Source organism: Mesoplodon densirostris, chromosome 14 (genome assembly GCF_025265405.1).
Source record: "Mesoplodon densirostris isolate mMesDen1 chromosome 14, mMesDen1 primary haplotype, whole genome shotgun sequence".
Taxonomy (NCBI): domain Eukaryota; kingdom Metazoa; phylum Chordata; class Mammalia; order Artiodactyla; family Ziphiidae; genus Mesoplodon; species Mesoplodon densirostris.
In genome coordinates this window covers 12,529,119-12,673,297 of record NC_082674.1, presented here as the reverse complement: position 1 = coordinate 12,673,297, position 144,179 = coordinate 12,529,119, and the positions used below count along the sequence as shown (strand labels likewise).

The 144,179-nt window shown below is 44.0% G+C and overlaps 1 protein-coding gene across 5 annotated transcripts; it reads left to right on the top strand.

Moving 5' to 3' along the window:
• The first annotated feature begins 30,112 nt into the window (after window positions 1–30,112).
• Window positions 30,113–138,902, top strand: CYRIA (CYFIP related Rac1 interactor A). Of its 5 annotated transcripts, XM_060117743.1 has the most exons (13): window positions 30,113–30,207; window positions 80,792–80,943; window positions 108,420–108,674; window positions 112,983–113,062; window positions 124,961–125,082; window positions 126,317–126,422; window positions 128,269–128,405; window positions 129,107–129,184; window positions 129,349–129,465; window positions 129,556–129,635; window positions 131,058–131,184; window positions 135,159–135,229; window positions 137,321–138,902. In XM_060117743.1, exons 3-13 carry the CDS (start codon window positions 108,622–108,624, stop codon window positions 137,382–137,384), a joined length of 1,035 nt encoding a protein of 344 aa, XP_059973726.1. In that variant the 5' UTR covers window positions 30,113–30,207; window positions 80,792–80,943; window positions 108,420–108,621; the 3' UTR covers window positions 137,385–138,902. The 5 variants fall into 5 exon arrangements, with proteins under 5 accessions (XP_059973726.1, XP_059973729.1, XP_059973727.1 ...); XM_060117746.1 differs by lacking the exon at window positions 108,420–108,674; XM_060117744.1 differs by lacking the exons at window positions 30,113–30,207; window positions 80,792–80,943 and adding an exon at window positions 106,738–106,914.
• The last annotated feature ends 5,277 nt before the right edge of the window (window positions 138,903–144,179 follow it).

Genomic DNA, 144,179 nt, shown 5'->3' with positions numbered 1-144,179 from the left:
TTACAGCTTCTCTCTGGCATATGTGAATCGGCAGCCTCACTACTCTTGCACTTTGCGGCCATTAAGTAAACTTAGGGTTCCTTGAACACAAGCACTGTGATACTGTGACAGTCGATTTGACAACTAAGACGACTACTAAGTGAATAACAGGTGGGACAGAGCAGGAGGGCATGAGATTTCATCACGCTACTCAGAAAGGCACACACTTTAAAACTTACGAATTGTTTACTTCTGGAATTTTTCATTTAATATTTTCAGACTGTGGTTCACCATAAAGGAAAGGAAAGGAAACCATGGAAAGCAAAACCAGGGTAAAGGGGGACTACTGTGTCCAACAAGCGATATATAAACACTCTATATAGAAATTTGCAAAACATTATTGAGATAAATGAAAGAAGACATTAATAAAGGGATATAGTATATTGTGAACTGGAAGACCCAATATTATAAAGATGTCAATTATCCCCAGTTTGATATTAAGATTCATTGCAAACAAAATCATAATACCAGCAGATTTTTTTTGGTTTCCTTTCTTCGTATTAGTTTTTTGAGAAAACTGATGAACTGATACTAAAATTAAAGTGGAAATGCAAAGGACCAAAAATAGCCATAATGATCATGAAGAATAAAACACAATTGGAGAATTGCACCGCCAGATATCAAGACTTATTAGAAAGTTGCAATAATTAAGAGTGTATGGAATTGGCTTAGGAACAGACAGAAGTTAGTGGAGCATAACAGAAGGTTCAGGAACAGATTCAAATATATATGGAAAATTTATGATCAAGTGGCTCTGCAAAGTCATGGGAAAAGGACAGCCTTTTCAATTAGTTTTTTCTAGTTCAGATTGACTTTCATATTGGAAATCATGAACGTTGACCCTTATTTTGTATCATGTACATCATACACAAACATCAGATTGTTTATCTAAATGTGAAAGGTAAAACAACACAGTTTTTAAATGATAACATATACCAAATGATACATATACTTAGGGATGTAATTCAACAAAAAGAAAAGGTCAGAAGAAAAGCAACAGAGTTAAGAAGTTGTTAAAAGTATACTAGTAAGTCTAAATTTTATTGATGGTAAATAGTAAAACATAAATTAAAGATAAAATGTATATAAAATTGGACACTATTAACACATTTTTAAGTAATTCATGATTAAAAAATTAAAATGGAAATTACTTAATATTTATAAATGAACAGAACATTCTACACCTTAAAATTGGGAGATGTAGTTAAAGAGGTACTTAGAAATATGAAGCCAGATGTACTAATTAGAAAACAAGAAAAATTGAAAACAAATGAGAAAGGGCAAAATAACAATACCGAAAAAACAAAGTAAAAAGAACTTTAAATAATGAACAAATAAAATACTAATAGAAAACAAGTACATAAAATATTGGGAATAGTTATTCTTTTCAAAGGTTTTCTTTTCAAAAGCCTAATAAAATATGAAAAATGCATCAAGCAAAAACTAAAATTAAAGGCTAAAGATAATATTACAAGTAATGGAGGCATATTGTAGATATTGCAGAGATTTTTAATTATAGGAGAGCAGGAATAACTATCTACCAATAAATTTGAAAGCATATAAAATGAAAAAATTTTTAGAAAAATATAAGTGATAAAAAGAGACTCAGTAAGGATATTGTCAAGATCACTGTGCATTTTTAAAAATACTATTGATTTTGGCTTTCTGTTATTGTATTTGCTAATTTTACACCTATAACTTAAAAGTGAAAGAGGTCTATGGTTTCCTGTCTCGGTATTATCTCTGTCAGGTTTTCTTTTTAAAAAATCCGGATTATAACAGCTACATAAATTATTAAAAGACTTTCAGCACTCATCTCAATAGTTTTTGAGTGTTTATTTTAATCTCCCTAAATAACCTGATGTCCGTTCAGGTTGGAGAAACATTGCCATCTACAGAGTGACCTCTTCCCATTCCCTCTACACAAACCTTCTCCAGCCCAGCCCCCGGTAACTTCAAAATCCCACAAGTTAAATGGATATGCTTTTCAACCATTTTATTCCCCTTGCCGATTGGAATTGAATAAAACTGTATATTATTATCATATATTTTATTAATTACATTTTACAATATATTTCATGCTCTACACATTTTGCTTTTTTCTAAGAGAAGAAACAGGAAGATGCTGATTAAATAAAGTTCCAGGCCTGGGGCTCTTTGTAGACAAATCTGATTACCAGGTTGTGTGGATATTGATTTCCATTAAGTCCCAGGCATTTTCCTTTTCTTTTTAAACTCTTCTTATTTTAAAAACGTTCAAACATTTACAGAGGTAGACACAATAGTATATCTAATGGTTACAAATCCATTATCCAGCTTCAACATTAATCAGGTCGTAGCCAATCTTGTTTCATCTACATACACTCTCTCTTATTCTTCCTCCCCATAATATTTTGTATGTAAATTTTAATTATTTATTTTTAAACATTTTTCCAGCTTTATTGATATGTGATTGAAATATAATATTATTAAAGTACACAATATGATGATTTGTGATACATACATATTGTGAAAGGGGTATCACAATAAGGTTAGTTAATACATTCATCACCTCACATAATTCTGATTTTCTTGTGTGTGGTGAGACCTTTTAAGATCTACCCTCCTAGCAACTTTCAAGTATATAACACTGTATTGTTAACTAGTCACTTTGCTGTGCATTATCACCACAAGTTATTCATCTTATAACTGGCAGTTTGTATCCTTTGACCAACACCTCCCCAATTCCCTCACCCCCCAGCCCCTGAGGGCCACTATTCAACTCTCTTTTTCTGTGAATACAGCCTTTTCAAATTCCACATACAAATGAGATTATGCAGTATTTGTCTTTCATTGCCTGATATTTAACTTAGCATAATTCCCTCCAAGTCCATCTATATTGTTACAAATGGCAGGATTTCCTTCTTTTTATGGTTGAAAAATATTACATTGAATATATGTATACACCACATTTTCTTTATTAATTCATCCATCCATGGACACTTAGGTTGTTTCCATGTCTTGGCTATTGTGAGTAAGGTGAATAATACTGCTGTGAATATGAGAGTGCAGATATCTATTTGAAATAGTGATTTCATTTCCTTTGAATATATACTCAGAAGTGGGATTTCTGGATCCTAAAAATCATATGGAACCACAAAAGACCCCAAATAGCCAAACCAATCCTGAGAAAGAGAAACAAAGATGGAGGCATCACACTTTCCAATGTCAAACCATATTACAAAGCTATAGTAATAAAAGCAGTATGTTATTGGCATTAAAAACAGACACATAGACAAATGGAACACCACTGAGAACCCAGAAATAAACCAACGCATTTACAGTCAACTAATATCTTACAAGGGAAGCAAAAATACTCAATGAGGAAAGGATAAATGGTGTTGGCAAAACTGGATATCCACATGCAAAGAGTAAAGGTGTACCCCTATCTCACACTACTCACAAAAATAAACTAGAAATTGATTAAAAACTTAAATGTAAGACCTGAAACTATAAAAGTCCTAGAAGAAAATGTAGGGAAAAACCTCCTTGACATTAGTCTTGGCAATAATTCTCTTGGATATGACACCAGAAGCTCAATCAACAAAAGAAAAAATAAACAAGTGGACTACATTAAACTAAAAACGTCTGCACTATCAAAATAAACTATCAACAAAATTAAAAGGCAGCCTCTGGAGTAGGAAAAAATACTTGCAAACTATCTATCTGATAAAGGGTTAATATTCAAAATATGTAAGAAATTCATACAACTCAATAGCAAAAACGCAATTCAAAAATGAGCAAAGGACCTGAATAGACATTTTTCCAAAGAAGACATAAAAAAGGCAAACCGGTAAATGAAAAGATGCTCAACCTCACTAATCATCAGGAAAGTGCAAATAAAAGCCACAGTGACTTATCACCTCACACCTGTTTGAATGGCTACTATCAAAAAGACAAGAGATAAATGTTGGTGAGGATGTGGAGAAAAGGGAGGTGTGGTGGGGATGTAAATGGTTGCAGCCACTATGGAAAACAGTATGGAGGTTCCTCAAAAAATTTAAAAAGAACTGCCAGGCATTTTCAAAAGTGAGTTTGTCAGGTGAAAGCCCATGCAAAGCCTAAGTCAGAAGGAAGCTGTGGATGCAGAGCCTGACCCTTAGTAAAGCTGTTGCTTTTTGTAACACCCAGATGTCTCCATGAGAAAGTGATAGTGGCAGGTGGCCATCAGGAGTCCCCAAATAGTCTTCCAGAAGGAAAGACCCAGTGTGAGCGTTTTCCACACTGGATCCAGCATCCATCAGTAACAGAAAGGTGAGTTTTGTCCCTTTGCTAAAATGACCATATTGGCCTCTGTTTATAGAAAACACATTGCCTCACATTGGTCTAGTGGACACATTGACATAACAAAGGACACCCAAGAAAGCAATGACTTAAGAAAATAAAATCAAAACAAGTTTTCTCTGGCAGACACTATTTGTGCTCCACCCAGATCCCCTCAGGTCCTTGAACTATTTGGGGGTATCTATTTCTCCCTCTTTCTTTGCTTTATAAGGTCTCACCTGAGACTCTCCTTGAGCTACTGGAGCTGCTTTGCCTGATATCACACAAGTCATAGAACCTGGGGGTTTACATTCTTCCTCATCCCTTTCCACACCTCAACTCCCTGAGGCCTGGAACCAAGTGACTGGTGTGAGAGTATGAGATACCACAAAACTCAAGGGAGATCAACTTGGAGGCATAATTTACACCCCAGATCCCCCCTGTGGAATCAGGCTGAGGCTGGAGCTTGGCTTGTAATTTCGTCTTGCTTGGGTTCTTCCTCCTTCCTCTTTCCTGTTCTGCTTCTGTCATCCCCTTACTGGTTTTTCCTGGTAGTCTACATAAATCATTTGCATAAATTTTCCTCTCACAGTCTGTTTCTGGGGGACTCAGGCTAGGAAAATTCCCCAAAGAAGCTTACAATTGTATAAAAATGGATATGAATACAATAATGTTAACTCTTATCCAGTCCACTGATATTAATGGGCATCTATTAAGTGAAAGCCCTGTGCTCTGCATTACAGGGATGCAGTGCTGACTCAACATCCCCTCAAGGAACTTTTAGGGTAGTGAAGAGCACAGGACAGGAACACAGATCATTACACCCTAAAACACCAAGTAGGATTCCAGGGTCTTGATGGTCTGGATATGCCACATCCTTCCACAACCCCATTTCCCTTTCCAAATTCCCATTGATGTGAATCGGCTGGGGAATAAGATAAAAACTATATAACAACAATTGAAAATAGTGGAGGTTCATACCACAGGCTTGAAGCTACAGATGAGTGTGGAGGAGAGCAACCATTTGCCACAAGAAAGGTCAAGTCTTCCTAGACAGTACGTAAATGGAGTCAATTCCACACCCATCCCTCCTAGCTTCTCACCAGGATCACGTCTCATGGATAATTTTCCAGTATAGGAAACAAGGACAGAAGAGGAATAAAGTCCTGTGTCAGAACTCACCAAGACAAGGGTCTTCTCACACAGGTTTAAACACACATGCACAGACAGCCAGGGACACATCATGGCTTTGATTGACAGGATGGACACGGAGGAGAATATATTTATAGAAGGAATTGCAGGATTTCCTCCACAGTCTCTGTGGGGACCCATCTTCATTGTTGACATCTAACAAGCTTGACCTCCTTCTATGAAGATGATTAGCTAGAGAAATATCACTGAGTGTATGACAATTTTCTGGTGGTTAATATAGGTATCCAAGCTGAACACTCAGAGCAAATGGGACACAGGGAGACAGAATCTCTGGCAAGAAAAGGAGAACACATTTAAAAAACAGAACTGAATAAGCAGAACCCCTCCTTTGTGTTCTGAAGGCTCAAGTTTTCATCTTGCTTGGGTTGAAGGTACTAAATATTCTGCTTCATTCTTGACATTCATGGAGAAATACAGTTTTGTTTTTTAAGGTAAAACAATCATAAGAAGGTTTGAAATAGGATTCATCACTTCCAAATCAATATAGTAAAAGCCATAAAGGAAATAATAAGAAAGCATGATCACTGCAACACTATTTACAATAGCCAAGACCTGGAAGCAACCTAAATGAATGGATGAATGGACAAAGAGGTGGTATGTGTATACAATGGAATATTACTCTGCCATAAAAAAGAATGAAATAATGCCATTTGCAGCAACATGAATGGACCTAGAGATTATCATATTAACTGAAGTAAGCCAGACAGAGACAAATATCATATGACATCACTTATATGTGGAATCTAAACAAAAGTTATACAAATGAACTTATACACAAAACAGAAATAGATCCACAGACATAAAAAACAAATTTATGGTTACCAAAGGGGAAAGGGGGCAAGATAAATTAGGAGTTTGGGATTAACATATACACACTACTATATACCAAACAAATAACCAACAAGGACCTACTGTCTAGCACAGGGAACTATATTCAATATTTTGTAATGACCTATAAGAGAAAAGGTTCTGAAAAAGAATATATATGTGATACGTATAAACAAATCACTTTGCTGTACACCTGAAACTAACACATTGTAGATCAACTATACTTCAAGTTTTTTTAAAAAAGAAAACACAATCAACAGAAATCTTAAAATAACACAGCAAGAATGAGGTCAGTGTATCCATTATCCATAATAAAGGTGAATGTGTTATGAGAATGAAATGTATCATAAATTTAAAATAAAACAACAGATTAGATTATACCAGAAAAATGCAAACAAAATGCACATTATAGTGGCCATATTATAATGAAATGGAATTCAAAGTAAAAAGCAGTAAGTTGAGACATTACAGATTCCTGAAATGCATATTTCAAAATGAATGTAGAATACTTATGAACTCTTAGATTTTTTAACAAAGGCCCCTCAGAATTTGCTGTAATAAGGAGGCAATAAACAATAACATAAGACTAAAGTGTACATCAAGCAAGCTTAATTACATAATCATTTTTTCTACTGTACACAGAATATTGATCATGTAAAACTCAGCCAAAAAAGAGTTCCCTAAATAGAAATCTATAGGCCATAGTCACTAATAAAATAGGAAATTACCAGCAAAAAAAAAAACAAACTTAAATTAAAAAAAATTAAAACATCACTCTTTTAAATAACTTCTGTTTCTAAGGGAAAATCAAATTTGACATAAAAATTATTAGTAAATTCATAATTAACTACAATAAAAACACAGCATAGCAAAACCTATAATTTATATAGCTAAAGGAAATCCCTCATTTTAAAGGTCTTTCAATATTAACTAAGAATGACTGAGAATAAATGAAATAAGCAACAAGCTCGAAACGTTAAATGAAGGAAAACAAAAACTAAGGATAAATTCATAAAGATAAAAACATTATATTGAGAATTAGAAAACAACAAAAATTGTATTTAGAAATGTTTTAAAAAGCAGAATTGATAGAAGAAACCAATAAAATGACAATTTTCTAAAAAATTATATCAGAGATAAAAAGAGAGACAGCAGAATTAAAAAGCAACAAAAAGCAGAACTTTAAAGGATATTTTAAAATTATAAGACAATTCTATGTATAGTGGATACTGATAAATTTGAAAGTCTCCTTGATTTTAATGAAAAACAAAATCTGAGTGAACCAATAACTGAAAAACACTTAAAACTCAGTCACTTAAAACTGGTCCCATAAAATGGCACTAGTGTAAAATATTTTTAAAAACAAACCTTTAAGGATTAAATAAATCATACGCTATTACATTTTTTAGAGCACAGAAAGAGATGGAATATTTCCTGATTATTTTATAGTTGAATACTAATATCAAAATAAAATTACAGATCTAATAAATTTGAAAAAAGTATGTATCTAAATAAATTACATATTAGCAAACCAAACCCTACATTTCATGATTGAAAAACAAGACTGTGCTTTAAGGTTATATTTATTTTAAATTCCATATAAATATTTGAATCCACTTGTCAGGTATCATTTTTTAAAAATCTTGTTGGTATTCTAAATAGGGCTTCATTTAATTTATAAATTGACCTGTGGCAAAGTCAAAGTGATTTTTTTAAAATAATGTGAGGTCTACTCTCTTCAGGTGTTCTTTTTATATCCTTCAGTATCCTTTTCTAATTTACTTCACATAGGCTATGCATGTTTTTGTTAGAATTTTCCCCAGGTATTTTAAATTCATTTTCATAGCTATAGAAAGTGCTTGTTTTTCCCTTATGATTTTCAAGTAATAGTTACTATTATTGGAATTTATTGAGATTTTTATGTTGGTCTTGAGTTCAGTCACCTAACAAAATTTGCTGTTCTTGTATGTTAGTTTTATCATTTCAATAATTTAATGGCCTGCAAATATCTACTTTTGTTTTCTAATATTTATTCCTCTTATTATTTGATTTCATTGAGTGAATTGTGTAACTACATAGATTCACTTTATAGGAGTCAGGATGTTTCCTTCTATTTTTAGCTTACTGAGGAGAGCATGTGTGCGTGTGATCAAAAATGTCTCTGGCTTCTCTTAAAATAATCCCCGTGGCTCTTGTCCTTCTATGTGCTAAATAGTGAATTTCATTGTTTTCCTGATGGGGAGCCATTATTATATAGCAAGGGTAGGAAAGGAGAGGCCTTAGTTATCATAATGCATTATTCTTTTAATTCACTGAAAAATTCAATTTTGTAAATGTGCTGTTTCTGAGTTCTGAATATATTTGTGAGATTGCCCAAGATGAGTGAATGTGTGTGTATATGTGTGTGCAAGTGTGTGAGTGTGTGTGTGTGCACTAGCCTAGTTCAAGTTTTAGTATCAGGATATCATTAAACTGGCTGTGAAGTGTCCATCTTTTTCTGCTCCAGAACAGTTAGTACAACACAAGGAATTACCTCATTTATAAAAGCAACCTGGATGGGACTATTTTATAGGGTGAGATCTTGGTTACTTTCTCCATTTCTCTCATGTTAATAGGCAGGTGTGTGAACTTTTATTGATACAATTTTGCTAAATTGTATGTTACTAGGAAAATTACCCATGTTTTCTAGTTTTTCAGTTTCCATTGAAACAAATTAGTATTATTATATCATTTCAATCATTCTCATTTTCTAATATCCACGTGTTCCTTTCCATTTTTTCCTTTTTTGTTGTTGTTTTTTTGCATTAATTTGTCAGTGATTTTCTATTTTATTGATGTTTTCAAAGAACCATCACTTCATTTAATTGTTCATCTTTTCGTCACTTTTTTCTAATGTCCATATTTTTGCTTCTATATTTGTTAAAATATTCTTCTATTTTATTTTTATTTCTTTTGATGTTTTTTCTTACTTTCCTTAACTGTATGCATACTTCTTTTATTCTAAATATTTCCTTTTTCTCTTATATGAAAGTAAGATTATATATTTTCCTGTGAATACTACTAAACCAACATTCTACAGTTTTAAAATGTAATACACTCAAATTTTAGAATAGATATTTTTATTTTCTCTTTAATTCAAAACATTTAAAATCTTTTAAGTAGCTTTTTTATTGAAATATAACATTAAAAAATGCACAAAACGTATCAGGATGGTATGTAAATTTTTTTTAAATTTAAAATTAATGTATTTTTAGTGTAAGCCAACCTTTTGATGTATTTTCTGATTTTATTACATCATAGCCAGAGAATAAGATCTAAAGGAATTTTTAAATATATTTTATTAAGATTTTCTTCTAGATATAATACATTGTCAATTTTTGTTTTTATGTTCTTGAAAAAAAAATGTGTTCTTCCTCTTTACTGGTACAGTTTCACATAAGTTACATGTAAATACATAGAATACAAATATATGTAATATATCATACACATGTGTCCCATCATATCATGTATCAGATCCTAGTTAATTATTCTCCATCTTTCCCAAATTTGTTCAGGTCAGAGCACAGATAACACAGAAATTCGTTTGGATGGCACCTTTGGAAAATGAACAAAGCTGCCTGAAATTGGAGGTAGTTGATTGGAGGCTGTGTCTGCCTCGGGTCCCACCAGGCCACTCCATGGCCGGGGGGATCAGTATCTCAGCACTTCAGTGACCCATCTGCATCCGACGCTGTGGGTAGGCTTGGGAAGCTGGCTCTCAATCCTTTTTTATGGTTTACTTAATCTGCAAATTTCAGAAAATGGATATTAAAATGTCCTACATGAATGTGGATTTCCCTTACAATTTGTCAGTTTTTCTCCTAATATTTTGAAGCAAGATTGTTAGAGGGCTAAAAATCCATGGTTCATAACTACTTAAGGATTATAATTTTATTAAATATTTTATTTCTCTGTTGTCTTGCTTAGAAATCTTCACTCTGAACTCTCTCTTGCCTAAAATTAACATTTCTATTTTGGCATTTGTACCACAACCATGTGCCTGTTATAGATAAGAGTCACTTTACATGGAAGCAACCTAAGTGTCCATCGACAGATGAATGGATAAAGAAGATGTGGCACATATATACAATGGAATATTACTCAGACATAAAAAGAAATGAAATTAAGTTCTTTGTAGTGAGGTGGATGGAACTAGAGTCTGTCAAACAGAGTGAAGTAAGTCAGAAAGAGAAAAACAGATAACCATACGCTAACACATATATATGGAATCTAAAAAAACAAAAACAAAAAAAAGAAATGGTTCTGACAAACCTAGGAGCAGGACCGGAATAAAGATGCAGATGTCAAGAATGGACTTGAGGACACGGGGAGGGGGAAGGGTAAACTGGGACGAAGTGAGAGAGTAGCATTGACATATGTACACTACCAAATGTAAAATAGATAGCTAGTGGGAAGCAGCCGCATAACACAGGGAGATCAGCTCGGTGCTTTGTGACCAACTAGAGGGGTGGGATAGGGAGGGTGGGAGAGAGACACAAGAGGGAGGAGATATGGGGATATATGTATATATATATAGCTGATTCACTTTGTTATAAAGCAGAAACTAACACACCATTGTAAAGCAATTATACTCCAATAAAGACGTTAAATTAAAAAAAAGAGTCACTATAAGTTTTGCCTTTTATGTTTCTTTCCGTTTTAGGTGTGCTGCTTGAAAGCAGTACAGAGCTGGCACCCTATCTAAGGATCTTTTCCTTTCATTTTCATTGAAATTACGTCTGCTGGAATTATTTTTGTACTCATATTTTCTATTTGGTGTCTCTTTTTATTTCTCTGTCCTATTTTTATTTTAATCTATTGAGTTTCCCTTGTTCATTTTGTTTCCTAGTATTTTTTTTTGTAGTTGACTTACAATATTACATTAGTTTCAGGTGTACAACATAGTGATTCAATACTTTTATAGAATACACACCATACAAAGTTATTATAAAATGTTGATTATATTCCCTATGCTGTATACCCTGTGACTTATTTATTTTGTAACTGGTAGTTTACATATCTTAATCCCCTCCACCCATTTTGCCCCTCCCCTCCCCTCTGACCATGAATTTATTCTTTGTATTATCTGTGAGTCTGTTTCTGTTTTGTTATATTTGTTCATTTGTTTTGTTTATCTCGTATTTTAATATTTGTTCTTCCTATTTAACTTTTGGTAATGAAACTCTTATATCATTGCCCTTCAGATCAACCCCTGAGCCTGTTGGTATCCATATCCTTTATGTTAACAGTATAAAAACCTTAGTAAAGTTTCATTCTCCTCCTCTCTCTAACCCTAGCTTTCTTCTATCTTAAGATCCATATTGGTGCTAAAATATTTTTTAAATTATGCAAAAGCAATCACTTCAACTATAAGTTTTATTGGTTGCTGATGTTTGTGTGGTATAGTTTTGTTTGTCATAGGTTATTTATTTATTGCAAGGCCACTTTTTAAAACCTTTTTAAAACTCTTTCTTGAATCTATTACTTATTTTGCCAGAATCTATGCTGAGTGTTTCTCTGAGTGGTAAATTTTATGAGTCCTTGCATTGCCGCAAACATCTTTACTTTGTCCTCTCATTTGAATTTTAGTTTGAATCAGTTCTACGATTCTAGTTTCAAAATAATTTTTTATCTTGTAACTTTGAAGCACTGTGTTCTGTTGTTTTTTGGCATCCAACCTTGCCAAGGAGAAGTTAGGTGATTATCTAATCTTCAAGCCCCTGAAGATATCCTGATTACTATTTTTCTATCTCTGGAAACTTTGAAGGATTTCTCTTTTCTTTTAGTCTGAGCTTTTACCAGCATGGGTCTGATTGTCCATCACTATTTATTTATTTATCTATCTATCTACCTACCTACCTACCTATCTATCTATCTATCTATCTATCTATCTATCTATCTATTTATTTATTTATTTATTTATTTATTTATTTATTCATCCCAAGCAGCACATTTTGGATCTTCAGATTTAAAGATTCTATCCCTCTTTAACTTGTGGAGAGTAAGAATGCTGCTGCTAACGTAGCCCAGACAGGCTGACCTGTCTCTTGGACATTTCTGCTGTCAGTGGCTTGGAGAGGGGTGGCTTCTTAGGCTGGGACCCAGTGCAACTCTGAGGACCAGAATAATGCCAGGGGCTTCAGCCCTGCCAATGTCAGAGACCTCAGTAATTTCCCCCGCATGTCCAGGCTCTGTCCCATGCAGAGGAGCATGAAGCGGGGCGGGGTGGGGGGTGTCCCCAAAAGATGGAGCAGTTTTTATCCAAGACATCGAATAATGCCTCAAGAGATAATTTAAATTTTAAGATCAGACTAAGCTTTACACCAGACTGAAATTTCGGTCTGGCTAGTTTTTATTTTGTTCTATAAAGTGTGTGTATATATGCATGTGTTAGGCATGTGTGTGGGTGTGGTTTCTTTTATTCTAGCTAACCAGCATGTAAAGATTTGGGAGCAAGGCCATTTAGTTATCCACAAATTAAAAAGAAATACAGGGCCTCCCTGGTGGCGCAGTGGTTGAGAGTCCGCTTGCCGATGCAGGGGATACGGGTTCGTGCCCCGGTCTGGGAGGATCCCATATGCCGGAGCGGCTGGGCCCGTGAGCCATGGCCGCTGGGCCTGCACGTCCGGAGCCTGTGCTCCGCAACGGGAGAGGCCACAACAGTGAGAGGCCCACATAACGCAAAAAGGAAAAAAAAAAAAAAGAAATACAATTTTCTCTGCAAATCCAAGTTGCTGTGAGAGTTAAACTTGTGACCTCCTCCTACAATAGTCTTTCAATAAATTGTACTGAGGAGAAAGATGAGTAGGAAGAAAAGGAAAATGGGATAGAATCTCAGGAAATTACTTAACCTGACTTTTTTTTAAACATCTTTATTGGAGTATAATTGCTTTACAATGTTGTGTTAGTTTCTGCTGTATAACAAAGTGAATCAGCTACGCATATACATACATCCCCATATCCCCTCCCTCTTGTACCTCCCTCCCACCTCCCCACCCCATCCCACTCATCTAGGTCATCACAGAGTGCTGAGCTGATCTCCCTGTGCTATGCAGCTGCTTCCCATTAGCTATCTATTTTACATTTGGTAGTGTATATAAGTCCATGCCACTCTCTCACTTCTTCCCAGCTTACCCTTCCCCCCTTCCCTCAAGTATCCTCAAGTCCATTCTCTATGTCTGCGTCTTTATTCCTGTCCTGCCCGTAGGTTCTTCAGAACCTTGGTTTTTTTTTTTAGATTTCATATATATGTGTTAGTATACGATATTTCTTTTTCTCTTTCTGACTTACTTCACTCTGTATGACAGACTCTAGGTCCATCCACCTCACTACAAATAACTCAATTTTGTTTCTTTTTTCTTTTTTTTTTTTTTTTTTGCAGCACGCGGGCCTCTCACCGCTGTGGCCTCTCCCATTGTGGAGCACAGGCTCCGGACGCACAGGCTCAGCGGCCATGGCTCACGGGCCCAGCCGCTCCGCGGCATGTGGGATCTTCCCGGACCGGGGCACGAACCCATGTCTCCTGCATCGGCAGGCAGACTCCCAACCACTGCACCACCAGGGAAGCCCTCGTTTCTTTTTATGGCTGAATAATATTCCATTGTGTAGACCTACCACATCTTCTTTATCCATTCATCTGTCAATGGACACTTAGGTTGCTTCCATGTCCTGGCTATTGTAAATAGTCCTGAAATGAATATTGTGGTACATGACTCTTTTTGAATTATGGTTTTCTCAGGATATATGCCCAGTAGTGGGATTGCTGGGTTGTATGGTAGTTCTATTTTTAGTTTTTTAAGGAACCTCCATACTGTCCTCCATAGTGGCTGTATCAATTTACATTCCCACCAACAGTGCAAGCGTGTTCCCTTTTCTCCACACCCTCTCCAGCATTTATTGTTTCTAGATTTTTTGATGATGGCCATTCTGACCGGTGTGAGATGATACCTCACTGTAGTTTTGATTTGCATTTCTCTAATGATTAGTGATGTTGAGCATCCTTTCATGTGTTTGTTGGCAATCTGTATATCTTCTTTGGAGAAATGTCTATTTAGGTCTTCTGCCCATTTTTGGATTGGATTGTTTGTTTTTTTGATATTGAGCTGCATGAGCTGTTTGTAAATTTTGGAGATTAATCCTTTGTCACTTGCTTCATTTGCAAATATTTTCTCCCATGCTGAGGGCTGTCTTTTCGTCTTGTTTATGGTTTCCTTTGCTGTGCAAAAGCTTTTCAGTTTCATTAGGTCCCATTTGTTTATTTTTGTTTTTATTTCCATTTCTCTAGGAAGTGGGTCAAAAAGGATCTTGCTGTGATTTATGTCAGAGAGTGTCCTGATGTTTTCCTCTAGGAGTTTGATAGTGTCTGACCTTACGTTTAGGTCTTTAATCCATTTTGAGTGTATTTTTATATGTGTTAACCTGACATTTAACTGACTCCCTGGTCTGTCCCAACCTACCTTCGAGTATTATTTCTCATTTCTTCCTTTAATCGGCCCAGCCCCTTTCCAAGGATAACTTTTTCCAAAATTAGAGTCTCTCAGAAGATGTAGCACAGCTTCCTAATTAAAAAATGGCTCTTTTATTTGAAGCAGAGGCCTCCTCCTCCTCCCATCTGTCCTAATGCCTCTCTCCAGCCCATTTTTCTTCCCCTCTTTGTTCTGAGTTCTTAGACTCTGAGTATCGAGGGCTGAGCCTCAGTGGACACAGTGAATGTGAATTGAAAGTGGAGATGAGGAGAAACTGGGGCATCAGCCTAGCCAAGACATGAGATCAGATAAGAACCAGCAGGCAGAAGCAACGAGAAGGGTCTCTATACAAGTGGCACAAAATGGCCTTTGTGTAGGACCATCATTGCTGGGAGCTGAGGAAGTAGCCCCAGCCAGGCCATTTTCAGGAATTCCAGAACACCCCATCAGTGGCCTCTGGCCTTGTTGGCTGGTTAGCTTTCTCTGTCAGCAGGTGTCAGGCTCCAGGCTCGCACGGACTTGGCTGGGGGGCAGCGCTCAGCACAGTGCCTACGAAGCAGGAAGAAATCTGGTTATAAGGCAAGTGTCTTTATGAAAACAATTTGAGAGACTTCCAAAGCTCCATCGAGTGCTGGCTGCTGTGTGCCTGGCTGTCCTGGGAGAGTCAGCTGCAAGGGGGTTTCATGGGAAGACACTCATGCCAGTGGGACTGTGTGTGGCTGGGCTGGAGTGTGAATATGCTTATGCACAGATCAGAATAAATTGGCAAGGACATGGGTGCCACTATAGAAACAGAAAATTCCTACCCAGAGATGAGTTTCCATGAACTCTCTTCTAAAGTATTATTATTATTTTTTTATTACTATTATTAAGGTGAGCCTACCTGGGCTAATACTTTGCTCAAACCACCCCCTCTGTCTCTTTCCTCTGTGCCCCCATAGAACCCTTTTCATTCCTCTCCTGCATCTGTGTTATTTTGTCATGAGGGTGACAGGGCAATTCTTGAGATTTCTAAATATTAATGTGGTTGCTTTAACGCAGCTATTTGGAAAACTATCGAGATTTAAGTTGTTTTCCTTACCAAGTAAAAACAGAACATTTTCATCCAATCCCCAGTTTCATGTCTCCCAGATGACTACCCATCCTTGAGCCTCCAGGGAAAATCTGAGGGTTGGCATTGGGATCAAGGCACAGATTTTAAGGCCTCCAGGTTTACAGGACAAATCAAATGGGCTGCATTGACATATCCTGCTTCCCTCTTCAGTTTGGGCCTGTTCTTGACTGCCTGTGTTCCAGCTCTGAGTACACGGCTATATTTCCTTAGAGGGCTGGGCTCTACGTGTCACGACTGGGTGGGCTGTGTCTGTGCCCTCCCAGTAAAGCCCTGGACAGCTTTCACAGGCAAAGATGCATGAAATAGAATCATAAACCAAAGGTTCCATCCCACCGCCCAGTGAACTTGGCAGGGATGGAAGCACTCGTTCATCTCCCCTGGGTTGTGTTCGCCCACATGGAGTCTCTCCTCCCGTTCTGGGACTGGCCCTGCCATCCTCTCCTTTCCCCTCTACATGCGAACTCTCGGCCTGTTGACTCTGGCCTTCCATCAGAGCCTCACCAGAATCCACCTTCCTCCATCCCTCATCCCTGCCAGCTCAGGCCGCTGCAGCCTTCTCTCAGATACCTTTGGCCTCACGGGTCCTCATGTTGCTGCCAACAGTGCATTTCCAGACCTGCGCTCAAGTTCAGGATGACCCAACTCCTCTCCCAGCCAGGTCTCCCCGCTCTCTCTGATGGTTCCTAGAACCCAGAGAATCTCAACGACAGAAGGAGCTGACCCAGTGTAGAAATTACCTCCCCCCAACAAGCAGCCTTGCCAGGTGGCTAAGCAGCCAGCCTGAATGTGTCCAGTGAAAGTGAAATCCCTGCTACACTAACTATTGCTCTGCAATTTGTGCTGCTCTAGCAGAAAGTTCTTCCTCAAAATCAAAGAGAAATAAAAAGGACCTTGAAAATTCCTGGAACGCACATCTATTGTGGTACATGCGTGAAACAGGGCCAGAAAGCTACAATGAGCTGCCCGATCACTCAGCCAGTTGGTGCAATTTCAGGGCTGGAGCAGCTACACTGCCTTCCAGGCACTGAGCGTGTCCCTCGGGCCTGCTGAGCTCTGTCTCCTTCTAATGTCACCTAGCCATACTGCTGTCCTCTGGGGCCACAAGGAACCCAGCTTCCTTCCCTCCCTGGCAGACCTTGCACAACCGTTCTTTATGGAAATTATCGTCATGGGTTCCTAGAGCCTTCCCTTCCCCAGGATCAGCACCCCATGGTTGATCCCTAAGTTGACACCAGCCCCACCCAGGCTTTTCTCATGCCTTCACCCAACTTGGATTCCTGTTTCCACTGGTTCATAGATTGCCCTTCTTTTCAGATACGTTTTCCAGTACCTCCCTCTGGAAGTTGTACCTGGTGGCCCACCTTCTCCAATTCCTGCTTTATCCTGAAGCTACTTGGTAATGTCAGCCAGAAATCCTTCTACTGTTGTCATTGTCTTGACTATGTCACTTCTGGTTTATCATTTTTCTTGAATATACAGGTCTTCTGGGAGGCAGGGACTCATATTGTATTGCTTATGTGTAAAGAAACCAGATGTGACTTTTCCATCAATAATTGTTGTCTAGCTTCTGAATTTTGTCCAACTTCACGTGAGGAAAGTGAAGCCCAGGGAGGCTGGGTAATTCCTAAGTTCTCTCACCTGAGTGATATCAAAATGAATTACAACCCAGTTCTCCTGACTCTCATTCCAGTGTTTTTTCCAACACATCCCTTTGGCCTACACTGAATTTCAACATACCAGGTCTTTATGTAAATGATTTACCTGTTCAGGTACCTGAATGTCCTTCAGGTAACATGATCATCCTCCTTTAATAACATCAATAAGTTCTTAAATCATCGTTAATTGAGCCTTTGTTTATTTCCAGCCTCTGTAAAGAACTCTGCACAGATGGTCACTTAATAACTGCTTTTTTTATGACAATAGTGATTTTTACCAAAAGTCTTCATTTAGGATAAGTGTGCAATTCTAGGGAACAAGGCTACAGTTCTTTCGCATATTCCCACATTTACTATAAGCAACTTCAAAATAGTTCTACAGTTGGAGAAATGCCCCTGTATTGCAATTTAAACTTTCTCCAGTCAGTTCTCTGCAACCACACTCAATTTTTCAATTCCCCAAATAGAAAAATGAACTGAATAGACATTAACAAAGTAATCTCTCCACTTCTTTGAAAATTGCAAACTCGTTGAATTTTTCTCTTACGGTTGATAATAGCCATGAAGAAACCAATCATAATTCCTTCTCCTCAGACTCTGAAATACATCATTTGGAAAATCTTTCCTTACTGGCAAATAAAATGAGGAGAAAAATCATATTAGAGACTAACGAACTCACATGGCATTATTTTCATTACTCAGTAACCTCAGGGTATGGATAATTTTCTTTAAACAAATATGTTAAATGTGAACTGAAAAACACATTTCCTAAAAATCCTGAAGACATTTTGCTAGAGTGATAACTCTTTTCTTTTGGAGTTTATGAATTTAGGGACAGAAAAAGTCTTTTTTATTTTCAGGTATCTTTAGCTTCCATTACATATGTTAGCTAAAGCTTTAAGCCCAGGGACTGACCCAGATTGAGAAAAAGAGGACACGTGTTCTAAAGGCATGAACATCTGGGACAACAAATGTGGCTGCAGCTCAAAGTGGAGACATCATGTCTTCTTGTGGGGATGGACAGAGGGTTTCCCAGGGGGCTGAGCACACACCACAGGAGGAGGTGTCTGCTGGGAGTTAAATTTGGCACCATGCACAGCAGGCGTTAGCTGAATGGGTCCTGGGGACTCAGGTGTGGTATTCAGTGACTTCAGAAGCCAAAGGAAAGCTGCAGTGGAAGGCTTAGCTGTAGCACCAGGCAGGGCTGACTTTTGATTAAATAGGTGGCATGATTTGAGAGTCAAGAATAAGCCAGCTTCAGACCAGTGTTTCCAGTGCCCCTACAGGCTGTCCAGCTGCCTACAGCAGAGCCTTCCTTAAGGATCTGCTCGCAGGTTTGTGTGTTCCTTTCAGAATATATATGTCTCTCATCCTCAGAAAAGTAAGGCAGGCTGAGCTGAAGTGGGAGACACTCCCCTTACTCAAAACACAATAGAAATGTGGGATTTAAGAAGGAAAAATAGGGCTTCCCTGGTGGCGCAGTGGTTGAGAGTTCGCCTGCTGATGCAGGGGACGCGGGTTCGTGCCCCAGTCCAGGAAGATCCCACATGCCGCGGAGCGGCTCGGCCCGTGAGCCATGGCCGCTGGGCCTGCGCATCTGGAGCCTGTGCTCCGCAGCGGGAGAGGCCACAGCAGTGAGAGGCCCGCGTACTGCAAAAAAAAAAAAAAAAAAAAAAGATGGAAAAATAAATTACCTAGCAACTGTAAATTCATAACCTGAGACCAAAAAAGGAAAAGTCCAAATTCCGAAAAAAATTAAGAAAGAAATCTCAAAATTGGTAAGTGATAGTTAAAGCTGAAAAGTGTTATAGGGAAAATGGAGCCTCTTATAGGCCTTAACATTTGGCACTAGAGATTAATGTCCACATCCACACAGAGAGGGAAATTCAGCCAGCAACCCCATGTGGGTGGGAGTGACGTGAATTGATTCTGCAGCCATTAGCATTGCCGTCTGTAAGAAAATCAGTGCCCACCTAACCCAAGAAAGAGGTAATAAAGCTTCCTATTCACCTAGGCCAGTGGGTGGAAATAGACACACTGCAAGTAATCAGAACACAGGAGGGGTCCAAATTTAAGCCACCTGATTAGTTCAGGACCCAAAAGAAATGTTAACATAAACATTAGTCCAGTTCACTTAAATCCATAAAGTCCCAGCAAATGCAGCTGAGAAACTGTCACCTAAAGCAAGTCACATGGTTTTTCTATGGAAAATATCCTCACCGACAACAAGATCATAGCCAAAATCGTAAACCATATGGGAAAATGAATAACCAGGAAGAAGAGGCAAGAGGAACAACAAATTATCCTAGAGATAATGGGACAATTTTTAAGACTATAAAATAAGTATTTTAAATCTTTGCAGAAATAGAGAAGTAAATAGAAATCACACTGTAAAGAAAAAGTCAATATGAGAAAAGAAAAATAAATTCTAGAAATATAAGCCAATGAAAAAACTCATGACACCCCAAACATGGAGACTATGAATTTTTTCAAGTACACAAGAACTGTTTCTAAAAATTGACTATGTATTAGGACACAAGTGAAAATGTGTTCTTTGACCAGAATGCAAGTAAAAACTAAAATAAACAAATATATATGTGTACACACACACACACACACATACTAAAAATTCAAAGGTGGAGACTTCCAGTTTACAGTTCAATATGTAAAAATTTGAAAGTCTTCACTCCCATCCTCACAACAACAACAGCAAAAATGGACAAATTGAAAATCAACCTTTCATAGATCCATCAGAGAACTGAGGTCACAGGGCCTGAAAATGGGAGAGACAGGCAGATGCAGAGAATCACAGCTTACTAGAAGCAGAAGTCACATGTGGAGCCTGGTAGAAACACTTAAAAAGTTATTGACTGGGCTTCCCTGGTGGCGCAGTGGTTGAGAGTCCGCCTGCCGATGCAGGGGACACGGGTTCGTGCCCCGGTCTGGGAAGATTCCATGTGCCGCGGAGTGGCTGGGCCCGTGAGCCATGGCTGCTGAGCCTGTGCGTCCGGAGCCTGTGCTCCGCAATGGGAGAGGCCACAAGAGTGAGAGGCCCAACTACCACAAAAAAAAAAAAAAAGTTATTGACTAGCTGATGGAGGCTAAGTGAGCACTTGCTCAAGAGAGAAAAACTCCTAGAGACCTAGCCTTACACAGACACCCTCACTTACAGGAGTAAGATTTAATTACATGATTATAGAATACTTCCTCTTCGCCAGCATCTTACCACAGCATCAACAAGGCTATTGTATAATAGCCAGAGATTATAGCCAAAAGGACTGCAAGCCTCAGACCCTGTTTAAGAAGGAGTCTCTAAGGAAACCCAAAAATAACAGGAGAGACAAAACAAGGACTCCAGAAGAAATTTTAGCCTATGATATCAAAGCTACAGAAAAGGATAACACAGTCTAACGTCTAGCCAGATAAATATAAAACCTCACATCTCAGTTCCTTTTACCTGACACATCGTGCAGGCTTTCAACAACAAATTTTACGGGAAATTCTAAAAAGTGAAATACAAATAAAACACACACACAAAACAAACAAAACACTGTGGAAGAGACAAAGCAAGTGTCGGAGTCAGACTCAGATGTGGCAGAGATTTTGGAATTATCAGACCAGGAATTTAAATAACTATGATTAATATACTAAAAATTCTAATGGAAAAAATGGACAACGTAGAAGAATAGATGGGAAACTCTAAGAAATAATTTTTTAAATGCTAGACATTAAAAACACTGTCAAAGAAATGAAGAATGCTCTTGATGGATTCATCAGTAGACTGGACATGGCTGAGGAAAGAATCAGTGAGCTTGAAGATAGGTTGATAGAAACTTCCCAAACTGAAAATCTTCCAAGCTAAAAAATACACTCCAAATGCTTTTAAAAGAAAACCAAATTTAGTACCTAATACCAAAGAAAGATCTACATTGTATAACATTAATGTTATTCACATATCACAGTTGCTGGGATATAACTAAAGCAGCAGTTAGAAGATAATTTGTACTGTTAAATCCATTCACTCAGAAATAAAAAAAATACAGAATAAAAGTGAGTTGAGTTTTCTTTTCAAGAAACTAGAAAAAAAAAAAAAAAAAACAGAGACAGAATACACTCCCCAAAAGTAGAAGCTGAGAAATGGTAAAGATGAGAGTTAGATTAATTGAAAACGGAACATAGGGGTCATAAAGTATGACTAGCTCAACTCAATATCTGAGGCATAAATGAAAAAACAAACAGATGTAGAAAATTCATTCATGATAATCAGTAAAATCAAAATCTTGCATTCTAAAAAACCTAACAAAATATTTAACCCCCTACTATGCCTAATTAAGACAAAAGAAAGAAAATGAATTACAGTTGACTCTTAAACAACATGGGTTTGAACTGCATGGGTCAATTTATATATGGGTTTTTTGAATAAATATGTACTACATATGGTTGGGTGAACCCATAGATGCAGAACCATGGATAAAGACAGCTAACCATAAATTCATATGTGGATTTTTGACTGCTCGGGGATGGGAGGGGGTGATGTCCGTGCCCCACCCCCATGTTGTTCAAGGGTCAACTGTATATCAAGTATTTTTAGATTTTATCCATATGTTGTAGTTTGCCGACCCTTGGTCTATATAGAAAAGCCAAACAGAAAGACAAATACTTAGAAATAATAAAGAATTTCATCAGGACATATATTCAGTAGTCCATAGCAAAGAGACAAGTCCAAACATAGCCAAGAAATTTCTTTAAAATCAGGAGAAAACGGGCACATTATTTATCAGATATCAAGGTGTATTATAAAAATAGATTAATCACAACAGTGTAGAGTGTGAAAAGAGATAAGTGTGAACTTGATCCATGTAAGGAGAGGTATTGGAAAACAAAGCAGGAAGAACATTGTTGAGACCAGTGGCTTTTCCTGTAAGAAAATAATTAGATTCCTTTCTCACATCATTCTCCCAAATATATTTCATACATATCAAAGATGTAAACAAAAGTGAAAAACTACATTTAACACTATTAGATGAAAATATTAGAAAACATCTCTTTGCTCTTTAGTTGGAAAAAGCTTTCTTAAAGAAGAAACCAAAAAAACAGATATCATAAAAGAATATACGTTAACAGCTTCAAAATTAAGTCCTTCTATATGATAAAAGACACCACAAACAAAGTTAAGAGGCAAGTCACAGATTAAATGAAGAAATTAGTAATACATATAATAGGCAAAGGGTTAGTATTCAGAATATAATTTTTAACTCTTTCAAATCACAACAAAATAATGGCTGAACTATGAATTTATAAGTTATAAATGGCACAATAGATAACATTGCAAAGGATATGAACAGCTTTCTCTTTTTGAAGAGAAAACCTGAAAAAATCAATAAACATGTGAAAAGAGCCTGTCTCAGTAATCAAGAAAATGTCCATGAAAACAATAAAATTACATTTCACAAATAAAAACATACCAGAAAGTTTGACGATAGAAAAGTTGGGAAATAGGTGGAGATGTAAGCACACTTTTACATTGGTCCTCTGAGTAATAAAATAATAGAACCATTTTGAAGAAGAATTAGTCACTATTGGGTAAAACTCCACAGGTACATAGTCTATAGAATTATGTAGCTATCATGATGGATACTTTTAATAATCCACACAATTGAGTGAATAAAACTAAGAACCAGAATACCATTTGATAGCATTTATGGAAACTTTAAAATGATACAGTATAATACAGTATAGTAAGTATACATCCTTATTTAGAAAATTTAGAAAGTGTGAGTGGAAAGATTCCCAACAACTTTATGAAAGCGTTTGCTCTGGATGGGGAGGAAGGGGAATTGGGCTGGAAGATGGATCAGATGGGCTAGGTGACGTAATGCTGTAGTAATAAACAAGTCCAAAATCTCAGTGGCTTGAACAACAAGGATGTATCTACAACTCCATGATGTGTCCGTCATGCATTGGTGCTAGTGGTGGGGTAGCTTCTCAATGTCCTTCTTACTCCAGGACCCAGGATGATGAGCATCGTATTTTGCAACAGGAGGATGAACGTTGTTGAAAGGTCTCACCCTGGTCATTAAGTGTTCCAACCCAGAAGTGACATGTCTGCCCACCAACCATTGGCCAGAACTGATGATATGGTCCTACAAAGGAGGAAGAGTGTAATCCATGCCGTGATCATATATGTCTCTTAGGAAGATCGCTGGATGGTGAACTGGATGAGCTGAATATGAAGGCAGAGGGACCAATCAGAATGCTGTCAAAATAACTCAGGCAAGAGCTGATAAGGAGTTGATCTGGGCAATGGTTCAGGGGAGGCTAAAAAAAGAAGATAAGTATGAGATCTAAATATATCAAGGTCCCTGCTAGCATCACTATTCTAAGGCATTTCTCAAGTGATTAGAGAGTCCAAAGGCAAACACAATAGGATGAAAACCATTAAAGTGGCCATTTATGTGATTGTCATAATGGGCATTTAAACATAAAACATTCATATATTGCTATCAGGGCTTGTAAAGAAACTCTGTAGGGTCAACCATTCTGTTTGGTGTTTTTGTTGTGTTTTTTTTTTTTTTTTTTTTTTTTTGCAGTATGCGGGCCTCTCACTGTTGTGGCCTCTCCCATTGCGGAGCACAGGCTCCGGACGCGCAGTCTCAGCGGCCATGGCTCACAGGCCCAGCCGCTTCGCAGCATGTGGGATCCTCCCGGGCCGGGGCACGAACCCGCGTCCCCTGCATCGGCAGGCGGACTCTCAACCACTGCGCCACCAGGGAAGCCCTGTTTGGTGGGAATTTTAACACGGTCCTAGTACCCAGCTGTGTTTTTAGCTCCCTACCTTTGACACGATCTCTGATAGCAAGAGAGAGAATCCTGGTCTATGTCTGAATCAACCTGTCTACTTGCTCACTGATATATTTCCTGCAAAGAAAAGAAACTATTTGTAAAGAAAAGGGAAATCTGGTTGTCCAAGGAATTCAAGGCTTGGTCCTAAACTGTAATCCATGACACCTGTGTTTTATTTTCATGGCTGTGGCCAGGACTCAGCTGATGCCTTGAACAAGTTCCATCAAGCTTTAATTTCCCTGGCTATAAAATGAGTATAGTCAGAAGTGACCCCTACTTAACTGTTTGTGATGCTGCACAGATGACTAGGCTATGCCTATAAAATGCTCTCAGCCTTTGCTCAAAGGCCCTCTTACACGTGTCATTACTTTGTTTGTGGTGATTTTGGAGGCGGTGTGAGCTTTGCAGGGTGAGGTTGAGTCCCCTAGACGGGCTGACTCATTTGGTCAGAGGCGCCAAAAGTTGATGCAATCAGCAATTTCTGGATTTACCTGGTCAGTTAAAGGTAGAGATCAACTGACCTATGGAAGAGTATCAAAGGGTTTGGACTTAGAAGAGAATGGAAGTCATATATTCTTGCAAATCAGAGAGAGAAGTAAAAGAGAATGAAAGCAGAAATAAGTTTATAATGCAAATAATTAAAATCACTTTTAAAATTTGCGAGCTGGGTTAACCAGGCACTGTGCTAGGTACTCATTCATTGTCTGCACATTCATTATCTCATTCATGTTTCTATCTGGCACCCAGTAGACACTCAGTAAGGATCAGTTGCATAAACAATCCTTTATGGTAAGTCCTATCATCCCCCCCCCATGTTACATACGTGAGAAACAAGGAAGAGGGAAGTTCTGCCCAAAGTCATGGCGCCATAAGTGGAGGAGAAGAGTGCAGATTGAAACCTGACCTCCCTGCAAAACTCCTGCATGGCCCTCATGCCTCCCTGCCTCCAGGTGTCCATTTTCTTTCCCTATTATCACTCTGTACTTCATCTCTGTGCTCCCTTTCAGTTGCTGAACTATGTAATTTTTCTCCATTCTTGACCATCATTTGACACTATTTTTCCAGACCCTGAGAATGTATTGTTCCTTCTCATTTTGTGGGGGATGGATGGATGGTGGTGTTTATAACACTTTACCCATCTTAGAAGTCAATATCCGTATCATCCAAATATGCCACACATGAGGGATCCACTTCATCTGGAATGTTCCTTACATTTGAAGGCAGGGCTGTTCTCAAGTAACTGACAGGAACCTAATCAGGTCCTTGACATTCATATGGGAGGAGACTCGAGACATTTTGCTGCTTTATTAATCTAAGTTTATAAATGGTTGGGAAAATCTCTAAAGAAATGGATTGAATGTTTCATTCGTTCAACTGGCATTTATTATGCATCAATTTTTTTATGTATCAGGAGCTCTTTGAGGTGCTGGAAAGATACAAAGACCAATAGGACAGAGATTCTGGATGCAGAGTTTATAGTGTAGTCTGGAGACACATACAGCCTACCTTCATTATTTGTGGATTCTGTGTCTGTGAATTTCCCAACTTGCTGATCTCAAAATCACTACTCTTGGTACTTCTGTGTCATTTGTCAACATGCACCAAGCAGCGAAAGTTTGAGTCACCAAGGGGCGTGTTCCTAGCTGAGGTTGACTAAGGCAAGGTTCTGCCTTCTTATTTCAGCTCTCATCCTGTAAACAAGTGCTCTTTTTGTGGTCTACGTAGTACCATGTTTTTCACATTTTTGTGCTTTTTGTTGGTAATTTCACTGTCTAAAATGGTCCCCAAGCATAGTGCTCAAGTGCTGTCTAGTGTTCCTAAGTGTGAGGCTGTGATGTGCCTTGCAGAGAAAATATGTGTGTTAGACCAGCTTCATTCAAGCATGAGTTACAGTGCTGTTGGCTGTGAGTTCAATGAATGAATCAACAATATATATTAAATAGATGTTTTTAAGCAGAAACACACATAAAACAAGGTTATATACCGATGAGTTGATGAAAATGTTATCACCAGAAGCTCACAGGAACCTAACCTTGAATTTCCCCTAGGAGCAATGGTTCAGTATTTGCTAGGTCAGAGTTTGTGGTGACTTCATAGAACATAGTTACTGGGAATAACAAAAATCAACCACGTATAAATTTATCAGATCCACACAGCTTTATGAGTGATATGATAAAGGTATGAATGCAATACCATGAAAGGCCACAAGAAAGAACATTTGACTTGGCCTTGGAGAGTTGAAGGAGGCATTATAGAGGGGTTGCCTTAGAACCAGGATTGTAACACTGAATAGAAACTCAGTGAATGATCCAGGATGGAAGGTCATTTAAGGCAGAGGAGAACCATGTGCAAAGAAAGGGAGGTCTGAAACAGCCTGACACACTCAGTGATTTAAAAAGTGATGAATTCAACTGTGTTAAGTCATAGGCTCCAATTCAGCCACAGGCAAGGATTTTCAGCCATTACCAAGTTTCTCTACATAGTTCGGGCTGTGATGTTTTGCAACAAGGAAGCGTGCAGTGCATCAGCCATGAAAATTCGCTCAATATTCATAATCAAATTCATTATGCTCCCTCTGAAGTCTGGGCCATGTTTCCGTAGAAACCCTTAGTTACATAAAGGAACCCTGGCCTGTAATTGGCAAGAAAACCCACCACCTTTGGAAGCCATTATAGTAATGCCAGAGGGAAAGCACTATATAATTCCTGGGGAACCAAGTGAAGTGGGAGGGCAAAATAAAGACTCCTTCCCGTAGAGTAGCAAGCAGAGAGCACTGTAGCGGTTCCGCCTCCACTCCAAGTCCTCATCTCTGAATCAACCCACCAACCACCAAGTCTGAAATGAGCACTTACTGTATGGCCAGCATTATTGAAGACACTAGGAGTCAACACACAAACACACACACGCACACAACTATTCTTTCTTTCACAGCTACAAAGAGTTGGCATCAGCCCTCACATCAACCTTCTGAGGTTTTATTATTATAATTTTAGAGATGAGAAAACTGAAACTCTAAAGGCCTAAGTAACTTGGATTCACACAGCTAGTGAGTGACAGAATCCGAATTTATGCTCAGCTTTGACTCCACATAAAATGGGGGTTTTATCTCTGTCTCAGATAAGGTCCTTGTCCTCAAGAAACTGGCATATGTGATGAATTGAGGAGTAAGTGGCTCAGATTGTCAGCTTTATAGGAATTCAGAAGAAAGATGTGTGAGCCTATAGTCCACCACTGTCCTGAAGGCATCTTTAGCATTGGAACCAGGGGTCTTTAACAGCTGGAGATGGAGGAGGGAGACATCCGAGGTACGTATATATTTATACACATGAGCAAAGGTTCAGAAGCAGAAATGTCTTTCGAAGGAGGAAGAGGAGCTGTGCCGAGAAAGGGAAATCTAATTTGTCCAGGGATTTAGAAGGAATGTTCCACCTGTCGTAGGATGGATCTCCGTGGATGGAGAGGAGCCCTGGATGGGATCAGCCCTTGTTGTTGTGTCTCCAGAGGGGATGCCCGTCATCTGCAACCTTACTGTTCATTCAGTAAATATCATTGTGTACCAGTTTGTGACAAGTATCATTCTCAGCACTGCAGATGCTTCAGAGAATGTGTTTCCAAATGTGAAGGAGCGGAACCGGGTGCACGGAGGGCAGCGCTCAGCCCCTGGTTCATGATGGTAGTTCTCTCCTGATCATTCTCACCGCTGCCTCCTTTTCTTCCTCCAGCCCCCCGTCAGTCTCTTTATTTGTGGCTCCAGTCAAGGCTGCCCGGTCCCCGGGAGCTCCCAGGATCAAGTGCAGCCTTCTCAGGCTGCTGTTCAGGGGCTCTACCCTCAGCCTCACTTTGTCCAGCCCTTGGTACTGTGACCACACCGGACCTCTTCCCACCTGAGCGCCTCCTTTGTCCCTCTACCTGGAGTGCCCTTGACCCCATTTCCTGCCTACTGAAGTCTAATCATCCCTCAAGGTTCAGCTTAAAAGGATCTGAATCCAGTTTTCCCCAATCACAACGAACTCCTTCTGGTCCTGAGCCCACAGATCAAATACCTCTATCTTAGCCTGTTTCCTATTCTGCCTTGTCATAAACTGGGCTGGCAACCAGTCTGTCTACTCCTCAGGCCAGGGACATGTGTCCTGATTCCATCATTTAGCACTGTGCCTGGCACTTTATCCAAGCTCAAGACATCTCTTTAAAAAAATAAATACATGACAAGGATGTCCTTGAAATTAGAACAGTTTGGTTTAAATTTAGTTTAATTAAGACATTAAGGTTCATTTTTTAAAATGTATATTGTGAATAAAAACCACTGAAATTTAGTCTCAACCTACTTGCCCCCTCATGGACAGTTTAATTTCACTGTAATCTTTATCGTGTATGGTGGTGTAGCAAGAAGGATTTTTCCATAGAGCCACCCGAGGAAAAAATGGATCGTCTTTGCGGGGATTGACAACAGGGTCTGGTCCAGGTACCGGCACCTTGATTGACACAAATAAAAAATGGGGACGTGTACATTCTGACCCGAAAGACCCCTACCCATTGGGAGACTATTTCATTCTAACTAGACCATGCCCTCCTGGCCCTTGTCTGAATTCTTGCCAAAACTCAGAGCATGAGCTGTGCTGAGCAGCCCATGGAAGCTCTTCAGACTGATTGTCAGAGTCTGGAGGAGGCTGGGATGGCATCAAGTCCTGCATGGGGACCCTGGAACTCAGAAAGTAAAAGGACTTGGCCAAGGTCTCCTGAAGCTTTCTGCACTCCAGGACCTGGGCGCCTTACGTGGCAACCCGCACATTCCTGCAGCAACTGACACAGCCCCCAGCATATGGCTTGGCCCATTGTAGGGGTTTGATAAAGTTTCATGATTGACTGGGAAAGGAAGCAGGAGAGGCCTGGGCCTGCAGAAGGGCCCCCTCAACAGGAGCTCTGACTCACAACCTGTTTGGCACTGCGCAGCCCTCTCTGGTTTCCTGAATCTCTCTCTCTAATGGCAGATGTTTTAAAACAATGATCATGACAATGACACTGTAATCCCCTACTTTCCCTTGCATCATAGAATTTTTTCAAGTGTTTTTGCAGACTTGCTCTTAAGGGTAATTACATTTTTTGGACTAAGTATTTGCAAAAACTTTTTTTGGTGGTCCCATCAGATAACGGCGGCCCCCAGGGCTGGGAATCTGTTAATAGTATGTGCGGACAGGGCTGAAAGCTGGGATCAGGAGTCAGACTAATTAGGGAGTGGGGTGGAGTTTGGGACGGCCTGACTGGGTGCATGAGCAGTAATGTGAGGGCGGGTGTGCGTCCAGGGGTGGATCAAAGGGCCTTTCTCCCGTCTTTATTTTATTTTTTTAGAGGAAGAGCGGGTACGGAGGGATTCGGTGTGTAGAAGCAGCAGGGGCACATCCGGGATTCCTCCTGGAGGGCAAAGCCAGCGGCCAAGGCCTAGAAAAGGGCAGGGGTTTCTGCGTGCGGAGATGGTCAGCACGAGGGATCTGGCGCGCGTCTGGGGACCCTGCCTGGTGACGGCGGGGGTGGGGCTCCCCGGGGGGCGGGGCGGGGCGGCCGCAGCCGGCGGGGCTGGAGGCGGGGCGAGGCGGGGCGGGGCGGGGCTCCGGGGCCGTCTCGCAGGCTGCGGCGGCCGCGGGAGAGGCGTCCACAGCGGTGGCGGCTGGGGCAGCGGCGGACCGGCGGCCGAGCAGGGCGGCGGCGGCTCGGGGTGAGCGGGGCGCGGGCCCGGCGGGGGCGCGGCGGGGAGCGCGGCCGGGGGCCTGCAGGGAAGCGGGCTCGGGAGGCGCCCGGCGAGCACTGCCATCCTTCCGCAGCTCCGGACGCAGCCTTCTGGGGAGGGCGGGAGGGAGAGCCGAGGACCCAGTCCCTTAGCCCTTCTCCAGCGATCGCCGTCCAGATGTCCGACTAGGCTCCCCACTGACCCTTCTCCCGAGGACAGCCTCCTGCTTGTGTTCCAGGTCACCTCCCTCGCCCCTCAGCCACTCGACCTCCTGCCCCAACCCCCAACGCCAGGTATCTTCAGCTCCAAAGCCATTCTTCCAGAAGACCCCCGACTCTGCTTCCCCATGCCCACCACCAGAGGCCCGGCTCCCCAGCACTCTCTACAGCCCCAGAGGCAGAGATGCCCCCCGTCCCTAGGGCCTGCACACCTGGACAGTTCTGCTGCCTGCCACCTGCCAGGGACTCTTCTCAGCCAGCCAGCCAGCTGCTGTGCACCGCACCCAGGCTTCCTTGCCACCACTCTCCTCCATCTCAGAATCCCAGTCTGAAGAACGGGACTTGACGGATCCTGAGCTTTGGGAACAATTTGACCCACTTCCCGAAAGGCTGATTCCGGGCCAGCCAGGCTATTTGGTGGAGACACCTGTCTTGCCTGCCAGCCGAAGGACCGACAGGTCTCTGGCAAAACGGGCCAGCGGGTCCCCGGGTCCTCCTCCAAGCTGCCCTGACTTGCTGACCAGTGCCCCCAGAGACCAGGACCAAGAGCTTTGTCATTTAAGACCTCCAAATCTCTTTGCTGACCCCACCCCCAGTTCCCCAGAATTCCGCCCCTGCTGGGTGGGAGTGCAGGGTCCAGCACTGATGGGCCACCATCCTGGCCCTGGCCTCCCCTCCCCTGCCCTTGTTTCCCGGCTGCCTGCTCCCCGGGGAACCCAGGGCAGAGTAGTGGAGCTGGGATTCAGGGCCGCGGCCTCCCCCCCAGCCCTTTGGGCTTCCTCCCTTTCCACGTTAGAAACTTTTCCCCTCTTTCGCTGGTCACCATCACTCTGGTTGGGCCTGGGCCATCTGCACAGTGCTGTGTCCCCAGGGCACAGAAAGCTGGGCTGGGACCACGAAGGGCCGGGACGTGTGCTGGGCCAGCATGAGGAGGGTGGCTGCTAGCCAGGTCAGGCTGGGCGTCTGGGCCCAGGGGCCAGAGCTTTAGGGTGGGTCGTTGGCTTTCCCTGAGCCCCGAAGGGGGTCCGAGGGCTTGCTTTGCTGTGAAGGGAGGCGGGCAGAGCAGGGGCTGTTTTTCCTGCCTGCTTCTGACTGTCTTGTGTTGCTATGGTGACAGTTTTGCCTCTCTTCCTTCTTCTGACTCTTCTGGGAGCTCGTTTTTATTGGTCTGTTGTTGTGTCTTTTATGGCTCTAATTTCTCCTTTATATTTGCTCTGAAATAAACAGGCATAAACATGGGCGCTGGGCCCAGGCTGGGGGCTGGCAGAGCTTCACCTCTTCCTGGCCCCAGGCTCCTGTGAGAGGAGAGTAGGGAAGAGAGGTGGGAACAGACCTGGCCACACTCCCTCCTGCCCCCAGCTCTGGGAGGGCGGCCGAGGCATCACAGTCTCAGGCGCACAGTGGGTAGCACGTTGCCTCGGTGCTAATAATAGACCCAAGTGTGATGGAGAAGCCGGCTAATGTTATTTCCTTTCATCTTCAAGGCAGCTCTGTGGGGTAGGGGCCGTCCCTACTTTGCAGATGACAAAACTAAGCTCAGAGTGAGCTATTTCCCTCAGGTCACTCTGCTTTTAGCACGTAGTCGGCGCTGAGATTTTGTTGAATGGATGGAAAAGTGATGGAGCTGGCGAGCAGAAGCCCAGCTCGCTGCCTGGCCAGCCCGAGGGCTTCCGGGTCCTGCTCCCAGAGGACCAACAGAGCCCCCTAAACCCATGTGCTGGGAGACTCATTGAAGGGTTTTCCCCCATTTCCCCTCTGGACTCCCATGGAGGCCACTGCCAGAGAGCAGCCTGTCAGGCCCCTCGCGCACCCTTGGCCCCACTGTTGGGGACTCAGGTTGGGAGGAGAGTCAAGGCACTTGTGACTTCCTGTTTTTGCTCAGCACCCAGAAGCGTTCAGTTTGCTTTTACTCTCAGGGCTTAGATGCAGCCGGGTGAGTCAGGGACACCGAGAACCCAGGAGACCTTCCCAAGTCAGCCCTGGACTAGGAGTTCAGAGCTGGCCGGCCCTGGGTCACCGATGGTCAGCTGTCAGCGACACTCTCCAGAGAAGCTGCCCCCCTTTTCCCTTTCATTTTTCCCTTCACTACACACTCTTTTCTTTCCCATCCCTCCCCTTTCTCCCTTCACACTGCCAGTGCTCTAGGCCTGTTAGTAATGAGCTGGAAAGGCACCATGGTAGCGTGAAAAAACCAGGGAGTCAGCAGCCTCATTGTCAAATTCCAGCCCTGGGGCAGTCAGTTCGCTCACACGGGCCTCAGTTTCAACCTTTCAAATGGGGTTGATAGCATCTGTCCGAATGGTTACATTTGCTTGTTTTTGTAGGATGGAATGGAGTAGCTTACAGGGGTTGCTTTACAAAGTTGAAAGCCTGAAGGGCCCATAATGTTCTCCTCCTGTTGGGAGGTGTCAGTGTTAAAGAGACCCCAGACCACTGCCCAGAGATCAAGAACTGACTTAGGAATAATTAAGCTGTAAAATCTCAGGAGGAGAGGCATTCTCTAGTCATCTTGTCCAGAGTTGGTGCTGAATCAATCCATTTCTTTCTTTATGCGCCTTCCATTAACTGAGCATCTACTCTGTTCCAAATACACTTTGGGGAACTGGGGATTTAAAAACATGAACACTATTCCTGTTTTCAAAGAATGTAGTTTGGGGGTAAAGACAGTCATGAAAAGAGATCCTTGTGCTACCATCGAAGAAGTGGTGTGATCGGGGAAAAGGCAGGGAGATGTGGAGCCCAGAGATGGTGACTTGACTAGCCACCCACCCCTTTATGGTTGAATCAGGCAGCCTGTGCTTTGCGGCTGAAATACAGCTCTCTTAGCACCGCCCACCTGGCAAGCCCTTGGTCAGGCCCTCACAGCAATGGGTGATGACCCCCGAGCCCCTCACTCAGCTCTGTGAGCAGTGTCGGGAGAGAGGCATGTGGCAGGAGCCAGCCCTGCCTTCCTTGCTGAGCCTTTTTTTTTTTTTTAATTTATTGGCTGCGTCGGGTCTTCGTTGCTGCACATGGGCTTTCTCTAGTTGCAGAGAGCAGGGTCTGCTCTTCGTTGCGGTGCGCGGGCTTCTCATTGAAGTGGCTTCTCTGGTTGCGGAGCACGGGCTCTAGGCGCAGGGGCTTCAGTAGTTGTGGCGTGCGGGCTCTAGAGCGCAGGCTCAGTAGTTGTGGCGCACGGGCTTAGTTGCTCCGCGGCACGTGGGATCTTCCCGGACCAGAGCTCGTACCCATGTCCCCTTCATTGGCAGGTGGGTTCCCATCCACTGCGCCACCAGGGAAGCCCCCTTGCTGAGTCTTCACTCATCCACTCATAGTAGCCTCTGGCTCCTATTTCATCTTGGTCAAAATCCTTTCGCAAAGGCTACATGAATTACCTGACAAGGCAACATGGTGATTGGGAAGAAAGCAGACTTTGGGAACCAGCCATGAGCTCAAACTGTACTACTACTGTGTCCTAAGTGTGGGATCCTGAGGGAGTGTCTAACCTCTCTGAGCCTCAGTTCTTGTGCCTGTAAAATGGCAATAATGAGACTTGCCTTCTAGGAAGTGAATGATCTTATGTATTTATAGGGTCTGGCATGGTGCCCACCTCACACTTGCTGTTATTTAGTTATATTGATTAGAAAAGAATTCTCAGTTACTGGGCCTCTGGGTCCTCTTAGAACCACTTTGGACTAATTCTGGCCTTCAGAGATCCATTCATTATCTCGGAAGGTTAAAAATTGCCCACGCTTAGGTTCTAAGCACTGCTGATTAATCTTTGAGTTATCTCTCACCAGATAAAACAATATTCTACAACATGGATGATACCGCAAATCAGCAACACTTTGGTTTCCTCAAAGGGGAACAAATTTGAAATAGCAACAAACACCCTGAGTTTCAAAAACATGTTCCTCTGAGAATACTTACATTTGATGTAGTCCCACTTGCTTAGTTTTGCTTTTGTTTCCTTTGCTTTTGGTGTCAAACCCAAAAAAATCATTGCCAAGACCTACATCAAGGAGATTACCACCTGTGTTTTCTTCTAGAAGTTTTATGGTTTTAGGTCTTGCATTCAATCTATTTTTTGAGTTACTTTTTGTGTATGGTGTAAGACAGTGGCCCAGTTTGGTTCTTTTGCACGTGGCTGTCATTTTCCCAACACCATTTATTGAAGAGACTGACCTTTCCCCATCGCATGTTCTGGCTCCTCTGTCAGACAATACTTTTAAATGAATGCTTCACATTTTTTATTCTGGGCATGTTTAGCTTCCCGTTATTTTTTTTTAAGTTACCCTATCTATGGATAGACATTTTCTCAAATCATCACTGTAACTCTGTGCCATCAGTATTATCATGCCTTTTTTTTTTTTTTTTTTTTTTTTTTCGGTATGCGGGCCTCTCACTGTTGTGGCCTCCCCCGTTGCGGAGCACAGGCTCCGGACGCGCAGGCTCCGGACGCGCAGGCTCAGCGGCCATGGCTCACGGGCCCAGCCGCTCCGCGGCATATGGGATCCTCCCAGACCGGGGCACGAACCCGTATCCCCTGCATCGGCAGGCGGACTCTCAACCACTTGCGCCACCAAGGAGGCCCCTATCATGCCCTTTTGACAGTAAAGGAAACTGGGAAAGGTCCCTTGCACAGAGTCCAGCAGCTAGTAAGTGGCAGGGCCAGAATTTAAAACTGGGCCCGACTTGCTCTTCATGCTAGCATACACAGCCTTGTCATCTCCTTGGCTGGCATGTCAATGACTTAAAATAATTGTGTTTGGAGTATGCAAGCAGATTTTAACGGGGGTGGAACCGGTCAGGGCTGTAACTCGGACCCATAGTAAATATTTAGAGACCCTATTAGGGTTTTGTTCTCAGCACAGCATGAACGAGGCTTTCGGCAGTTGGCTGAGGCTTCGTTCCTAGAAGTGGTGAAGAGAGGAGGAGTTTGGCATGTCCGAGTTCAGAAGAAATGTTTGGTGATGCTCAAAGTAGCTTCCTTTGCCCAAGAATGGGTTGCTAGTTTGTCGCTGAAATAAATTCAATTGATTTTAGAACTGAACGTATGAACGGAAAACATGACAGGTGCACCCCAGGGATCTAGGAACAGACGCAAGAAGGTCAGGAAATGTGGGTCAGTGGCCCTACAGATGCAGGGGTGGTTGGGATTCCGTCTGTCAGTGTAAGGCATGTCTAGGAAGATGGAGGTAGAAAAGCGATTACAGAATGGCTCACTCCTAGCCTTTCCTGGGTAATTTAGAAGCCGAATTTCCCTGGTCTGAGAACCCCATTGTCTTGAAAATGGTGCCACGTTTGCTAGCAACATGCTTACCTGGTCCAGCTTAGCTCTGCAGAAAGATCCGTTTCTATTTGCAGTTATCTCAGGGCCTGAGTCTGCTTATTTAATGACTTCACTTTCTAATAAAAATTTTGTATGGCATGGATAATTAAATCTTTAAAATGAAACTGGGGATATGGGGATATATGTATACGTATAGCTAATTCACTTTGTTATACAGCAGAAACTAACACAACATTGTAAAGCAATTATACTCCACTAAAGATGTTAAAAAAAAGAAAGAAACTGGGGAAATGGGATGCCCCCAAAGAGTTGAATTGTAGTTTTATGATGGCTCAAGCATAAAAATGAGATCATTCACTCACTTGCTTAGCAGATGTGTGCGGGACAGGCTCTTGCCTTGTGCTGAGCTAGATGGAACACAGTGATGGAGATGGCTTTGTCCCTGGCCTCAGGGAGCTCTCACTCCAGGCAGGAAACACACACCTAATGTGGAGCTTGGAGAGCGTCAGAGAGAGTGCGGCGGGCGGAGAGGAAGGGGGGAAGTCATTGTTTCACCTCTTAGGGCCACACCGCCCCCTCCCTCCCCATGGGTGTTGTCTGTGGTGCACCTGAATCGCACCTGACACGTTGCAGGGAGAGGAAGCCTGGACGGCGAACAGCCCGGCTCTGCTCTCAGCCCCGTCCTCCCTGTCTGCGTGGAGGAGGAGGGGCAGGCACGGTAGTCCCCCCACCGCCGTGGTTTCAGGTACCCACGGTCAACTTCGGTCTGAAAATATTAAGTGGAAAATTCCCAAAATAAACAACTCATCGGTTGTTTTTTTTGTTTTGTTTTGTTTTTTTTGCGGTACGCGGGCCTCTCACTGTTGTGGCCTCTCCCGTTGCGGAGCACAGGTTCCAGACGCGCAGGCTCAGCGGCCATGGCTCACGGGCCCAGCCGCTCCACAGCATGTGGGATCTTCCCGGACCGGGGCACGAACCCGTGTCCCCTGCATCGGCAGGCGGACTCTCAACCACTGCGCCACCAGGGAAGCCCAATTCATCAGTTTTAAATTGTGCACCGTTTTGAGGAGCGTGATGAAATCGAGCACCTTCCCGCTCCGTCCCGCCTGGGATGTGAATCATCCCTTTGTCCAGCGTACCCCTCCTGTGAGTCACTTAGTACCCATCCTGGTTATCAGATAGACTGTGGCAGTATCACATTGCTTGGGTTCAAGGAACCCTTGTTTTACTTAATAATGGGCAAGAGTAGTGATGCTGGCAATTCGGATGCGCCGAAGAGAAGCAGTAAAGTGCTTCCTTTCAGCGAAAAGGTGAAAATTCTCAACTTAATAAAGAAAGAAGAAAAATCTTTGCTGAGGTTGGTAAGATCTAGAGTAAGAAATTCATGCTAATTTTGCTGTCGCACCTCATATGGCAAAAGTCACGGCTACATAAGGAGTGTTTAGTGAAGATGGAAAAGGCATTAAATTTATACAATGAGATACTTTGAGAGAGAGGCCACGTTTACATAACTTTTATTACAGCATATTGTTATAATGGGTCTATTTTTTATTAGTTACTGGTGTCATCTCTGACTGTGCCTAATTTATAAATTAAACATCATAGGCATGTGTGTATAAGAAAAACCATCGTGTATGTAAGTTTCAGTACTATCTGTAGTTTCCACTGGTGGTCTTGGAACACATTCCCTGAGGATAAGAGGAGACCACTGTACTTTGCTTTCACTGTAGGTAATATGGGAAGGTTGGATTTGGTGACTTTGAAGGGTGCTTCCAACACCTAGCCGATGATTCTAATAAACCCTTGGGCTTCTGTCTCAAAGTGACAGGTGAAGAAGCAAAACCTGGCAGCCTTAATCAGCAAGGGATGGGAAGAACCGAGGGTGTTTTCTTTTTTTTTTTTTTTTTTTTTTTGCGGTACGCGGGCCTCTCACTGTTGCGGCCCCTCCCGCTGCGGAGCACAGGCTCCGGACGCGCAGGCTCAGCGGCCATGGCTCACGGGCCCAGCCGCTCCGCGGCATGCAGGATCCTCCTGGACCGGGGCACGAACCCGCATCCCCCGCATCGGCAGGCGGACTGTCAATCACTGCGCCACCATGGAAGCCCCCCGAGGGTGTTTTCAAAAAACAGAGAAACCTTGCGCCCCCTCGTAGAAAGGGAGCCAAGTCTGATTGAGCCTCCAAATAAATAGTTGAAAGTCAAGGCTATTGACAGAAGGAAGAGCCAGGAGGGATGCAGGAGCTCAGCAGCGGTGGGAAGGACCGTCACCAGCTCACTCCCATGTTCCAGGCTCTCCACCGCCTGGGATGTGGAGGGTTGACCTCAGAGATGCTTTGGTCACTGCAGAATGCCCTTCTGTTTTAAGTTAATGTCTGTTTTAAAAAATCATTCGGTTTGATGGTTTCCGGGTTTTAGAATAAATTAAAATGCATAATCGTTTTAGGACCATGAGGAACAGTGCCAAACACACAACTATCTCAACACACCGTCAAGCTCTCTCATTCCCAGTGGCATCCAAACTCAGGCTCTTCCAGGAGCAACGGTGAGGCCAGATGCCTGGCACCTGGAGTAGAGAGACAGAGAAAACCCACTCGAAGCAGCCTGGGCTTTCACAAGTTATGCCATCTCTTTGAGTCTTGTGTTTCCTTGTGTAAAATGTGGGTGGCAGCAAAACCTTCTGAATAATGAGCATGTAATATCCACTTTTAGCAATCCCCTAAAGAGCTTTAAAAAACAGATATCCCCATTCTGTGGATGGGGAAACTGAGGTCCACAGGTATTAAGAAACTTGCATAATGTCACATCATTAGGAAGGTTGCACAGCTGGCACCTGAAACCATGTCTGTGTGCTTTCAAAGCGTGGTCTCTCCTTACCACCCACCCTAGAAAAGAGAGGATGCCAACTCTTTGAGATCCAGAGAGGTGAAATGTGCACCTAGAAGTTCCATGAGAACATCCCAGGGCTGCAGGGTGAGTGTGCATCTGAAGCCCACAGACCTGGGTGGAACCCTGGCTTTTCCCTTGGGCAGATGTCTTAGGCTTACTGAGTTTTCTAATTTTTGAACTGAAGTTAATAACATTTGTGGCCCAGGAATATTGCAAAGAATACAGGCATACCTCGTTTTACTGCACTTCCCAGATATTGTGTTTTTTTACAAATTGAAAGTTTGTGGCAAGCCTCGGTCAATCAAGTCTGAGCCATTTTTCCAACAGAATTTGCTCACTTCCTGTCTCCGTGTCACATTTTGGTAATTCTGGCAATATTTCAAGCTTTTTCATTTTTATTATATTTGTTTTGGTCACCTGTGATCAATGATCTTTTTTTTTTTTTTTTTTTTTTGCGGTATGCGGGCCTCTCACTGTTGTGGCCTCTCCCATTGCGGAGCACAGGCTCCGGACGCGCAGGCTCAGCGGCCATGGCTCACGGGCCCAGCCGCTCCGCGGCATATGGGATCCTCCCAGACCGGGGCACGAACCCGTATCCCCTGCATCGGCAGGCGGACTCTCAACCACTGCGCCACCAGGGAGGCCCTGATCAATGATCTTTGATGTGACTGCTATAACTTGCTGAAGGCTCAGATGATGGTTAGCATTTTTTAGCAATAAAATTTAAATTTTAAAAATTAAGGTATGTACATTTTTAGACACAGTGCTCTTGCACACTTAATAGTCTACAGTTTAGTGTAAACATAACTTTTATATGCACTGGGAAACCAATTCATGTGACTCGCTTTATTGCGGTGATCTGAAACCGAGCCCACATTATCTCCGAGGTGTGCCTGTAAATGAATTAAACATTGTCAGTCTCCCTTTTTGCCTGATCTTTTTAAGAAAATGTGTTTGAAAAGTTCTCGATCTGCTTCCTTGAGGCTCCTTTTTATTTGTTGTTTTAAGTTGGAAACAACAGGGAACTTCTTTCTCTGACAGACGCATTCTGGAATTGCCCTGACAAAGCCCCCCAAATCCACTATTCTGGACCTGTACTTCTAGCTCGTAAACCTTCATTTTAAACTTGAAATGAACCTGGCCATGTTGCTTACTGGAGTGTAATAAGGATAAGAATTCCAGTCGGCATCCAGCATTGCACCTACTGTATGATCAGTCTCCCATCCTGTCTTTCCTATATTCTGTAAATGCCCGTGTATGTTTTTTTTTTCCCCTGAACTGTTGAGGTTTGAAATCTGCGCCCTTGAGTACCTTCAGAAGTAATCAATGGAGCTGTAAGCTATGTTCTGACATTCCCTTATTTGCAAGTCCAAAATCCAAAATGCTCTGAAAATGCAGTTTGCTTGTTTTTTTTCATAACTCATTTGGAGGCAAAAGCTGGCCTGATGGTACATGAGACTATTTTTAGTTTTTATTTATCCCACTCAGGATGAACAAGTTTTTCATCAGAAGGATGAGTGCTCCAGACCCTGCTGGGGGTACATATAACATGCTATCTGTACCATATTACCTTTCTAAAATCTGAAAAATTCTGAATTTGGAAGCACATGTGAGCAAGGAGTTTCAAAGAAGCATTTGTGAATCTCCCTTTCTAAAAGCCCAAAGGAACTCACAGCACCCCTGGGATTGGGGCATTGGGGCGGCACCAGAGGGACCCCCCCCCCAACGTCTACCTGATACCAAATGCTGTGGTGACATGATTCATCGTGTGCTCATCAGAAGCCTTCATGACCAGTTTTCTATTTCCTCAATTTAAATAATAGGAAATAAATTAAATGAGCAGGCTTGGCACAAAAACAAAACAAAAACAACAATAACAAAACCTTTTAAAAGCACGGGTTCCAAAGTTTCATTGGGACAAAGTATTTTTTAAAAAATTCCATAGAACTAAAAATAAGCTGGGAATTTTTGATGTAGCGTGGCTTACAATCAAGTTTCACAACTGGCCTTTGGGGGGAAGGTAGAAGGGAATTTTTAAATCCTACTCGTCATTTTAGCCTTGTGAGGAGGAAGCAGGGCTTGGAGAGCGAGCATGAGGAAGTCAAAAGGCCCGCGTAGGAGTGAGAAGGTCTTGGTTCTTATCTTGGGTCTGTTCTTGACTTGTTGAGGGATTTGGGCATGTTGCCTCCCTTCTCTGGGCTCTAGGAACTCCGTTTTGAAGTCATTTAATTCTTTCTCTCTCTCTCTGTCTCTGAGAGTCTAGGAGTAGAGGCTGGGTCCTCCAAGGCGAGTGAAAAGCACTGAGCTGCCCCCCTGGCTGCATTCTCGCAGCTTCCATCCATCTGGCCTCCAGCCAGACTGGAGGGAGGCGAACAGCGTCCTGTGCTCTTTGTTGGTCTCCCCCAGGTCTTTCCTTTCTCCTGCTCTCACAGCCCGACCCTCTGGCACTGTAGGCTGGTTTGTGTGGGATTCACTTTGGCCCCAGCACCTCCCCTGATGCCCAGGGAGGGCTCACGGGATGTTTAACCAAGCACTGCAGGTGAAACTGCCCTGCTGGTGATGGCCAGCGCCGAGGGTTGCACTGGGGCTATGGTCAAGGCCATGCTAGGCACTGCTGAGGGGGTGTTGGGAAGGAGAGTGGCAGTTCCCAGTTGTAGAACACAGGACCAGTGCAAGTTCTGCCCAAGGAGACGGAATAGGTCCCCGCCATGGCCTGTGTGGGTGAGAGGTTGACATGTAGCGCATTTAGGTAAAGGGCATTGGGGGCCCACCTACCTCCCTCTCATTCTCTCCCTCCCTCCCTCCCTCCCTTCCTTCGTTCCTTCCTTCCTCCCTCCCGCCCTCCCGCCCTCCCTCCTCTCTCTCTCTCTCTCTCTCTCTCTCTCTCTCTCTTTCTTTCTCCTTGGAATTTACTCTTAACCTATCATCATTCTGACTTTTGCCAGGTTGAAAGTTTCTGGAGAATCTAACGAGGTTTAAAAAGTTGGTGATTCTGTCTCTCTCAGAGCCCCTGCCCTGCCCACCCAGGAGATGCTCACTTAGCAGTAACCCATGATGGGAACCGGGCCCCTGACCTTGGACGGGGGTTTCCACGGTGGAGAAGTGACCTTGACTTTGAGGGTCCCGAAGTCCTTCCGTTCGCACAGACTGTGGGATCCACCGGGCAGCTGTAGATCTGGTTGACACCAGGGCACACTGAGAGGAGGGCACCTCTGAGGGTGGCTGGTCCTTATAAATTAGTAAGGCCTGGACTCCTGTGTGTGCGCGTGTGCGTGTGAGTGTACGCCTGCTATGTGGGTGCGTGGGCGTGCACGGTGTGTCAGTGTGTGCGCGGTGTGTGGTGTGTGCGCGGCATAGGTGTGTGTGTGTGAGTGTGAGCAGGTGTGAGTGCGTGGATTCCCGGGTCCTTTCAGATCCTGGGAGGCGCTACCAAGGCCTGGGCCTGGCGTTGTCCGGTCGAGGCTCCCCTCAGCCCGACCCACAGCCTTTGTGTAGCTCCAAATGGAACTGACCACCTAGCGGCTCCCACGGGGCTGAAGGACCTTTAATCTTTCAGAGACCAGTGACCACCGACAAAGGCAACTCGGAGGTTAACTGGCAGGAAACAACTAAATTATGTTTTCTTAGGGAGAAATATCTAATCCTTCTGCCTTGGAAACCCAGAACTCTGTCAAAGCTGATTTTATACATATGTGAAAAGACACAAGTCATTTGAGCATAAGACTTCAAAAGTAAAGATAAACAAGAGAAAAGCCTAATATGGGTTTTAAAAAACAAAGGACTAGGGATACGGTCAGTTTCATCTGACAGGCGGGTGGAGGAAGGTAGGAAAGGATTATGAAAGCAAAAAGCAATGGAAGGAGAAAGAGAAACACAGAAGAGAAACCGTTTGAGCTGCCTTTGCCCTGTGACAGGCGCCGGGCCAGTCTCCTCATCCGGACTCTTCCAGGCCAAACCCAGGCCGGGCTTAGCAGAGTCGGGAGGCTGGAGGGGAGGGAGGAGGAGGGATAGAAGAAGGGGGCTGAGGATCCTCGCACAGTTTGCTTACTAAGCTCCCGAGGATCAAGAAGACCTCTCGGGGTGGTGGACGGCACCCTGTCCAGGGAGTCCCCTGGGAGCTGAGGTCTCTCACTGACCCACCTAACCTTCTGTAATCCTGGCCCTCTCTGCGCCTCAGTTTCTTGGCCTGTGGTTGCTGTGGCCGAGAACTCTCTTGTCCGTGTGTGCAAATCGGGGGCTTCCTCCCACGTGACTGGGGGCGAGTGTGCAAGTTCCTGCTGGTGGGGACGAAATGCTCTGTGCATCTCCCCTATTGTTTCCTCCTTTTAAACCACCTGTGTGTGAAGGCCCCTTTCAGGCTGTCCACTCAGTAATCCGCTAGTAAGGCTGTGGGTTGTGCCGATATATCTGTTCCACCTCAAATTCAGGAAATGATTTGAGTAGCTGCTATCAGCTAAAATAGAAACAGTGTGCTCGCAATTTCGTAGTATGTGCGCTTGAGTTATTTTTTTCTACATAGTTATTTACAGGTTCCCCAATACCAACATGGCCCCTAATTTTTCAAAGTATACCACATTTTCAGTCGTGTTCATGACAATGAATTGTGATCTTCAGCGTGCCTTTAACACCTATCAATTCTCTTTTGCTAGTCTGTTTGTATACATCCCTCACCCTACAGACAACCTTGCAAGGCAGATATATTTCTTTCTCTTTTGCAGATAAAGACTGAAGCTAAGACAGTTTTAAAAACTTGCTTTAAGGACATAGGATTGAAAATGGGGCACCAGGATTTTGAGTCAAGTCTGTCTGGCTCTCAAAGCCCTACAGTTTCCCACACCACATAGTTCACACTGCTTCCAGGCCACAGTTTTATATTTTTTAGGAAAATCAAATCTTTTTTTTTCCTGCCATGATTCTACTTTAGCCTCAGAAAATGCAGTCATAGCTGGAGTTCTTTGCCTCCTTCCAGAGTGGAGTCCTATGTTTCTCCCTCCCATAATGTAAACTTCATGCAAATAATATATTCCACATAACAAACTTTTGCCATGCACTCCTGAAGTGCCACAGACTGTTCTAGAAACTTTCATGTTTCATTGAATGGGAGATGTTGTGGACTTTATTTTATAGAGGTCAAAACTAAGTCTCAGAGAGATGTAATTTTTTACCTGAAGACAGACAGCACATGGAAGGTTGTGGCTTGCTTTGTGAATTAACAATTCAGAGTACGGTTCTTTTGGGGGCTTGGGATTTTGCCTTTGGCTGAGGACTGAAGCACCCCTTGTTGAATCATGAAATGGAGTCCAACTGACCCACCCAGCTCTCAGCCTCATTGTCTCTGTCTGCTGCGGTCAGAACCCGATCTGGTGGTTGTGGAGAAAAGCATGGTTCCTCTTGTCTTTTCCCATCTTGCATCAGCCTGTACCATCCTTGGCTTATTCGAGCTGGCCCCAACTCCTGTTCTACTTCTATGGCTCAGCACAGACTTACCAATGTTATGCATTAGCTTCATATTACAGAAGAGACCGCGGTAATGTGATTTACCCAGGATCACACACGAGCTAGGCGTGCTCTTTCTAAGATGCTCTTTCCTTACCCAGACAGATTCTCTGAGATTTACTTCTGGTGTTACATTCTCTTGGAAACCTCCCCCAACCCCCCATCAGATTCATCCATCCATCCATTCGTTCGTCCATCCATCCATCATCCAGCCACTTATTCAACAAATATTTATTGAGCACCCACAATGAGTCAGGCACTTCTCTGGGTCAGTATCTGGAGAGTCAGCCATGAACCAAACAGACAAACCCCCTGCCCCCATGGAGTTTATAATCTATCAGGGAAAGATGGACCATAGAAGACATAGAAGCAAGTAAAATGGAGATGATGTTAGACAGTCACATGTTGATGAAGGAAGATGAGGCAGAGATGGGTGCACAGGGTGAGGGGTGTGGGGACAGAGTCTGGGGGAAAGAGTTGCTCCTTTAGGTTGGGTGGTCAGGGAAGTCCTCAGATTGGATGACAACGGGGGGAAGGCCTGCAGGGAGTGAGAGGGTGAACCGCACAGCTCGCCGGGGGAAACGTGTTCCAGGCTGAGAGTCGGCAAGTGCAAAACCTCAAAACCCGGCCCGGGGAGGAGCAGCACGGAGGCCAGGGCTGTGGTTGAGCGGACAGGTGGCAGGTGGGGAGGTCGGGGACACAGCCAAGGGCTGGCCAGGGACTTCCGTGCCCTCCTGCTGCTCCTTCCGACTGAGAACCTTTGCTGTACGTCTGCAGCCTCCTTTTCCACTGGTCTGTCCTCACACTGGCCTGTGCCCCCTGGAGGGAAGGCCTCACATCCCCTTAGTTTTCACACCCCCAGCACCTCGCGCCAGGCGAGTGCAGCATTTATGATAACTCGGCTCCTTTTCGTTTTTTTTTCTTTTTTGTTCAGTTTAAACCTTTTTTTTATTGAAGTGCAGTTGATTTGCAATGTTATGTTATTTGCTGCTGTACGGCAAAGTGATTCAATTACACATATATATATACATTCTTTTTTGAATATATTCTTTTCCATTTTCTTTTTTTTTTAAGCCAAGAATGTTAATGAAAGTTAATTTGCGATTCTTTTGATAACATGGGGAGTTGGAAGGCATGCCCCTTCTAAAGTCCAATTAGCAAGTTCCTTTTTGGACAACCTTCAAAAGGTTGCTAGGGAAAGAATGAGGGGCCAGGAAAAAGCTGGAAGTGGAAGTTGTGGCGAGGAGGGTGTTGGAGTCGGGAGCAAGAGGGCTTCACCAGAAAGCGCGGGGTTAGGGGGGCTGCGGGGATCCCTGCTGGGGACCAGTGTTTACAAAGTGTGGCCACAGGCTGGAGCAGGGAGCTTTCGGGAAACCCTCAGAGTGTGTCGGGAGCCCAGCCAGGACTTTCCACTCACCACTTTGCTGACTCAGAGGGACCTGGAAGGCCTTGTCTCTAGAGACCTTTCAGGAAAGAAAAGAGCGTTCTCCCTGGTGTGAGGGGAGTTTCCCTCGCAGAGCTGAATACTGGTCTCAGAGGACTGGGCTGCTTCTGCGGCAGGGAAATGCAGATCAGCTAAAGCCGGGGTGAGAAGAGGGCTGAGCAGACACATTTGACCTCCCGTGTGACTTGTCAAGGTCAGGGACCTCCTCTGGCTGTCAGCTCCCACCTTCATATCTGCTCCCAATCCTGCATCCTCAGGACAAATGGAGGCTCACACCTTCTATCCCAACTCAGAGCACTTGGTCCAAGTAGCTCAGTAGGGTTGGAGCCCTGGGGGTAGGGGTAGCAATTAGTGGATATTGAGGCTGGAAAACATTCTGAAGTCCTTGGGAAGCCATTAGGGCATTTCAACGAGGCAGTGATGAAACTGGGTTCCCAGCCAGAGGTATGTGTGTGTCAAAGTGTGTATGACACAGTTATAAAATGATGGAGTGTCCATTAAGGAGAGATGGGAGGGAAGCGATTCCTTTTCCACTGGTGTGTCAGGTGATGGGTTGGTTTAAAAATAAAAAAAGGAAAAAGCAAAGATATGTCTTGCCATTATTCAACAACTCTCTTGACGATGGGCTGTGCACAGGCACCGAGCTGGATGCTTGTATAGACACAGCAGATCAACACAGCCCTTATGAAAAACCATACTTCAAAGCACATGGGATAAGATCCCTTGAATGACCTGGCTGCAAATGCGTGTTGCAAAGATTTAAAGGTGGGGAAATAAAAAGTCACAGTACCTGATTTTTAAAGGATGGAGAGTTACTTCTGTACCCGCCAATGATCTGTGTAAAGCAAGTGACAGTCTTTCTGGGCCTTCATCTCCTCACCCACCAATGGACTTGATCTTCAGCCCTCCCAGGGATATTAGAACACAACAAGCTTTGCCAACAAGTCAAAAGCTCTGTACGAATTACAAGGTGTTACTTGCATGGCCGTGGGGGACCTCTGTTAGCAATGTGGTACCGGTAAGAGGTTTGAATGAAGTCTAACATTCATTCACAACTTAATTTTTCTAAACTTTGCTTCTCCTGGTATGTCTCTGACTGCCTGTTTGGGCTTTCCTCCAGCTTTCAGAATTGCTTTTCCTGATTTTTTTATTCGTGTCTGGTTTCTGCAGTTCAGTGCAATGCTTTAAAAATGTATGCATGTATGTGTTTACCTAAACACTATGGGGCCGATTGGTTTTTTTTGGCTGATATTACACTAATGGAAGAAAAAGGCCAGGATAGTTGCTCAGGATATGAAAGGCCTTGGGTGCTGTATGAAAACAGCATCTGTGGGTAAAATAGGAGGAGGGTGTCAGAAGTTGGCCTTGCATGGGTCAGGGTAGGAAACCAGCGGTGTGAATACCATGAAAAAGCACGCAGGGTGCCAGCTCTGCTAGACCCCTGCCCCCTACAAAAAATAGCTGTTGAGAATTGAGCTGTCTCGTGAAAAGATCAGCTGCTGCAGAATGTAGAATGCTTTCCTTATATGTCAACAAGCTGGGACAGAGCTTTGAGCCAGCCTGAAATGTGTCTAAATAAATGATTAAGGTGACTCACTCATTCGCATTGAAAGGAGCTTTCTTAAAAAGTGAAAGTAAGAGGGAAAGAAGGGAATAAAGCAGAGGCAAAGAACAATAGGATTTGAATTTAAAACAATAGGAACAAGAAAATTGAATTAGTCACTTATGTCAGATCCTGTGAGCCTCTGTCCTGAATGAATACCTCCCCATAAAGGTTTTAAGGTCAGGGTCTCTTTATGTTTGAATTTCCTGGTGAAATAACACACCATTCCCTGGGCAGGTCCCAGGCCTGTGATGGGCATTCTGGGGATATTTGTCATGTAGCTGCTGCAGAGCTACACTGTCCAGCTCAGGAAGCCTTCCTACAGCCAGGGAACACCTGGCTCTCAGCCACCAGCAGAAGGTCTGAGGCTAGGAGCCCTGTCCGCTCAACGGAGATGGAAGCCCTGTCCTTCAGTTCTGCATTTATTTTATTAAGTTTCTCAAGGACTTTTGCTACATCATCCCTGATACCAGGAACTGACCCAGAGACCAATGAAATCTTTATGATTGGTTAGTGTTTGAATTGATCTGTAGTTTGCAAAAAAAAAAAAAGAGAGATTTTTACACTAAAGATGAGCCAGTCTTGTTTTTAATTATAATCAGCTGTGATAAAGTATATAGTTTTGTTTCCATGGCTTTCATCTCTTTGCTGTTTGACTCTGGACCATCACTTAACCACTCTTAGGTCTTTGGGACCTTAGTCATGGAATGGATACGATTCCTTCTTTGCTGACCTCAACATAATACCTGTGAATAAGAAATGACTTAATATGGCATCAGGTGGTGTATTAGTCAGTTTTGCCGCAGTAAGAAATAACCCCTAAATTTCAGTGGTTGGTAGCAATAAGCCTCTCACTTAATGTCCCATGTCAGGGGCTGCTGGTTGGCTTCGTGGTACTGCCCCACATTTCTTCTTCTGAGACCTGGGCTGAAGGGGCAGCTGCTTCTTGGCAAGTGTCCTCCTCGTGACAGGGAAGAGAGTGACCGAGGTGGCAGAAACTTGAGATGCTTCTTGAGACTTCTGCTTTATTCTCACTCACATTCCATTTGCTAAACAGGGTCAATGGCCAAGTCCTCTATCAATTGTGACCGCCTGCCACGGGAGGGGAGGAGGTACATACAAGTCACATGGCAGCCAGAAAGGCTGTATATTCTTGTTACAACCCGTACACTGTAAACCTGTTAAACAGGATGTGAATGTTATGTTCTTAGTAAAATAATATTTGATGGCCTAGTGGGAACTGAGCTCATATCTGATGTTGATATTGAAGTCAACTAGACTACACTGCACCAGCCAACATTCAATGACATTCGAACGTAGCTCCTCCAGGATGGAAGAAATTTGGGGTCATTTACCTACGCTAGGGGTAAAACCTAGCAGTGTACCTGGCAAATAGTAGGTATTGGACCCATACTAGCTGTTCTGAATAACTCCATGAGGTCACAGCTGCTCCAGGACTCTGGGAGCCCAAGAGTCAAATAGAATTAAGGTTTCCAGTCTATTGAAGATGAGAACATTTGGCAAAGCTTGTATTTTAACTGTATGCTAGGTAAACAGGTTTATCAATTTAGTTCTTAAATTCAAATATAATCACATTTCTGAAGGCTTTTTGCCCCTCACACTGGAACTCATATCATGACATCAAAGAACCCTCAGGGTGCAAACGTAACTCAGGGTCCCCAGTATTGTGATGGTCACTGTCCTTGTGAGGGACAGTAATAACCGCACTTTTGACTGTTGTTGTGTCTCGCTTTGGAGGTTTCCAAAACATTTATTTTGTTGTTATTGTACCTTCCTGTCTTGCTGGGAGCAATGGTAGTCTCTTAAATTTAAAGAAACAAAAACCAAGGCACGAAGATGTGAGGGCGGGGCCAAAGGCCAAGCAGGAGGCGTGGGCCACCACTCCTCCCCTCCGCAGCTGTGTGACCTTGAGCTAGTTACTCAGCCTCTCTGTGCCTCGTTGTTCACATCTGCAAAATACGGATGGTAATAACTCCATCTTCCTCCTGGAGGTGCCGTAACAATTTAATGGGGTGATGCCTGTGGAGCGTTCGGAGCCACGCTTGGCACATAGTGGGTGCTCAGGATCCGTTATCGTTATTAGCTCTGGGCACAGGAGGGAGAGCGACAAGCAAAGAGCAGCCGTCTGCTCCTTGGGCACCGTCCTCCGTGTCACTGGTCTTTGAGAAGGGAGAGCACAGGTAGCGGGGAGGCCTTGGATTGAGGCCGGGGTGTGGGACTCCAGGGACGGTGAGAAGGAAGGGACATGGCCGCGCTCCTGTCCTGACGTGGTGCAGAGAGTGGAAAAGTCTTCAGGGCCCTCGCCCCTGCTGTACCTGAGCCTGGGTGGTCAGGGGCCCGCTGGGCTTCCTGGTGGGCAGGACTTCTCATCAGTTCCAGTCAGGGGCCTCAACCTGCTGCAGTGGTGGCTCAGGCAGGAACTTCCCAAAGCAATACTCACTGGAGGCACAAGGGACATTCATAGGGACGTTTGTCTGGGGCCCCTGATCGTGTCTCGCTGACGCCGTGCCAGGCCAGCCTGTCGAAGGCATGGGGTCTCTATGCGTGAAATGCAGCTCAAGAAACACACTGCAAGCCAATCGCAGGCAAGGGGGGACCCACCAGACCCCAGGAGGTGGTTAAAACACAGGTGAGCGCCCACACAGCAGGAGGCGCTTCTCACGCGTATGACATTCTCTAGGGGTCCTGGCAAACCATCATCGTCTATTTTCCCCTCAGACCTCGAGAAGGCACCTTCTGAGAGGCCAGTGTAAACTGCATTTTTTTTTTTTTTTTTTTTTTTTTTTTGCGGTTCACGGGCCTCTCACTGTTGTGGCCTCTCCCGTTGCGGAGCACAGGCTCCGGACACGCAGGCCCAGCGGCCATGGCTCACGGGCCCAGCCTCTCCGTGGCATGTGAGATCTTCCCGGACCGGGGCACGAACCCGTGTCCGTGGCATCGGCAGGCGGACTCTCAAAGAGTGCGCCACCAGGGAAGCCCTAAACTGCATTTTTAACTTGCAAATAATGAAACGTCGTTTTGCTTTTTATTCTGTAATTGAAATTTACCTTTTCACTAACGCCTTTAATGTAAATAATTTCATCCTGAGTGTCCAGGAATTTCAAAATCCACTTCAGCATCTAACCCTTTCGTCACCAGCATTAACAGGTTTTCGCAAGACAAAACAGCTCATTTCGAATGCTGTGTTTTAGTAATAATGGGGAAAATATAGGCCTTATTGACATCTTCATCATTTTCCTTTCTGCGGGCGTTAGTGGGGGAAGACGTTCCGTGTGCAGCTCCGATATGTGTCGTTCAAGTTAAAGGACATGGATTTTCGGTTTCCCACCCGCGTGGTCTCCCTTACTCTTCCTAGAAAGCACACCTTATTACTTATGCCCATTTTATGGAAGAGGAAACTAAGGCTCAAGGCCTCATAGGATCACTTGGCTCAGGTTATAATAACTGGTAAATGGAGCGGCCAGGACTTGAACCCAGGTGTGTCTGACTCCGAGCGTGTGTTTTTGGCACCACATAGGATAGTGGTCAGTTGTGTGATGACTGGACCAAGCTTTCTGAGGGCACATTATCTCCCTAGCTGCTTAGGCCAAGGAGGGTGAGGATGTGTGTTTATGAAAACCTTTCCAGTGTGGCTCCAAGTGCTTGTGTGTGGTTGGTCCTCGTGGTCAGGAGAGGTGGTCCCCTGTACAGAGGCCCTCTCCACCCAGCCGTGGAGAGCAAGGAGAGCTCAGGGTTAATTAAGCCACTGGGGCTCCCCGGGGGTGAGTTCCTCCCATCCATACCCTGTCATCAGCTTCTATCCAAGACTGAACGCCTTGGTTTTGTACTTCTGCACATGTGCAGTGGCAGCGGGGCTGTGATGACTGAGCCTGACTCCTTCATTCCCTCATTCCATTCTGTCAACAGACATTTATTGAGCACCTACTATGTTGCTGGACTGAACAGTGCAAAGGTCCTGCTGTTAGCTTTTATGCATGCATACACACACACACACACACACACACACACACACACACACACACACACACACACACTGTGAGGCGGTGGTGAGAGTTATGAGGAGAAGTAAATCTGGGTAAAGGGGGTAGAGAGTGAAGAGGTTCATGGTGACATGGGTGGTTCAGAGAAGGCAGTCTGATTAGCAGACGCCTGAGAGACGTGGGAGGGCAGGCACGTCCACATCTGCAGGAAGAGCGTGGATTGTACAGGCAGAAGAAAGGGAAAGGGGGGCCACCCCGAGGTGAGAGTGTGCTTTGCCTAGTCAGAGAAAAGAGAGCCTGCGGTCTGTCTGGGAGAATAAGTGAAGCGGGCAGCGGGGAGGGGCGAGGTGGAGGCCAGACTGCATCCGTAGGGCCTTGTAGGATGATGGGTTTTTATGGGAGACCGGAAGCTGACGTTTACTGAACACCCATTGTGCACTAAGCTCTGAGATGCCTCTAAGCTTTATGATAACTTGACAAGAGTATCTGGTACTGGTGTTACAGGTGAGAAAACCGAGATGCTTACTTATCTGCAATCAGGCAGCTCACAAATGTCAAAACCAGCATTTAGACAAGATCTTTTGGATTTCAGAGCACATCCCAGACCTACTTCAAATTTAGACATTTGTTAATGATTTATGACATTTGACATTTATTTAGACATTTGTTAATGTATTTGAATATATGTGTTCATTTCTCTGCTTCATATCAACTGTGATGACACAGGAAGGCTCGATGTCTAGTCACTAATTTATATTAATACATTTAATAACTATAAAACATCTTTTTGGAAGGGAAGTTGTACCAGATGTGATTTCATTTCTTGAGCAAATTAGCATCCCCTGTTACCTGGTATGTGTTAGTGTGAGTTCTCCAGAAAAACAGGACCAACAGATGTATATTATATATAAATATATAATATATATCTCCAAGAAGTCTGAGACCTGCAGTCTAAGGGCTGGAGACCCAGAAGAGCCGATGGTATAGTTTTAGTCTGAGTCCAAAGGCCTGAGAACCAGGGGAGTTGATGATGCAAGTCAGAAGGCCGGAGAAAAGCAGTGTACAGCTCAAAGACAGAGAGTGAATTCTCCTGTACTTAGCCTCCTGCTCTATCCAGGCCTTTAATGGATGGATGAGGCCCACGCACATTGGAGAGGGCAATCTGCTTTACTCAGCCTATGGATTCAGATGTTCATCTCAGCCAGAAACGTCCTCAAAGACACACCCAGAATAATGTTTAACCAAATATTTGGGCGCCCTGTCATCCAGCACGTTGACACACAGTATTAACCATCACAGAGACCATTTTTAAAAATATAAAACCAATTAAAGAAAACGGAACATTACAATGAGGAGGCTTCAACACTTTATGTGCCTTCGTTGGTCTTGCAGGGAGGCCAGAGCTCACCTGCCAGGGCTATGGCCAGAGCCCTAGCTCCCCTCGCATGGACCAGTTTGGCTTCTGCTTTTAGCCATTTCAAAACCTCTCCATTTTCAGGGCCATACTCAGGCTCTGCTTGATAGGTTGACCAAACAAGCAGGATTCTTTGACATCATCTAGGCTAGGGATTTTCAAAATGTTCTGTTTCATAGCCACATGGGAATGGTAATATTTGTACAGCACACAGAGGAAATGGATGAAGCTGCTTGTGGCCCCAGGGGCGTGGCCTGGCCACCCTGACCCCATCAACTGTCCCCCTAGACTAAGGACGTAAATTAGCACGTGTTTGCCACATGGTTGGATCTGTTTTACAGATGGGAATACTGGCACCCAGGAAGGGAGAAACCAGAGCTCCCCGGTTACTACTTGAGACCTTCTTGCACACTAGTGACTGCACTCCATGGCCTGCCTTGCCATTTCAGTCACTCCAGATTTCTGAATTATCCATCAGCCATTTGTTACAAATTGTCAGGGACAGCTGCCTTGTGTATGTGTGTATGTGTATATACACGACTTCTTCCCAACTGGGTTATTAATTATCTAGGGACAGGGTTTTTGTCACGTTCTCTTTCTTTTCTTATACCCTCCAAATAACCAAGCATAATGGCTTGGACTTTTCTATGTATCAAAGTATAAATAAACCACTCTCCATCCTTATCCTTTAAAATAAACTGTGACATCCTCTTCCATCGAGTATCCGTTCTTCCAGAAAGCATTCCCGAATGCCCCTGGCTGTAAATAATCTCTGCCTTCTCTGACCCTCCAGAACATTTTCTTTGTGGTGTCGTAGAGCTTTCACTAGTTCTCTCTCCCGTTAGAGTTGTCGGCGTGTGTATTCCTATCTCCCTTTCCAATAATATGACCACTTTGAAGTCAGAAGTACATGTGGTTCAAGTAACAGAGTAGCATTTACTTAACAGGCATTCAATTCAGATTCAGTGTTGCTCCAGGGCCTGTTACATATCAGATGCTGTGCTAGGTCTGTCGGACAGTGTAAATTTCAGCAGCTATGTGACATGGGGGTGGTGCTTAGCTTCATTTTACTGTATGAAGAAACTGAGACTCCAAGAGAGGAGGTGCCTGTTTTAAGACTGTTTAAGTTGAAGCCAAGGCCCCTGGGCTCCAAATCCCACACCCTTTGCACCACCCAGGACATGTCCTTGCTCACCTCAGCTAATGTTTGTTGAATAGATATACGAGCCAAGAAGAGGGAAGTTCATTAGTTTAGAGGCTCATAAATGCCGGGCATAAGGCGTGTGTGATTTTCCTTAGTGGCCGTAAGAGTACCCTCGTATTGGAAAACAAATGAAAGGAATGTTGGTTCTCATGAGTGTGTTCCACTGTCCTGCCAGTGGCCCCCAGAACATTTTCAAGTTCAGTTGAAATATGACTTTCAGATGAAAGAATGTTCTGACCCAGGTCTTTCTCCCTTGATTTCTACCACAATGAAAATGGGAATTTATACTTTTTCATTTTGCTGTTCATCAGTTTCCTTGATAATCAGTTTGATAGATGAGGTGAATCTGATCCGCAGCGACCTCCAGGAGGCTTCGTGGCTCTGTGTGTGTGTGTGTGTGTGTGTGTGTGTGTGTGTGTGTGTATGGGTAGCAGGGCTGTGAACATCCTGCTTTATTTTTCTGCTCTACTTTCCCCTTATTTCCCATGGCAATCATTGACCCCCTTCCATGTTCAAGACCCCCCAAAGGTAGAAGAAAGCTTGCACAGCGATGCCGGATTCATCTTCCATGTGATTATCTAAGTGTGGTCTCCAAGGAAGTCACTTCTTCAGCCCCATTAATTCCTGACTCTATTCAGAGTCCAGAAGCCCCTAATCATGCTTCTGAGTTTGGTAATGGTAAGTGTCTTCACAAACATTTGCGAAGAAAACATGCCAAGAGGTAGCTTCTGTTGGACAACAGTAGTTAAGCCACAGCATCTGCTGGACAGAGGCACCTTGAATAGCACAAAAAGCCCCATCTCCCTGGGGGGACATGGCAGGGAGCCCCCAGAGAAGAAATGGTCATCCAAGGCTACAACTCAGTGAGGTCAATCTTCCAAGGGGCTTACCAATCCTCGCGTGACCCGCTGGTGTGATAATTCCCTTTTTACAGATGCAAACAGTGAGGCTTCTGTGACTCAGCCCATCCACTAAAAGGACTCACGGTAGAGTAGAGCCTTTCTGATTCCAGCCATAACCTCCCTGGATGGCAGGGTAGACACCACGTCCAAGTGCTTCACACCAGCTCTCTACCCTGGATCAAATCCCAGCAACAGAGTAGAGATGCTAAGATGCTAGCACAGGGTCAAGAAGATAGATGTACATTGGCGCCCTTTCCCACTTCCAGGTCTGCATGTACAGTAAGTCCCCTACATGCAAAGGAGTTCCATTCTGAGAGCACGTTCCTAGTCCAATTTGTTCGTAAGTCCAACAAAGTTAGCCTAGGTACCCAACTCACACAATCGGCTATAGGGTACTGTACTGTAATAGGTTTATAACACTTTTCACACAAATAATACATGAAAACAAACACAAAAAATAAAGAAAACAGTTTTAATCTTACAGTACAGTACCTTGAAAAGTACAGTAGTACCAGCTACATCACTGCTGCTATAATGCTTGTTTCCAGACATCCTCGGCTTAAAATAAAGATACTGTACTACTGTACTCTATCCAGTACTATACAGTAAAGTACACAAAAACACAACCACTTGTAGAGGATGTACTTACGTGATTGGACATGTGAACGCACATTCGCATCTTTGAAAGTTTAAAACTGGAAGGTTCATATGTAGGGGACTTACTGTAGATGAACTTGACTTGTAGGCGCTGAATCCTTCTCGAATGTCTGCTGGAAACCAGGCGCAGGGTAAGGCGCTGGGTGGAAGTGAGGGCTGATGTATTTTCTGCCTTGAGGACAAGTCTCAAGGCGCGTTCCCTTCTTTCTCAGAATATATTCTTACATCGTGGAACTGGTCCTGGCAGGAGACAGTCAGAAGGCGTTTATTCATGTCTTCATTCATTGAACAAATAATTTTAAAACACTTACTATGCCTGGGTGGGCACAGAGGGTATGACAGGGAGCAGAACTGACATGGGCCTGGCCCTGAACATGTACTTACAGGATGTCTAATTATGGGTGAAAATGGATAGAACCAGAGCTGATGTCTTTGTAATATTTTAGGGGGAAAAAAGTGAGAAATAATGTGTAATGTAAATAAAATTGTACAGGGGGTGTTTCTACACGATTATTTACCAACTTTTGTGTCTTTCATTTTCATTTTGATTGTATGTCTTTTTCACACACACAAAAAAAAACATAGCCATCCATTGAAGTCCCTTGAAAACGTTCTTGGCTGGTACAGACAAGCTGAAAACTGCTCAAGTCCGGCTTCTTTCATGGTTTTGTATCCCGCAGGCAGGCTTTCACGACACCGTTGCATCTGAAAAGGTTGAAGAAGGTTCTATCTCTAGGGCCTGGCTCCTCCAGTCGCGCTACCTACAGACGCCTTTCAGCTGTGGTTGCCTTTCTTTGAGGCTAAATGCTACTTATTGTTTAAGCTACGGTTCAGAGGTCATCAACTAAAGTCATTCGTTCATGCATTTGACAAATATTTGTTGAATGCCTACTTTGTGCCATGCATTGCTCTAGGCACTGGGCATATGAGACATGAGTGAGAAAAATCAGATAATAAAGCTATTATAACTCAGGCAAAGGTAATAAAATAATGTTTATTGCTTTCTAGTTTATCAGAAGGTCAAAAGAGCATGGGACAAAATGAAGCAGAGTAAGGGGATACCTTTGGATGTGTGCTGGATATATTTTAAGGGTAAGGCCAAAAGAATTTCCTGAAGGATTTGAAGTGGGATATGAAATAAAGAGGAGGCTAAGATGACTCAATATTTTGTGCTAAGAAACTGGAAGGATGGAATTGTCATTAGCTGAGATGAGAAAGACTGTGGATGAAGTAGCATTGGCAGCAGAGACGAGGGAGGAGTTCAGTTTGGGGCCACTTTAAGTTTGAGTTCGGCCTCTGAGTGTGGATTTTGAGCAGGCCGTGATTAGTGCAAGCAAGGGAGAGTTCAGAGCTGGAAATAGGCATTTGAGATTTATCAAAATATAGGTGATATTACAACCATGAAACCGGGTGAGATCACCACAGGTGCACGTCCTGATAGGGAAGAGAGAGACTGAAGATCTGAGCCCTAAGGAATGCCAATGTCAAGAGTTTGGGAAAAAAAGAAAAGGAACCAGCTCAGGAGACTGGGAAGGAGCAGACATTAACTAGGAGGAAAAATAAGAGACTGTGCTCTCCTAAGACTCTGTAGAAGGGATGAGGATTCAATTGTGCAGCATTGCTGATGGTCTAGTAAAGACGGAGACTGAGAATTGATCGTTGGATTTATCATGATGGAGGTCATGAACATCATCCACCTCTGACCCCAGCCCACCCAGCTTGCCTCCCCTGCGTACCTCAGGGTCCTTTAATGATGCACGTCTACACTGCACTCATTTGATCTCTTTAGATAGCTGTGCTCCCACAAAAGAGCCGCACATCTGCAATCGTGCAGCCTTCCTCACCATGTGTGAGTCACTTATTTAACATAAATGAGCACCTCCTATGTGCCAGGACCCATCGAGATAGGACAAACCTGCTAAGTCAATCGAGCCGTCCTCTGCCCTCATCTTACAGCCTAAGGAGCGAAGCAACACTTACAGAATCTGTTTTCTTCTCAATACGATTGAGATGGTAAAATTATGAGAGGTCAGAGGACAGAGACATTTTCCCTGGGGGTCGAGTTTGAGACCATGGTGGAAGTAGCCTTTGAATTTGGTCCTGGAGGATGAATAGGAGTCAGGAGATGGAGGAGAGAGAAAACTATTTTAGGCAGAGGGAAGTGTAAGAGCAAGGGTGTGCAGGTGGGACAGCTGGAAAGGTGACACTGAGCTGGAGGGTAGGGTGTGGGAAGGAGAAAAAGCAGGTGAGGCTCGAATTTTGGCCGGGACCTACTGAAGAAGGCCTTCAAAGTTAGAAGCTGGCCTTTGTTTCTTAGTCAACGGAGAAATCGTTAAAGGTTTTTGAGCCATGGAGTGACGCAATGATAGCTGTGCAGCTTCAGGAAGGGCCATCTGGCTGCATGTGCAAAACCATCCAGGAGAAAGATAATAAGCACCTAAATTAGGGCAGCAGCAGGGGGAAGAGCGGGCAGGGGGCGATGTGAGACACCACAGAGGCGGAATCCCCAGGACCTGGCGTTGGAGACTGCAGGGTGCATGGACTGTGGCTTGGGCTCTGGGCCCTCCCTAGAGACCATGTAAGCCTCTGCAATTGCAGTGGCCTAGGCGATTGCTGGTGCTTATCACCTCCACCCCCATCCTCTTCCGAACTGTGAGTGCTCAAGCTCCACCTCGTTAATGAAACGAAGCTTGCTTATTTTTGGACCTCTGTGATTCACACGGTTTCTGCGTTTAAGAAACCAAAGAACTCTGTGCATTTCAGGACTCTCCACTGCACGGTGCCCACTTGAAAGAGGTGATTGTGGACATATGAGCAATGCCAGCTCTGGTGAGGGCCCATCCAGGTCACCTCCAGCCTCCAATCTCTGATCTGTTGCATCTGATCTGATCAGTTGCGTACAGCGTTTTCAGGAATTGTTGAGCAGAAGCAGTTTTCAAAGCCTCGAGAGGGTGGGACTTCCCTGGCAGTCCAGTGGTTAAGCACTCTGTGCTCCCACTGCAGGGGCCAGGCGAGGGTTCGATCCCTGGTCTGGTAACTAAGATCCCCACATACAGTGCGGCGCAACCAAAAATTAAATAAAGATTAAAAAAGAAAAGCCTAGAGAGGGTAATCCGCAGCGCCACCCTCACCAGCAGTGCCCTAGGAAATGCCAAGTGACCAGATGGGGTCCAGGCAGCCTGCCTGCTCCTTTGCCCCAGAAAATCCAGCCATGGGAGCATGGCCTTTGCACCAGAGGGTGGAAACCCTCCCTCTGCCCTGCGATTCTTTAGCATCAGCTCGAATGCACTGAGACATGGCAGGTAATGGTGCCCAGGGGGATCGTCGCTGAGTTTGATGAGTTTGGAACCCCAGGCTATAGGGGAAGGGCCTGGCCCCCAGCCAGTCCCAGGATCCCAATTCATGTGGCAGCGTAGGGGGAGCAGCCTTTGTGGCGAGGCTGGCTTCCTCCTGAATCTGCCCATAAAAGGATAAAAGTGCTGCTATCTAGTCGGCATTGGGTAGCATTGCTGATGATAATTTTTTTTTAAGTGTGGATTTTTTCTCCCTTTTTGCAAGGATTGTGTGTGTGTGTGTGTGTGTGTGTGCTCTTTCACACAGTTTGCAGCCTGTCTGTATGTCTTAACAGATGGATCCAGCCTCATCTTTATCTAGTGTTACAGAAGATAAAACTGAAACTGGATGATATGCTGCCTCTTCTATTTAAGAGGAAAAAAAAAAGCTCTTTAAGGGAAGCCCTTATGGTAGAAAAGAGTCGTCCAAAATATGGTCTGGCTTTACTCAGAAGGCGAAGCACAGCAGAAGCATTTAAAAGTGATTTTTCTCTTTCTCCCTGCCCCCCCACCTGACTTCTCCAAAATATATGATCTCTGTGTCAGAAGTAGGCCAAGCTTTAAGGCTATCATGAATTATATATCAAGAGACATCATTACCCAGGAGTCTTGAACGAATGCCCCATGGTTTAAATTTTATAGACTTTTTTCCCCCAGTAGCAGCCATTTCTCTTGCTGCATTCTTCCTGAGATGGAAAAAGAAAGTGTTTTACAAAATACAGGACATTGACGTTATGCTAATAAAGGTAATTGTGGAACGGTTGGAAACAACTCCCCTCTGAAGGAAGATTTTATCCCCCTACGCACTGGCCCTGGCTCCAGGTACTGGGGCGGGCAGTCTGCTTTGGCTTTGTCTTGCCTGATTTCAGCAGCAGTCACACATCCCAAGAGCCAGGGCTGATGGAGAGGAGAAACAAATCAACTGGGCAGTTCTCTGCCCACCTTTTATGGCAAGGACTTGCCATTTCATCTGAATAGCAAATATGCTCTACCCACCTATGTATTCTCTAGGATTCAAGCAGGGCTTTGTGAAAATAATTATTTTATCTCAAAATGGGAACATTAACTGGATAAATAAGAAAGGTGGGTGTTTGGTGTTTAGTTTTTTGCCTCCTTATATCTGTCCTGCGAATCGGAAAGTGAGTCCTGAACACAGGCGCCCAGGGCAAGCTGCTCCCTGGATGCGGCATGGGGCAGGGCCTTCCAGATGAGAATACCTACGGCTGCAGGAAGTGATCTCCTCTGCTCTGTGTGCCGTGATCTCCTCCCAGGTCATTCTTCTGGGGTGCATGTTTTCATATTAGAGTGCCTGGAGAGAAGCCAGCGATCATTCTTCATATAGGCTTCTCATCCTTTTTTAATCTTTAATAAACCTTTTATTAAATATCTCATTCGTATAACACTTTTGGGATATGGAGCACATCATGTTTTCCCCATTTTAGAGATAAAATAATTGACAGCCAGGATGGAATAGTATGTATGCTCACACACACACACACACACACACACACACACAGAGATATGACATAAGATATAAACCTGACAACATCACCTTGTCCCTGCCAAATTGTGAAAGGTGAACACTGTGATCCAGCTCCCGTTTGGAGGATGGGTTCGTTTACGAGGCTTTGCTGGCCACCTGTGGTCCAGCTCAGCCCCGGCCTCCACGTTCAGTCCAGGCTTCCCTCCCACCTGACCCATCACTTTCTCACAGTCCGGCCATACCCAACTAACATAGTTCCTTACATCAGGAACGCCATCACTGCTGTCCATTTTTATTGCCTTGTGACCTCTGCCCTCCTTCCCCACTGTCCTTCTCATACCCCCCGTTGGCCTGGCTAAGTCCTGTGTGGATTCCAGACTTACCTCAGACATTGACCCCTCCACGAAGCCTTAACCGACCAGATCCCCACCACGTGGGTGGAGTTAGATCCTCACCACGTGGGTGGTTAGATGCCCACCACGTGGGTGGAGTTAGATCCCCACCACGTGGGTGGAGTTAGATGCCCGTCGTTGCTGCTTCCACCTCAGCCTATGCTTCCCGTTACAGCAACTGCCAAACTGTATTCTAATTGTTGTTTCATGTGTTTATCTTTTCTGGTAGCTCAGGAGCTACCAGAAAACACAAGGGAGGTGCCACACTGTATTCTCAGAATCTTCGTCCCCAAAATGGAAGAAATACAGGAAGCTAGTGATAGGCTGCAGGGTGGGCCTCAGTGGGATCCTTCCTCCTTATTGCTGTCCGTCTGTCTAGATGCACCCCAAACAAGGGTTCAACCCACCAGGTAGGGCTTTATCCTACCTGGTTTTGTCCTGTGTGTCATTCAGGTGTGTGACTGCATTCAGACCCGAAGATGAGGTCACGATGGCCATCTTACTTATCACCTCCACTGACCCAGGCCCTTGACACCACATCTAGAAATATTGACCATTTTAGTATGAGAGACAGTCAAGCTTGCCATCCAATAATTCTAGAGATTATTAATAATAATTATTATTATTATTATAAAGTATAATATAATATATTTATATTATGTGTTACTATTATTAAAACATAATAATAATATATATAAATAATGTAGCAAAATGATTTTGCCATTCCTGAAGAAGTTATCATATTGTTGCTTTCCATATTAGGACTTTATAATGAAAAAGAAAAGAATTTGTTTAAGGCAAGAGCATCAGAATCAAAGGGATTCGCTAGCTGCTTGGGCTTCGGCACTTTCTTTACTTCTCTTAGCCTGGGTCCCCTTATCTCCGTTGTGGGCAGAATAAGACCCATGTTTCCGGGTCATGGACATGAAGAATGAATGAGAGATGAGGATGGAAGGGGCCAAGTTCATCCAATGATGGAGCCAAGTTCTCACCAAGTAGTTACTTTTGAAATTTCTTCCCCTGAAGCTGTCTTACTTCCATCCTGTGGCCCCAGGTCCTACCTGGATTGTAACTAGCTTATTTATTTATTTATTGTTTTATTTATTTATTTATTTTTATTAGTTTCTGCTTTATAACAAAGTGAATCAGTCATACATATACATCTGTTCCCACATCCCTTCCCTCTTGCGTCTCCCTCCCTCCCACCCTCCCTATCCCACCCCTCCAGGCGGTCACAAAGCACCAAGCTGATCTCCCTGTGCTATGCAGCTGCTTCCCACTATCTATCTACCTTACGGTTGGTACTGTATATATGTCCAGGCCTCTCTCTCGCTTTGTCACAGCTTACCCTTCCCCCTCCCCATATCCTCAAGTCCATTCTCAAGTAGGTCTGTGTCTTTATTCCCGTTTTACCCCGAGGTTCTTCATGACATTTTTTTTCTTAAATTCCATATATATGTGTTACATACGGTATTTGTCTTTCTCTTTCTGACTTACTTCACTCTGTATGACAGACTCTAGGTCTATCCGCCTCATTACAAATAGCTCAGTTTCATTTCTTTTTATGGCTGAGTAGTATTCCGAAGTTTTAGCCACAGCAATCAGAGAAGAAAATGAAATAAAAGGAATCCAAATTGGAAAAGAAGAAGTAAAGCTGTCACTGTTTGCAGATGACATGATACTATACATAGAGAATCCTAAAGATGCTACCAGAAAACTACTAGAGCTAATCAATGAATTTGGTAAAGTAGCAGGATACAAAATTAATGCACAGAAATCTCTGGCATTCCTGTACACTCATGTTGAAAAATCTGAAAGTGAAATCAAGAAAACACTCCCATTTACCATTGCAACAAAAAGAATAAAATATCTAGTAGTAACTAGCTTATTCCTGAGCTCCAAATAAGCTTTAAGGTTTAGAGTTCAGAGACCTGAACAAAAAAGAGTCACTGAGCACTCAGAAAACTACACTCGACTAAGAGTCAGTAAGAAACTCCACAGCAGGTCTGGGCAGGCTGCCCCCTCCCCTGGCCCAGGGGCCCACATCCCTAAAGTGGAATAGGGGAGGAGAGGCAGGTGCTCAGGTGGCTTCCAGCTCTGGCATCCTGAGAGTCTAATTTGTAGTTGAATGCGTTGTCATCATTCATAGACCAGGAGGGTCAAAATTACCCTCATTATCCTGCTCACAGTTCTGGTGCCAGAGAAGCTGCTGGCTTCTGCTACATCTAGAATTAGCTCTGAACCCTTGGGCTTTTAACTAAAGGGCTTTGTGAGTCAGATGGTTTACGGTCAGGGAGACACGGAGGGAGGTCCTGTCCTGCCATCTACTCCCTGAGAAATGGACTGCCTCTCCCAGTCCAGCGCAGGGCCGGGGGGCTGAGAGTCTCACGGGGTGTCTTCCAGGAAGGGCTTGTGGCGAAGCTTCGCCCCACAGCCCTGCTGACTCCAGGCCCCAGAGGCGTGGGACAGTCGGTGGGTGGCATGTCATTGCTTTTTCCTCGTGTCTGGGCCGTGGCAACCTGGTTCCCTGTGGTTGCCGCAGTGCCTGGAGTGTTTCTTAACCAACACCTTTTCCACTTCGGGTGGTTTGTGCTAAATGCATTTGCAGTCCCAAGTGGTACAGGGAGAAAAGGATTGTCTAAAAAAAACTGGTTTCTGAATGTGTGGAAAGTAAGACTGCCTGCTGTGTGTTTTTAACAATTGACTCCCCAGAGAGGGTTTGAAAACCTCACCTTTCAAGATGTTTCAACTCTTATTAGAAAGTGACTTAAATAAAATTGCTCTTCTGACCACTGCTGCTGTGATTGCCAGGCTAGTGATTACTTGTCTGACCCAAGTCCCCAGGGCTGGGATTTCACACCATTTCTTCACATCTCCCTCCCAGAGGAGGTGAAATCCCTCTTGTCAGTTTCTTCTACCTGGAGTCACTGTGAGGGGGAGTGTGCCCACACTGGAGTGTGGATCTGCTAGAGAGAGTACACTGTGGTTCCAGCTAGGCTCATTGCTTTTCCCACAAACCATTATTGAGCACCTACTATGTGCCAGGCACCGTGTTAGTGCAGGAACTCTGTTGCATCCTTGTGCTGTCGCCCTGCAGCACATATCACAGTGTTCTGTACCCACTGACTGTCCAGGGTTCCTGCGAATTGACCCAAGTTGCCTTTATTTTTCTTCTGGATGCTGATGTGTTGAGGGAACTTGAACAGGCCACCATATTTCAATATCTTTGGATCAGGGCTTCTCAACCTTGGCACTGCTAACATTTGCGGCAAAATAAGTCTTTGTTGTGGGGCTTCTCCTGTGCATTGTAAGATGTTTAGCAGCATCCCTGGCCTCTACACATAAGATGCTAGTAGCACCACACACACTCCAGTTGTGACAGCCAAAAATGTCTGCAGACATTGCCAAATATGTCCTCATAGCTTTACATTTACCAAAATGCCCTTAGGTCCACTGTCCTACTTTATAAACTTGTGTGTCAGGAAAGCAAGGATTTTTTGCCCCCCTTTACAGTTAAGGTCATTGAGGGCCAGGAAGGGAAGATACTTGCCCAAGTCAAACAGTGAGTTGGGGGCACAGCTATGGCTACAGTTTACATCCCCTATCATCCCAACTCAGTGGCTTCTCATGGATCCATTGAGTGGTGGCTGGTAAATGTTTAATAACTGATTCTCTGGGAAAAACAAAAACAAAACAAACCTGACTAGGAGTGTTTGCCAATTTCCATGGTGTAAACATTCCCACGTGGCTGGTTTCTAATTACAAGACCTCACTGAATATGAAGTTGGGAAGACATATGTATAATTGGCTCTGGTGGGCTGGTGCCAGCTGGCTCCAGGCTCCCATTGGTTCCATACGTGCTTCTGTGCAAATACTAGTCTTGCTCTCTTCTGGACCTTGTTTTTCTACCCTTTCCCCCATAAACACACACAATTATTACTAGGAAATGTGATGGAGGAAGCATTAGCCTGGTCAGGGTTTCTGATCACATCTTTGGATAAGTATAGAACAGAGTGGAATTTTCTCCCTCTTCTGTTAAATGAACATCCAGTTTTCACAGTCTTTCCATCTAAGGAGTTGCAGGAGCTCATCAGTAGGGTCGCCAGGACAGAATGAACTCTTTGGAGCTAAGTGCTGTTGTTCGGCATCAGACATGTTGAGTGTAAGGTGCTTAGAGGTACAATGTAGTGATGGCCACTGGGCTATGGGATATACCATTCTGGAACATCAAAGTCGGAGCTTGGCTGGCGTTTTAGTCCAGATACGAGCTGTGACTTCTGTAAGCCTCAGTGTCCACAGCTTTGAAAATTTCCTCATCACTGTTGTTGTAAAGAACAAATGAACTATCTTAGGTCTGAGTCGCAGATGCTTACTCTCCCACTTGGTTGGTTGGTGGATTGGCTGACTGCCATAATATTGTAAGCTTATCAAGACTAAGGACTTAGTTGGTCTTGATTTCTTTCACCTTGGCCATGGTTCGATGCCATTTGCTCCTAGCCATCTGCTGTGTGGTCCAGCATTAGACCTGGGAGAACCTGGGACTGTGGGAAGAACCCTCAGCTGAGTTCTTGTCCCACTTTTGGTACCACCTCATTATATAACCTCAGGAGTACTTTGGTGTGACTTGAGTGTGGGCAGCCTCAGGGGAGGGGTGGGAGTATGCTGTGGCATTTGGATCTGACCTTAGAAGTGGTGGGAAGTGCTTGCAGAGTTTTAAGCAGGGAAGACACATCATCAGATATGCCTTAGAGAACTCTTCCTGTGGAGCATGGGGACAGAGTCCAGGCAGGATGAAGCCAGTTAGGAGGTTGATGTAAGAGTCCAGTCAAAAAGTGATGAAGGGGCTTCTCTGGTGGCGCACTGGTTGAGAGTCCACCTGCCGATGCAGGGGACACGGGTTCGTGCCTCGGTCTGGGAGGATCCCACATGCCGTGGAGCAGCTGGGCCCGTGAGCCATGGCCGCTGAGCCTGCGCGTCCAGAGCCTGTGCTCCGCAACGGGAGAGGCCACAACAGTGAGAGGCCCGCCTACCCCAAAAAAATAAAAAAAATAAAAATAAAAAAGAGTGATGAAGCAACCCACTGGCACTAAATGCTGAGTGGTGCAGACAGAAAGTGCTATGAGAGTTCAGACAAAAGAGAGATCAGTGTAGACTGGGTATCAGAAGAGTATCAGAGAAGACTTCATGGAGGAGGTGAGGCCACTGCCGCTTGGATGGATCGTAGAAAGGATGGAGGTATATGAAGGGGTAAGTCTAGGCTGCGGAACAGGGCAAGAAAACACAAAGCTGCAGTAAATCACACTGGGCTTAAACTGAGAGCTTATATAAGGATGGTTCTCAATTAGTATGGACATGTTTGTGGAGAGACCTGAACACTAGGCTTAGGAATATGGGTTTTGTTAGATATTAGTGGGTCTCACAGAGAAAGTGCATTTTTCTGTAGTCGGTTTCAATGAGGATCTCATCCCAGGCATTTTTCTGTCTGCAGTTCCCACTTCTCTTTTCCCCATTGCAAGGTATAGGGACCCCAAGACCCTGATGGGGGTGTGTGTGCATTTGCCCCCTGCATCCCTGTGCCACTGGAAAAGGCAGAATCCCTTTGCATGTTGGCGATGAATGTTGATCAAATGATTCCTAATTTGCCTCACAGCAGGGGGCCCAGGAACCAGAGCAGCTGTGCTATTGTCTGAGGATCCCCAGTGTTTGTCTGCCTGGGCCAGAGTGACCCTCGTCTTGTCATCAGTGCAGATAAGCCGGCTCCCAGCTGTCACCACAGGTAGTTCTCAGTCACTCTTCCCCATGGTGACTGGGCCCCTCTCCTCTTACTGAGAATAATGGAAGGCGCTTGTTTTCTCCCATCGCTGCTTTCTGAAGGTGTGTCTGGCTCTGTCCTGGAAGGTAAAGGCTGACTAGCCTTGTCGCGTCCGAGAGAAATGAGATTTGTACTTTCTGTGACGTTTTAGAAAACAGAGTTTGCTGGGAAGTGGCATGAGCTAAATATCATTATCTCTGAGGCTCACATGAGGAAACTGAGGCTCAGAGGGGTAAAATGACTCACCCAAGATTGCACAGCAGGAATTGGTGGGGTGAGAACTAGAACCTGCTGGATTTGACCTGGGGTGTCTGCAGGAGGGCCTCCACTTGCACGGTGCTTTTAGCAGAGGCCTGGCTTGTCGGAAAATCACTCTCTCAAAGGGCAGTGTATATCACAGGCTAAGCTCTTCCAGAAACACTCCACTGAAGGGCTGTTCTAGACGTTGAGAGCCCTAAGTTCCAAAGACCATTTCATTCATGATACAGGTGGCGGTGAGTGATGTGCCCCGGGTCTGAGAGACATTTAGGGTCAGAGCGGAAACTGGAGCCCAGATCTCCTGCTTCTTCACCCCAGTGCCTCGCCTCCCCTCGAGCCTTGTGGCATGAGCAGGGTCTCTTAGAACACCCAACACAAGCCACTTAACACCCAGCACAAGCCGATGGCCAGGGGCTGCTGGGAGTTCACAGGTGGTTTGTGGTCCTTGGGTGGTATTTGCCATGTGAGATCCTCGTGGCTTTAGGGTGTATGAGTTCTGCCACTATTTGCACCAGGTGCTGAAGTGCACCAGAGTTGTCGGGAACTTGGACAACAAGTCCCCCCAGCCAGACTTCCTCTCAGGCTGTGCTCAGTGCAATCTGGCCATGGTACCATTTCTTAGTTACATCCAGGCAGCACTGACCTTGAACTTCCATAACAATCATTGACTCTGACAGCCCAGGTCAGTTTTGTCCCACTTATTTAGGGGGCCAGTTGTATTGGCTGAAGTTCAGTTAGGTGCCAGGTACTGCACCGCTCACTTTTAATCTTGGGTCACCCAGATGCCTGAAAGGGAGTGATCATCTCCATTGTAGAGACAGGGCAGCCAAGGCTCCAAGAAGTTACAGTTCACGACTGTGGGCACGAGACCCCAGGCTCTTTCCACAGCCCCATCCTCCTACTGACACTTACAAAAGCATCTGATAGACTAGCTTGCTGTCTGACGTCACAAAAAACATGGACGCAGGTAAAGTCCGCCATAGCCTGACACCAGCCTATTTCTGCTGTATCTCTGCTGCCTCTTCCTCCCTCCCCAGCCACACTGAGCCGTTCGCTGCCCTCAGGGAAGCTGACTCATACCAATTCAACCATCAGTATTTGTCATTTGTGCAGGGCTTCGAGCCTATTACAGTAGCTTGTGAAAATCAGTAAGACGTGGGCCCTTCCTCTTAAGGACCTTTCCATCCAATGGCAGAGATAATGCATGAACATAAGTAGCTATGGTACTGTAGAAGCAAAGGCTCCTTTGATCTTCAGAGTAGCCCAAAGAGGCTTGCCGGTGCATATGGCTGTTAAGTCTGCATTGAGCGGACTTTGCATCTGAAGATCAGAGAGAAGTAGTGAGGGACTAAAGGTCACACAGCCCAGCCAAGGCCAAGTTCAGTGTACACCAAGGTTTCCTTGACCCACCATAAAGATTCATGCTACATCAAGGCGTCCAGGCTTGTGTCACCTGTGATGGTCACGCACACAAACCTGTCAAGTTGTGCCCTTTTCCCTCCGGAAAAGCGACACTCCTGTAGTTGTGATGGTCCCATCACCCTCATCCTCTGTTGCCCCCTGACAGTCTAGGATTGCCTGAGCCCAGGCTCAGTCACTGTCTGCCTGTAGGCTGCTTCCTGCTCCGTTCTTGGCTTTGCACCCTGGGCCCCTAGCATGAGAAGCCACGTGCTGAGGAAGAAGAAACAGGAGTCAGTTGGGAGAAGTATGTTCTAGTCCTAGCTTTTCCACCTACTTGCTGGGTGGTGGTGCCTGACCACCCCCAGGTTTCAGGGGTCCCCCAAATAGCATTCATAATAATATTAATAATAGTAATAACAATAATAATGACAGCAGTAGTGGGTTGAATAGTGGTCCCCAAAAAGATAAGTCCATGCCCTAACCCCCAACAACCTGTGAATGTGGCCTAATTTGGGGGAAAAAAAAAAAAAAAAAGGTCTTCCTCATTACCAAAAACTATCACTGGCAAAATCTTCTATGCAAAACAAGTAAAGAGGCTGGCTGGCTGTGTTATTGCAGGATCAGAGCCCTGAGCCCCTTCAGGGGTCTCTGGGCTCCCCAGCATGACGAAGCTTCCCTGAGCTGTCAGAAAATCGCAGGACCAGAAGTCCTGGGATGCCACTGATTAAATAAATGCAGGAAACACCTCTTCAGAGAGTGGACTAATGCCTGTTGCTTTCTTGTTAGCATTTCACTTTACTTGTATTGATGTGTGAGTTTGATTCAAGACTGATTTCCTGGTTTCAAAAGAACAGCAGATTCTTTTTCCTCTCGACCAGAGATTTTTAAGAAGGCAGATTCTTAAGAAACAAAAAGCAAGCTTTAAGTGCAGCCTTCATCCTCCCCAGGCCTGTGGGATCAAAGGGGAGATCCCTGGCCAGAGGGCTACACCCCCACACCCTCCGGGGGTTGGGGAGGTCAGTGCCTTCTGGGAATGGAGACAGACCACCTGTCCCAGCCGTGTGCTGCCCCCCGAGGAAGCAGGGTCTTGCGTCCTGTCAGTGGACGACAGTTTCTCCAGAGGGCTGGGCAGCCCAGCTCACGCTGGTTGCCCGTCCCATTACCTTAGGCCACAGGAGATGGGGGAGCCACCAGGCCCTCAGGTTTGGGGGAGTGGCTGATTATCAGAACAGCTGCACATTCAGGTTCTGGGTGCAAGGGCACAGGACACCCAACATTCCTTTCAAAATATATTGCCAAACTATTCACACCCTTGCTTCCCGAATCATAGCATGACTGCTTTATGATCAGCTTGCATAAGGCCTGCCAGTCCAATGGACTTAGAAGACCTTCTCGTGAGCAGAGGGGGAGTGAATTGTGGCCAAGGAGTGTTTGGGTGGATTGAAAAGTAGGGAATCGTTCTGGAGATTTTCCCACCAACACAGCGAGTCATAAAAGAACTCACCCCGGGACTGTGGGTTATAGCAGGATGACCATATGTCCTCGTGTGCCTGGGACAGGCCTGGTTTATGCCTTGTCCCAGCAGCGTTATTAATAGACCCTTTTCACTCTCAGAAGTACCCAGGTTTGGATGATAAATCACACGGTCACCTTAATTGTATGTAACCATGTATGTGCACTTAGTATAGCTGGAGTGTGGATAATATATTTAAGTTTAAAGACCTGTACCTATGTGCTTTAACAGCTCAGAAGTTGGCTGTGGGTTAGCACCATCAGTCATGGGCAGAGCCTGTCACCATTTCACGGCACATGTGGCTTAGAGGTGACACCATGGGCCAAAATGTCAGACAGCAGTTCAAATCCTTCCTCCTAGCCAACGAGCTTTTTGACCTTTAGGACATTATTTAGCTTATCTCAACTATAAATTAGGAATAATGTTACGGCTCTCACAGAGTTGATGTTTACTGAGTAACCCATGTAAAGCATCTAGTTCATTTCCTGATGCATGGCTGGCTCCAACAAATGGTGGCTGCCATGACGATGACAGTGATAATGATGATGATGGTGATGCCATGACTGTTATTATTGCAGCTCTAGTCTCCCTGTCTGTGAAGTGGTGAGGGATGATCCCTGTCCTGCCCTGCTCTCCGGGTCTTTGTGAGGCTGAACTCACCCAGCATCCCCAGAACTGGGTGGCCCTGGGAGTGTGTGCACTCACCGTTTGAGGTGGGGACTCTGGGCAGGGTCTTGCTAGCCACCCTGCCCAGTGGGTCCCACCCTCTGTGACATGGGAGCTGGGTTCCCAAAACATCATCCCTTCCACCCACCCCGATGACTCTCCCATCTTGGGCCCTCCCTCCATCCCCTCCCCAGCCCACTCCACTTACCCCTCCCACGGGTGGTGCTATGTCAGCACCAAGGCCAGGAAGTCATTGACTGGTGCTGGCTAACACCAGGGAGCTGCCACCCAAAAAGGGCTGGGGACCAGAATCCCGGTCCTGCCTGTTCAGCACCTTTCAATCAATATTTCCCGCCTGGAGAGTTTCCTCCTTTCCTCTGCCTTTGGAATGAAGGTGTTATCTGTTCCTAGTGCCCTTCCTTTATCCCTGTTTCTTTCCACTAATTGACTGTTCTGCATGCCTCTCCCTTTCTTTCCTTTTTTCTTTTGTTTTAATGTAACTGCTTTGAGATGGAGGATTAACCACACAGTGGTTAAGAGCAGGAATTGGAGCCAGACTGCAGGAATTCAGATCTTGGCTTCGCCACTCAAAAGCCAGATCCCTTGGGCAAGTGCCTCAGTTTCCTTGTCTGTAGAAGTGGGCAAGAATAACGCCTGTCTATCTAGTGTGGCTGCTGAGAGGTTTCAAGGAGTCACCAGGTGTCCAGCATTAAATGATGCCTGATGCACCACAGGTCCCTAATGAACAGGAGTCATATTTGTTATCTAAAAACCTACCCGTTTGGGAGAGACCTTCAAGATGGTGGAGGAGTGAGATGTGGAGATCACCTTCCTCCCCACAAATACATCAGAAATACATCTATATGTGGAACAACTCCTACAGAACACCTACTGAGTGCTGCCATAAGACTTCAGACTTCCCAAAAGATATATTTTTTTTCCTTTTTCTCTCTTTGTGAGTGTGAATGTGTATGCTTCTTTGTGTGATTTTGTCTGTATAGCTTTGCTTTTACCATTTGTCCTAGGGTTCTGTCTGTCCTCCCCCCCTTTTTTTAGTATAGTTTTTAGCGCTTATTATCATTGGTGGATTTGTTTTTTGGTTTGGTTGCTCTCTTCTTTCTTTTTTTTATTACTTTTAAATTGTTTTATTTTTAATAATTAAAAAAAAATTTATTTTAACAACTTTAAAATTTTCTTTTCTTTCTTTCTTTCTCTCTCTCTCACTCCCTATCTTTCTTTCATTCATTTGTTCTTTCTTTTTTTCTCACTTTTCTTCTGAGCCATGTGGCTGACGGGGTCTTGGTGCTCCAGCCGGGTGTCAGGCCTGTGCCTCTGAGGTGGGAGAGCTGAAGTTAGGACATTGGTCCACCAGAGACCTCCTGGCCCCATGTAATATCAAACAGTGAAAGCTCTCCCAGAGATCTCCATCTCAATGCTAAGACCCAGCTCCACTCAACGACCAGCAAGCTACAGTGCTGGACACCCTGTGCCAAACAACTAGGAAGACAGGAACACAACCCCACCCATTAGCAGGGAGGCTGCCTAAAATCATAATAAGGTCACAGACACCCCAAAACACACCACTGGACGTGGTCCTGCCCACCAGAAAGACAAGATCCAGCTTCATCTACCAGAACACAGGCACCAGTCCCCTCCACCAGGAAGCTACACAGCCCACTGAACCAACCTTAGCCACTGGGGGCAGACACCAAAAACAATGGGAACTATGAACCTGCAGCCTGCAAAAAGAAGACCCCAAACACAGTAAGTTAAGCAAAATGAGAAGACAGAGAAATACACAGCAGATGAAGGAGCATGGTAAAAACCCACCAGACCAAACAAATGAAGAGGAAGTAGGCAGTCTACCTGAAAAAGAATTCAGAGTAATGAGAGTAAAGATGATCCAAAATCTTGAAAATAGAATGGAGAAAATACAAGAAAGGTTTAATAAGGACCTAGAAGAAATAAAGAGCAAACAAACAATGATGAACAACCAATAAATGCAATTAAAAGTTCTCTAGAAGGAATCAATAGCAGAAGAACGAATAAGTCACCTGGAAGATAAAATAGTGGAAATAACTACTGCAGAGCAGAATAAAGAAAAAAGAATGAAAAGAACTGAGGACAGTCTTATAGACCTCTGGAACAACATTAAATGCACCAACATTCGAATTATAAGGGTCCCAGAAGAAGAATAGAAAAAGAAAGGGACTGAGAAAATATTTGAAGAGATTTCCCTAATATGGGAAAAGAAATAGTCAATCAAGTCCAGATAGCACAGAGAGTCCCATACAGGATAAATACAAGGAGAAACACACCAAGACACATATTAATCAAACTATCAAAATTTAAATACAAAGAAAAAATATTAAAAGCAGCAAGGGAAAAAAAAAACAAATAACATACAAGGGAATCCCCATAATGTTAACAGCTGATCTTTCAGCAGAAATTCTGCAAGACAGAGGGGAGTGGCAGGACATATTTAAAGTAATGAAAGGGAAAAACCTACAGTCAATATTACTTTACCCAGCAAGGATCTCATTCAGATTCAGTGGAGAAATTAAAACCTTTACAGACAAGCAAAAATTAACAGAATTCAGCACCACCAAACCAGCTTTACAACAACAGCTAAAGGAAACACAAGAGAAGGAAAAGGCCTACAATAACAAACTCAAAACAATTAAGAAAATGGTAATAGGAACATACATATTGATAACTACCTTAAATGTAAATGGATTAAATGCTCCAACCAAAAGACAGACTGGCTGAATGGATACAAAAGGAAGACCCATAAATATGCTGTCTACAAGAGACCCACTTCAGACCTAGGGACACATACAGACTGAAAGTGAGGGGATGGAAAAAGATATTCCACGCAAATGGAAATCAGAAGAAAGCTGGAGTAGCAATTCTCATATCAGACAAAATAGACTTTAAAATAAAGACTATTACAAAAGACAAAGAAGGACACTACATAGTGATCAAGGGATCAATCCAAGAAGAGGATATAACAATTGTAGATATTTATGCACCCAACGTAGGTGCACCTCAATACATAAGGCAAATACTAACAGCCATAAAAGGGGAAATCGACAGTAACACAGTCATAGTAGGGAACTTTTAACACCCCACTTTCACCAATGGATAGATCATCCAAAATGAAAGTAAATAAGGAAACACAGGCTTTAAATGATACATTAAACAAGATGGACTTAATTGATATTTATAGGACATTCCATCCAAAAACAACAGAATACACTTTCTTCTCAAGTGCTCATGGAACATTCTCCAGGAGAGGTCATATCTTGGGTCACAAATCAAGCCTTGGTAAATTTAAGAAAATTGAAATCGTATCAAGTGTCTTTTCCGACCACAACGCTATGAGACTAGATATCAATTATAGGAAAAAATCTGTAAAAAATACAAACACATGGAGGCTAAACAACACACTACTTAATAACCAACAGATCACTGAAGAAATCAAAGAGGAAATCAAAAAATACCTAGAAACAAATGACAATGAAAACATGATGACCCAAAACCTATGGTATGCAGCAAAAGCAGTTCTAAGAGGGAAGTTTATAGCAATACAATCCTACCTCAAGAAACAAGAAACATCTCAAATAAACAACCTAACGTTACACCTAAAGCAATTAAAGAAGAATGAAAATACTCCAAAGTTAGCAGAAGGAAAGAAATCATAAAGATCAGATCAGCAGTAAATGAAAAAGAAATGAAGGAAATGATAGCAAAGATCAATAAAAGTATAAGGTGATGCTTTGAGAAGATAAACAAAATTGATAAACCATTAGCCAGACTCATCAAGAAAAAAAGGGAAAAGACTCAAATCAATAGAATTAGAAATGAAAAAGGAGAAGTAGTAACTGACATGCAGAAATACAAAGGATCATGAGAGATTATTACAAGCAACTATATGCAAATAAAATGGACAACCAGGAAGAAATGGTCAAATTCTTAGAAAAGTACAGCCTTCGGAGACGGAACTAGGAAGAAATAGAAAATATAAACAAACCAATCACAAGCACTGAAATTGAGACAGTGATTAAAAGTCTTCCACAAACAATAGCCCAGGCAGGACCAGATGGTTTCACAGGCAAATCCTATCAAACATTTAGAGAAGAGCTAACACCTATCCTTCTCAAACTCTTCCAAACTATAGCAGAAGGAGGAACACTACCAAACTCATTCTGTAAGGCCACCATCACCCTGATACCAAAACCAGACAAAGATGTCACAAAGAAAGAAAACTACAGGCCAATATCACTGATGAACATAGATGCAAAAATCCTCAACAAAATACTAGCAAACAGAGTCCAACAGCACATTAAAAGGATCATACACCATGATCAAGTGGGTTTATCCCAGGAATGCAAGGATTCTTCAATATACACAAAACTATCAATGTGATAAACCTTATTAACAAATTGTAGGAGAAAAACCATATGATCATCTCAAAAGATGCAGAAAAAGCTTTTGACAAAATTCGGCACCCATTTATGATAAAAACCCTCCAGAAAGTAGGTATAGAGGAAACTTACCTCAACATAATAAAGGCCATATATGACAAACCCACAGCCAACATCACTCTCAATGGTGAAAAACTGAAACCATTTCCTCTAAGATCAGGAACAAGACAAGGTTGTCCACTCTCACCACTATTACTCAACATAGTTTTGGAAGTTTTAGCCACAGCAATCAGAAAAGATAAAGAAATAAAAGGAATCTGAATCAGAAAAGAAGTAAAGCTGTCACTGTTTGCAGATGACATGATTCTATACATAGAGAATTCTAAAGATGCTACCAGATAACTACTAGAGCTAATCAATGTAGCAGGATAAAGTAAAGTGTAAAGAGTGTAAAGTAGCAGGATACAAAATTAATGCACAGTAATCTCTTGCATTTCTATACACTAATGATGAAAAATCTGAAAGAGAAATTAAGGAAACACTCCCATTTACCATTGCAACCAAAAGAATAAAATACCTAGGAATAAACCTACCTAAGGAGACAAAAGACCTGTATGCAGAAAACTATAAGATACTGATGAAAGAAATTAAAGATGATACAAACAGATGGTGAGATATACCATGTTCTTGGATTGGAAGACTCAACGTTGTGAAAATGACTCTACTACCCAAAGCAATCTACAGATTCAATGCAATCCCTATTAAACTACCAATGGCATTTTTCACAGAAGTAGACCAAAAAATTTCACAATTTTTATGGAAACACAAAAGACCCCGAAAATAGCCAAACAATCTTAAGAAAGAAAAACAGAGCTGGAGGAATCAGGCTACCAGACTTCAGACTATACTACAAAGCTACAGTAATCAAGACAGTATGGTACTGGCACAAAAACAGAAATATAGATCAGTGGAACAGGATAGAAAGCCCAGAGGTAGACCCATGCACATATGGCCATCTTATTTTTGATAAAGGAGGCAAGAATATACAATGGAGAAAAGACAGCCTCTTCAATAAGTGGTGCTGGGAAAACTGGACAGCTACATATAAAAGAATGAAATTAGAACACTCCCTGACACCATACACAAAAATAAACTAAAATGGATTAAAGACCTAAATGTAAGGCCAAACACTATAAAACTCTTAGAGGAGAGAACATAGGCAGAAGTCTATGACATAAATCACAGCAAGATCCTTTTTGACCCACCTCCTAGAGAAATGGAAATAAAAAAATAAAATAAACAAATTGGACCTAATGAAACTTAAAAGGTTTTGCACAGCAAAGGAAACCATAAACAAGACAAAAAGACAACCCTCAGAATGGGAGAAAATATTTGCAAGTGAAGCAACTGACAGAGGATTAATCTCCAAAATTTACAAGCAACTCATGCAGCTCAATATCAAGAAAACAAACAACCCAAGCCAAAAATGGGCAGAAGACCTAAATAGACATTTCTCCAAAGAAGGTATACAGATTGCAAACAAACACATGAAAGGATGCTGAACATCACAAATTATTAGAGAAATGCAAATCAAAACTACAATGAGGTATCACCTCACACCGGTCAGAAAGGCCATCATCAAAAAATCTAGAAACAATAAATGCTGGAGAGGGTGTGGAGAAAAGGGAACCCTCTTGCACTGTTGGTGGGAATGTAAATTGATACAGCCACTATGGAGAACAGTATGGAGGTTCCTTAAAAAACTAAAAATAGAACTACCATACAACCCAGCAATCCCACTACTGGGCATATACCCTGAGAAAACCATAATTCAAGAAGAGTCGTGTACCACAGTGTTCATTGTGGCTCTATTTACAATAGCCAGGACATGGAAGCAACCTAAGTGTCCATCATTGGATGAATGGATAAAGAAGATGTGGCACATATATACAATGGAATATTACTCAGCCATAAAAAGAAACGAAATTGAGTTATTTGTAGTGAGGTGGATGGACCTAGAGTCTGTCATACAGAGTGAAGTAAGTCAGAAAGAGAAAAACAAATACCGTATGCTAACACAGATTTATGGAATCTAAAAAAAAAAGATGGTTCTGATGAGCCTTGGGGCAGGACAGGAATAAAGACACAGACATAGAGAATGGACTTGAGGACACGGGGAGGGGGAAGGGTAAACTGGGACGAAGTGAGAGAGTGGTATGGACATATATACCCAACCAAATATAAAATAGATAGCTAGTGGGAAGCAGCTGCATAGTACTGGGAAATCAGCTTAGTGCTTTGTGTCCACCTAGAGGGGTGGGATAGGGAGGGTGGGAAGGAGACTCAAGAGGGAGGAGATACGGGGATGTATTTATATGTATAGCTGATTCACTTTGTTATGAAGAGAAACTAACACACCATAGTAAAGCAATTATACTCTAATAAAGATATTAAAAAACAAACAAAAAACCTACCCTTTTGTAATTCTTCTCGTTGGCCAGGGCTCCTGGTGCTGTGGGAGAGGCCGTAATGAGGTTCCCTGACTCGGGATAGGCCCCGCTGCTGGTTAACTTGGGGCTTGAACAAGCAGGCTCCCACCTGGGGGCTTAGATTCCGTGTCTGCTCAGTCTGGAGGGCAGGAGGGTGGTCTCCCAGGCCCTCCAGTCCTTTCACCATCTGTTTGCATCGCCTTCTCTCAGTTTGCCCCCCGCCCAGCCCTGTCACTTCCAGAAGCATGCAAAAGCGGAAGACACACAGCCGTTGTCAGCCTGTCCCGTGAATGGGGGCATGGTGGTGGGGGGGGGGGTAAGGGGAGCACAGGAGGTAGTGAAAAGGTCACAGGTCACTGGACTGGAGGTCAGCAGATGGTTATTCTAGTTTCGGTTCTGTTGTGTGACCTGGGAGAAGTCATTTTGTGTCTCTAGGTTTCAGCTTCCCCATTTTTAAAATGTGCTCATGACCCCATGCTTTGTCCCTCTCTTAAAATGACCACAGAAGACAAGATGCTGAAAGGTGTTTTGCTGGCTGCCAGGTATGCCGGAAGTGCTACCTCCTGACGGTCCCACGTGGTGTCTCCTTCACGTTGCAGAGGGACGCTGGCAGCAGCTCTGGTCATTCATAAGCACTGGCGACGGAAGCGGACTTGTGGATGTTGTGTGAGGTCGGGCTCCTGGTGGGGACCCAGACGGGGCTTGTACGTGTCTTTCCCTACTCCATCTCTGTGCTCCCTGAGGGACCTCTGGCCTGTGAGTGACTCAGACAGGAAGCCACCAGCCATCTCTTCAAAAAGCTTGGAATCCTCTCAAAGATAGGCTTACTTTTTATTGCTCTGTGTTTATTTGGATGGTGGGGGGAGTAGTTTATAGAGAGTCAAGGACAGATCCCTGGAGCGAGCTCCTCCATGGTAGGGTCTCCGTGATTGAATCAGTAAGATGGGAGGAGGTGGGACCTGCTGAGGGCTGGGTTAGGATCCAAGGTATCGAAATGCTGGTCCGTGGACCAGAGCCAGTTGGTGACGTCAAACTCTCCAGAAGCTTGGCCCCTACTTCAGGTGGGGATGGTACTTTTTCCTTTTTAGCTTCTCCAGTTGCACAACCAGTTTGGGGAACCACTGGGGTGGGTGGAATTGGTATCTGAGGGCTTGCCTGTTAGGGGGCTCTGTGTTCCCTGCCCACCTTCTAGTAGTCATTGGGAAACTGTAGAGTATTATTAGTGTTGGTATTGCAGTGTGATTGTGCTATTGTTAGCGTTGTCTATTTGTGTGGTTGTTCAGCTTACCAGGTGACTGCCAGGCTTCATGATGAACACTGGGAGTTGGGGAACTTTTGTAGCGTCTATAATTAAGTAGAGTGGACAAAATTGTAGGGAAAGATTCTGGAAGTATCTTATTAGAGCCATGGTCTGGAGGAGACTCAGCGTTCTGCTGGCCTGACCCTCTTAGTTTTGCGGTAGAAGAGAGCGGGGTTCTTCCTGGCCCACTGGGGGAATCAAGTCCTAATCAAATACACTGAAAATGGATTATAATTTTGAGGGCATTTGAGAAGGAAAACGGTGGGGATGGGATAGCGCCCCTGATGCCTGATCACCTCGAAAGCTTTTCTTGTTTCCACGTCCTTCTATGACTCATCTGGCCTCAGCTACAGCCAAGAGGTCAGAGAGGTGGTCTCACCTGGGGATTCTTCTTTAGAAATTCACCTTCTCCAGTGTCTACACTCAGGTGCCCCTGGGAAACAGCACCTGTGGCAGGCACCCTTTTCCTCAGGCTGTGCTCTGATGGGAATTCACAGACACAACCCCAAATTCAGAGGAAACAAACTCCTCTCCGCCACGGTGACCTGGTTTCCCAAAATGCAGGGCTCAGAAATCACTTTCTCATCAGGCTAAAGTCGCTGTGTTTTCTCTATTATTTCCTTCCCTTCCCCCCAACTTCCTGTTTTCTCTTCCTCTTTTCTCCATCCCCACCCCATCTCTCCAGCCCTGTCCCAGAACAGGAACAGAGGCCGAGCGTTGATCATCACGATTTCCTGACGGGCCCTCTGGTTGCTCAGAGCCAGGGCCGGCCTGGCTTCTCTGGGGCACATGAGCCCTGGCTGGCAGCATACAGGAAGCCAGGACCTTTAGAGCCTCCTGCCTGAATGAGAATCTAACGAGAATAACCCTTCACATCCTTTCAACGTTAACAGCTGCCAAAGAACTTTCTCCTGCCTTCGAGCTAACACACTGGAAAAATAAGACAACTCCTAGTGTTTTGGCCTAATAGCTCTAGTCCAGTTTAGATGGACAAAACATCGATTTGGGAGTTAGATATGAGTTCATGCCTGGTTCTGCACCGAATTCTCTTTATGACTCTTCAGGGCATTCTAGTTCTCTCTAGCTCGGTTCCCTAACCCTTTGGAAAAATGGAGTTCCTGGTACCTTTAGCAGAATTTTTGAGGACAAATGAGGAAAATGTAAGATTCACCTGATGTGCCTGTTAGATATTATTTGGTTAACAAATGTGAGATCCCTTCTTTTGTTTTGGTTTTTGGCCCAGAGGAGTGGCTGTTGAAATGTTCGGTGTTCAGAAAAATCACATAATAAAACAACAAGGTCCTACTGTGTAGCTCAGGGAACTATATTCAATATCCTGTAATAAACCATAATGGAAAAGAATCTGAAAAAGAACATATATGTGTGTGTGTGTGTATGTATAACTGAATCACTTTGCTGTACACCAGAAAGTAATACAACATTATAAATCAACTAGACTTTAATAGAAAAGAAAAAGAAAAGTCACATAATAAATGATACTCATGGGAGGAAAATCCATGTCTGTTCCTGTGTTTTCCTGAAACATGGAGAGAGAGACAAACAGACAGACAGAAAGAGACAGAGAGATAGAGACAGAGACAGAGAGAGACCAGGAGACCTAGAGGCTGGGTGCACATACATCTATCATTAAAAACCCAAGTCCACCCACTGCTGTGCCCACAGGTCCTACTGTTCCATAACAATATTTTTCTAATGAGAAAAAGGGAGAATCCTCCCAACGCCATGCCTGAGGTGGACTGTTTTACTCAGTTAGCTCCCAGGAGTAAAACTACAAAAACAGCAATGTGGAAAAAAGTGCCACCTCTCGATTTGAAAATCCATTAAATAAAAGAAAAGGCTTCTATTCAGGGTCAGTGACCACTTGTTTGAGAAGTCAGCCCAATCATGTGGCTGCTTTTTTAAAAAATTCCAGAGACCGGAGAGTCAGAGACACATTCTAATCTGGAATCTCATCCCGAGCGGCTAAACCCTTGAGTGAAGCTCTTTTCTTCTCTGAGCCTCAGTTTCCTCAACTACAGAAGCATTAGACAAGGTTATTGCATTTCTTCCAGCCCTAGTCATCTGTGATTCTGGGACTCTCTCTGCTCTCCTTAAAATAATGTATTATGGGGCTTCCCTGGTGGCACAATGGTTGAGAGTCTGCCTGCCGATGCCGGGGACACGGGTTCATGCCCCGGTCCGGGAAGATCCCACATGCCGCAGAGCAACTGGGCCCGTGAGCCATGGCCGCTGAGCCTGCGCGTCTGGAGCATGTGCTCCGCAACAGGAGAGGCCAAAACAGTGAGAGGCCCGCGTACCGCAAAAAAAAAAAAATTCATTATGATGAGAGGAGAAGAGGAAACGGGCTCTCCTAGTAACATCACTTGCATTCCCTGTCTGCAGGATATCACTCACCAAGGACAGAGAAGCCACAGGACCCTCGGGGACCACAGCCCTGAGTTAGGGAGCCAGACTTGTGTTGGCCAAACAGCTGCTCATCTGATTCGTTCCCTCAGCCTGGATTGGTGAATCTGAGTTACAAGGGAGATCTCCAGGTAAGAATCGACTGTCTTTGCTTATAGCCAGCAGCATGGTGATGACCAGCATTGTAGTGCAGAGAATCTGTGATATGCAGGCTTACAGGACACCTGGAAGTATTGAGGATGGTCCTTCCACCAGACTTGTCATCTCTGATCGGAAGCTGTGCCTCCTAACACCACATACGTGTACAAGGAAAAAAACCAAAAAAAACCCCCCAAGAAACAAGGACATAATGAAGAATGGATGTGCACTTCAAAGTAGCTGTAATTTTGAAGTGCTTAAATGTCCCTGGGTTCTATAACTGCATTCTGAGTGGGAGCTGTTGCTATCTTGAGTCTTTTTAGTGTTTAGGCAGGAAACAGAGTCTCTTGCAACTGCATGCAGGGGGTGAGCAGATTAGAGCTGTTGCTGGAGGTCGCTTTGTCCCTGCAGAATGCATTTGAGGGCTTCTTTCTGGCCATCCAGGTTGAGACCAGCAGGGAGAGAAGTAGCCCACCTGGCATGGAATTTAGGTCTCATGCCGGAAGTCTGGCTGGCATCTCACTTGCTATCACATTTTTAGAGGTAAATGCAGCTGAATTTAGAGGTAAATTCGGCACTGCAGTGCACCAGCCTCAGATCACCCCTCCCCTTGCCCTCTTCCCTCACCGCCAGCACGTGGGTTTTCTCCCTCTTTCACCTTCTCCCAGTTATGGGCACTTTTCTTCTTATCTGGAAGGAGAGGGCCACACCTACTTGAACTTCATCATTGAACTTGGACCTGACAGGGGCTGACATCCCTCTCCAGTGACTCAAGGTCTGCTGATTTCAGCTCCTTGGACTTTGTTGTATTAGTACATCTCCTTTCAGCTGGCCCAGGGCACCCACACATCCAAGGTCAAGAGTCACGAAGGAGGTGACAATACACTGAGATGATCTCACACCTGTTACTCTTTCAGCGGTTGCTGCTGTTACCTTCTGCTGTCCTCTCCTAAAGCTCTTCTTTTGCATTCAGATATCCTGATTTTCCCTCAAAACTAAAACCAGAAGCATTTCATAAAGCTGAGAAGGTAAGACCAGGTGATTTCTCAGGTATTTTCCAATTCTGACTTCCTGGGATTATTTTATCCCAGACTTGGTCCTTATACCAGGTTCTCATTCTTGGGGGGAACAGATTTATCTTGTGCTCCCTTCCTTTCTTCCTCTTACGGTTTCTTTCCCCAGAGGGGTCCCTGAGCCGTAGCGTACTTCAGAGGAAGGAGAAGAGCTTTTGAAATGAGACAGACCTGACTTCAAATCTCAGTTCTGCTATTTATTGGTTGAGAGATCTTGCCTAGATCGTTGTCAATTCCTGAGCTTCTGTTTCCCCATCCATAAGATGGGGACAGTCCTCCCTGTGTGGGAGGCTTGTGGTGAGGCTCAAAGGACACGGTAATGCATTAGCATAGTTTCTTGCTTCTAGTAAACCTCAAAAAATGTCAGCTTAATCAGAGGTATTTCAGTACAGCTTTGAGCCCTCATTGGGTTGCATCTGAACCTGTGCCTAAAGTCTAGGGACAGATCTTGTCTATACACACAGTTAAAGAAGCCCAGAGCTGTTAATCTTTTTTTTCTTTTTTTTTTTTTTTTTTTTTTTTTTTTTTTTTTTTTTTTTGCGGTACGTGGGCCTCTCACTGCTGTGGCCTCTCCCGTTGCGGAACACAGGATCCAGACGCACAGGTTCAGCAGCCATGGCTCACGGGCCCAGCTGCTCCGCGGCATGCGGGATCTTCCCAGACCGGGGCACGAACCCGTGTCCCCTGCATCGGCAGGCGGACCCTCAACCACTGCGCCACCAGGGAAGCCCAGAGCTGTTAATCTTGATTTCAGAGTTCCTCTTCAATAGCAGCCCGCCCTCACCTCGCCTTGGCCAGATCGCCCTCTGTGGTTCGGCCATTTGAAGGTTTGCCCTGTTACATCCAACCTCAGGTCTCACCCACCTCCGGCCTGTTGAGTCCATCCTTTGTCCCATCGGGTAGTAGATGAAAACTAACTCACCCCCAGCAGCTTTTTCACTTCAAACCAGCGTCTTCCAAGACCCAGAGAAATGTCCTCACAGGTGGAGCCAGCTGACTCGGGAGCAGGTGTCCTGGCCCCTCAGCGAGACAGTTAAGTTTCAAGCACGTGTTCGTCCAGGCCCACAGCACTGGCTTTCTTCCTTGACTGTGGACTGTTAGCTCTTGTGGGGCATTCATTTATCCAGCCATCCATGCATTCCACAAATATGTATGGAGCATGTCCTACGCAGCAGGGGTATTCTTGGTGTTAGGGACCCACACAAAACAAAACAAAACAAAACAAAAAACAAACAAAATTCCTGTTCTCTTCAAGCTTGCATTCTAGTGGGATCAGGGGAGTGTCAATAAATAAATAAGCATATATTATACCAGGTAGTATTAAGTGTTATGGAAAAAATAAAGCGAAAATAATGATAATAAAGCCAAGCCAGAGTGAGAGGAAGTTGGGGAAGAGGCATTGCTGTCTTAGGCAGGATACCAGGGAAGGCCCCCCTGATTAGGTGTCATTGGAGCAGGACCCGAACAAAGGGAGGGAGGGAGGCTTGAAGGAAAAAGGGAACAAAGGCTCTCAGGTGGGGATGTTCTTGGGCTTCAAGGCACTGCAAGTGGCCACGAGGATTGGAGCAGAAGGAACGAGGGACAGTGGGAGGAGGTGAGGGCAGAGAGGAGTGGTCAGATTGCGCAGGCCTCACAAGCCACCCCGAAGACTTGGGCTTTTATGTTCTGGTTGGCTTTTCCAGAGAATCCTGTACCCTTCCTCCCTCCTCCCCAGAGAGTCTCAAAGGCTTCATCCCTAAAACATCCTGAAATAGAAATAAAGATGGATGTTCGTGCCCAGTAGAGTATTTGCGATTCATTCCAAAACCCGTATTGGATACTAGGTACCGACACTCTGGAGGTAAATGAGACTTGGCCGCCCTGTCCTAGGAGCCCGTGGCCCGGCACTGGTTCAAGGCTGCTTGGAGAAGATGCATCGATAAATCAGGCCCAAGTGAGCAGTTGTCCTAATTTGGTCATTGTGGTACCAATTGGCTAGAGTAGGAATTTCCCCTGGGACCTCCCACAGGTCACTGGTACCAATTCTCTTGGAATTCATCCACCTAGACTATTGCCAAGTCTGGCCTTCTGGGTAGAGGGGGGACCAATCCATTCAGCGAACATGTGAGTGCCTATTCTGTGTCAGCGCCAGTGCTAGACACCGGGGAAAAGGATGCTGAGATTCAGCTCCTGCCCTCAAGTTGTTTATGGTTTCACTAGGAGGCCTGCTAGTGACTAGACAGCACCCCAGTTATCAGTGTTCTGATCAGAGTGGGTGTGAGGGACCAAGAGGTGGGGCGCTTGAGCTAGTGAGCTCCCCGTCCTTGGAAGCATGTGAACAGAGTGAGGGGCAGAGCTGGGGAAGCTTCCTGGGGACACGCTGTCTCCACTCTGTCCTAGAGTTGAGGGCTGGTCTGCTAGGTGAATATCGGGGAGGGTGAGAAGCTTCAGGGAAGGTCTCCAGGTAGAGGAGAAGCATACACGAGGGCTGCCTCTTGGAGGGACTGTGGCACTGTCACTCGCTGTGGCTGTGCAGGTGAGGTGAGGTGAGTCTGAGAGAGAGGGACTCACTCAGAGACAGAAGCTAGGAGGATTAACCAGGAGACCTTGAATGTCGAGCTGAGAGGGTTGAGTCCATTCTGAGGACAGCTCAGAGCTGGTTACAGAGCTTTAAGCAAAGATGGATGGTCTGATAAAGTTGCAGTCTTACAAAGCAAAGGGCCGAATTTTATTTGACCCCCTGTTCTCTAAAGTGCATATTTTATATCTACTCCTTGTAATATTATAGGATAACAGTTTCCTCAGCTGTAAAATGGGTTCATACAGATCAGCCGAATGGGAGGTTGTGAGGGTAGATACATGGCCTGTCCACCCCCAGGGCCCTGGGTAGTGGTAAGTGCTGAGAGCACGTCACGTGCATCTTGTTGCACAAATTGCTGGTGAATGGTTAGAACAGGAGCCTTTTTTCTGATGAGAGGAAGTGGCTGGCAACAGTCCATGCTATTCTAGTAGAAATTATGGCATTTAGATCTTGATCTGTTTTTTTTCTGGTCAGAAAGCAAATACCCACTTCTGAAACCCTCTCTCTGTTGAACACTAAAATACGAGTGTTCTCTTTAAAAATGTGCACATTCATTAAACAGATAAGACCTGAGCCCTCACCATGCCCCAGACACTGTGCTAGGCCTGGAAGCATCAAGACCAATCAAGCCCAGTCAGCCTCTCGAGGAGTTCATAAGCTCATGACGAAGACAGAGGAACCAACAGTCATGGGAGCAGGTGGTGGGCAAGAGCCCCAGCATGAACAACGCGATGTGGGTGCAGAGAGGGAGCCTGCCCTGTGCCCAGGCAAGTCAGGGAAGGCGTCCAACAGGGGCCATGTGAGCTGGGCACGAAAGGATGAGTAGGAGTTGGGTTCTGGGAGAGGATACAGAACAACACTCTCATAAACTCAGTTCTCTGTGATGGTGGTGGGGAGGAAATAGCCAGAGGCGGCGTCACGCACAGATAATGCCTCAGCTCTGCTTTTAAAAGTCCGTTAGTCGCCATCCTCCCACCTCGTTCCCAACAGTGACTGAAAATAATCACATTGACTAATTTGAGTTCATCTCTCCTCTGACGCTGTGGAGGTGTTAGTGAGCAGAACAGGATAAGGGCTGGGGGGCCAGAAAAGAAGGAGAAAGAGGAGAAGGAGGAATCCATTTCCATCATCCAGAAACACTGACTGAACAGCATAGCTGTCTGGTGGCAAAATTCAACTTTACAGAGACCTGGGTCTGCTTCTTCGCAGTGAAAACTGCAAGAGATTTTTAAAACTGTATGTGTCCTTCTATCTTTCTCTTAGAAAAAAAAATATATAGGTGTGTATACATCTATCTATATCTATATTTATGTTATGTATATGCACATTCCCATGTGTATATGTGCATGATATATATGTAAGTGCATATATACATGTATGTGCCCATTTATGTTATATAGAATTTATTCTAACCTAGCACAGAGCCTGGTGCCCATGACCTCCGGTCACACTTGCTGCTTGGAGAGGGATGTGTGGTTTAGAACTGACCTTGCTGACCTGCACACGTCCCCAGATGTGCCAGAGTCTCTAAAGGTCATGGCCTTGGATGCTCCCAGGCACAGCAGGAGGGAGCCTCGGTGTCGGCTACAGAAGAGGAGACTGCAGCTCAGAATGACGAACCGTCTCGCCCAAGGCCCACAGCTCTGAGGCGGTCAGGATTCAAACCCTCTTCTAACTGTCCCTCTTCCACTGTATGTGCTATGCGTCACCCTATCTATAAATAGGTGAAGCTCCCAGTCAACCAAGGAGGAGATTCTACAACTAAGACTTGCCCTTGGAAGGGTCCCTCAACTAGGGCTTCAAACCGCAGAGCTGGGAGGACTAGTGGCAACTCACCAGAGTCAGGGATGCACGTGTCCGGAAACCCTCTGTGGATCCTCCCAGCACCGGCAAACACTCTGCACGTCGGTCTGCAGGGGAGGGAGAAGGGAGGGAGGGAGGGAGGGAAGGAGGGAATGACTGGCATCGGGGTTAACTTGGGTTCTAGTCCAGGCCTGGCACTGACTCACCTTTGACCTTGGACACCCCTTCCCTTCTCCATCATCACTAGGAGGGTGTTGGGCTTGATGGTCCAACTTCCATTTCTGAACTGGTCCCCAAGGAGAGTCCTTGAATCCTGCTGACTCCCCACGTCGTGCCGGGGGACCCCAGTGTAGGACTCGAATTCGTATCATCACCACCAGGAAGCTCTCAAAGGTGAGAAACCAAGGCCCTCACCTCCTCATGGATGGCCGGGCCTCCACCAGCCCTGGAAACAGAACAGCTGAGCCTGTACAGAGAAAAAAGGTTGGCTCGGCTGTACCTCGTCCTCCCAGCCTTCTGCTGGGAGCCCCGAGTGTAGCTGCTGCCTTTGTTCAAGCCCCTCTTCCGGCCCTCCAGCCTCCTTGCACCTCTGTCGTCCAACCCACAGAAGGGTTGGAAAAGAGGAGAATCGGCTTGGAGTGTAGGGCTTCGCCCTGATGACTAGCTTCCTTTCCCTCTTGGGGACTTGAAAGCTGCCAGTCCAGAAGTCCCAGGAGGGAGACTGCACCTGACCTGGAAAGCAGGAAGGAAGCCAGGGGTCAGGAGCACGCTGCAAACTGGCAGAGAGAAGCGTCCTGCAGAATCGTTCATGTGATCGCAGGCTTGGCCATCAATGCCCCGCAGGACCCCTTTCCCCACGTGTCAGCTCTTTCTGCCCTGACTAGGCTGCCAGCCAAGGAAGGAGGGCCATGGCAATCTACCAATTTTCTTCAGTTACCATAATGTGGATACAAGGAGCTGGACGTGTGATGACATTCGCAAAAGCCCACGTCCCTAGTTTTAAGGGAGGCCACCTGGCACGGTGTAGAGTGGGCTTTGGGTGAGATTTGCTTTCACTGGGGTTGTCGTGAGATGCTGTGTCCTGCCGTGGTTAGTAGCACAGACTGCAGCTGGACAGCCCGGGCTAGGACCCTCCTCTGCTACTTCCAGCTGGTGAGCTCGGGCTGACCAGACATGTCATCCAGCTTGTCCTCATCTGCAGAACGACAGCCCACAGGACCTGCCACACGAGGCTGCTCTGATCAGGGATGTGAGTTCATGCACGTGAGGGTGCGGAGTGGTACCTGGCCCATAGTCAGGGCTCAGTGAGTGTTCGCCGATTTTATTTTGATCTGAAGCCTCTAGAATTGAATATTCTATTCCGTTTCTGGGCTGTGCTGTGGGTTCAATCATTTACTGGCTGTTTATTAAGCATCTCCTGGGTGCAGAACTCATCCTAGATGATGGCGTTTCAAAGCCGGAGTCGGCAACATGATAAACACAGTGAGACATCGCTCCTTCTTTGCCATTGGGACAAGTGAAGCCTTGTAGGAGACCAGAGGCTGGAGAGTTCCCTGAGCCAGGCGGCTGCTCAGAGGAGCTGGGGGGCCTGGAGTGAAGGGGGTGGCGAGGAGGAGCTGGAGGCCTGAGCCGAGGGCTGGACAGTGGGTTGAGAGAAGGAAGGTGGAGTTGACTAAGGATGATGAGGGCGGGGTGCCATTCTGAGTGGGAGACCGACCGGGGGAAGCGCTAAAGAGGGTGGAATTCTTGAGAGTGGTTTTCTGGTGTTGGTGTGGGCGGTAGGCTCTGCTTTAAGCCTTTTTGGTGCGAAGTGCCTGGGGCCGCCAGGTGGAGATCCATCCCCTTTGCCCAGCTCCGGTGTCAGTGGAGGAAGAGGGCTCAGGATGCGCCAGCCAAGGGCCCCCGTCGCACAGGATGGAGCAGGCCTCTCTGCTCCCAGCAGAGCGAGCACAGGACCCTCTGTGTGCGGCCTGAGAGCCCTGGCCGGGCCTCCTCCTTGAAGGGCCTGACAAAGACTTGCTTGTTCTCGCCTGACATCAGACCTCGCCCTCAGGATTTCTCTGTTCTTCTGGGGCAAGATCTCACACAGTGATAATAGAGTGAACGGGAAGGGAGGAATCAAGGGAAAGCTGTCTCAGGCGTCACCATGCCAACCCGCTCCCCTGGCTGAGCGTAGGAAGAGGGCGCGCCTGCTGTGTGCGCCCCGCGCATCTTCCAGGTCACACCCTGGCAGGGACTGCCCTGAGCTGCGGGCGTTTCTGGTTGGAGCCGAACGGGAGCTGCTCGTATTGGTTCCGAGAGATGCTAGCTGCCTGGTCCGTGACGGACAAAATATTAGTGAGTCACATTACTTAATTGCTGCATACAATGAGTGGATTGTTTTCTCTCTCTCTCTCTCTCTCTCTCTCTGTGTGTGTGTGTGTGTGTGTGTGTGTGTGTGTTTTAGCTTAAGTAAGTATTGCATTTAAACACCTGGGTTTTCTATGTTAACAAAGATTTATAGTGAGTTCTGCCTTGGACATTTCGTAAAAGCTTACTGTTTAGAGGCATCTGTGAGATCACCTGCTCCTGAGTCTGTCTGATCCTTTTTTCAGATGAGTGAACGGAACCCGGGAGAATGGGAGACAGGAGTAAAGCTTTTATAGGCACCCGGGATTCGGATCCTGCGTGACAAGTTCTCAGCATAAGACCCCTAGTGAGGGCTTACTCAGTGCTCTCCCTGCTTACTTTCTGAGCTTTGATGTGTGCCAGATGGGGTCAATAAATGAACTCACTTGTAAAACAAAATGAATGTGAAACCAGTCCAAGGGGAGCCCCTAGTTTCATTTATCATAAAACAATCAATCCTAAAACAACCGTTTACTTGTGAGATACAGGAAGAAAAGGAAATTTGACACCGGAACTTCACATCCTCAGTCTAGTGCAGTGGTTCTGAAGCTCACGGCCAAAGCCATAGGCTAGTAAGTGAAAGGGAAGCCCGTGTCTCCACTGTCTCTTCAGTGTGTTTCCCACACTCCATACTCCACTTCATCAAATGACCTGGGGTTACTTTGTTTAGCTGGAGTCTCAGCTGGTAGGAACTGCGGAGCAGTCCCAGACCTGGTGCTTGAGGAGCAATTTGCTGTCTTCAAGTGGAATTAGAAATAGCCTAAACAGTACTTGATCTGTCTGTGAGGGCTGGGAGCCTTCTAGCAGATGCAGGGCACAGCTTTCAACTTTAGTCATGTGTGGCCACAGACACCAGCCGGGAAACCCCGGCTGCAGGGTAAAGTTTAAACCAGGGTAGTGCATAGTTGAGTCATCAAGAGCACGGCCGGGTTTGAATGTAAATCTGGAGATGAACTTGGTAAGGTTGTTTGTTTGGTTTAACTGTGGTCTTGCTGGATCGATCCAAACAGGGAAGTTCCACTGTGACTCTGCTGCCTTCTCTGTGTATGTTGAGTTCCCTGCAGGAGCATCCTCTGCGAAAGCGTGTACTTCTGCACGCTTGTCTGTCTATCAATACAGGGTGGGGTTACCGATCGCTAACGGAGGATCTCCCGCTCTCCTAATTTACACTTCCAGAGTGTCTGCCAGATCCAAAATATAATTCGAAGTGGACATTTCACCAAAATGAGCTGTCGTAATTCATTTTGATAAGCTTGGATAAGATTTCAGCATTTTCTTTCTTTCTTTTACTCTTTACCTTTTGCAACTGGAGTCAGGTTGATTCAGCCACCAGACAGATGTTTCCCTGCGTGGAAAACGTGATTTAAGAAATTAGGGGAAGAGGCAGGGGAAGATGATTACTAAGCCAAGTGGCTGAATCTATTATTTTTTCTTTCCCAAATGTCATGGCTCCATTTCCAGCAAAGTGGTCAAGATCAATGCTTTGGAAATGACCTTGAACAGGAATGAAGTGAGTTAGTGTGTTAAGTCAGCACTGGGTACCACAGCTGCGAATTTGAACCCTTTTTACTACTAAGAATATATTCAGGGCATTGAAATGGATCCCCCTGCTTTGTTCTTTTTCCAAACTTCTGCTTTTGTACTAAGTACCTACCCTGACCAGGTCTGGCATTTTTAACGTGAGATGAGCGCGCCCCTTAGTGGAGAAAGTACTTAACTGCAAGCTCTTAACATTTGCCCAAAGAAAAGCTCTCGGTTTTTACAGAAATATATCGCTTTAGTAACTCTTAAAGCCAAACTACTTGTCCACGTTGGAGGGTTATTGTGAGAATTAAATGAGATAATTCGTGGGCAGCACTTAAAATGGCATTGAGTGCAGGAATGACAATCAGCAGCTGCTATTATCACGCTTATCTGAGAATGAGGATTCGGGAAGCAGGGGGTTGAGTGACGTCATTTTTGGCGTCTTCCGGATTTCAGCTTCAGGGCCCTCTGTGCCCACACTGTTACGTATTAGGAAAGGTGAGTGAAGAGTAGTGGACAGGACTTACCTGGGGCAGGACCCACTGCCCCGAGGCGGAAAGCAGTGACGACCACTTCAGAATACAGGCCTCCTCACCGTGCAGGAATTTGGATTGAAAAGAGCATCCACAAGATGCGATTCCACCTGCACTTGATGAGGAGGCACTGTTCCTTTGCCACGCCTGTCCCTGACCTTGGACTTCTCCCAGCTCAGCCTCCGGATGCTGAGAATTCTCCACAGGCCACCCTTTGTGAAAATGACTCCTAGTGGCGGGAGATGTCTCTTTCAGAAGTTCATGTGGGCATCGTTGAGGCCGTATTTTGCTTGTCTGGTGACTCAAGTTTTCTTTCTTTTAATTGTCAAGCATAGGATGAGACCCCTATGAGTCTGCTTCTTCATATGCCTGAAGCTGGTTACACCTTTATCAAACAAGATGTGAAAGTGGGGAAACGATTTGCCTCCCCTCTCTCCTTTCTTCTTTCTTTTCTTCCTTCGTCCCTTTCTTCCTTTCTTTCATTCCTCCTTCTCTCTCGCTTTTTCCTCCTCTCCCACCAGCCCCTCCTCTTTCCTTCCCTCTTGCTCTAAGTTGATGATTGACAAGAGGTCCTTGGATACAGATTTTGGCATCCACGCCATCTCTTGTCCACTCACTTTTTCATTTATTCGGAAACATATTCCCTGAACAGCCTACTCTGGATTCAAACATAATCCAGTCCCAGTTCCGGTGCTGGGGGTATTCATCCTTTAAGAGGAGAGGCAGGCAGGTAAGCAGGGGTGACAGGACCGTGGGAAGGTGCTGGAAGAGGGCTCCCGGGGCCGTGGGGAGAGGAACAGAGGGCAGCCCGTCCCCCCAGGACTGGCACCGGGAGCACGGCAGGCCCCAGGCTGGTGGTGGATGTAAGTTTGCCTGGCAGAGAACCACCTTTATAGTGGGTTTAAAAGCCACCTAGGAGGGGCTTCCCTGGTGGCGCAGTGGTTGAGAGTCTGCCTGCCAATGCAGGGGACGCGGGTTCGTGCCCCGGTCCGGGAAGATCCCACATGCCGCGGAGCGGCTGGGCCCGTGAGCCATGGCCGCTGAGCCTGCGCGTCCGGAGCCTGTGCTCCACAACAGGAGAGGCCACAGCAGTGAGAGGCCCACGTACTGCAAAAAAAAAAAAAAAAAAAGCCACCTACCGACAGGTCTCAAGGCCAGGCGTGTGACAGCTGTCCCTCCAAAGGCCTCTCAACTCCACTCACTGAGAGTATGATCTCAGCCGTGGGGGACCTGGGGTTCCCTTCGTCCCAGCCCCAGGCCTCGCTGGCAGTTTCTCCCTGGCCTCCCTCCCACTCCACAGCCCCCTCCTGCATGAAACCCTCCACATTCTTCCAGTCAGAGGATTCCTCTCCTTTCTTCCACCCTCTTCCCAGATACCAGTCCTCACTAGAATTTTCCACTCGTTACAGCTGTCTTTAAACATAGCCTCTCACCCTCACCGGATGGTGCAGGGACCGTGTCTTAGGTAGCTCTAGTTTCTAAAAAGAGCAAATGTTCATGCAGTTGCTCCTTTGACCACGCACCCACTTTCCTGTACTCTGTCAAGGACTGTGCTGGGTGTGGAGGCTGGACCAATGATTAAGACCTGCGTTCAGGAAGCTGAGCAGACACACATGAATATTATATTTTTGTTAGAAATGCATACAGGATACACAGGGTGTATAGATTAGGGCCATAAGAAGGAAGAGGCCAGTTCTAACTTGGGAGCTAGTGGCAAGGGAGAGGAGGGGTGTTGGATTTGGGTGGAGGTGGGGATCGACTGAATCAAATCACACATAAAGTGAAGTGTAGGTGGATAGATCACCCGGCAGAGCCAACAGAGTTTTGCCAACTAAACAGAATCTTCAGTGTTACTGGTAATTTCTAGAAATGTTGAAAGAATTTATTACTTATTTCAACTGAATGCTGCCATTTCCTGGGCAAAGTAAGTAGACTTCCAAAGCCTTGGGAATTAACAGCATCATTTCACCATCTCTTGGAATTGTTTTGAAAGCCAGTGGACATAGCTTTGGTGTTTGCAAATTATCCCCAACCTAGTGCCTTAATGTTACAGTTTTATTATTATCGTAACTGCAGTGAGATCTGATTTGGGCTCTGAGGGCTGGGACTGCGGCGGCTTTTCTGGAATTCCAAAGGAAGAGTCTGAATTAGAGAAGGTCATATTAGACCTTTGAATACACGTGATAGATGAAAGCTGGCTGCCCAAGCATTGACTAATACAGGGGCTTTGGGACCCGCTTTATCAAATACATGAAAATTAGTTGTAGTTAGCCTGTCTGCGTATTTCATGATGTTTGATGCTTCGGAAGTCCAAAAGGGCTTGAGAACAATTTCTCTTTAGTAGTTTAAGTGTTCTACCTGATTTCTGAATTACTGCTTTTTCACAGAGGTAAACTCTGGAGTACTCCCTGAGTGCAGCAGTGGCCAATTTTGAGATAGCATGGTGCTGGGAATCTATCACCACCATCCTTCCCAAATAGCTGGAAATCCAAAGGGCTTCAAGGAACAAGCCAGGGATGCTCTGTGGAAGTGCTGTCAAGGTGCAGTTCTGGTTCTTAAGTGGAAGTCTCATCCCATTTCTAATTGCCTTAGCTCCTGGTGTGGCTTTCGGTTGCCTGAATACATTTCTGGAAATTGTTGGACATTCTCATTGCATTAAGACCTCAGGATGTTGGAACGACGGGGAGTTTCCCAGGTCGTCTAGCCAGTCCTGGTGGGTTACAGATGCGATAAGGATGAGACTCAGAAGGGGGGGGGGAGTGACCTTCCCCAAGGTCTTGTAGCAAACAATTGGCTGAAAACAGGTTAGGACAAGAGCCAGTGACTCCCGTGCATTTGGTGGCATTACAGAGACCTTACAGTCGCGGTAGCTTCCATGACCTTGAGGCCCTGGGGTTACACAACAACTGTCTGACCCGCCCAAGGCACCGAACTGCATTTCTGCCCTGGAGTTTCCTTGCTTCTGCTTTGTGGATTCAAAGTTCCTATATAATCAGTCTTCAGTAGATTCTCCTGACCATCTCCCCCTCTACTTTCCCCCCGAAACACACTTTCTATTTTAGAGGTTCCTGCTGTTCCTCATTAGGACCAGGCTCACTGACCAGGCACTTCCCCATCCCGTGAAAGGACTACTTCTCCCCTTTTCTTACCCAAATAAGAGTGTCTGACCCAAATAACAGATGGCCTGAGAGCCTCTCCTCCCACGGGCCTGGAGGAAGAATCTTATGTTTGGATGGAAGAGAAGCTCCAGGGGATCATGGGAGTCATGTTTATGAACAGATGACTTCATTCATTCCATCTGTAGGTAGGGAGTTCCTACTGTGTGTCAGGCCCTAGTCTGGGATCTGGGGGTATATATGTTCATGGCGATAGAGATCAAAAAGAAAAATAAAGACAGTGAGTGGGGAGTAGGGTGAAGTATGATGTTGGAGAGGGTGGTTAGGTTGGGCTCCGCTGGAAAGTAAACCCTGGACAGAGGCCTAAAGAAAAACCATGCAGATATATTGGGGGAAAGCATTCTAGGCCTAAGGACTAGCAACGATACTGTGGCAGAAACACATGTGATAAGTTCAAGAATGAAGAAAGGGGAGAGGCCAGAAACCAGAGTAGCCCAGTGATGGAGGGGAGTTGTACGAGATGAACTACCTTGGGGTAACATCACCTCGGGCCTTGTTGACTGTGATAAGAATCTTGTATTTTACTCTAAGTGACACAGGAAACCATTGAAGGGATTTAACCAGAGGAGTGACATGCTGAAACTTTTGAAACATCATTAGAGCTGCCAGATAGGTAATTGACTGAGTGATTGGGAACTGGGGAATCTGTTTAGGAAGTGAGTATGATAGTCTTGGCAAGAGATGGGATGCCCTGTGGGTTGTCTAGGCCTCCATGTCCGAGAAACGATCAAATTCAAGCTGCGTCCTAAAAGGAGAACTGAAGGGTTTGTTAGCTTAGATATGGGGTGTGAGAGAAAGGAAAGCCGAGGATGACACTGACGTTTTTAGTCTGAGTGTCTGGAAACATGGAATTGCCATTTACAGAAAGAAGAAAGACTGAAGAGGGGCAGATTTCTAGGAAAAAAAGCCAAAACTTTAATTTTGGATATGTGAAGTTTGAGGTGTCTATTAGAAGTCAAGCAGTCAATGGGATAAATGAGTCTGGAGTTCAAGCGAGGGGATCAAGGTGACAGTTATAAATTTGGAAGTCATCAGCATACATCCTCTAAGATGGTATTTAATAGATATTGATAGTTGTGTCAGAAAGGGGACTCGGAGAGGGAGAAGGGTAAGCTGAGACAAAGTGAGAGAGTGGCATGGACATATATACACTACCAAATGTAAAATCAGATAGCTAGCGGGAAGCAGGCGCATAGCACAGGGAGATCAGCTCGGTGCTTTGTGTCCACCTAGAGGGGTGGGATAGGGAGGGTGGGAGGGAGACGCGAGAGGGAGGGGATATGGGGATATTTGTATACATATAGCCGATTCACTTTGTCATACAGCAGAAACTAACACACCATTTTAAGGCAATTATACTCCAATAAAGATGTTAAAAAATATATACTGCCTGCACTCAAGTCATGTCTGTATATTTCTGTGCGCATCTCTTGTTGATGGTTTTGAGTGTCCATGTATCTTCTTGGCCATGTTAGAAATAAAAAGTTAATTTTCAAAAAAAAGAAAGGGGACGCTTCTTCATGGCCAGGAGGACAGAACTAAGACCAGTGAGTGGAACAAGAAAAATCACGATAGTAATCGTGATTACGGCAACTACCATTTGTGCATCTGGCTACTTACATATGTTGTGTCACTGTCTCTACAAACCAGCCTTGAAGAGGTTGAATTCATCTCTGTTTTACTCATATTGAAACTCAGACTCTGGGAGGTTAAGTAAACGTTGTTAAATACGTTGATTGAGACCACCCAGCTAATAAATAGCTAAGCTGTGATCCAAACCCAAGTTCATGTTCTTGTTGCTATACTAAACATCACAGCTCAGCTTAAGAAGTTCAGTAGGGTGGTCTTCTTTTATCTCTGAGAAAGACAACTCAGCTGAGCATTTCTGCGAGCTCACCCTCCACCTTCAACTGAGCCTGTCCTGCAGGTCGGGCGTTTCAGATGCTGGGTGAAAGACTGCATGTCGGGGCTGCCCTTGCCAACACAGAACACACACTGTAAAGCAAGAGAGAACAATTTGCAAAAAAGAGATGACACAGGAAGATAAAGTCATACATCCGCTCTGAACACTGGCTACAGTTTAAGCCAAGACATTACCCATAGGTGCTGGTTGATTTCCTTTCCTAGTTTCAGAGGGCAGATGACAATCCCCACCCTACTGGAGACAGGTGGAGAAGGGGAATACAAGGATTTATTCCACGCTGGCGGAGGGGCAGGCTTCGGGCGGTTTAGCTGTCATCTCCTTCAGGGCTCGCCGCAAACAAATAAGTGCTGGGGGCTCCACCTAGGAAAGTAAGACCTGACGGGTGACATGGCTCGTCCAAGGACCTGCAGCCAACACATGTTACAGGCTTTCCAGACCCCAGAGCTCAAGCCTGTTGCACCGCTTTCCTTTAGAAGGGGAAGGAGGAGGCTGGGATGCTGAGAGCAGCTGGCGTTATCCTCCGCCCATCCCCGCCTGCGGTCTGGAGACGGCCGGCAGAGGGCGCCGCGCCCCTGGCTCTCCCAGCCCGCGGCCCGAAGCCATGTTGAATGAGCAAATGTCTGCAGCCGCCTCCGCGAGATGGAAATGTCTCCCTGGCAGGAAATCCGCGAGGAGCACCGCGGGGTTGTGCAAACAGCCTCACAATGTCCGCTTGTGTGTGTGCACTCGGCTTCGCCCGCGTCGCCCACAATGCTCTGTTTTTTTTTGGATAATGGGCCTCTGTGGACCCATAGGGCTTGTCATGCAAAGGGAGTGACCTGTGTTTGTCATAAATGGGCTCTTGTATGATTAATAGCCACGCGAATGCGCCCGCAGTAGCCGCGCGGCACCGGCTTCACCTCTTCGCCGAGGCGGTGGTCTCAGTCGCTTTCTTCCCTCGCTCCAAAGCTGCCGTGCAGAATTTATTGCTAAAAGGGAAATGACTTGTTTGCATTGTGGTTGCAGTTTTTTATATGCGAGACAGGAGGTGCAGAAAACTAGCATTTGTTGCTGGAGGCTGACTGCATGCCAGATATTATACTAGGTGCTTTCCCTGCATTATTTTATTTACTCACCAACGTCACTGCTAAGGAAGTATTATGATTCGCATTTCACAGACGAGGAAAACCCAAATTCAGAAAAGTAGAAGACTTACCCAAGGTCTCCGCAGCCTGTGCTGTTGCCACTAAAGAACTCCTTTTCTCCTTCAGCGTGGTCCACGGTCCACACACCTGGAAATGCCTCCCTCATCTTGCCTGGCTGTCCATACACTCAATTAGCGATTTTAAAATAAATGAGGGATTTCCATTCTTGGGTGTCAGTGTGTGTATTGTACCTCCTGGAATTATATGCAAAAACATGTGGGTCTGTGTGTGGGTGCATTTTTCTAAGAAGGCTGATATTCATCAGATTCTCAAGGTCATCTATGATCATAAAACAACAGAATATCTCTATTTTGGGAAATGTTTATTTTCTCCAACCTGTTTCTCTTCCCAACGACCCTTCCTCTGTTCGGCTTGTTTGCCGTTGACAATCTTACTGTCACTGCTATGTGGTGACTGCTTACCGAATCTTCCATTCCATTTCAGTGGCCATCAGTGAAGAGGCTGCGTGCTGGACCTGTGCTTGGAGCTTGGCTGGGGAGGGGTGGGGGTGGGGTAGTTGAAATGGGCCTTTAAAGAATCCACAGTAAGGAAGAGAGGTTATTCATTCAGCCTGAGGGTCAGGGAGGAGGTTTCTGGGAGGAAGTGCAATCTGATTTGGGCCTTGAAAGATAGGCCATCCAGAGGCAGAGGAGAGGGGGAGGGCATTCCAGGCAAAGGGAGCAGAATGAACACAAAAACAGAAGCAAGAACCAGGCCAGAGCTGTTGGCACTGTCCATACTCTGGTGTGACCAAAGTACAGAGTGTTCAGAGGAGCTGAAACTTGAAAGAGAGCTTTGGGTCAGGTTTTAGGATCTGAATACCATGTGAAAAATTGCACCCATCTTAATTTGATGGCCAGCTTGGGAAACGTTTACACTGAAACATGCCTTTTTCCTTCCACCCAGCAGCTCCACATCGCGCTGGGCCAGGGAGTTGCCTCAGAAAGCAGCTCCCTGCAGGTGAGCCGGCCTCCAGCGCACTCAGCACACTCCCACCTCTCCCCCCCCCCTCCCCTCCGCCTTCCCTGTCCCAGCTTACAGTGACGGTCTTCAGTGCTTGCTTGGGGTTCAAGCTAGGGGTTTTATTTTAAAGCTGTTACTTTGGTTTGCGATTAAGCGTACTTTGAAATCGAGGCATTTGCTCCTTTCAGAAATGGAGACCAAAGCAAAGCCCCTCCTGCCTCTGAGATTTCAAGGGATGTTTTCTGCCCTTTGGCCGACCTTGACACTTGAGATGTAATGGGCCACGCCAACCTCCCTTGGCTTCAAATTCTTTAGGTTTTCAGTATGTGAAATGGCTTTTGGTGGTCTTTTTGGTACTTCTATAATTTTGACACCCCCCCCAAATAAATTTGAACTGGGAATTAATATACTTAATGCTTTGACACCTCCATCAATTCCAAAGCCTCCTTTGGTGCACAGGTGGACCTCCGTTTAAGAAAACTCAGTGTCTGAAAACCTAGACTTACAAACCAAGTCAGTCCCTGACACTGGGGCGGATGGGGTTCTTCAGGGGGCTTTCGCTTCCCAGAAGTACTCCATCCGTGGGCACCATGCCTCCCGGTGCCTTGACCTGCGAGGTCATATTTCACCACTTGACAGTGAACTCTGGAGGCAGAGAGACCTCAGGCAGAAATGTGTGGAGCAGCTGCCAGGGACCGAGAGCCAGGCAGGGACTGGGGGAAAGCCTTTTTCTTTTCTTTCCTCTCTTTTTTTTTTTTTTTTTTTTTAGGTTATATTGTGAGATAACATATAGACTAGACTTAATTCACCAGCGTTCACTTTACACAGAACATTTCCCGTAACGTGCGCTCAGAGTCTGCTGTGTGATCCGAGGTGCTTGGGGTATCTGGTGTTGGATTGGGGGAGGCGAGAGAGAGCCCAAGATAATGGCTGGAGGTGATGGGGAGAGACTGCGGCCAGGAGAAAGGCTTAGAGAGAAGTCACGGCCAGGGGAGACGTGGAAGGTACCTGGAGAGAGTTTGGTGAGACACCAGGTCTAAGGGGGGGCAGCAGGTGCAGAAATCTCGGGGGACACTCAGGTTTCTGGCTCATAATTTAATGGACGATGATGCCTTTCTGTGAACAAAGAAGGAGGAGGACACTTGGGAAGGGCAGAATTTAAGGTTATTAAGATCTTCCCAAAATTGCTGTGCTTGCAGGAAATTCACTTAGAGGTACCGGCCAGGAGTTGAGGAGGGAGGTCCAGTTTGGGGCTAGAGTGGGACAGGGAGACAAGGTGTGAAGACCGAACATTGGAGACGGGCACTTGAAGGTTAGATGGAGGAAGCGGAGACTTAAGAAGGACCATTCAGGGCTTCCCTGGTGGCACAGTGGTTGAGAGTCCGCCTGCCGATGCAGGGGACACGGGTTTGTGCCCCGGTCCGGGAGGATCCCACGTGCCGCGGAGCGGCTGGGCCCGTGAGCCATGGCCGCCGAGCCCGCACGTCCGGAGACTGTGCTCCGCAACGGGAGAGGCCACAACAGTGAGAGGCCCGCGTACCGCAAAAAAAAAAAAAAGAAAGACCATTCATAGAGATGAGAGGGCAGCAAGGAGGCCCTCCAGCATCTCGGCGGGGGAGGGCTTGGCCAACAGCACGCAGGGCAAGATTCCCTGCATCCCCTCGCTCGGAGCTAGAGGACCCTGGCTTCTGTCAGTTGAAATACCCGAAAATCAAATTCTGGAAAAAGGAGATCTGTAATCCAGAGAAATGAGAGTCTGTTTAATCTAAATCACTGATGGTCAAAACAGCCCAAACTTCGGGCGACTTCTCCGTGTTCCCTTTCGGGTTCTAGACTGAAGCGAGGCCATGGGAGAGAGGTGGAATAAACAGCTTTCCCAACACTACTCAGTAAGCGGAAGGCACTTCCAAGACTGCTGCCCTGCAGGGGTCACTCTCCCTTTGAAATGGGGCAGAAGTGGCCTGGGTGGGCTGTGACTGTCAGCCCTCCTTCTAGGGAAGGGGGAAGCTCATCAAGCAGTTTCCTTCTCACCGTGTTCTTGATTTCACAAGTGGAAGGGAACAAATTCACTAATGATTTCCCAGTGGTGGGCTGGTCCAGAACAAAGTCCCAGTTTGATTGTTTCCATACTCACTGGTATTGGAAATTGGGGGGAGGTGGGGGGGGCACATTGACTTTCATTCCCTAAAAAAGAATCTAATTTCACTCTCATTTCTTGGAGACTTTTTGCTGCTGTAATATTGATGTTTATGGGGAAATTAGCTGTGATGAGGTAATAGTCTATTTTAGAAAACTGAACTCAGATATTGAAAGGACTATTTTAAACCTGCACTTAATCGTTCAGCTCTGTAATGGTCTCTCGGTATTTTTTTGAGAATTCCCATGGATTGCCTTACAACTCGACTCTAGCAGCTTGCATTCCACCGGGAACACCCAGCCCTTTTGAGGGACACCGTGGTATTAATGATGGATGAGGATATTCAAGGCATTTTCCCATTTGAGTGCCATTACTTGTAGTGTTAAAACGTTTTGAAAACACATTTTAGCCATTAACTCATTTTTATTGTCAGATGAAAGTGCTTAATAGACTCACTCTAGTTTCCCTCCTTCGTCTTGGAATGAAATCATCTGTTGGATTCTTGGCACGACTTTGGGCAACGGAACAGAGAACCTTATGACTTCATTGCAGAAACGGCAGCTGGGCAGGGAATTCCAGCCCAGCCCAACTATCTAAAATCGCTCACCTGGTTTTGCGCCCAGAATTTATAGTCTGAGCTACTTCATTCCATCAATGCATTCCCCGCTCCCTGCAAAGAAAAGCAGGTGCTTCTGTCATTTAAGGAATGTACCCTTCCTTTTGCTGAGAAGTTTGTTTTTTGTTTTTTGGGTTTTTTTTTTGCGGTACACGGGCCTCTCACTGTTGTGGCCTCTCCCGTTGCGGAGCACAGGCTCAGGACGCGCAGGCTCAGCGGCCATGGCTCACGGGCCCAGCCACTCCACGGCATGCGGGATCCTCCCGGACTGGGGCACGAACCCGTGTCCCCTGCATCGGCAGGCGGACCCTCAACCACTGCGCCACCAGGGAAGCCCGAGAAGTATTTTTTTAAGCCACCTATTTTGTATCTGATATATTACAGGCTGATGGTCAACCGGTTTTGCTTATCATTCAAAACAATCAAGGAGTATAAATGAGGTATCATGGGTTGTATGATTACTAGGAGAAAGTGTCTCTGGGTAGTGTGAATACCAGACGTATCAGGGTTGTACTCTCCCTGCTCAGACAGCTCCCTGGATGGTTCATGGGAGGCAAGCCAGAGGGGTCACTTGCTTTTGGGGGACGGTGTGGGGAGCCTGCAAGCCTCTTTCGTCGCTGACAGGAGCTGCCAACCTGGCTGCCATCAGGATTTCTCCTCTGAACCTTGTTGACCAGGTTGAAGGTCAGATTGTCTTAATAGCCCTCCTAGGATCACATCCAGTCGCCAGAAACACTCCTAAAGCCAGAACTGGACTTCTTTCCTCCACTCTGTTGGGGAAATCTCAGGGCTCCATTGTAGTCAGGAGATCAGACTTATCATAAGACTAAGTGAGACAGGTCACAGCATGCAGCTGGAGGCACCAGCTTCAGAGCAGAGACCAGCAGTTCTGCTCCCAAGCTGGGCCGAGTAACTGACCAGGTTAGTGACTCCTAGACTTTGGAATTTCATAAGATGATAAAATTTCAAAATAAACTTTGGGGACTTAGGATGCAGCGATCACTATCATTTTGTAAAATAAATAAAAGACACTGTAGCATAGAGATGTTTGCATAACTTCAGCAGAAATGCAAGGCTCATGCCATAGCCTTAATTTCTCATTTTGCCTTGGACTGGTTGATGCTTTGGTACCACTGGACAAAACAATCTTAAGGATTTCTTTGCCAGTGCTAACTGGGAACCAGGCCCTGTGCTAAGTGCTGGGAATACAAGGAGGTGTAAAAACAGCCCTGCACAAGAAGACCTTATATTCAGAGATGGCGGGAAAGTGTGTAATTATGGTCCACACTGTAGGCACTGTGACACAGTAAACACAGCAAGTTAGGTGAGCAAAGAGAAGCTGAGCTTACCCAAGGGAGTGGGTTTTGTTTTATTTGAGGTAGAGTTGAAGAGGAGGGAAGATTTACGGGGGTTCTTCTGAAGATCCCGATTTCCAAACTCATACTTGAAAGGGGATTCTGGAGAGGCAATGGCCGAGAGCCAGTGCTTAGAGGTCAGATGGAATTGACTTCCAGACCCAGCTCTGCCACTTGTGGGCTTGAGAAACTTTTAAAATCTCTAAGATAATTTCTTTATCTCTAAAGTTGGGATAATAAGAGTTCCTACCTCATAAGGTGGCTGTGAAAATTAAAATATGATAATACATAAAAAGCTCTCATCCTTATGGCCTGCAGATCATTACAAAATGTTAGCTGTCATAATTGTAAACAGAAGGAGCAACATGTGCAAGGGCTCTGAGGCAACAGAGAGCAGGCTGCTTTAGAGAAGTGCAGGGTGTGATGAGTGTAGGGCCCAGGGGTGCGGAGGAAGAGAGGGGAGAGAGGAGACGGGCAGGGGCTGGAGGCCAGGTTTTCTGGATCCAGTGCACACATTGGTATACGTTACATCCTGCGGGCCCTGGAGAGCCATGGAAGCATGTTAAGCAAGGAAGTAACATTGTCAGATTTGTGTTTAGAAAGCTGGAAACGAATGGGCAGCAGACAAAACTGGAATCAGGAGGATCCGTTTATGGGCTCTTTGCAGGATGCCGGCGAGCTCTGCTGAGGGTCTGAATTAGGATGATCAGGGTAGGGAAGGAGAGAAGTGCACACATCCCAGTGGGGATGTCCTGTTTAACAAGCTGTTTAACATGTTCTAGGGAGACCCTACTACCATGGGGCAGAAACCCTCCACTGGCAGTGATACATCGCACTTTATGGTATTTTTATTTAATAAATCTTTATTGGAGTATAATTGCTTCACAATACTGTGTTAGTTTCTGTTGCACAACAAAGCAAATCAGCCATATGCATACACATGTCCCCATGTCCCCTCCCTCTTGAGCCTCCCTCCCACCCTCTCTCTCCCATCCCTCTAGGGCATCGCAAAGCTCCTAGCCTATCTCCCTGTGCTCTGTGGCTGCTTCCCACCAGCCAACTATCTTACATTCCGTAGTGTGTATATGTCGATGCTACTCTCACTTCCCCCCACCTTCGCCCTCCCATCCCATGTCATCAAGTCCATTCTCTATGTCTACCTCTTTATTACTGCCCTGCAACTAGGCTCATCAGTACCATTTTTTTTTTTAGATTCCATATAAATGCGTTAGCATACGGTATTTGTTTTTCTCTTTCTGACCTACTTCACTCTGTAGGACAGACTCTAAGTCCATGCACCTCGCTACAAATATCTCAATTTTGTTTCTTTTTATGGCTGAGTAATATTTCATTGTATATATGTGCCACATCTTCTTTATACATTCATCTGTCGATGGACACTTAGGTTGCTTCCATGTCCTGGCTATTGTAAATAGTGCTGCAGTGAACATTGTGGTGCATGTCTCTTTCTGAACTATGGTTTTCTCAGGGTATATTCCTAGTAGTGGGATTGCTAGGAAAACTGGACAGCTACGTGTAAAGGAATGAAATTAGAGCACTACCTAACACCATACACAAAAATAAACTCCAAATGGATTAAAGACTTAAATGTAGGACCAGACACTGTAAAACTTTTAGAGGAAAACATAGGAAAAACACTCTTTGACATAAACCACAGCAACATCTTTTTTGACCCACTTCCTAGAGTAACAGAAATAAAAACAAAAATAACTGGGACTTAACTGAACTTAAAAGCTTTTGCACAGCAAAGGAAGCCATAAACAAGACAAAAAAACAACCCTCAGAATGGGAGAAAATATTTGCAAATGAAACAACAGATAAAGGATTAATCTCTAAAATATATAAACAGCTTATGGAGCTCAATATCAAAAAAACAAACAATCCAGTTAAAAAATTGGTGGAAGACTGAAATAGACATTTCACCAAGGAAGACATACAGGTGGCCAAGAGGTACATGAAAAGATGCTCAACATCACTAATTATTAGAGAAATGCAAATCAAAACTACAATGAGCTATCACCTCACACCAGTTAGAATGGGCATCATCAGAAAATCTACAAACAACAAATGCTGGAGAGTGTGTGGAGAAAAGGGAACCCTCTTGCACTGCTGGTGGGAATGTAAATTGATACAGCCACTTTGGAGAACAGTATGGAGGGTCCTTAAAAAACTAAAAATAGAACTACCATATGCACCTTATGTTTTTTTTTAATTTATGTATTTTATTTATTTATTTTTGGCTGCGTTGGGTCTTCATTGCTGTGCACAGGCTTTCTCTAGCTGCGGCAAGTGGGGGCTACTCTTCGTTGTGCTGCGCAGGCTTCTCATTGCGGTGACTTCTCTTGTTGCAGAGCATGGGATCTAGGCAGGCGGGCTTCAGTAGCGTGGCACGCGGGCTCGGTAGCTGTGGCTCGCGGGCTCTAGAGTGCAGGCTCAGTAGTTGTGGTACACGGGCTTAGTTGCTCGGCGGCATGTGGGATCTTCCCGGACCAGGGCTCAAACCCATGTCCCCTGCATTGGCAGGCAGAATCTCAACCACTGTGTCACCAGGGAAGGCCCAACCTTATGTTTTAATGTCTTAGAAAAAATGAATTTGTCCCATTTGCTTTTTGTGTTAATGGACAGAGCAAGAGATTGACAGCCAGGACACCTTCCTTCTGGCTCTTTCTTTGGCCGTAATGTATTTTGGGTCCTTGGGCAAGTGCTTTTTTGTAAATAAGAGCTTTAAAAATATGACCCCAGTTCTAATATAGAATGTATTCTGAGGACATTTGGGACTCCCATCTGGAAGACCCTGGGAAGGACACTTACTATACCTGACCCACATGTTCTGATCTTTAAAATGGGTCCAATATCACCTTCCCTACCTTCGACACATGCTCATGTTGAGGATAAATGAGGCCAGACACATCTTTGAAAAAGATGTGATGTTATATAAATATACATCATTGTTGTATTCATGATTGGTCTGGGGCTTATATGCTAACTATGTTGCAGAAGAATATTAGGCTCAACCAGGACTTCTTAATCCCCAAAATATGGAGTTATAGATAAAAAATCTAAGTCTTTGATTTCTAAAGTCTTTGTACCAGGGATGTTAAACATTTTAGATTCTGAAAGGTATTGTCTCATTCAGAGTGCTAAGAAAACCCATCCCTTCTGGTAAAGGCATTGAGTATTTATCATCTTAGACCTTAAGAAAAATATTAGGAAATAGAACCATATAGGGCTGCTGTTCTATTTTTTCTCACTTTCTGTTCTGTATTGATAAAAGGTGGTATTGGCTTAGAAAGTCTCCTTTCCGATAGTTATAGCTACAAAAGAAATTTTCTAAGTGCTTGTTCTCTAATCATGAAAATTGGGCATGGAAATCTTGTTGTACACAGGCAAAGGTCAGAATTCACAATGCCCACACCCTGAGTCCTTTGTTATGTCTTACTTAGAGTAAACAAATAAATTTCCTCACCAACTATGGCCACATCTTTTCAAAGTCACTTCTAGTTGATTTTATTTGGTTTTACACTCTGGGACTACAACTAATCTTATTATTTTTTTTCTTCCAAACAAGAACCGCGTTCTAAATAGGAAAAAAAAAAAATGTGCATGTGCGTGTCTGTGTGTGTGTGTGTGTGTGTGTGTGTGTGCGCGCGCGCACGTGCGCTTTTATCCCCTTCTCTTTTTTGGAACTGAAATGTTAGCAGAGGACGATTTCTTTAGGAGGGTCATCACTTTCTACTGAGCAGCCTTAGAGCCAGCTCCCATGGAAGTGGTTTTGAGCTCAGAGCCAAGAAAGTAGTCATAGAAAATACCATCCATACATCCCAAATCATCACCCCTGGGAGATGAGAGCCTCCCTTGGCAGGGACATGTGGCAGTCTTTAAAGGCACTATTAACACTCCTACAGTGACTAGAGAAACGCCCTCCTTCTAGACAATTTGGAAACAAATGTGAAAGGATCCATTTCAAACTTGTATTGCTGTACATGAACCTTGAGGAGTAAGCCTTCTGTATTGGGAAGGCTTCACCAGTCACCCAACTAGTGTCTTTTGTTCCCTTCTCACTCCTGATTCCCCAGCTGGAGGTGTCCTCTCTGCCAATACAGATTCCCAGGGTCCTTCATGCCTGGGTGGAGTTCACTTCTTCTATGATGCTAATTTTTCTGGAAGATTCCACCCTACATGGTTTTCTGTCTTCTCTAAATTCCTAGAGAAATATGTCTTTCACTGTACATGCCTTGGGAGACTACTAGTGTAGAGCAGGCCACTTTGGAATCTAACAGAAACTATAGACTCTCTCCCCAGAGAAAGGAGCATATACATACAATAATACATTATCGAGCACACACTTTCCACAGACCACGGACTCACAGAGTCCCCAAACGGGGGCCTCCTAGGGATCTGGAATCCCAGGTCTCCTCCTGTGGGGAAAAGAGCATGGACTTTGAGTTCCTAGATGCTCAAGCTCTATCTTTTATTTTCCTGTAGTCTTCAGAAAGATGCTTAACCAACTAAATTTCTTCTTCTTCCAATACATGAAGAGAATGATAGCGACCTGAAGGATTGCTGTAAGGTTTGAGTGAACTTCAGTGTGTGAAAGCTCCAAGCACAGTGCCAGGCACACAGTGGACCCTCAATAAAATGTGCATGTTCTTGTCCCTCTCATATAGCATCATCATCTTCTTCATCATCGTCATCATCATCACTCTGGTTGGTACTTACTGTGTATCAGGTCCATACTACTACTTTCACATTCAGTTAACATTTCTGAGCCCTTTACCATTTATCAGAAGCTTGTTATGTGCTTCCAGGTCGATTACATTCTTAAGCTGAACTTGTGCCGTCTCCCTAAATAGCATGTGTATCACTTGAGCACTGCAGCCACGGCTTCTGTCATTGAAAACCCCACTCCCACAGGCCGCAGGTATTCAGGGTATTCAACCAGTGACTGACTACTTCCCTCAGGGCAATTATTCAAGGTGGTGTTTTTATTAGAAAACCAAAGGGAAAAGAAGAAACTTCCCATCAAACTGTTACCAGATTCCCTTTGGGGAGGATAGGAGTTTGATTTTTCCTTTTATTTAGATAGATCACTGTCACCAAGAGAGTCAGTGTTGAGGAAGATAAACCACGTCTCCTGGGACCTGAGTGGGCAGTGATCCTGACCGACCCCCTCTTTTGACTGTTGGAAAGTCTGTGTTGCCCCTTTGACCTTTGGCATTTCATTCCTTTTCAGTAGAGATATTTCATGAGTCCCTTTGGCATGGTTTTCTTCATTAGATATTTGTGTTTTCCTTGGACTTGATGCTATATTTATGAAAAGGGGTAAACACAGACACAACCATTTGGTTAAAAATTGAAGTTTTTGATGATTTTTTGAGTAGTTATTAAAAGGGTGATCTCCTTACTGCTATTTTCAAAAGCATTTGTTTCTGCTTGGGATTTTCCTGTTGGGAATAGGAATTAACTTATATAGAGTTATCTGAAGACCCCAGCCTCTAACTGTCACACACTTATATAAATATTGTTCTCTTGAAAATTTAGTTTTCTTTCATAAAGATTTATATTTTTAAAATTAGCTTCTGTATTTAATTTTAATACATTTAAGTTTTCTAATCCCTAAACAACATATCTTCCTCTTAGATATATTTTGAAGATAAAGTAAGAAAAGGTATCTAAAATACAGTCTTTGGCATGTAGGAAAATCTCCTGTGGTGCTAGCTATTAATACCTTTAAATATTTACCTGATTATAGCTCGACATTAAAGGAGTTTACATAAAGAGTCATGGATTTTGGGAGACCAAACCTGAAATATCAAGAAACATGCAACTTATATGATTCTGGGGATGTAATACTTCTTTGATTCCATGAATAACTTAAACCATGAAACAAGTTGTAATGCTGAATAATTATAGCTAATATTTGTGCACTATTTTATAGTATTTTACACAGCAGTTTTACACTCATTTCAATAGTCTTTGCAAGAATCTCATGTAGAAGAGATTATACTATTGTTGTTGTAGGTAAAGAACCGAGACTCAGAGCTACAATGACTTGCTCTAGCGTAATGGGCGGGGGGGGGCGAGACGGTGCTTCATATTTGTGCGGCTCTTTCAAACTCTTCTCTAGGAGCTCGTCATTTACCACTTACACTATGCATCTTCTGATAATATCAGTAGGCCACATTTTTACTTTAGCCTACTCTGTGCTACAGATCCTCAAGACTGTGTCCTAATCTTTATCAATAAGTCCCAACCTGCAATGCTCTGGGAGAACAACCCCAGCAAATAGCCAAAGCCGTCAGGCCAGATGCCCACACACCTTCACTTTGGTAGAGAAGAGACAGTCCTGGAGAACCCGGTCATGGAGGAAGACAGGTGTCTCTAAGAGCAAAAGGCCATCCCGAGTGGCCACAGATGGAAAGAGGACCACCTTCCAATGCCAGTCTCCGAAGCAGGAAACATCCCAAGTAAGAGCCAGAAAGAATGTTTGCAAGGCCCATCACCTCGTGAGTACTTATCCAACTGTCATCTCCTTCCCTCTGTCTTCATCTGAGAGACGAAATGTCGTGATCTTCCCTTGCTCTGCCCCTACCAGACCCTCCTGGAGGGAGTGAATTCAGATCTCGCAACACTCACGGGCACCACTGCAAACTATGTCGTGTCCCAGGGAGGTTTCACTTTAAGATGATCTCTGAAGATGTCAAGGGAGACATTGTGTGTTTGTTAAAATAAGCCTAAACTTTATAGTATAGACAGCATACTAGTTTTAAATAATCAACATGCTTTATAAGTTATTGCTTGAGCTCCCTTAGGCCTGGAATCCTTCTTAGCACCCTCCTTTATGAATTCTATTCCTAGTATTTTAGTACTTTCACATCTGTGTTTTTTGCTGTACTTCTCTCTTCCTTCATATTGGTTCTCCATCTCCTCTTTTATTATTGGGGAGACCTTTCCTATCCCTTGAACTTAATAAGCAGCTTCTTTACCTGTAGAAACTACGTAGAATCATCACCTGCTGGATGGCCTTATTCTCTCTGATATGAGCTCCCAATCCATAGTGGAGAGTGACAAGGATCTGGCAAGTTCCTTGGGACTGACCCAGCAGCAGGTCACATTAGGAGTGTAGGCATGGAGTTACCAGACAGAACATGGAAACCAGAGTCCCCGGCCTCCCTAAATACAGTCCTGGACTGCCAACCAGGCTTCTCTCCCCGCCTTTTAGCTGTGAAAACACTGCTGTACCCGTGGGAGCTCTAAGACTCTGCTCATCCTCAGGTATAAGTGTCAGTCTGCTCTTAGCTGGAGGAGATTTAAAAAAAAAAAAAACTGTACTTCTCCAGTGTAACCCGTTTGTCTTTATTTTCTGAACACCAGATCTTGAAAGAGACTTTTGTTTCCCTTTGCTTTGGCACTCAGAATCTTAGATCCTAATTGATCTCCAACAGACGTGAAGATCTTCTTGCCTGGATGACCTATAGTTCATGTACTACTTGCTCTCTACCTCCATCTTACTATTCTCCTTTTATTTTCCTCTTCCCCTCACTTTCATTATGTAAGCATTTGCATTTTCTAATAGTGTATAATAACTTATCTTAAATTCTTTTATTGAACAAGATCAAATATGAAAAAATAATCCTCACAGTGATTAACTAAGCCATCTCATTAGTAACATGGTTCATAGAAATATATTTTGTATGCACTTAGGAGCTGTTTGAAGAGATTGGAGAGGCTCTGTCATGAAGAATGTAGCTGGGGGTGTGGTAAAAGCTCTTTGGGTGAGGGTCTTCCCAAGTGGAGCCCGAGGTCTAATAAAAAGCAACCATGGGGCTTCCCTGGTGGCGCAGTGGTTGAGAGTCCGCCTGCTGATGCAGGGGACACGGGTTTATGCCCCGGTCTGGGAAGATCCCACGTGCCACAGAGTGGCTGGGCCCGTGAGCCATGGCCGCTGAGCCTGCGCGTCCGGAGCCTGTGCTCCGCAATGGGAGCGGCCACAACAGTGAGGAGCCCGCATACTGCAAAAAACAAAACAAAACAAAACAAAACAACCACGGTCCATACCCAGTGCCCATCTGTGTGATGCTTACTCACTTTGCAGACCTTGAACCAGAATATACTTCCATGAATTCTTGTCCCACTAGAGGGGAGCGATAAGCATCATTTTTTTTTTTTCATGAAGGAGATGAACTATTTCTGTGTTTATTCAAGGAGGTTGTACTGAAATGCATGTTTTCTAGGTTCCATAGGACTGGACTTGACCCCTAATACTACATAATATCCCATAATTATCAATTATTGTTCCAGACAGTTCCTGTTTGGGATGTGAATCATCTAGAGTACAAATAGAATATTTCCAGTTAGTTGACCTGGGTTGTTGTTAGAATCATGCTTCAAAATAGTGGACTGCATCAGCCAACCAGCTTAAGTAACGTTTTGAACAGATAGAACTCTGCAGCCAGCTAGTATTTGGATGTATTTCCACGTGTGTTTATTTCAGTCTGTTACTAATTTTAAAGGCTTAATGTATTTCCCACCCAGGCACTCTGACAGTAAAATCCTACACAAGTCAGACTTTTAGGAGGAAGCTAAATCCATTCAGGTCTCTTGTGACATGTTAATAGCACAAAGCTAGGGAAATTAAGAATATTTAACTTCCGTTAAGGCATTTTATATGAAAGTTAGGGCTGCTACTAAACAGTAGAATCATCTTCCTACAAGAAGTGCCTCCAGGTCTGAGTTGGAATTGTTCATTAAATTGGAAACAGATTATTTCCTAGAGACCCAGGAGGATTTGTGAATGTTGCCCAGTGGCAGGGATGGGCTATACCAGTTCTGAGTTTTAATCTGGCAGAACCTGTCTCATACAGGGCTTTGCTCAAAAATACCTTAAAAGAAAATGTGCATAAAGGCAAGGGAGGAAGAAAATGACAGAAAGAATAGGGACGATCCTTTTGGAAGAGAGAAGCATGGTGTTTGCCTCCTGTTGTGTGTGTGTGTGTGTCTGTACGTGTGTACATATCATACATGCCCAAACATTCATATATTTCAAGATAGGCAAGGTCTAAGAGGTATCTATTCCAACCTTCTGCCCAACTCATTTTTATAATATTTTTCAGGAGTAATATACCATATTTCTACTTAAACACCACCAGTGACAGGAAACACTATTTCACAGGGCAAATCACCCAATATGCCGACAACCCTAATGGTTAGAAATTTTTTCACGACACTGAATGAAGATCTTCCTCATTATTTCCTCATTGGTTCTAGTTCTCTTCCCTAGAGCCACATAAAACCTACCTCATTCGTTTTCCATAAGAGAATTCTAAGTAAGTATTTGAAGGCTGTTAAGATAAGTATCATGATGATGATGGTGGTAATTATCATGTAATGTGCCTTGAGCACTTCCTATAAGTACAGTGCTAAACACTTTATATTTTTATTCATTAATATTCATGATTGATGAAATAGATACATTTCAAAAATTCTTTTTACAGATGAGAAAACTGAAGCTTAGAGAGTAAAGTACCTTGCCTTGGATAACAGAGCTAACAGGAAACAGAGCTAGGATTTCAAACAGCCCTCCCTAAGCAGACTCTTTTCTACCTTCACGTTAGTGATTTATACCATGAATGATGTCTGCAAGTGTATGAGTTATTTTCTCAGAAGGGAGGATTATGGAGACTAGATTATACCACCTTCTGCACTTAACGGAACTGCTTGTTATGTATTTTCATGCACAACATCATCCTTTTCATATATTCCTCTTTCACCACATCTTTCTTAGAGTGGCATATCTTTTTAAATGCCTGTAGCAACATAAATACTGTCAGAAGCCATGTGGATAGAAAATTACATCCCTGCAGTTCCCTTTTACTGGTCCAGTGATTTTTCAAGTTGATCCTTCACAAGCTGAGGTGTCTGAATCATGAGTTAGAAAAATGCCTTCCAAAGAGCACAGCACCCAGCATCAAATCACGGCTCCGTAAATGTGTGTAGAATAAATGAATGGACGATGGCCTCTTGAAGAAGATGGTTTAATGTCTAGAGCTGAGGGCAGTAGAAATTTTGCTATTTACTTAAATAATAACTACATTTTCCCTATTTTTTCAGGTTGGGATTGCAGATATGTAGCAAATTTGTATTTCTCTGTAGACTTGATTCACCCTTGCAAATGCCTCAGGCTGCAGTTTCATTGAGAAAACTTTATGGTTATTATACCTTTCCATTTCTACACTTCATGAAGTACCTAATTTTGTTACCATTGAAATGTCAAATTGCAAGAGCCTCTGACTTGCCTGGGAAACCTGACGTCCTGTACAGGCTAAGAGGGGTTCCTGGGAGTATAAACCTGTTTTCTAAACTCTTTTCCTCAGGAACTTTAAGAAACTTACCTTTTTGGATAGGTATTTTAATAATGCCCTCTCTGTTCTGCTTGTCCATTGACATGGTATGTTCCCACATCAATGGAACAGAAACAAAGTGAAGCTGAAATATTAACCATACGGATTCATGGGATTAGTGAAGGGGAAAGGAAAGAAATTTGTAGAATATACCTAAACTCTGCCTCCTATGGCTAAAATACCTAATTCTTTGAATAAAAAATAGTTGCTAAGTTATCACTCATCACCTGGTATAAAGGTCCTTTCTATTGGGCTTTCTGATGTAGTTATAGGGGTTCAGTGGTATTTATGCAAGTTATTAAAAAATGTCCAATCTTTTAAGAAGCTTGGTTTTTATACTGCTAATGGTATTTGGTTTTGTGTTGCTTCTCCTAGGTTTGCTGGGATGGGAAACCTGCTCAAAGTCCTTACCAGGGAAATTGAAAACTACCCACATTTTTTCCTGGATTTTGAAAGTAAGTTCCAAAAATTAAAAGATTATGATGAAAACTTTTCACTTTCTTTATAGCTTGTTGATAGGGAAGTTATAAGATAAAGATTGTGTGTGATGCTAAAACCACATCCAAATGTCACTCTGCATTTCTCTGAGTCTTCAAAGATCATTTCCTTCTTTCTTTACATATATTTTTTAAAACACCCCAAAGAATATCTTTTTAATATGCCCAGACTTTTCTTTGATTTTAGAAGCAATCAGTTATTGTAAGCCTAACATAAATCATCAACATGTATTTTCCTAATAATTTTCAAGATTTTTTGTCATATTCCAAAGAAAAATAGTATACATAGTAATTGACACAGATTAATATAGAACAGATATCACTAGACTTGAAAGAAAAAGTGATATATACAAGAAATGAGGCTTACAGATTTTGTATTTTTGAGTCATCTCTATCTGTTCTTTTATATTATTTGATAATACAAAACTGTTTCAGGAGTTTTAGATATAACTTTCATTTGAAAGGTTATTTTTCTTTTATCAAAAACTTTAAATTTTTTCCTAAGGCAAAATAGCTTATGAATCATGACTAAATACATACAGAGATTCTTTCTTATCTTGTTTATTTTTTGATTGAATATATTTATAAATGAATGACACATTCATGTTTAATCAACTAGGCTCACATTTCTACACTCACTCTTGTGTTCTCCTCTTATTGAATTGCAGCTCCACAATGCTAAGCATAGTTAAATGTCCTTTGTCAAGTAGTCATCTGTTACAATCTTTAATCTGCTTTAAACTGTAATATTTCAAGTATTTTATTTATATTAAAAATAAGTTGGAACTTCCTTACATATACATTAAACCTTCTAACAGAGATTTTCTAAGTAAATGCTAGAAGACCCTTCTAAGATACAGCAAACCAAATGATGAAAGCTCCTTGGATGTATCTTTTTAAAATCTTTGGTATGTCTAAAATACCTACTTGAAAAGGAAAAGTGTCCCCAAAGCTCTTGCATTCTGAAAAAGAGTTTTACTGTAGATTATATTCAACAAAAGAGATCTCACTTCTGATTTAACTCGGTTTGCTGTTGTTCTTGATATTTGACTGGGTTTGGCTGGATTTGATTGGGTGTGGTTGGTTTGGGTTGGGCATGGTTGGGTTTGGTTGGGTTTGGCTGGGTTTGGTTGGGTTTGGTAAGAGGTGCAGCTGGGAACTCAAGAGCCAGATTGATTTGATACTTCAAAAAGAATGGGCTTTGTTTGATTGTGTGACTTTTGCTACTCCTCTGTAATATACATATATTTGTTGTTGTTGTTACAGGAATATTTATTAATAACTTTAAAGAATTGTTACAAAATACATTACCTATTATTCCAACACCCTAATTTTACTACTTACATTTTTAATTGACCCCTTCCACTTCTTGTCGTATGCACTTTACACTGTTTCATTCAGCATGCTCAGAGGCCCAAATGGTGGTAAAACACCCCATTCACTCACAACTTCAGGGACATATAAACACCTAGGGGAGTTACATGCCTGTTCTTTTTTGGAAGCTCTGAAGTCCACATGCATGTGTGCGTGCTTCTCACGACTACCAGAGTGACCCCATTTGCCTATTTCGCTGTTCTTGAATTTTGGCTTTCCATGCTTCCACATAGAACAGGGTTGAGTCCTTTGTCAAGTCTAATATCAAAATCCTTTAAGGTGATAAAAGTAAAATCTACAGGAATTTAAAGCAGTAGTTTTCAACGGATGTTCTCTGGAGCAGCAGTGCTCTGAGGTGACATCTCAGGGGATCCCATTCCCCACCACCATAGCAAAGGGGCTTCACTTCCTCTCTGCTACAACCCAAGGACTCTGATCTGCTCAGTCTTGTACTTTGGACATTTTCTTAGTATGTTATTTACGGGAAGGTCATGGTGGCTGAAGAGAACATTTAAATATCTTGAATTTTGATAACCGCCTATGGTACCAAAATTCCATTTGTAGATATACTATAATTTCTTCAAGAGGGGGAAGTGTGGAATGGATTCCCATGTCTGGTGGCTCACTACTAGGACTAGAACTATAGTATTTAAGGAAAATATAAAACTATAAATTTATAGAAATATATAAAATCTTGTTTATTTTCCCCTCAATACCAAGAAGAGTAACAATATTTCACTGAGACTGAGAAGATAAATCACTGGGCTGAAGTCACACAGAGAATGATTGGGGAACTGAGATGGGAACACAGATGTCTTTGGCTTTCTTCCTCCCTCTGCTTTGATTCCCTTAAGTGCTCATCACAGACAGCTTCCAGGAAGTGCTACAGCCATCATTCTGTTCCTGATTAGAGAGGGAAGTCTTAATCATCTACAAACTAAGATGTCTCATGAAAAAAAAAATTGGTTTCTTGATCCTGCAAATCATATTTCCTAAAGTTGACTTTCAAGAAAAAAGAATGATGGACTGGAAGGGTGGGGAAGATGGGCTGTGGTCATGAATTTTCCTTGAGTATATAGATTTCAGCTCAATACGGTAACAGTATATTGAGAATGGTTATGAGCCTTCATGTAAGCCAGGGTGCCATCAGGGAGACAGAGTTAAACAAGAGCAGCCTTTGCCTAATGAAGCCCCAGGCAGGTGTGGAGGACAATACAGGCACCCAGTTCAAGACAAAGTAAAATAAGGGGCTTAGGAGAGGCACGGTGTGGCCTGGGAGTAGAGGGAGAAAGCATACATCAAGTTTCAGGAAATGGATGACTACAGAAGGAATTGGAGAAGTCTTCCTGCAAAGGTGACCTTTGGAATGGACTTAAAACAATGAGTGTTTTTTCTACAGATCTAGAAGACTTTTCCGAAGAGAATAGTTGAAGTCCCTGAGGGAAAACTAGAGCAGGCAAGAGCTTGAGGGGATGGGAACTTCAGGTGTGCTTATACTTAAAGGGAGGTTGAGTAGTTAGAGGATCTAGGAAAGAAAGGCCACACTGAGGAGGAACCTCATCTTACTCAGTTGAGATTCCTGATGACAGGGCTTGGGCCCCACCCAGTTTGGTGACCCAGCACTCAGCCTGCATTGAGCCTGGACTATTGGACAATGAATGAGCCTGAGTAACAGATGCTGGCCATGTGAAGAAACAGAATAGAACAGGCTAGATCAGGCAGCCAGGAGACACAGACATTCAAGTAGGAGGGAGTGTAAATGGATTCAAATGCTAAAAGTAGTCAAGAAGGAAAAAGCTTGAAAAGGGGATGACAGATTGGGCAGTTAACTGCCCAACAGATTCAGGATTTATTACTTTGAGTACAGAGGCTGGATTACAAAAGAGTTAAGGAGTAAGAAGTAGAAGGAGGAAGGAAGGCTGAACGGTATACGGCAACAGCTCAAAGGCATTTGGCACCTCTACTTGGAGTGTTAAATATTCTTTTTGAAGTCACTGATGGAATATAATTGAACTGGGTCAAATAGATATAATTAGGTTGGGTCAAAATATAGTACAAAATCAGACACATCTGTCCTTAGGTTTTCCAGTTGTGTAGATCTGATTTAAATTTTTTGACCTTTGCAGCAGGTTTTACAGTTTATGGTCACATTTCTACACAATCACTTAACATCTTTTTATTGATGTTTTTTCATCCCACTACTTTTTTCTTTCCATGAACAGAAGTTTTACATTTTGATGAAGTGTTATTTTATCATTTTTTTCCTTTTTTACTAAGTTCATGCTGTATCTTCTTTAAGAAATCATGCCTATTCCACGGTCATAAAGATATCCTACTACATTTCCTTATGAAAGTTTTAGAATTTTAAGCTCTACATTTAGGTCAATGATCAGTCCTGAACTAATTTTTGTATATGTTATGAGAGAGGTGTTGGGTTTATTTTTTTTTCATGTTATATAAAATTATTCTAGCACAGGGAGATTGCTTTAATGCCCTTATCGTAATTTAGTTAACTATAATATGTATCAGGCTACTTCTGGACCTTTTATTCTCTCATTGCTTTATTGATCCCTTTCACCAATTAATACCAAAGCGTAACAACTAATAAGTCTTAAAGTCAGGAAGAGTAAGTCCTTCAACTTTGTTCTTTCTCAAGATGTTTTGAGTATTCTAGCACCTTTACTTTTCTAAATAATTTTATCAATCTTTTATAAGCCTTTAATGTCCACAGAAAATCTTGCTGGGACATTGATTATAATTACATAAAATCTAGGGATCAATTTGGAGAGAATTGACATCTAGGTAATACTGATTCTTCCCACCTATGAATATGGTCTATCTTTTCATTTGTTTAGATGTTCTTTAATTTCATTCAGCAGTGTTTTACAGTTTTCAGAGGTCCCACATATCTTTTGTTAAATATACCTTTAAGCATGCCATATCTTGACCATAACAGCATTCTTATGCTTAGTGTTTGCAATGGTATATATTTCCCCATTCTGTCTTCCTTTATCTTTATAGCGTGCTTCTCATAAACAACACATAGTTGGCCCATTTTTTTGCATCCAAGCTGATAATATCTACCTTTTTATTGGCATGTTTAGCCCATTTACATTTAATTACTCTTTGTATTTGAGTGTATCTTGGTGTTGTTTCCATTTGTTCCATTTCTGCTCTTTGTTTCTCAGTGTTTTTCTGCCTTTCAATTAAATCAAATAATTTTTAGTATTCTCTTTTGTCTTTTATGTTGACTTTTTAGTTATGCTTCTTGGTGCTTACTTTAGAGATTATTATACACATCTTTAACTTATTGCCATCTGTCTTCAAAATGTATTCTTTACTTCATGAAGAATTTAAGAGACTTATCACAGTACACATCCAATCACCACCCTTCCACCCTTTGTGCTCTTGCTATATGTTTTGCTTCTATGTACATATGTTATAAACTCCTCATTACAATATCTTTTTTTGACTTTAAACTTGCAGTAGTCTCTTAAACGTGTATGTGTTTGTATTTGTAATCTTAACAGATCTTTTACATTTTCTCACACATTTTCTTATTCCAGTGTTCTCCATTCCTTCTGACATAACTAGGTCTCTTTGGTATTATTTCACTTCCCCATGGAAAGGATTTGGATGGCATCTTGTGCTTATATCATACATGACTTATTCAGTATCTGGCATAGACCTGGGCATGAAGTATAAGCTTAGGAATTTTGAGTTCTTCACTGATGCTAATTCAGTAACTATCTGCAGAACATCTCCTGCATCCTAGCATTAGGAAGGACCAGCAGAAGTGGGGGTGGTGTCTTAGTGGAGCAGAGAGGCATGGGGGGAAAGACATAGAGCACATAAATATAGGAACATTAGAAGAACATGAACTTTTTTTCAAGGAGTGTATAACTTTATTGGGGAGATCAGATGCAAACACATTGACAAGACAGTAGGACAGGTAGCAGAGAAATCTGTAATAGGTAGAACAGAGAGCAAGTGATAGGCTGGCCAAAAGAAGTACAGGTTCTAGGCTGGGCCAGATGTGTTTCTTGGAATATAGCAACTGAAAAATGATTTTCTTATAAGAAAAACCAACCTTTATGAGCATAATAGGAATGCCAGAAACAATAATGGTGGTTGATGGGGAAGGAGGTGGGGTTAAGAGGGAAATTCTAAAGCTTCCAAACCACTGTCCTCTCAGAAAGGCTCTGAATTTTTTGACCTGTTAGGACTACAGTCTCCTACTCTTTAAAGCAAGGGAGGGGGCGCTGTCAGAGCAGGAGATCATCTGGGCTTTCTTTGTTGACTCAGGCCACTTCCTGCTGCTACTGATCTCTTCTTTCATCTCTCCCTCTCTGGTACCCTCACATCTGCTGAGGTTGTTCACAGGAGGCTAGATAATCTTAGAAGAGTAAAGGAGGAAAATAAAGAATGTTTTTGGTCACTTTACAAATGAAACAACACAAGCAAAAAGCAAAGGAGCAGAACAGACCTGGGAAGGAATTTGTTTATGCCATCGTAGGGATTCATTCGCAAAGATTCTTTCAGTTTCTAGCACTTTTGCTTTTTAAGCGCTTTTCATCTGTCAACATCCTCATTACGATCCTACAGGTCATAGACCCCACAGGAACATACAGGGAGGAGATGGGGCTCTTGTTAGCTTCCCTCCCTTTCCCAAGAATTAATATGAGACCCAGAGAGATTAATAGGCTTTCCCTGAGGTCTCATGTTTAGTGAGTGGTAAAACTGATGGTAGGATCTCGGTCTCCAAAACTACACCCTTGGACCTCCCCCTTCCCCCATGACATCACAGGGATCTCACAGCATGTGAATGAAATAAACAAGCCTTCAAGTATCTTAACCCTCCCTGTTCTTTGCAGTCCCTCATCTGATTGTTCCTTGGGACAGGGCTCTGGCATATGATGACTAATGCTCCTGTACAAATAAATATGTCAACCAGTCACACTTACTTACATCTTCCAATGGACCTTCACAATTTTACGTTGTTTGTGTAAGCAGTTAGTATTGTGCTATAAATCATTTCCATTTTACATGCCCAAATGTTAATATTAGATAGTGATGTTTCTTAGTTTATCCTGAAGGGGCGAGGTGTGGAGAAGTGAGGAAGTGGGTGGGGAAGAAGAGCCATAGATTTAATTTATGGCTTTGGCACATTCTTTCTGCTGTACCTTTCTTCTGTGTTTATACAACAACCAGTGGGGTACAGAGATAGGCATGTATCCTATTGATGAAATGCCAGGGCTTCCTTCGAAGCCAAAGACATCTCCAAATAAATTGTGTCTTCTTCTCACCTTATCTTTGGTTAATTTGTTTGATTCTCTGTCAGCTTTTCCACACAGTACTGAATAGGTTGTTAGGAAAAGGTGTGTGGGTTCCCGGTGCTTGTAGAGACAGGGCTTGTCCTTGGCTGATTTACAGAGATAAGAACCCTTTGATTTGACAGCCCTGCTCTGGGTTGAACCCTGCTGCCTTGCCCTGGGGTATGTTCACCAAAGATGTTCATTCCTGACAAACAAAGCCCATGGCCACCTTCCTCTCCATCAGCACAGTGGAATGCCAAGCATTCTGCTTTCAGTAAATATCACAGTCCTCCACTGTGAAACCTCTACCTGACCCTGGTGACTCCAACATGCTGACAGTGAATATCCACTGTCACTAGCAAATTGAGCCAAAGGAGGATAAATAGATCCCCTGTAAACAGAATGAATACTGTTTAACTTTCTTAATTGATAAGATGGTACTTTTCCATTAAAAATTCTGGGCACTTGGAATTCAGCAAGTTCTTGACAATAAATATATGTGTTCAAGGTCACAGTGCACATGATACATTTTCATACTTTCTACAATAGCAAGTCCGGAATAGGGGGTTTAAATCATCACCCGGGGAAAAGCCTGGATAGGCTTGTTCCAGGGCTCCTACGAAGTGTTGGTTTCTGAAATTGCCTGTGTAAATCACAGGGTTTTTTAACAGCTTTATCATTAGACAGGAACAGCCCAGCTTTCTGTAACCATCCTCCTTAATTTTGATGAAATAACTGGTGATGATTAGAAATTTAGAACATGATTCTTAGAAAAAATATCACCAAATAATTCACTGACTGCAACTGGAAATAATGACGCATTTCCATCATTAATATTATTGGTGTGCATTTGTGTGTGCGTGGGTGTGTGTATACCTTTGACTAAAGGTCAATTTTTGTGTTAAAAATAGAAAAACAAAACCCATAATTCAGAGTTCCTGTTCACTCAGCAAATGCTTTAGGAGGCTGCTGACAGGTTAAATATAGTAACCTTTTCAATCACTAATTCTTCAAGGTCTTTTTCAAGATGTCTCTCCTTGACATCCGAAGACACAGTACATTTTAAAAACATGGTAACCAACTGAATCTGAATCTGGAGAATGCCAAAAGTATAGACCCCACAGCCTCTCAAAGGACTACTCCAAAATGATAACAGCCTTAGAATTGGGAGAATAAACATTAAATGCAGTTTTTCACTCATCCAATATTCTATTAATGTGTTATCCACACTGAGGAAACGCTGATGCTGTAGATAAATGATGGAATATTTAAAAACACAATGTTAATGAAGATGTGAATAGCCAATCTGATTGTAGGTGAATGCATATTATCTTCATGGTAATAGAGAGACATGCAGCACTGTTAAAGAGAGAGACAAGACAGAAGAGAGGATCTAGAAGTAATAGGACCTTCATTTATTTTGCTGCTTCCCACAGCCCACTTTCTCTGTCACCTGGTCAATTTCCTCATTTATTCATTGAGTCATGACATGTTTAGTGAGTGTCTCCAATGGGTAGGGCATATGGGAACACTAAGGACAAGAATACAGACCCTGTCTCCAGAGATCTCAGAATTCAAAGACAAACAGAAAAACCATCACAAAACAATGTGAGAAGTACATTTAAATCATATGTTTCAACTATTCAGCACATTTTTCTACCAGCATCTACTGCGTGCCAGGCACCGTGTTAGGTCCTGGAAATGAAACAAATAAGGCCTGAGTCTTACAGGCTAAAAGATCAGATTCTCACTAATTAGTCCTAAGTGTCTGATCATTTAGCTGGGGGATCCAAGTGGGATGAATCATGAACTTAGGGATTTGGGCCAATACCAAATGTCACTTAGGGTTACACAGTCCTTTCCCCATTTGAAAAAAGACGAAGACAGACAGATGAGGCCTTCTTCCAGTTGGTCCTCTCTACCTCAGAAATTGATGCCACTTGTGATTTGAGTCCCCTGAGACTCTTACAGCTGCCTGGCCCAGAAGACAGGGACTGTGCTGCTGGCACCAAGGGCTTAATTATTAACTGGAAGAAAAGGTGACTTCAGTTCCATGACAGAGGAGAGAGGAAAAAACTAGGGCTTGCAATAAGCCTAACAAATTATGGAAGAAAATGAGCCAACGCATTTCTAAGTCAGAATCATTCCCAAAGAAGAAATGATGGCTTGGATTTCTCCCACCCCTCCCCACCCCATCCCTGTCGAACGGGGCCACATGAGAAACATTTCCAATAGGACACTAGGATATCTGCCAAAAGAAATGTTTTCCCAGAGAGGGAGGCTGGGGACTGAGGGTCCTGTTTCACAGATCACTCTGGCTGGCAGGGGGGAGTTCCTGCAGGCCGGAAGTGATTCACCATAGCCCCCAACTCTGCCACCTCTGGGAGAGGAGTGGTATCGTCCTGCATGTCACTCATCCAGCTCTTCGTGGTCCCATCAACGTCAGTGTGAATTTGTATTAGAAAGCGTCACTTCGCCTGGGATGGAGAGATGCTTGCCTGTCTGTGGCCAGTACCACTTTTAGGCCACTCTACTGGAAACTGTCCTACTTTTGAAGCACTTAAGAAAGGCCTCTGTTTTTAAAAACTGAGTTTGAAATCTTTCTCCTTTGGTGTTTCAGTAACCATCAAAAGAATGGGGGGGCTTTTTGTTTTTGTTTTTCCAATGCTCCTCTTCTAGACCACTTAGCTTTAATTCTGTTTTGTTTAAATCTTATCAAGTGGTGACTTGCTAAGATGGAGTCATATGACAGCCAAGATTAGGAGCCTTTTCTGTTCTCCAAGTGCCTTCCTCTCCCATACTTCTTTTTATTTATATTCAAATAGACTTACCTCTCAGAATCTTGGTCCCAGACTCTCCTTTTCTTTTCCTTCTCAAATATAAATCTGTATAGGAAATTGTCTTTGTGTTTAGCTTGTGAGTTTTCGATACATTCATCCAAAGGGGAAAGGGTTAGAGTCAAAAGTATTTGATTTTTTGTTCTCTAGGATCTTTGCATTTTTGTCATATGTTTTCTTCCCTGACTTTCTTCTTACTTGGGAACTGCCAGCCTTACCCTGGAATTCTGTTCATTGAAACGTGTCCCTCAGTTACAGGCTTCCTAGCTTGGGGGTTTTAGGTTTCTGTTTAAGACGCCATATTGCTTTGAGAAAAGTTTGGGAAAACAGGAAAAGATGAAATATATAGTGTATTGTGACAAACATTTTACCTGAGACAACTTACCAAGTGTTTGGGGGAAGCAGGAGAAGTGTAGCCAAGGATAAAGGAGGAGCATGTTTCTTTCTCTCCTCTGCTTCCAGGCTGGATTCAACAATGTAACCTGGCAGGTCCCTTTCCTCTTTCAAGTCCAGCCATTCTTTGGCGACCTGCCAAGTCTTCCTCCTGCTCTTCATGGATGCCCTCCCTTGGGGCTTCCAGCCAGCCAGCTCGAGTCCCAGCCCTTACATGGAGCAGTTGCCGCTTCTCCCGACCGCGCTCATCTCTCCCTTCTCTGCACCCTGGTGCACGTGTATTTTAGTTCCTCCTCATCTGCTAGCTGAAATCCATCTCATTTGTAGAAGGAACAGGTTGCAGGGTTTCTGAGTAATCTCTGAGGGCCTATGATTTCTTTTCTTTTAAAGAGAATTACTATACACTGGTGAATTTCACCCTTCATTTACCAGGTAACTCCACCAATTTCTTAGGCCTTAGCAGGATCTGAGAAATAAAATGATCTAAAAATCTCCATGGGCATCACTTCTCGGAGGTCTGGCCTTGCATTAGTATAGGTCCAGCAGATGGTGACTGAAGCAGGAGCAACCACATCTAGCCCACTTCTACTCTGATACTCAGCCTTTCTGAAGACCCAGTTGGCATGGTCAGTGCCTCACTTAAAAATCACCTATTTTGTGAATTCTGTTTTTTCTAACCCCCACCAAGATTAGTCAAAACTGGGATTTGATCTGGGTAATGTTAGACCAGGTATGACTCCATCCCACCTTTCATTAGTGAGCTCCGCTGGGAGAATTCAGAGCCTTAGGACTTGGATTTTTGAAAACAGATTTTTAGGAGAGGACATCTATCCCCTTCTCTGTTAGCAGTGCCTTCATTTTAGATGGAGATTAATTTCCTAACTAGCCTGGGCAAGACGCCTATTTTATAGGCATTGTGAGATAAATAAAACCCAATCTTTACCACCATTCAACTTCCACCCACTAGCCCCCCACAAAATACTCCTGCAGACAAGAGCAAACATTGGCTCCAGGAATGTAAACAAGTAGGAATTCACTGAGGGGCTAAGGGGATGTTTCTGTGGCTGTTTGAATGTGTTCTTCATTATTTAAGCTTAAATGTGTTGCTTATTTTTGTGGATAAATTTCAAAGATGAACAGTACAGGAGCCTTTAAAATGAACTCCTGGCACTTCTTGAGTTCGTGTTCAAAGAGAAACCCCAAGGCTTTCTACAAATCATTGTGTTCCAGAAAGATACATCCCTGTCATGGCTCTGAAGGATTCATTATCTAGTATTTTAAGCTTTTGTAGTATGGAGATATAAGGGAGACTATTTTCTTATCTATACTCAGATTCACAGACTTTCAATCATAACAGAAATATTCAATAGCTTCTATTAAAAGTGGATCCCAGGCTTCCCTGGTGGCGCAGTGGTTGAGGGTCCGCCTGCCGATGCAGGGAGCGCGGGTTCGTGCCCTGGTCCGGGAGGATCCCGCGTGCCGCCGAGCGGCTGGGCCTGTGGGCCGTGGCCCCTGGGCCTGCACGTCCGGAGCCTGTGCTCCATGGCGGGAGGGGCCACAACAGTGAGAGGCCCGCGTACCGCAAAAAAAAAAAGAAAGTGGATCCCAAAAGATAATGTTTATTCTTCCTATCGCCCACTGTACCACTTGGCACGTAGTAGGTATGCAAAAAATGTGACCTATACAAATAAAGGAGTGCCTGCAATGATTCCAACACGCTTTGCTTAATGTGTGTGAGATATTGATGACTATTTTGAACTGAGTAGTGGGCAGAATTTCTGTTAGTTTTCCTTTCTTAGCACCTTGTTATGTTAAAGAGTAAATACGAAGCCTGCAGGAGTTAAAATAGGATTGTCTAGCCGGTAGAACTGAATGCCGAGCCTCTTCTCAGGTATAAACACAAGCCCTCTGTGTCTTTTGGTTTCCCATCTGCTTAGATGCCCAGCCCACAGAAGGAGAGAGGGAAATATGGAACCAGATCAGCGCCGTCCTCCAGGATTCCGAGAGCATCCTCGCAGACCTGCAGGCTTACAAGGGCGCGGGGCCAGAGATCCGAGACGTATGCCAATAATAATACTGAACTGACAGCACCCTTAGTGGAGAAAGGAAACCCATGCACGCACACACACGGCAAGATTAAGTAATAGCCCTAGTGCTTCCTAGCGTACTAGGAAGAACAAGGAGGGTAATGTGTCCTTAAAAAATGTATGAATGGTCCTTTTTATTCTAGTACGCTGATCCGAGCACACAGTGCTGTAGGCTGTGTAAAGTGTTAGCCATTCTCTTCCCCAACATACATTTGATATTGCAGGACTCACATTTAAACAATAATTTGTCAGTATGTTACTTCATATAAGGGAAACATACATATGAAATCTACGAACAACAATTGAAATATGAGTCGTAGTCTGGGTTTATATGAACTTTACAAAACTTTGTAATAATTTTGGCAGCTTCTACTAGTATCACAAACAAGAGTCATAAAAGATCTCGCTTTAAGTAGTCTGCTCGTCTGTCATCTTGAAATGACACGTGAGATTTTAAAAATAAATGCAGGGAAAACAAAAAACAAAACAAAAAAAGAAAATTGTCAGTGTGGCTTCTGAGACTCCATAATGCCTTCAAGCAAAAAACTACACACTCCTTTTGTTTGAAATAATTAGTTTTTTGGAAGTATCAGCACACACACACATACTGCCACCACCATTTTCTGAAAAAAAAACCAAAACATAACAACAGCAACAAAAACACTGCTAGCGTCATAATCCTCAAGCTGCTGAAACCCAGACAAAACAGCATTTCGAAGGCACTAACAGCCTATTAAGAGGTTATTTTTCTACTTAGGGGTCACCGTTTAATTTAGGTAACTTAGGTACCATCACAGACTGGCAGGAATGTAATACATATTATAAAGAAAGGAAAGTATCCACAGAATCTGCACTTCCCAATGAGCACTAGTTCTACTTTAGAAGAATCAAACGGTGATGGAGGAGGACTGAACTGCTTCCAATTAGACGTGCATTTTTTTTGCATTGACGATAAGGGAAACAAGTAAGATGGCGTGGTGTCTAATTGTCGAGCCATTTACATTATGTTCAAGTGCTAAAATCGCCATCCTAATTGAGCATCTTGGACGACACTCCAATGAACTTATGTCCGTTGAGGAAATACACATTAGCAAAGTACAGCAGGAATTGTATCTTTTGAACTCAAATTCTTTCTCAATCTTAAGTCATTTTGATGTGGAGCTTACTGCTTCTTTTTAAACAGACAATTCCATAATGTTTTGGCAGGCCATTCAAAATCCCAATGATATTCAGCTTCAAGAAAAAGCTTGGAATGCAGTGTGTCCTTTGGTCGTGAGGCTAAAGAGATTTTATGAGTTTTCTATCAGGCTAGGTGAGTATGTGTTTACGGTTTTCATGTCTCACGTGTGAAATTCTGTTACGGCGTTTGAGAAAGTATCAGGAAAGGTTCAGGGCGTTGGAAACTACCCCACGTCCGCGCTGTGCATCGTCAGAGGCCACTCGTACAAAAACACCTGCCATGTCCGTTTCTGTCAATCCACCTCAGAGTTTCTTCCCCTGCATTTATTGGTGCATTTAGAGTGTCTTTACTAGTGGGTGTCCCTTTGATTTTGTTCTCAGCTAAGACTGACTCAACAGGTTTACCATGTCTGATCACATTTCCGAAGGACAGAGAAAATACAGGTTACCTGCTAACCCAAAAAGAAGTTAGTTGGCTGGAATCATGTGTTAAGTTTAATATAGTAAAATACAAGAAAGACAAACATAACATTCTATCCTAGAAAGTTCTAAGGATTCTATCTAAGGCATTCTATCCTAAAAAAATCTGTGCAGGCGCAGGATGGCTTTGCAGAAGCAAGAAGAAAATCAAGTCTGGTTGACAGTAGGCTCTATGTGACCACCGATGTGATACAACCCCTCCCCGAATGGTAAAGCTGTCTGAGGTTTCCCTGGTTAACATAATAAATCTGGAACGAGGAAGCGTGTGGTCATATTTTACTCTACTTCTGCCTTAAGTGAGTGCCACATTTTACGAGTTAAACAGAGAAACTGAAGTACGCTGGGGGAATAATAGCCATGATGTTGAGAGAACTTGAAACTAAGACTCAAAGGAAATAGTTCAATGAACTGAACCAGTTTTTCAAGAAGAGAGAGCTTCTGAAGACACTCAGGTTGAAGAGGAATCGATTTCTCTGTCTCTTCCAAGTGTGTGTCTAGACCCAATGAACTGAAATCCTAAGGAGCCAACTTTCAGCTCAGCAGACAGGAAAAATCCACCTATCAGAGCAGTCCAAGGTCAAGCGAGCTGCCTCAGAAGACAGTTTGTTCCCACAGACAGAAGATGCTAGCGGTGTTCTTGGAAAGAAACTGTAAAAGGACTCTAGGGATGATAGAGCAGGTGCTGGTGAACTCTTCTGTAAAGAGCCAGATATAAATATTTTAGGCTTGTGGGCCATTCTAGTTTCCTTGCAACCACTCAACCCTGCCATTGTAGCACAAAAGTAGCCATAGTCAATCCCTAGGGGAATGAAAATAAAGCATGGCTGTGTTTCGATAAAACATTATTTGCAAAAATTGACTGCGGGCCAGATTTAGCCTGTGGACCATAGTTTTCCTACCCCTGCTCTAGAGGACTGGTTAAATGACTCAGTGCTAGGAGAAATACATGGAAGGAAAAACTGGAAGGAAGTTTTAGAAACAGAGAAGTGGGAGTAATGAGACTCTTTTCAGGACAGTAATGGAGGTAGATATGGCAGTGGGTTTGTAGAAAAATATTCCTGGGATTTGATGAGAGTATAAATGCAGAGAAGAGCTGGAATGGACCAGAAGTCTCTCCCTGCAAAGCAGGTTATTTAACCCATGCACTCAGGGCCACCTCATCCCATCCTGGCTTGTGAATGGTTATCTCATGCACATGATCCAAAATCACCTATTTGTGGTTTTCTAACAGTGTGAGGAATTGGGATGACAGGACATGTGAGGGTCCAGCTGAGCTTTGGGAGACATTTACAAGACTGCGTGGCCACGGGGCTCTTCTCCAGTGGAGGCGGAGCATGGGGGGCTCCTTCTCCTCACCCACACAAGTCACATCTCACACAGTTCTGGGGGTTATCTCAAGCAGGTTATCTCTGAGAATGTCAATTGGGGCTGCAAACTGTGCCTTTTGTAAAGATCTCTGTGGGCTACCTCAGATATGTCTGTATCCCTTTGACTTTCAGAAAAAGCTCTTCAGAGTTTATTGGAATCTCTGACCTGTCCACCCTACACACCAACCCAACACCTGGAGCGGCAGCAGGCCCTGGCAAAGGAGTTTGCGGAAATTCTGCATTTCACCCTTCGATTTGATGAACTGAAGGTTAGGCCGCGAGCACTTGGACAATTTAACAAATTCCCACTGAGCACCTAGGTGTCCAGGTGCTCCGCAGTGCTGTGCGGCGGGGGCAAGAGAGATGAGTGAGCTGTAGCTCCTTCCCTAGAGACACGTGTCATGTGGTGAGAATTTGAACTCCTTGTGGTCCAAGTGATTGAAGATGGTGGTTTCTACATGGAAATTCAAAATCTGCCCAATGCAACCAGAAAAAAAATTTCAAATGTCTCCTCCTCTTTGGGAACAAGTAGACTTTCCCTGAAATCTAGCCTAGGGTAAAACCAGGGCATATTTTTAAATAGTGAAGCTTTGAGTATTTATTTTTTATTATTATTATTATTTTTTTGCGGTACACGGGCCCCTCACTGTTGTGGCCTCTCCCATTGCGGAGCACAGGCTCTGGACGCGCAGGCTCAGCGGCTGTGGCTCACGGGCCCAGCCGCTCCATGGCATGTGGGATCCTCCTGGACCGGGGCACGAACCCGTGTCCCCTGCATCGGTAGGCGGACTCTCAACCACTGCACCACCAGGGAAGCCCCGAGTATTTATTTTTAACCAGAAGTTACTTTGACTCTTGGGTAACAAAGAGAAGTCCTGGTATCTGTGCAGAATCTGGTGTCCAGGCTTCTGATGCATATCCTGCACCTGATGCTGAGAGATGACCTGCTTTCCTCCCTTGTGAATTTCAGATGAGGAACCCGGCTATTCAGAATGACTTCAGCTACTACAGAAGGACCATCAGTCGTAACCGCATCAACAACATGCATGTGAGTCCCCGGAACTCCCAGGTTGACACATGCATGCTCCAGGCATCGGGAGGGGCACAGGGAGACGACAGAGCCTTTGTCTGTAATTCAATTTCCAGAGGACACTGTTTTGAGATGTTGACCATCTCTTTATCAACCGCATCCTCTCATCTTCTTTTCATCAGCTAGACATTGAGAACGAAGTCAACAATGAGATGGCCAACCGAATGTCCCTCTTCTATGCAGAAGCCACGCCAATGTTGAAAACCCTCAGCAACGCCACCATGCACTTTGTCTCCGAAGTAAGCGACGTCGGGCGGCGAGGTGCCTTTTGCCCGATTGCATGTAAAAGCTGCTAACAGGGCTAATACCCATTTGTGTCTCCCATTTAGAACAAAACGCTGCCAATAGAGAATACCACAGACTGCCTCAGCACGATGACGAGCGTTTGTAAAGTCATGCTGGAAACTCCGTAAGTTAAATCAGAGGTGTATTCATGGTCAAGAGTTCACCTATCTCTGTGATGATGGTGATGGTGGTGACAACATCTAACATTTGGGTCAGCATATTAACATTTACTTATATATTAACTGAATTAACTTCATAAAGAATTCTGGGTGAGAGGTGTAGTATCCCCATTTTACAGCTGAGGAAGATGAGGCCTAAATTGATTAACTGACTTCTTCCCAAAGATTGCATAGCTTGTTAGATGGCAGAATCAAAAGTCAAATCAAAGATGCAGGAGAAGTTGTATAAGGATCAAATGGAAGATTGAGTTAAATGACTGGGTATGTCATAAATATATTGGAGAAAAGATTTGAGAGAAGATTTAGAACCAAGAGTGGAAGTGGTAAGGCTATTGCAAAAATGATAATGAAGATGTCTCTTTCTCTCTCTCTCTCTCTCTCTCTCTCTCTCTTGTGCATGCAACAGTTTCCTTGCACTTAAATTGCTAGATTTAAAAAATGGTTGAGGTTGTTGAGGATGAGGCAGTATGGTAATGAGAAAACCTACACTCCAGTGTCAGGGTTCCACTTATTCCACATATGTCTGTAGCCCCTTTTGTGCCTGTAAACAAGTGGTCTAACCTGCCTGGACCTTGGTTTCCTTATCTGATGAGGTTCCCATAATACCATCTATGATGCAGAGAGTTTGGGAGAGCCAAAGATATCAAGAGTGCCTTATAAAATTCGATGCTCTGTTCAAATGTAAGATGGTGTTAATTTCAGATAGTTCACTTACATTTAAGTTAAGATTTATTCCAAGATGGAAATAGTAATCATCATCATTGCGGGGACAAACCGTAATGAAGTAGATGTTAAGAAAGCCTCTAGAATTGGCTTGAATTATCTGAATCATCAGCAACCCTGTCAAGGTAGGTGAACAAAATTCAAACTCCACAAATACTCTCAGCCCAATGAACGGTATGTAATTTCTGGTAGGTACCTTTGCCAATATAATTCAATCTGCAGCCTGGATCTTAACAAAGGAAGTTACCCAGACTGGAGACATGGTAGCTGCTCTATAGAAATGAACTTGATTCGTTTTCTCCATAATGAAGCCATTATTCTGTATAATCTAGGACAGCCAGAGAGACCTGCTATAAAACATTCAAGATTGATGGGCGGGGGACTTATGTGCATGATGAGCTGGCTGGCTGAGGGCAGAAGAGAATTTACTGCCCTCTAATTTACCTTGTTTTCACAATGGTCAGATAGAGTCAAGGAGAATTACCATCACTGGTTTCTTTAAGAGCTTATTAACCTGGTTCTGCAGGTCTGGAATTGTTCTCCAGGGAGGACTGGAGGAGGCTAACGTAGCCACATCTGTGGAGCCAGAGATGAACGTGCTCTGTCACGGAGGTAATATCTCTGCCACGTGTCCTCTCTTCCAGGGAGTACAGGAGTAGGTTTACAAGCGAAGAAACACTGATGTTCTGCATGAGGGTGATGGTGGGGGTCATCATCCTCTACGACCACGTCCACCCCGTGGGAGCTTTCTGCAAGACATCCAAGATCGATGTAAGAATAGTTACGAACTGTGATTTCCCAATAAGAGCTCATAAATGTCGTCAAACACACCTTGCTTCCCTCTCGTCCGCCCCTCCACACTCCCTGCCCCCCGCCCCGGGAGTGGACTCTGCCAGATGCAAGCCCCATCGTGGCAGCTCTCTTCGTAGCAGGAAGTCCAGTCCTGTTCATATGCTTGCAGCAAACACATCCAACCTCAAAGACACAGCAGGAATGTGGAGGTGCTGATTCCCTCAGCCTGTAGAGGAGCTGAGAGGTCAACAGTCCCTTAGCTGCAAGCTGCCCCTCCAGCTTACCCAGTGGGCCATATAAATATATATTTTTATATATGTGTCTCATCCTAGATTACAAGACACTGCGGTCAAATCCCAAACAACGTTCCGACTTCCTCTCCCACCATCCCTGCAGATGGCTCTACCTGATTCCCATGCCTTTTCTTGTCCTTGGAATATGCTTGAGCCCTTTTCTCTGCCCAGAGTGCCCTCCCTCTTCTCTGATGGGGGGATTCTTTTAAGACACTCCTCGCATGTCACCTCATTTGGAGCACATCTCCTGTGCCCTGCATGGTGCACAGCCTTGCTTCTCCTCCGGGCCCAGAGTGCCTACCATTTTGGATTTTCTGACTCCCTCATGGACTCTGAGTTTGTTGACAAGGGCAGAGACCAAGATCTATATACCTAATGCCTGCTTCATTGCCTGGCAGCGTCCTTGGTACATACAGCACGGCGCTCAATAGATACTCCATAGAGTTTTTGCTGAATGAATGGATATGATTGGAAAACAAATGATTGTGGTGTGCAAGTGATTTCCTGTTGGTTGTGGGATAAAACAGGCTCCTCTCAGCCCAGTGGTTGCCTGCAATGGCACCCAGTAGTGTATCCCTGTATTAATTTAAAGGCTTTTAAGTACGGAATAGGACCTCTTGGTACCAACTTATTCTGACGCGGCTAAGTCGGGGCGTGCACACTCTACGCTCGTTCATCCATACAGAACAGCATCTCTGATGCTCTAGTTCCGTGCAGACAGAAGGTCCATGTGCCCAGAGGGGCCATGAATCTAAAGATTGTAAGAAAATTTATCAATTAATAATGCAACTTGGATTACTCATTTTGAGCTTTTGGCTCCCTAGCATAGCCAGCCATGGGTCTTCGTAGAGGCTTCATTATTTTTAATGTAATTGTTTCTATTTATCAAGAAAATAAATACTTATATAACAGTTTTGGGAAAATACAGGAAATCAAAATACAGAATATTGGGACTTCCCTGGTGCCCCAGTGGTTAAGACTCCATGCTTCTACTGCAGGGGGAGCGGGTTCAATCCCTGGTCAGGGAACTAAGACCCTGCATGCTGCACAGGGCAGCCAAAAAAAACAAACCCAAAACACAGAAAATTAAATGTATCAGTGGTAACCTCACCATGGACAGATGACCACTGTCAATATGTCACATATATATGTCCCTTCATTTTGTATAGATGTTTGTGTGTATGTATGTATATACTTAACAGATTAGCACCCTGCCATAATTTCTATTTTAAAACATTTAATTTGCATAACATTATATTATGGAAGTTTTTTCATACCAATAAACATTTTTACTGTATTCTTTGTGAGGCTTTAACAATTTTATGCTATAGATTAAGTATAAATAGCTCTATTAATAACCCATGAATATCATTTGAATAGGGATTGAATTTATTGCTTAGTACTCATAGGATATTCTCATTTACCACAGTCTTTTGTTAACTTGTCACAGAGTCAATAATTAAAAATACACTGGGTACCATTATGTCTTGTAGCCCTAACCTTTAAAAAGCTTGTCCTTGCTTGTTATTTACTGAGTCTTTCTGCTGAGGCTATAAACGTTATATAATATTAGATCTATCCTTACCCAGTCTTGATGAAGTCCATTTGTTCATGCATGTCTCACTAGGAAGGTTTGTTCGTAGAAGTTTGTATGCATCTCTAGGAAAGTTTCAGGTTTACGGAGCACAACATGTACATGATGGGCCATTTTTCTTTGATGACATAAGGGTTTCTTTCCAGATACCAGTCTGCTTCTAAGCCAGCAGTTACTTGCACTGTTTTATAAATCCTTAGGGTATCCGCATCAACTGTGAAAAAGCAAATATTGAAATAGATCCTGTTACCTGCACTTACAAAGAACGTGTTCTGTAGTCCAAAATGGAGGTACTGAGCTCTAGAAACCCAGGTGAGGGAGAAACTCATTCTGCATAGAGGCAGAGACAGAGGGTGACGTTTCAAGTGGATCTTGAGGATTTTACCAAATGGACAGAGAGAAGGAAGAGTACTCCAGGCGGAGGTAATCATCAGAGCAAAGTCATCGAGGCCCAGAGGGAGACGCATCATTTAGAGAACGAATGCTATTCGTGGGTGCCAGGAAAGCAGGCTGGAGTGAGATGACATTTTCAACTGATTTCCTTAAAATCGTATGGAATGATCCAATACAGAATCACTCCTAAACCGTGGTCCCCAGCCCAAACCTCACCCAGAATTCCAGACACCCCCTCCTTTGGACACCTGAGGCGTGGCCAGCCTCAAGTCAAAGGTTATCCTTTCCCCCACAGACCTGCTTCTCCTCCTCCTGGGTTCCTGTCTCAGGTATTTCACCTTCCTCCAACTCAGTCTCAAAGCCAGAAACCTGGGATTGTCCCTCAGAACCTAGGAACTGCCTTCTTCCCTGTTCATCTTCACGCCTTCTCCACCACCGAGTCCTGTGACCTGGACCTCAGATGCACCCTCCCGTCCTGCCCTGACCCTCCGTGCCCACTGCTGCTCTCACCCCCTCACCCCCAGGGGCTCCCACGGGCCCTCCCGTCTCCAGTCGTGCATCCTCCGATCCCTTTCAGTATGAATCACATGACAAGATTGTTTAACACCTATCATGGGTGTTTTCCACAGGTAAAGGCCCCCAACCCCCGAACATGCTGTTAAACCCACATTGAATCCGGCCCTGACTACACCTCTGACTGCATCCTGTTATTCACACCTAAGGCTTTCATCAGCCTGAAACAGAACTCGAAATTCCCAAAGAGGATCCACTGCTCTTCTGCTGCTTCTCTCATCTATGCCCCCGTTCCTCCTGGGGCACTTTTTACAAGAACACGTATCACAGGATGATAATGAGCTGTTGGTCTCTCTTCTCCCACTAGACTATGAGCTGTTTTGGGAGAGGGACCAAATCTCTTCATTCTGAGCTTGATCCCATCCTGCACCCATGACAGGCATCTCTGATTGACCACGACATTCTTTATGGATGAGCGTAAACATGCCCCCAAATGATTCTCAACCCTGAGAATCTGGCTGCCCCCATCAATCCAACAGGGTTTATCAGGCCTTTAGGAAAAAACTTTCAACATACAAGAACATTTTTATACGTGACCTTTATAAAAGAGGCCTTTAGTACAGTATACCCAAATCAGTGCATGAACATCTGAGCTTAAAATGAGTGATGGTGTTCTTTCCAGAAAGATCCTTCCTTCGCAAAAAAAAAAAAAAAAAGAAAAAAGAAAAAAAAATTTGTTAAGTTGTTGAGTTTACAGTCAAACAGCTGAAGGAGAAAAAGCATTCTGGGCAGAGAGATGACATAAAATGATCAGGTTTGCAATTCATTCAGTCAGTCTCAACTGAGCACAGGCTAGAGGAGGAGCTCTCCCCTTGGCTCTGGAGTCCAAGACAAGAAAATCAAAGTCTCAGGTCTTTGTCCCCAGAAGTCAGACACATAAAATGTTCGATTGCAGTATAATATGAAAACTGGCACAGAACCTTCTAGAAGCCCAGAGAAACAACTCACTGGCCTGAGGGGGTAGGAAGGTGTGTTGGACATTTCTGAGTTTGATTTCTATGGGAAGAAATAATGTGATATTATTATGAACAGATGTTGTTATGGACAGATACTACGATGGAATTACTGGGGTATTAACAAACTCTTGTGCATTCTTCTAGATGAAAGGCTGTATAAAGGTGTTGAAGGAACAGGCCCCAGACAGTGTGGAGGGGCTGCTGAACGCCCTCAGGTGAGCCTCAGCCCTGTGGGGCAGCCAACCCTTCTGAACCATTGCAAATGTAGGTGCTGTTTGGGTCCGAGGGCTAGAACACCAGGCTTAACCCCTTTGCATCTGTTAATACATGTCATCTTCCCAACTGCCTGTTGAGGTCAGCCCCATTTTTATCATCCCCTTTTTACAGATGGAAGAAACTGAAATTTAGAGAAGTCAACTCACTTGGCAAAAGTCACACAGCAGATGGCTGAGCCAGGATCTAAACCCAGGCCTGGGTGACCCCGCAGGTCAAAGGCCTAACTCCCAGCCACAATGCTTTGTGGTTGGTGGGGACTTGCAGAAGAAGAAGCTTCCCCGGTCTCACTTCCCCCTGCACCTGTGGTTCCCAAACCTGGCTGCACAGGAGAATTATGTGGGTAGCTTTTGAAAACACTGATGCTCAGGGTCCAATCCAGGCCAGATGAGTTTGAATCGCTGGGCTAGGGCCTCAGGCATCCATTTTGTGTTTGTGGGTTTGCTCTGAAGGTCCCTGGGTGAGTCATATGTGCAGCTGCCAAAACTGAGGCTTTGAGAGCCTCAAAACATGAGAGCCCTGCTCTCCCCTGTCTGGATGCCCTTGTCTTTGGCTAGTGCTCCTGACATCTCCTCAGTGCTAACGCGTCATGCCCGAGCACCTGCTCTCTTCCCAAAGACACATGCACTTAATCCACTTCAGGGGAGGTAGTCTTGTTTCTTAGCTGTGACATATCCACAGGAGTTTGTTGAATCATGCCGGTCGGGATTGTAATCTGGAAAGTTGCTGGTCCTTGCTGTCTCATTTGTCTTTGATTTCCCTCAGTTCCTCTCAACTTCATGCATGTAGTAAATGTTCAATAAGTATAAGTGAGATGGAGCAGTGATTCTCTATGCACGTACAACACATATGTTTCATGCTTTCATGTAATCATCACAAGTCAGAGTGATAAGATCTATTACCCCATCTAATAAATGAAGAAACTGAGATACACCTGAAATGAATAATTATACACTGAGGCTAATCCTTTTTCATGATGCTGCTAAGTCATCATTCTTCAGAACAGATGTAGCTTTAACCCAGATCTGTGGGTAAACCAAGGTTTTCTCCATGGGTGCCCATTTCACAAAAGGCTGGCTTTCCACACTCAGTAAGAAGACTTTGGCTTCTGTTGTTTGTTTGTTTGTTTTGCTTTCCAGCATCATTCAGTCAAGCAGAGCTTCGAGAGCAGGGCACTGCGGTAGGCTGTGAGTTCTATCCGAATCTCGGCATTTGGCGTCTCCTGTAGACACTGTGAGGAAGTCAAAGAACACAGGTTTTTGAGGCAGGCAGGCCTGGATCCAAATTAGAAATCACAAATTGTTCACAAATCATACATTGTTATATTTGTCATCTGGAATGGGTCTTTTAACGTCTCTAAATCTCAGTTTGCACATCTGTAAAATGGAGGCAATAACCTGTCCTACAAAGAGTTAGTGTGAGTGAAAAACTTCCATGGAGTGCTTGGGACGCGGTCAAGATTTTATGAACATGTTACTTCTCTTTTCCTTTCTTTTCATGAACTATTTCTACACCAGTTAATGTGAGGAGATAAATTACACCACTTTTCTTCAGTATATGGACCTGCCTTCGTGCCCCCTTGTGGTGCCAGTGAGGACAAGCATTCCCATAAAAGTAGAAAACCCTAACAGTTTAAGTATTGGGTGATGTTGTTATATGCAAACCCATATTTTAATATTTGTGACTCAGCAGGGGTGGCCTAGATGGCCAAGATCCTGCACTCAAGCACGTGAAGTCTGCCTCCCTGGAAAATGAGATTGCTTGTGTCTCCTCCGTGAAATTATTTGATTAGGTGGAAGATCTACTTGTTTAATAACCATAACATAAAACTCCTTTGGAAGGAAGGATCAAATATTAACTCTGAGACTACTCTGGGCATTGAAGTGTGGCTCTTTGTCTAAAGAACCAGTGCCAAGTTTGATTTCTAAATATCAGTTGTGTCTCCCAAGGTAAAGATGAGCTGGAGAGTCACGATCGAAGCTTTCTCAGAGTGCTGTTTGCACACTGACCGCCATCATTTTCTCTCCATCCAGGTTCACTACAAAACACTTGAATGATGAATCAACTTCCAAACAGATTCGAGCAATGCTTCAGTAAAGCTTTGCTCAGTGAAGAGGATCTTTGAACTGACCTCAGAAGATGTATATGTTTACATAATTTAATACAGATTGATGTTAATACTCGTGTATTTACATAACCGTTTCCTTCTTGTCCCTGAAATATATGGACCTTCATTTGTATCCTGACTGACTCAACCCAGCAGAGCATAAATTGACTGGAGAGCCTTATCTTCGATGTCTGAAACGAAAACCCCTTCTCCAAATGGAAAATTTTGGAGACATTGATCTTTGCTACTGGAGTTCCTTACACCTTTAACAATCAGAAATTCCTAATAGCTTGTGGTCATGTTTTAATTCTAGATGTGTAATCTCTCTAGGAAGTATAGTTATAGAAACACGAAGTATTTGATTTCCTGGGTCAGCTCAACTACAAGAAACACAACTGACAGAGAGAGTGGGATCCCAGAAAAGACAAATGCACGTGGAGACACAAAGCCAAGTGTTTGGAATTCAGCACACCCCCTCTCTTTCCTCAGACAGCGCAGCACAGGTGCAACTTTTTTTGTTGCATGTATTTTAGTTATCAGCATACTCTCTTCCTGTTTTGATTTGTACCCTCTAATGTTCCCTTTCCATTTTGCAAGAGGAAAAATCAGTGTGTTTGCATCAGTTCATGGGAGAGAAGCAAGAATAGATAGATGTGCTGTGGTGGATGGGTTGGTGGCTGTCGTGGAAGTGGGGCACAGGTGGGGAGGAAGGGCACCCAGGCAACAGGACAGTCATCTCTCTGCTTCAACCCTCTGTCTCCAGGGACAGGGATATGGAGCTCTGGCTAAAATTGTGGGTGAGGTTGCTAACACTCCTGTTGTCTGTGGAGCACTGGGTACACACCCCCTCCTAATAGGAGCCCTGTCCTCTGGGGGCCATCCATGTGGCAGCAGAGACCTAGACTCTTAATTAGTTACCAGAAAGCTAGAGGAACTTAGAGGGGAGATTTTCATTTTCTGGTTATCTAATATTTAAATGGCAGCTCCTTCACGACCCAACTGCTAGGTTGTTGCAATGTATAAACTCTGGCTTGAGTACCTGGATTAAGTCCTAGCCCTGTTGATTCACAGAGTGATCTTGGGAAATTCACTCAAGTTCTCTGTGTCTCACTTTTCCTCATCTATAAAATGGGCAAATAAAACAGATAATCTCCAGTAGCCCTACAAGACTATGAGCCAATAAAAAGACTGACTCTCACATCCTTCCTTTGTAAGTAGAGTCCAGTAAGCATCACCCCACCTTGCCTTGATGCTTAGCAATATGACAAGGGTCATTGTGTCTGCAGACAGAGCTTAGAATGGAATCTTGGAAATCTTCTATTCTGGTCTCCAGTGGAAAAATGAGACAGAGGATGAAGTCTAACAGGATCACCCCCATGTAGGACTAGAACCCAGGACGCCTCGTTCCTGACTCCATGCCCTTTCTTTTTCACCACGTGGCCTATGCATACATACTCTGGGGGCGATACTGGATGCTTTTAAATAAACCCTCAGCCTGAACCATATAATTGCTTGCCTATTTCTGATGGAAGGAAAGAGTTGCCCAGGGAATGGTAATTCCCAAAGTTGGGTTTGGTTATATCAGGGTTTGGTGTCATTCACAATGTCCCAAGGATTGAGCTGTCAAACCATTACTTTCCTGACTTTGGTGGCCGGCTGGCATTCCCTTGAGTCCTCCAAGAAGAGGAGAGACATACTTTGGTTTTGTTTATGTTTAATAAAGAAATCCATTCAAGTGACAGAACAGATTACCCAGTCTGTATCTAAATGTCAGTCAACAAGGAGAGGAAAGGGCCCTTTTCCTTGGAGCTTTTCAAGCTGAACAAGTACAGCTGCTTGGATGAGGGTTCTCTCATCAGAACAGAAATGCACTAGATGGCTTGCAAGACCTTTCCAAACCTAGGCATTCTAAAACCCTAGAGGAAGCCAGAAATGAGGATAACACTGGGTAAACAAATTCATTAAATATTCAGCTTAAGAAATGTTCTTTTACTTGGCAGCCCCATGTTATCTTTGGGAAACAACTGTCAAGACTAGAAATATAGATGCACTCAATGTTTATCGTCACTGGGTTTACTTTCTTCCCGTATCAGGGAAGGAGATTAAGTCTTGGAGAGGGGAAAGGACTTGCAGAGTAAATAGTTGAGCACGTTTATAATTTTTAATTAGACTTTCTATCAAATGGGACCAAACATATGGGAGAGGCTGCCGGCCTGCCCCGATTTAGCCAAGCCACCTTGTTTCAAAGCCAAGATTCACTAGTACCTGGATTCTCAAAAGCCCAGGACCTGAACTATTGTCTCTGACTATCAGGGGGATGGTTAACCGAATGTCTGTGATCACTAACAGGTGATGGGCCTTGAGTCCACTCCGGAGCTATTGTGGGAGACATTCTTTTAACAGACTGTCCACCAGGCATCAGACATCCTTGAAAATTCACAGCTTTTTGTGCTGCATGCACATGTGTCCACAGCCTGTGAGTGGTTCAGGGGAAAGTGCTAGCCACAGTATCCATGTCAATGTTAACTATCTTTCATATTTGATGTCTCATTGTTTTCAAATAAAAGTGTTTTCCATTACTCAGATATTTATTTTGGGGCAAGCAACAAGGTGAAAATTACATTTCTCAGATGCACTGCTACTTTGGCATTATAACTTTGTTCTTGGAAACCTTTTATGTGCCACTAGGAATTAGTAAAACAAAGTGACAATGAATGTTTTGAATTGTGGTGGCCCATTGGGGCTGGAGTATTAATTAACAACCAGAAAGGGAATCCTGGATACTATCCTTTAACTATTAGTTAATATCATGCTTCATCGGTGTTTGCTCCTAGCCATCACCATCGTATCAAGTTATTAATGGTAAACTGAGGTTTTTTAATACATCATCACATTTAAATAACAGTAATTTCATGCTTTCTCAAAAGAAAAATGAAGCTCTCTCAATCTTGGAATCTAATGGTGCAGTAGACATCAGAAACTTCTAACTCAATCTTGTATCCCAGAGAGATACAAATTTTTCTAGATGTTAATAATAAACATTGGAATTTTATCTTAAAGAAACAAAAAACTTTGGAACCCAATTTCCCCACTACATCTATAAAGGCTGTTGCATACACAAAGCTGTTTAAAAGTTGTTGTATATTGTTTGCTGAAGTCCCTGTAATTTTTTTTTTGCCTGCTTTGCCTCTTTTTGTACAGAAGTTTTGAGTGTGAAATGAAAATTAAAGTTTGGTACATATATTTAAAAATACACCTCTTTTATATGATGTTCAAGGTTAAGTGGGTAATAAGCACATGATCACAGATACTTGCTAAACATAGATATTTGCTAAACACCTGCTCTGCGGACCAGGAAATCACACCAGCTGCCCGTCACCTCTCTATGCCTCAATTACTTCCTATACCCAAAATCTGAAATACCCAAAATGAACTAGTCTGGTACCAGCTGTATTTATTCATTTCAGCAGAGACCCCCATTATTTTTTTAAAAAGGCATAAAATACAGAGATACGTGACTGATATCTAGAGTTGCATGAGACCTACTTATTCAAGGATGCTGAGAAATAAAAGAGCATTTATTTGCTCTTTTATTTTTTCTCTTGAGTACAGTACCACTTTATGGATTTGACAAAATTAGCAAATAGCCTATTCCACAAAAGTTCATTTTTCAGGCGACGTAAACTCTAAAGCAATTCTCTTAACTATTAAACACTGAAACTTTTCTAGAGCATTACTTTTAATCCCTGAACCTTTTAAGCTAATCACCTAAGACCTAATTGTGTGCACTCTCAGTGGGTTAGAGTCCCCAGTAGAGACCTTCCATGATGCCATATACAAAACACAAAGGGAGATGAATAGGAATGGTAAATTTTCTGTAAATTGACACAGACAAATTATAAACGGACAAAAGCTGGAAAGAGAGAAAATGAAAGGGGCCTTTGAACAAGAGAGAGAGAGAGAAGAAGGAGAGAGAGAGACCCTAATTAAATAAGTGATGAGAGTCAAAAGACATGAAAAAGAAATGAGTAAGCATAAGTGTGATTGTCAAGAGGAGCGCAGCTGGTGAGGAACTGAATATCCTTCATACCAACCAGAAATTTGGTTGTTAATCAGAGTTCTCTTGGAAGGATGGTAAAGAAGAGCTCAGATGGCACATTCCTGAAACCTGGTGAATATTTGCGATCCATAGTCACACCTGATTTCGTGCTTTAAGTTATCAGTAAGCAGACAGAATTTCTAGATGTTTGCTGTTTGAAAGGTGTGTAGGATAATTAGTCATCACAATGTAAATGACCAATTAAATAATACTGTATAATGTTGATTAATTTATTTAAACTATTATATTCATTAAGCACATTAATCTATCCAATACCAAAATCCTGGTCACTACTAGTAACCTCCAGCCTGACTGAGCACATCCTACAGGCACCTCTCACTCAGCAAATAGAAAGGTCTTGGCCATTCTGTCTGCTCCAGCTCACAGGTCAAACTCCAAAGAAGGGAATTTTTCTGCCCTGGTCACATCAAGTTCCTGGGACTTTATTTTCATTACTCTAGCTCTTCCCTTGCCTGATGTCCCAGAATTTAGAAAGTGTCTTTTAGGCTGAAAGTTCTTGTAAACTCAAAATAGTCTTTTCTCTATAAGATCTTCCAGTTTCACTATCAAATTGCACATTTCCAGATTCCTCTTTCTCTCTGCCTGCACTTTCTGTTCATTTTAAATTGTCCTTGTTTGCCCCATAACAGGCTTTTTCTCAAGTCAGAAGCTATATTTTATTAACCTTCCTAAGCCACCCAAGAGCTAAAGTTGTCCATGTTGTGCCTTGAGGACTGGTAGTTCTAAAAGGCTTCTTACACCTTGAAGAAGCTTGTCTCTAGGAAATATCAAAAGTACTTGGAGGAGGCTCTAAAATTATCTCCCTCCAAATTTCAATAGATTTGAAAGGATTTTTTTATTCCTTTTGTGTGATAGAAATAATGCTATCACTATGGGGAGAAGTTATAGAGGTGGTGGTGTTACATGTGAATAGGGGTGGGAAGGATGAAAGGATAGGGAGCTCTAGGCTGAACCAGGTGAGTATTTACTATCTCCAAAATGTTGCTTGGGCATTTCCACTCCTGTGATGCTGTCTTTAATGCACACCCTCTTCCTCACTGTCTATCTGAAGTTTACTTGGGCTTCAAGTAAACTTGATGATCCACTTCCTCCATGAAGCTTTACCTAACTCACCCAGTGCATGCGAATCCTCTCCTTTTGGCTCCTAACGCATTTAATTTATTTGATGTTAAATATAGGCCACTGCACAGTACTTTAAATTATGTGTTTGGTTTGTCCATTATATTTGTAAGTTCCTGTGGGCAGAAAATATGACCTACAGAGTGTCAAGCTCAACATAGGCCAGTGGCCAATAGAAGCTGCCTGCAAAGAGAAAATGTCAGGGTCCTGAAACTTGAGTGTGCTGAAAGGAGACCCTGATAATTAATTTCTACAGCTCACAGCCATCCACAGCCACAAACTACCAACTCCTCTGACTGGTCGACTTTATTCGTGGAGGAAATGTTTACCTACCTGTCAGGGTATTTTTAGCCTCTGTGGACACAGAGAGTTTGCAGCTTGCAGCAGATCTGCCAGGAGTCCAGCTGAGAAATCAAGCTGTTGTCTTGATCAAAAGTCAGAGTCAGCTAGTTCTGGCAAGGGCAGACATGCTAGTTGGATGAAGTTCTGCTTGGTCTGGTGCTAGGCTGCTACTCCATCAGACAGTTGACCTTGAGGCAGAGGCAGAAACGCAAGTGAAGCAATTTCCAATAACTTGACCAATCGATTCAGCACCTTGGACAGCAATCTAGGCCTGTCGCCCTGACCGTCCACCGCCATGTACCCTAGAATCCATAAGTCCTATTCGTTGGTTCAACTCTGTCTCTAGAACTCTGGTTATCAAGACAATATGTTCCTCATAAAATTAAAGTTTCATGGTAGCTGGAAAAGCATTTTTCTTTGTATTGGGACTTCTGAATATCACATAAGATGGGCAGGAAGTAGTTTTGGAAAGGCCCATATATCACCTTGTATTTTCATATTCACAATATTTTAAAATTCAAACCAAACTCATAAAAATAAATCTCTTCTTTACCCCTATTCCTCCAGCTGATTATTAAGACCTAACAAATATCCTTTCTAAAGAGCTCTCAAAATCTGTCAAATTCTCCTCAGTTCATTTTGCTTTATTTACTACAAGCTTTACCATCTCTTCTTTAGAAGGTCACTCAGCCTTTACTTTCTCCCGCCTCTAATCCATTCTGCATACAGCTACCACATCTTTCTGTGACATATGTTTGACAATGTTGTGCCATACTATTGCCTTTAGCAAGTTCCCTGAAGTATAGTCTTGGAGATGTTAATTGGTGTTCCATGAAAAGAAAATCATTTTCAAGTACTTGTGAAACAGGTTAAACAGATTATTTTATTTACTTATTCTTTTTTCTACTAGAATTTTTTACTCATTGTAAATCTCCACAGGAGGGTAGAGCATATGATATGTAGCAATTCTCAAATGTGTTTGTCTACAGAATTCATATTTCACAGAACATCTATGATTTCTCATGGACATTAGCATTCTGCAGAAACACTGCTTAATCAAACCTAACAACTTAATTTTCCCATCTCACTTACCTTCTATCAAACATGCATCCCATTTTTCCATGCTATAAAAAACATTCACAGTTTTCTGATATAACATCTATTTTCTTCATATTTATAACATTGCTAATAACACTGTTCCTTC

Bases quoted from the DNA above. Each gene is read 5' to 3' on its own strand.
- CYRIA (XM_060117743.1), top strand. From the start codon at position 108,622: ATGGAAAGAGGACCACCTTCCAATGCCAGTCTCCGAAGCAGGAAACAT. The intron at 126,423-128,268 runs GTGAGTATGTGT...TTTGACTTTCAG, and splicing joins TGAGTTTTCTATCAGGCTAG to AAAAAGCTCTTCAGAGTTTA. The intron at 129,185-129,348 runs GTGAGTCCCCGG...TCTTTTCATCAG, and splicing joins ACCGCATCAACAACATGCAT to CTAGACATTGAGAACGAAGT.